This window comes from Rhineura floridana, chromosome 7, assembly GCF_030035675.1.
Source record: "Rhineura floridana isolate rRhiFlo1 chromosome 7, rRhiFlo1.hap2, whole genome shotgun sequence".
In the NCBI taxonomy this organism is placed as follows: domain Eukaryota; kingdom Metazoa; phylum Chordata; class Lepidosauria; order Squamata; family Rhineuridae; genus Rhineura; species Rhineura floridana.
Genome location: NC_084486.1, coordinates 14,941,814 through 15,077,999, shown reverse-complemented (window position 1 = coordinate 15,077,999; position 136,186 = coordinate 14,941,814). Strand labels below are relative to the sequence as shown.

Here is a 136,186-nt window from a genome sequence, read left to right as displayed (position 1 = left end):
TACTTCCATCCCAATTTAATCTTCATGGTGGGCCTCATTGGCAATTGTCCATGTTGTCTAGCAGTTATCTATGTTGGTGAAAATAGCTTCTTGCTTAGTGGAGCATAGGAACATAGGAAAGTGCCATATACCAAGTCAGACCATTAGCTGCCTACACTGACTGACAGCAGCTCTTCAGGACTTCAGACAGGATTTTCTTTTTGCCTTACCTGGTCAAGCTGGGTATTGAATTTGGGACCTTCTGCACGCAAGGAAGATGCTCTACCACCGAACTACAGCCCTTCCCAAAAATCCTTCCTGAAACCATGGTCTGTATCTGAGGCCTAAAGAAGCAAGAACAGATCTTTATTCCCACAAACAAAACTCTTTTATTCTTTTACACAAATTAAGATAACTTTTTTCAGTTTGAAAATACAGTTTAGTATGTTGCTACCAATAACAGCAAGAGAAGCAGACAAAATACATTTGAAAGTCAACTTTCTTGAATTCAGCAAACCTGAATACAACAAACCTGTCTATGCTTGTTTGATTTGTAATTAAGACTATTGGATTCTCTGACATTTCCATATTATCTATCATTTCCACGATGAGACATTATGACTAGAAATAAATTTGTTAATATCAATGACACCCATGTTTGCATTTGCGTGTAAGGCTCCTGTTCTAAATATATGAACATAGTAGTTCCAATGAAAGGTATCAAGCTTATGTTCACTAAGTCTGCAATCCTATACATATAGTTAGCAACACTGAAATCAATGGGACTTCTGAGTGGATAGATACAGAAATGTGTTGGAAAAAGATTAAACTCAAAACAACTTCATTAAAAAAGGGCTACCAACAGGGGTGTTCACTTTCACCTCTGTTATTTGCATTATCTGTAGAACCTTTGGCAGAAGCCATTCAATCTAACAGATTAATAAATGGAGTTAAAATAGGATGGGAAGAATGTAAAATAAGTCTCTATGCAGATTTTTAAACCAAATTGTGCAGTTAAGGGGCTAACACAAAAGGTAAAGAAGCTTGGATCCTTCCCATACACACACACACACACAAGTGAAAGTCACTTTAAGGGTCTGGCTGGGCAGGGGAAAGAGCAGAATGAGTCAAGATATGCATTGTCCTTGGCTCATGGGACACAGCAACAAGAGTGGTGGGTGAGTGGGGGAAGAAGTATTGGAAAATACAAACATAAGAAAGAAGAGCTTTGTTGACAGATAATTGGGGATGTAGGCTACTGGGGAGGGGGAGTAATTTTAAACTGGGTCGGGGTTCAAAAAGACTGAGAATATTGCTTTAAGTGTTTGACTAGACTAGGAGAAAACAGGTTGGGTAAAGATATGTGCTGTCACTGGCTTATGGTATACAGCAGCATGAGTGTGAGGAGAAGTATTGGCAGGTAAGAACATAAGAAAGCAGAGGTTTGCTGGATCAGATGAAAGGTCCATCATGTCCACCATTCTGTTTCCAACAGTGGTCAGTCAAATGCTTTTGGGAACCTTACATGCAGGACATGAAGGCAACAAGCCTCTCTGGTCATCTGCCCCCAGCCTGTGGCATTCAGAACTATACTGCACCTAAACTTGGTGGTCCCATTGAGCTATTCTAGCTAATACACACTGATAGACCTTTTGTAGCATTGTCTTACAGCAACAGTGGTCCTCACCACCACTACCCCATGCTTTGCAATTATTCCACCATAGCAATGTAAAAGCAGCAGCAGTAGTTGTAGCAGCAGCAGCAGAACCATCTTCTAGTGCTAGCAGTAGCAGACCAGTGAAGTTAAGGGAAGTTGTTTTGACGTTTCTACCAAAATGCCATCCATATGGCAAAAGAGATGCTATTGCTGTCTAAGAATATAAGACGTCCTGCTGGATCAAGTCAGTGGACATCTAGTCCAGCATCCTGTTCTTACAGTGGCCAACTAGATGACTATGGGAAGTCCACAAACAGGAGCTGAGTGCAAGAACACTCTCACCACTTTTGGCTCTCATTATTAATGCTATCCTTATAATTGGCTATCCTTATTAATGCTACCATTATTTTCCTTTCCTTATTAAAGATGGAAAGTTGGGATAAAAATATTTTAAATACATAAATAAATAGTTTGCCATTCTGAACTCCTTGAAGGAAAGGTGGTATGCAAATGTGACAGATAAATTAAACAATAACATGTTTATTTATCACTTCCCATGAAACAGACCCAAGTGATTTAACTATGAAAACATCAATAATAACACATATATAAATACTGTTTTTTGGTTTTTTTAAAGTTCTTCAGTTACCAACTGGTTTTGACAATAAGCTATTATACAAAGTGTATATATTTTTACATCTCTACTGTGTGTGTGTGTGTGTGTGTGTGTGTGTGTGTGTGTGTGTGTGTGTGTGTGTGTGGAATTTTTCCAACAACCCTGTGAGGTGGGGTTGGAAACCAAGGCAGCTCATAACAAGAAATAAATCCATTTAACATCCAATAACCATAAAAGAAACATAAAACAGTTACAAAACAGCTTAAAGTGGCATGATTGTGAATTTTGGGTTGGGTGACTGAAGTGCCTTATCATTTGAGGTTGCAGTCATGGGCACTCTTCCATTTTTGAAAACATTAGGACTTGCTTCTGAGTAAACATGCATAGGATTGCACTACAAATATCTTTACAGGTTGTGTAAATAATAAGCAACTTTGACATTCATGCCTCTATAAATATTTCTTCATACTATGTCTCAGTATGTATCTGATTTCACACTTGTACATTATTATTGCACTGTTTGTACATTTTAAGTGTGCCCTCCTTCCTTGGCGTGGCCATGGTCCCCCTCTGTTGTTTTCATCCTGAGGGGCAGATTAGGCTGAGAGAGTACCCAATGGTCACCTAGTAAACTTTGTAGGTGATTTCCATTTTAAAATTTAATTAAAATGATTTATATGCAGGCAAAGTTTATGAAGTAATGCAGATACACATAATACATTTAAAGCTCATGGCTTTCCCCAAAGAATCCTCTTATAGTCCCACCACCCTTAACAAACTACAGTTCCCATGATTCTGTGGTGGGATTCATGTGCTTCAAATGTATGTTGAATGTGCTTTAAATGCATGGTATGGATGTGCCCTAGATATGCTGTACATTCATTAGTGAACTGAAAATAACAATTTTAAATGATACTTTTTTAAACAGGGGATGGGCTGTAGCTCAGTGGAAGGGCATATGCTTTGCATGCAAAGGTCCAAAATCCAATCTCTGGAAAAGACTATTGCCTGGAATCCTGGAGAGCCAATGCTAGTCCATGTCATCACTACTGAGCTAGATGGTACCAAATGGCCTGTGTCAGTATAAGGTAGATTCCTTTGTTCCTAAAAGAGGAAAGAAACCCAAAGGTCAGAGTGACTCTGAAATTTATTTATGTATTTTACTTACAATATTTATATACTACTTTATTGTAAAAAACCTCAAAGTGGTTTACAGAAGGAACTAAAACAATAAAATTATTGGCAAAAACAGTTAAAAACAGGTATTAAAACATTCAAAATAATAAAACCAACAATGAGCTGAAAACAGATAAAAAGCATAATAGCTTCTATATGCGTGGGTAGGCTTGCCTAAACAAAAATGGTTTTAGCAGGTGCTGAAAAGAGTACAATGAAGGTGTCTGCCCAATGTCAGTAGGCAGGGAGTTCCAAAGTGTAGGTGCTGCCACACTAAAGGACTGATTTCTTATAAGAGCAGAACAAGAACTATGTGGCACCTGTAACATAGGAAGCACACCTTGAACTGGCCTAGTAGCAAATCAGCAACCAATGCCGATTTCAGAGCAGAGGTGTACTGTAATAGTGTCTCACTCATGTCAGCAATCGTGCTGCAGTATTCTACACTAACTGGCAGCCCCTGGGTCAGGCTGTGCTGCATGGGGATTTCTGTGACCTTGGTTTTTGGTTAGGAACTCTGACTGGTTGTGGGACAGAGAGAGAACTGTGGAAGTACATTTGTATCCTTGATTTCTAAATTCACAGAACCGGTATAGGTATCCATTCTGGTGTCCATTTTATTACTCAATATCACTGCCGTTTGTGATGCCATTTGTGGTCCCCATCATGGAAAAATGGTACTACAGGAATAAATGTTTGAACTGGAATTCTCTTCATCCTCCAAGTGACAAAAAAAATTATATTGATGCCACTGGTGCCTACCACCTTAAGTTACATTACAGCCTGTTTGTGGGTTCCAACTCACCCACTGAAAAGCAAGGGTTGGATAATCCAGCCCAAATATAAATCTGTCCATCTCTATATAAAGCCCTTAAACATTTGGTTGCTTCTGTGAATTCTTTGTCCATTCCAGACTGTCAACCCAGGATCTATTTCAGGTCTTTAGAACCTTTTGTGCAAATTTTGCTCTTCTACAGTGGTATAGAAATAACTAGAGATGAGAATATCTTAACCTGCCAACACTGATTACATAGAAAAGCTCATTGGGAAATACCCAAGAATCTTACTTTGTTTAGGCAGAGATTTCTTTTTTAATGGAGAAGAGATCCTAAGTTATTGGAAATCAAAAAGATGAACTGAAATGTAATGGGAGGTTTGTTAATTAAAGCATAGGCTTTATTGCTCAAATGAACTGAAGCCATTGATGATGCCTACCTTAATAAGGAAAAATCTTCCTGTTCCCCCTTACTTAGAGATTAATATTTTCTTTAATAATTCCCAGAGGGATTGTCTATCTAGTCTGTTGCAACAAAAACAACAAATATGGAGGGGGGAAGGGGGGAATTGTAAACAGTGACATGGACATGGACTGCCTTCAAGTCGGTTCCAACTTACAGGGACCCTATGAATAGGGTTTTCATGGTAAGCAGTATCCAGAAGGGGTTTACCTTTGCCTTCTTCTGAGGCTGAGAGGCAGTGACTGGCCCAAGGTCACCCAGTGAGCTCTGAAGACAGAAGAAAATAAAATGCAAAAAGGAGATGGTGATAATTACATTATGGTACATTATTAACATTCCCCCCTGCATTTCCTTTCCTTCTGACCTCAATATTTACAATCCCCCTCATATCTGCAACTCAGGATAATACTTGGGGCATCCCATACAGCAGATTATAGTCCATAAAAACACATGTCTAATTTCTGACAGTTTCTACAATGCTGATATTTTGGCTCCTACCTAGATGGAAAAATGCTTAGGAAACAATGCCCCTGGCGAGCATTTGTGAGTTTGTTGTTGTTATATGCCTTCAAGTCGATTACAACTTATGGCGACATTATAAATCAGCAACCTCCAATAGCATCTGTTATAAACCACCCTGTTCAGATCTTGTAAATTCAGGTGTGTGGCTCGCTTTATGGTATCAATCCATCTCTTGTTTGGTCTTCCTCTTTTTCTACTCCCTTCTGCTTTTCCCAGCATTATTGTCTTTTCTAGTGAGTCAGGTCTTCTCATGATGTCTCCAAAGTATGATAACCTCAGTTTCATCATTTTAGCTTCTAATGATAGTTCTGGTTTAATTTGTTCTAACATCCAATTATTTGTCTTTTTTGCAGTCCATGATATGCACAAAGCTCTCGTTGAACACCACATTTCGAATGAATTGATTTTTCTCTTATCCGCTTTTTTCACTGTCCAACTTTCACATCCATACATTGTTGTTGTTGTTATGTGCCTCCAAGTCGACTATGACTTATGGCGACCCTATGAATCAGTGACCTCCAAGAGCATCTGTCATGAACCACCCTGTTCAGATCTTGTAAGTTCAGGTCTGTGGCTTCCTTTATGGAATCAATCCATCTCTTGTTTGGTCTTCCTCTTTTTCTACTCCCTTCTCTATTTCCATGCATTATTTTATTTTCTAATGAATCCTGTCTTCTCATTATGTGTCCAAAGTATAACCTCAGTTTCATCATTTTAGCTTCTAGTGATAGTTCTGGTTTAATTTGTTCTAACACCCAATTATTTGTCTTTTTTGCAGTCGATGGTATCCGCAAAGCTCTTCTCCAACACCACATTTCAAATGCGTTGATTTTTCTCTTATCCCCTTTTTTCACTGTCCAACTTTCACATCCATACATAGAGATCAGAAATACCATGGTCTGAATGATCCTGACTTTAGTGTTCAGTGATACATCTTTACATTTTCTAGTTCTCTCACAGCTGCCCTCCCCAGTCCTAGCTTTCTTCTGATTTCTTGACTATTGTCTCCATTTTGGTTAATGATTGTGCCAAGATATTGATAATCCTTGACAAGTTCAATGTCCTCATTGTCAACTTTAAAGCTACATAAATCTTCTGTTGTGATGTAAATCTTCTGTAGTCCTGCTTTTGTGCTTTCCTCTTTAACTTTCATCAGCATTCATTTCAAATCATTACTGGTTTCTGCTAGTAGTATGATATCACCTGCATATCTTAAATTATTGATATTTCTCCCTCCAATTTTCACACCTCCTTCATCTTGGTCCAATTCCATTTTCCGTATGATATATTCTGCATATAGATTAAACAAATAGGGTGATGAAATACACCCCGTCTTACATCCTTACTGATGGGGAACCAGTCAGTCTCTCCATATTCTGTCCTTACAGTAGCCTCTTGTGCAGAGTATAGGTTGTGCATCAGGTCAACCAGATGCTGTGGCACCCCCATTTCTTTTAAAGCATTCCATAGTTTTTCATGATCTACACAATCAAAGGCTTTGCTGTAATCTATAAATCACAGGGTGATTTTCTTCTGAAATTCTTTGCTCCGTTCCATTATCCAATGTATGTTTGTGATACGGTCTCTGGAACCTCTTGCTTTTCTAAATCCAGCTTGGACATATGGCATCAATTTCTTCCTGTACCTCTGCATAAAATCTCTCCAATTCCTCTTCTTCTGTGTTTGCCATTGGAGCATAGACTTAGATAATGGTTATGTTAATAGATTTTCTGTTAAATCTCATTGATATCACTTGCTCAGACCTTGCATTATAGCTCCTAATTGCTTTTGCTAGATCACTTCTCACTATTGAAGCAACCTCTTTTCTTCTTAATTTTTTATTTTCTGCATAAAATATTAGTCACCTGATTGAAAAAGTCCCATTTCCGTCCATTTTATTTCACTCACACGAAGTACTGTAATGTTTATGCATTTCATTTCTTGCTTGACAATTTCTAACTTTCCCTGGTTCATGCTTCTCACATTCCATGTTCCTATTGTGTGCGTCGTACAACTCTGGGTTCTCCTTTCGCATCTGTGTGCATCAGCCTCCAGGCTTCCCGTCAGCTTTGACCCTGTTGCATCATTAGTCACAGCACTACTCATTCTTGTCTGTTGTTCTTTCCCAGTAGCTCATTGAGTGCTATCTGACCTAGGAATCTCATCTTCCAGCACTATCTCATGTTGCATTTTGGATACTCTGTTCATGGGGTTTTCATGGTAAGAGGTATTCAGAGGTGGTTTACCTTTGCCTTCCTCTGAGTTTGGATGCATCTTAGTCTGGTGTCTCAGCTTTGACCATTCCACCTTGGGTACCCCTGCTAGGAGTCTAGCCTCTTAGTTTAGACTCCTGATGGAATTGCTCTCAGCTTCTTCAACACTCTCAAACCCCCTGACCACATTAAGGTATGCATCCTAGAAGAGGTGCTAGGTTTAAGTAGGTTTATGTTTAGGTTTGAGTTTAAGGAGCTATTTGTTTACCTTACCTTGCCTGCTTGAGCTATGTGAATTCATTTATAAAGTTATTCTGTGCTCAGCAGATATTAAGTATGTTTTAAATATTCTCCACATGTTTTTGTTGTTTTGTCTCAGCCATGTGTAGGGCATCACTCTCAATCAAAAGGGAGGTGTGATGCTTGCTACTGGGTTTCATATGTAAGAAAAAGAGGTTCTGAGAGGTTTTGTTGGGGCCATACAATCTGGCCTCTTCACTCCTAAATAGATGTGGACAGGCTGCACCTGCTCAGGGGTGAAAGAAAGACACCCTGCACATCACAGAAACACTCTTCTTTATAGTTATTGTACATAAAAGCACACTGGTGGTTAGAATGCTGGTCCAGGAGTGTGGAGACATGGGTTCAAGTCTTAACTCAGCTATGGAGCTCACTGGGTGGACTTGAGCCAGTTACCATCTCTCAGGCTAACCTACTTCAGAGACTTGTTGTGAAGATAAAGAGGGGGGAAACCATGAAAACCACCCTGAGCACCTTAGAGAATGGACAGGATGTAAATGTTATACTGTCTCTCAGTTGTGGTGTCATATCACACTTGTAGCCTTCCATACATGCTACTTGGAGGGTCTAAAATGTATTCTGTGTGAAATGGTAGCAGCAAAGAGTTAAGGAAGCCTGTTTTTATGTGGCTGAGGGACCAGAGAAATCCCTGACAGGCACTATGACAGTTCAAGGATATTTCCAACCAGGCAAAAACATCTGAGGTGTGAGGCATGGCCAGTGAAGGTGTGGTTTAAGGCAAGTTCCAAGAGCCAGACAGAGAGGTTTGGAGGGCGGCATTCAGCCTCCCAGTCTGAGGCTTCCCGCCCCTGCACTAGATAAGTGTGTGTGTGTGTGTGTGTGTGTGTGTGTGTTTCATACCTGTCTCATGTGACATTTGCATCAAGCTATCACCCCCCCCCCCGATGTTTCCTGGTCAGTCACTGCTAGCATAGATCCCATCAGTGTATCTGCAACATTAGATCCCTCTCCTTTAAAGTGAATTTGTTTATACTAAATTACACTGAACTACATCTATCATGTTTGGTCCCATAATATCCCATTCACCCAGTTTAGAGAAATTCTTTTGGAGTCCTTCACAACTCATTTCCATTTTTACTCTGTGTAATTTAGTGTCATCTTGGTCACCTCCCCTAACGCTAGGTCATTCTTGAACATTTTAAAGAAGCACAGGTCCCCATATAGATTCTTGGGGGACTCCGCATCTTAAATCCACCCACCCATCCATTCATTTGTTATTAAGTCCACGGTTGGCCAATACCTTTATTAGACTGCTTTTTGATTGGTATTATAAAGGCATTATTCAGCTGTGAACTTAAGGACCAGAACAACTACTCTTGGGTGGCTTTTGTTTCTGTTTTTACACTTATTCCTAGTCTGTGGCATATATCACAGAACAGAGGGCCTACTCTATTATCTTATTAGTTTATTCCAGAGTCTTAGATGAGAGACTTGGTCCAACATTTTAGGTTAGAGGCTGTGTCTAAATAACAGCATTCAAGCACTTGCAAAGCAAATGTAAATTTGATGGTTTTGCGTGTGGGTCCAAGGTCATAAAGTTGCAGGACAGGTTCTCTTTACTGTAGATTAAGTCAACAGAATTAGGGATGCACATGTAAGAAATATTCAAAGCAGGATGTTTTTAAAAGTATATACCAGCTATTCTATAATATATTGTGTGATTTGGGGCTAGTCACTGTCTTTTAGCCTAACCTATCTTACAGGGTTGTTGTGAGTATACAGTGGGAAAGGGGAGAAGCCTCTACACTGTTACGTGTTGTGGTGTAGTGGTTTGAGTGTCAGACTAGGACCTGGGAGACCAGGGTTTGAATCCTTGTTCAGCCATGAAGCTCATTGAGTGACCTTGGGCCAGTCATTGCCTCTCAGCCTAACCTACCTCACAGGGTTATTTTAGGGATTAAATGAGAGGAGGAGAATCATGTACATCACGTTGAGCTCTTTGGAGAAATGGTGGGATAAAAAAAAATATCAACCAATAAATAATGAAGTGTATTAGCAGAGAATTAAACTAAGATGCAGCAGAGTTCCCTGAAAGGAGCAGGCTTTCACCCTGTGTTCAAATCACTAAGACTATAAACTTTGTAAAATAAGAAAAGCTACTTTATTTATAGAAATATATCATTGATAGGAAAGGCATAACTAGTTCTAACTAAGTTGGGGGTGCAATGGCCTGTCTTGGTCGCTTGCCCCATGCTTGAGGAGAGGAACAAATATCTCCTCTCCCTCAGCTGGATGGAGAAAAGGAAGGAAGGAGAGTCTGGAAGTGAGATCAGCTCCCTGACAGTATCAGTTTACAATGGAAGCAAGGCAGGCAGAGGCGCATCAGCTGGCTAGGCTGTCTATCTTTACCTATCTCACCTCAGGGATGCTAAGAGAACCAAACAGGAGTTGCTCTTGCCATGCTTCCAACATACACCACCATGAGCTCCTTTTCAATAATAAAATCCTTCTATATATTTTTGAGTTTTCCGTATAGCTAATAACTTCAATGCAAATTCATACCCTTTATTAATATGTTATTACCTAAAGAGAGAAAAAGAGTTTAGGCCTCAGTAATGGTTATAATGTACATTATAATCTGGTTGTCAAGATATTCCCTTCAAGGGCTGCATTGCCCCAAAGGCAACAGGGAATGAGATGGTATTTAAAAATAAATTCTGGGCACCTTGATGGATTTTCTGTGGATTTTGAAATGAGAGAAGTCTAGGTCAGAACTAGCACTTAAAAGCAAAGATTTGGCAGCCTCAAACCCTCCCATTATGGGGAGGGAGAAAAGAGTGCATCAAGGTCAATTTCTGTAGCTTTACTGGATGCTTGGGCAGCAGTTGCGAGAAGGGGGGGGACAACAATCCAGCAAAATCCAAGGGCTTTTAACTCCTGCCATTTTCATTAGAAAAAAACCACATGCAATTGACACTCAAAAGTGCAATAGAGTAATCCTAGGCATGCAGCTCAGAATAAAGTCCTACTTAATTCCGTGGCACTTACTCCCAGATAAATAGGATTAATATTACAGTCAGAGAAACAAAGGTCAAGTTCCAAGGATTGAAAACATTGTAAAGTGACAATACTGCAGAATGTCAGCAGTTCATCTCTGAGGTTTCTGAACTGTCTTTACCGTCTTATTCAAGGTCGCTTACTCTAGCCTCAGAGACAGGGCTCAGCTAATATAAAAAGAGAAAACTAAGGCTAGATGGCTGTAGCTGCTTTAGGAGTCTCATGATGACATTAATTGATTTTCTTTGAATGGTTAGATCTAGGCTGCTTAGAAAGCCATTAGGCACAATCTAATTACAAGCAAACTTCCTGTGAAGCAGCATTGAAAGTGGTGCAGTAATTTCAGATGGGGGCTTCAACACAGGACTAATTTCAGATAGTGAGTGAGTGAGTGAGTGAGTTTTAAGATTAAACAACCAAGAGCTAAATTCAAGATTAAAGTGTTAAAAACAAAAAGTCGCATCAAATCTCAAAATAACTACAGCAATGTTATGAGCACAGGTCAAACAGCCACACACACTTCAAACAAAAAGTATTTGAGCCTTTGTCATTTATAAACCCATTTAAGGATTTATACCACCAGCATCAACCCAAACACAAAAAGCCTCTATTTTTCTCCCATGAGTGGGAAAGCAATGATCCCTCCACCCATTGCCGCCCTGGTCTCCTTCTGGGAGGAATGGTGGGATATAAATTTAATAAATTAAAGAAATAAATGCTGCTGATACAGTCAATTTAAAAGTTCTTTTCAAAAAAGAAAAAGAAAAAACACAAAACCAAGAGACTGAACAACACTGGACTACGCTTCAGGGTTGTCATACACAACTCCCTCTCAGCCCCCCCTCCCAATATCTGTACAGCCACACTAGGCTACTTTGCAGGGCTGCTGTAACCTATCCAGCACTATATCCACCCCTCCCCACTGCTGCACTATGCATATACTAATGAGTGTGAGTGAGTGAGAGAGAGAGAGATTTAAGAACCAAGAGCTAAATTCAGGATTAAAGTGTTACAAACAGTCTCATACAATCCCAAAATAACTACAACAATGTTATGAGCACAGGTCAAACAGCCACACACACTGCAAACAAAAAGTATTTGAGCTTTTGTCATTTATAAACCCATTTAAGGATAGGGGGTGGGGGTGGGGGTGGCAGGGCAATTGAGCCAGCTGAAAGAGCAGGCTGTGGGAGACAGCGGGGGTGGGAACATACATACACATCACTGTCACTCACCTCCATTCTGCTGCTGCCTTCTCCGTCATCCTTGCCCTCTGGCTTTCTCCCTCCACCATCCATTTTTCTCTCTCTCCTGACCGTCTGGCTCTCCATTTCCTCCCTCGTGCTTCCTCACACAGATCACGAGGGAAGAGCAAGCGGAGCAGAAGGCCAGTGAGTCACATGTCTGTTGCCCACCAATCACAGGAGCAGAAGACTTCCCCTGCTTCCTCCAAGTAACTGGAAGGGGAGGGTGGAGGGGAAATGAAACGAAAGACCCCTTGGTTTCTACTGCGCCTGCGTGATGTTATCAGCCACGGTAATGCATTTTTTTTATCTATTAATTAAAAACAAACCATACTGGGTTTTTTTACTTTAAACCTACTGAAGATGAAGGTCTGTGTTTGGGGCAAGCTCAGGGATTTGGTTAGAGACACCTTACAGTCATCTCTGAGTTTTAATGAAGGACAACAGATTATGAGAACTTCTCAAGAAAAAAGTCCAAACAGCTTCTTGTTTTTCTCTCCCCCGTTTTTCACTTTAACCTGTGAATTCTCGGTGGGGGGTTGTGTATCACCAAGAAAACTTTCAGAGTTGTAGAGCAAGTGATTCTGAATCCAACAGTATAAGACTTGTTTTTGTTTTGAACTGGGACTATACAAAGCACCAGAAAGCTGAGGGGGGTATTTTAACATGGTAGAACGCAAAAAATCCCTAGTGACTATAGTATACAGCCACTCTCGTTCAGCTGAGGAGGAAAATGACACTGACAGAATGTGCTGTGAGAGGGCGACTGCGAGGAGGGGCCTCAAATGAACAGTCCCTATGCCCCGCCCCCCCGGCCTCTCAGTGGCTAAAAAAAAGCCCAGTTATGACACAAGCCGAATGAAGGCTGAGGGGGAGGGAGTGGGAACACCCGGCGAGTGTGGGAGAAGGGAAGAGCCAAGACACAGGCGTTCACAGAACACGGGGGAAAGACCAAGGCGAGGCTGTGACGCTTCGCGGGGAGGAGGGAACCCTTGTGACGCCGAAGAGAAACCATGGCAACCGGGCACGAGGGAAAATGAAATGATATGCCTAATTTGGAAGGCTTCATAATGTAAATGTAAATTGGGTACTCCCCATTCTCCCTCTTTAATCCCCCTATATCTAATATTTTTAGCCAATCTGGTCATTCTTAACTATTCCAATTTGTTTTGCCACATTTTTATGTGTCACCACCTTACTGTAATTGGCAACACATAAATGAGATGGGTAAATCTAGGGAGTACCACCATTTTTATTAGTGCAATTCTGCTAGAAAGGCAGATATTCAGTTTAGACCAGTTTTTAAGGTCTGCTACTGTTTTTTTTCCATAATGGTGTGTAGTTAAAATGGAATAATTTCTTCTGATTTTTAAAAATTTGTGCTCCCAGGTATCTGAATTTGGAAGTAACTATTGGAATTCCTAGATGTTGCGAGATATTATATTATAAATTGGGGGAGATATTAAGGCATAAAAGATCTGATTTCATGAAATTAATAGTAAGGCCTGAGACTGCTCCAAATTGTCTAACTTCTGAAACAGAAAGCTTGCCGAGTGAAGATTGTTTGGACACACACACAAAGAATAAACGAAACAAAGAAAAATATCTGTCCCTAATAGACTGCCCTTCATTATGGTTTCAAAGTATGAACAATCCATTAAAAAGGTAGCAACGTTTTCATTCAAACTTAAAATGTAATCCAAAACATGCTTTACTCTTCAGGAAAACTCACTAAGTTAGTGGGACTGACCCTATCGAGTGTATTTAGGATTTACAGCCTTTATTTGTTTGCATATTTATTTTAAATCAGGCTATGCTTTCTTTAGAGTCCAGAGTGACTATTTGTGTTTATTAAATTGTACTTCGCCTTTTCCCGATACTCTCAACAAGGCTCTATACTGAGGCTTCCGGAAACATGTTATTAACACGTTAAAAAAAATGATGTGTCCCATGGTGTCAATTACCGACTTAGCCCAACCTGTCAGAAAACGAGAGGACTACAGAACTGAAGGAGCTTTCTCAACCTTCTAATGCAAGTTTATAAGCAGATAGGATAAACTGCAAGATAACTGTGAACTTATTAATTCCCCGCTGAATGCCACAACCGGCTTCTGAGCAGCGGAGCTCATTGAAAAGTCTAGATAGGACAGGGACCGTATAGCGTCACGTATAGAGCAACCTGTATTGTAACATTTAGGCTGCCACTCCCAATGAGGTCTACTTCTGAGAAGATATTTATACGATTCTGGTGTTAGCTTAAAAAACGAAAGTTTAGTTTTGTAAGGATTTCCAGAGGAAGAGGAGCCGTTTTAGTCTTCTGCGGCGCAGCCGTGTTTTGGCATCTTAGAGGCTACCAACCTCCATTGTGGCCGAAGCGTTCGTGAGCTACATTTCACCTTATTTAATAAAGTTGATCAGATGCATGAGGTGTTATTCTGAATTGCAGGCGCACTCACGCATGGCTAGGTGGGTGGGATTGTAAAAAGAGAGGTCGGAGGGAAAGGAAGACATCTGCGTGTGTATTTTTAGGAGAGAACAACTTAAAACCCAGAAGATCTATCGACATTTCAGCCCCGGGGGGCTGCAGGAAATGGCCCGCTGGGATGTCTCTGACGGCAAGCAGGAGAAACTGCGCCACAGTACACTATGTGTTACCGGTGGGGCAAGAAACAAATAAACCATGGCTAAATAAACCAGGAATATGCTCCGTAATAAAATACATAAATAATCGGGGTCCCTCCCCGAGCTGTAAAAAAACGCACAGTCAGAATCCTATCATTTTTCCTCCCGCGGGCGCCACGCCTAAGACTAGCCTTTCCCGTTCAGCCAGGGGAGGAGCGCTGCAGGGAGGGGTGAAGGTTGAAGCTCCCTGCAGCTACTCTGAGGCTAACCTCACAGGGATGTTGTGCAGGGGAATGTATGCCACCTGAAACTCCAGGGAGGAAGGGTGGGGTGTAAATGGAATAACAAACAGATAAAGTTACAGTAGATTACAATTTTAGTACATGCACTCAAGGAGCACCAACTTTTGTGTCTCAACTGGACTGAGTATCTGTAGAATCACATGGAGAGTTGACCTTTTATCCCCTCTGAGAGGTGAATACTTTATTATTTATTAATTTTATTTATTACATTTATATACCTTTATTACACTTCTATACCGCCCCATAGCCGAAGCTCTCTGGGCGGTTTACAGCAATTAAAAACAATATGCAAATTTTAAAACACACACAAACAAATTAAAAACACAATTTACAAACACAATGCCTGAGGGAAGAGGGAAGTCTTGACCTGGCGCGGAAAAGAGAGTGTTGGCGCCTGGCGCATCTCCTCGGAGACTGGAAATCGAAAGGAAGAGTGTCATCCCAGGCAAGCCACGTCGAGAACACACTTTTATTGAAACACTTGCAAATATGATAAAATGAAAGGAATAAATTAGCAAGCAGACATAGTTATGGGTGACCCAAGAAGAAGTTGGGATACTGAGCTGGACAGGGAAAGGCATCCGGAGCCTTCCTGTGCTGCCCGCTGGGATAACTTTCCCGCAGCCTTTGCAAGGGTCTTCCAGCTTGATCGCTCCCCATTACAGTCCAGGGGAGATTGCTGCTCGAGGCGAAATAGAGGCTTTCGCCTGGCGGTGAAAGTTCACTCGGCAACGGTCCGCCACAATAGGGAAGCGTGTTGCTGCTGCCGCTGGTGGTGCTGCCGGCCCAGGCGGCATCGCAAGCCCCGGTCTCGCCGACAGCCGCTTGGGGGAAAGGAAAGGGCTCCACGGCCGGAGAGTTCTGGTTCTGCCAGGCATACTGTGGCGCTCCCACGGGAAGGTCTGGCGGCTGCCATAACGCTCCCTCGCGGCCCGGATAGGAGAAATCGCTGCCTTGCGCCACCGGAGGATGCGGGCACCTTCCCGGGCAGCTCGCCTCCCCGCTTGGTGCCGCGGCAGCCCGCCTCTGAGCCGGTTTCTTCTGCAAATGGGGAGCCTTGCGCACCCTGGCTCGTCGGTTCTGGAACCAGACCTGCACAGGAGGGAGGGAGGGAGGGAGGGAGGGAGGAGAGAGCCCATCAGTCCCAAACGGCGTTCCCTGTCTAGGCACAACCAGCGCGCCCGGGGGAGCACCCTCGGTGAGCCTGGCTTCGGCTGGGTGGAAGGTCTATGCATTTGCATAGAGGGAGTTCTAGTATTATGAGAGAGGGAGGGGAGAGTGTTCTTGCACTCGGGTCCTGCTTGCGGGCTTCCCCCAGGCACCTGGTTGGCCACTGTGAGAACAGGATGCTGGACTAGATGGGCCACTGGCCTGATCCAGCAGGCTCTTCTTATGTTCTTATGTTCTTATGCATGGCGAGAAGGTAAAGCCCGCCATAGCTGCTGCTGGCCTGCAAGGATCTGCGCCTATGGACTCCGGCCTCGTTGTGCTTGGCCCTCTTTGGGGAAACCCGAAAGCCCTTCTCACGATCCGACGAGTTTTCGGCGCGCCCTGCTCACTCGCGCCTCACCTCTCCGCAGGGCTCAGCGCTACCGGCAGAGGGAAGTCTCCCACCCGCCCCTTGCCAAACCATACAAAAGCACCTTCTCCTCGTGCCTTTGCCTCGACGGTGCCCCCCCCAGGGAAAGCGAGGAGGCAGGCGGAGGAGCAGTGGCTTGGGAGGACTAGTCCCGATCTACTCGAGGGTTACACTGCGCCTCTGGAAAAGCAGTGGAGGGGATCCCCAGCCCTCTTCTTACGTGCACTTGAGATTCGGCGACTCCAGCCGTCGCTGCCAGGTCCACCCGCGTCTCGTAGCCGGCGTAGCGGTCCTTTTCGAAGGCATCGATCAGAAGCTCGAGCTGCTCCTTTGTATAAACGGTCCTTTGCCTCCTCCGGCCTCCTCCTGCTTTGGGGCGGCTTCCTTTGGGGAGATACAAAACGGCAGAACTGTATGAAGCCCCCTCAACCAATTCTCGTGGGACTTGCTCTCCAAAAGGCAGACACAGGATTTCGTCTCCTATCCTTCCTGGGAGGAAATCCCTTGGAATGGGGCATGCTCTGGAATTAAGCTGCACAAAATCGACAGAACGAACCGCCCGATCCTCTTTGGAAGTAAAGTGCTTTTAACTTTAGCAAGCGGCTCTAGTGGCAGTTCTTACAGCCGCCTGGAGACCCCCCCCATGCAGGATGGTAATGCCGATTTGAGAGGGGAGATGAGATCCACGCAATTTGTAGCCCTTAAAGTAAATCCTCGTCTTCGCCAAACAAAGCGCCTCCAACGTTTAAATTAAAACAAATTAAAACGTTTTATTTCTACCATCCTTTTTCTCACCCAGGAAATATGTCAAACGGGAGAGATTTAAACGCATGTTTGGTTCTTCCCCGAGTGGCACAGATGGATCTTTAAATGCCTTCAGGGTGCCTGGATCCTGCCCCATAAACTGGAATAACCCTTGCTACCCAACCTCATATATAAATCACTTGGCCAAGTTTTTCTTTTTAAAAAGGCACTCAACTAATTTTTTTTTAAGTCCTCGATTCTTACCCTGGTTGCTTCTGTTCATCTTGCAAAAGCGCTCTCTCCTCACGGGTCTGGGTTTCCGGAGGGGGTGAGCGGTTTATTTTAATTCCTGGCACCCGGGATCTCCTTTTTATAGCCCCACCTGGCCTGTCTATTGGCCAGATTCCCTCCTCCCATTTTTCATCCTCCTCCAATAGGAAAGTGCGTTGCAGGGAGAAGCGAGTCTCCCTCCTTCTTCTTTCTACTGACCATTTCCTTGTGCTCCACCAACCCAGTGGCCCAAGCCCAGCCCTTCCTTGCCACCACCCAAACTGACTTCGGTAGTCCCAGGTATGTCGTGGCTCTTGGGACTGGAGAGGACCAAAAATGACCTTTGGAAGATGTTATACGATTTGACTGGACACAAAGGGTTAAGAGCAGGCACTGATGCTCTTCTGAACGTCCCACCAGGAGATGATGGGCAATGGGCAGAATGGCTTCATCGCTGTATACCTGAAATGGTGTGGCATTTGTTAGTTGCAACAATGTCCTTCTTTGTATTTTTTAAATTGTTATATGTATTTTGGTCTTTCAGTAATCACAATAAACTACATAAGTGCCTTCTTAGCTTTCCAAAAAAACTGAAAGCAAGTTATTGAGAGAAATGCCATTGTTCTCCGCCTATGAGTGTGTGATCTCTGGTAGCAGGATGGGCCTTCAGACAAAGAAAGATTTAGTCCCTGTTTTATTCAAAGACCCAGTGCTGTCTTCCTGCAGTTGTCCTGGTCATATTGTTTCTGCTGAGAGTATGAAGGATGAAACAATGGTCTTTGGAAGATGTCAGGCAATTTGCTTTAATCCCTGCGTATGTGAAATGGTGTGGATTTTGTTACTTGCAACAAAGTTCTGCTAATGTTTTTTTTAATGATTATTTTACTGTTTCACCAATTACAATAAGTACATTAATTACTTCCTAGCTTCCTAGTAAAATTGAAAACAAACTATTTAGAGACATAATAATATAAAATACACAACATTATTTTCAAATGACCAGTGTTTGATCTTTGGTGGCTTGAGTACAGACAGACAAAGAATTAGTCCAGAAGAATTAAGATATAATTTCATACTTAAGATTATCCCAGATGTGTGAGGATGTGATGTGTGTTGTCCCAAAGCATATTTGGTAGGACAGACCCAGTTACATATTTTTCTACATATTTCGGCTAGTGTAGCTGTGTGTTGATGCTCTTGATTGTTCCTAGTGCCTGGAGGAAGTTCTCGATTTGGCTGGATCTAGGGCCATATTGTATAGGACACCCTCTCAGATACATGAGTGTATGATTTGTGGTGGCCCTTTGCAGTGGGCCCCAATTACTTTTTTACCTTTATATTTGAACATTGTTAGTGTTCATAGGAACACTTGATGGTACCCTGTGCCTGGAGGAAGCTCTGGGTCAAAGCCCCATGCCATCTCATAGAGAACACTCTCCTGCATCCACGGGTACAGGCTTTGTGGTGGCCCAGAGCAAATTTTGGACATCCATACTAAAATATGCAATGAAACAATGCCATTAAAACACAGTAATTGAAACAGGATCTCCCAATCCCATAATTATTGCTCCTCTACCAGGGCCGGATTATCAGGCTTAGTAGGCTGAAGACTAGGGGCCCGGACCTCTTGGGGGCCCATGTTGCGGGACAACAGCTTCTGAACTGCCCACCATCCCCCCGCTTCACTTTCCTTTTCTCCGCTGTTTTTTGCGGTTTGCCATCAATCAAGATGGTGGCCGAGGTTTCCCTAAGGGGCTGAAGCCTCTGCCGCCATCTTGGTTGATGGCAAACCTGCACGCTCATATTGCCTAAGAGGAGAAGGGCCCCCCAAACACCAATCAGCCTAGGGGCCCTCCTCAGCTTAATCCGACCCTGTCCTCTACTACTCCAGACTTTTTAAAAATAGATTTAAAACTGGGCCATTGGGACTATCCCCTTAAGCTAGCAGGAGAATGCAAAGCTATTATGGAGTCAAATTGCCCTAGTTTGAGGGTGTCTAAAGGGCAGGGCAGGGATATAGCCTTTTCTTTTATCTTCCCACAAATAGGCTCAATGGCTGATAACTTTAATTGTAGGAGGGTTTGCTGATTTGTAACATTATTGGACTTGCACATTATTGGAACAGAGAAATATATAAAACGAAGCCAAATGAAATAGAAACGGTTGAGATGGTCTCTGCGCAGAAATACTACATTCTGAAACAATATTTAAAAAGAAACATGCAGAAAGATGGGTGTAAGAAAATCACCTTTAGTTTCCTCCTCCTCTCTTCAGCATAAACCTATGCTGGTGTCTGAAAATTAAAAATTTGGAATCAAATATCTTTTGATTTGGTCGGTACCTGCACCATAATCTCAACAAACTTTCCTGTCTACTTTGTCAAAAAGCAATGCTTACCACCTAATTTGGGCCTCTCTATATGCAATAGTGTAGTTGCAAATTCAGAAGTACAGAGCCCCTTCATGATACTCATAGCCACCACCACCCCTTTTTTGCTGCTGGGTTGAGAATGAGATCCTTGTTACCACCTTCTCCCACAACAATAGATGTCCCTAGGAGCCATTAAGCATGAAAAGGAGCAGTGTTAGCTATTGAAAAGAGTCTTCTGAGTGGCTGACTTATCTCCTTTCACTCTGAAAGGACAAGGAGCATGTTAGTGGCTAGCACACTCCTCTTTCATACTGGTTGGCTTGTAGGATGCTGGAGGCAAAGGGACCCTGCTCCTCAAAAAGTAAGGGGTCTAAGAACTGCCTTCCCTGGGACCCTGGACAACTATACCCCTGCCTGTATGTCTAATATATCTGGTGATAAGCCATTACACTGGTGATAAGCCATTACACTACTTTATTCAATATCTTGGCTTCTCTCAAATATTGGCATCACTTAGCCAACAATGCACATAACGCATTTTGAAATGAACTTCACTCCTGACATTTCATTATATTTCTATCCCAATGTAATAATCAGGGGGGGCTAATTGACAATTGTCTATATATTGTGCAACCTATGTTTGTACTTACCTGCATGCGCAACCTATGATTGTACTTACCTGCAAGTCTCTGAGCAAACATACCTCTGAGAGAAATGGAAATGGACTGCCTTCAAGTCGATCCCAACTTACGGCAACCCTATGAATAGGGTTTTCATGGTAAGCAGTATTCAGAGGGGGTTGACCATTGCCTCTCTCTGAGGCTGAGAGCCAGTGACTGGCCCAAGGTCACCCAGTGTTGATTGTAAAAAATCTCTCTGAGGTTTACAAAAGACAACATTACTGATAAAACAGTTAAAACAAGTAATTAAACCATTTAGAAAACAAAACAGCAACAAACTAAAGATATTTAAACACTTCAACATCTGGCTATCTGGATAGGCTTACCTGTACACAGCCTCTTGCGATTCAGATGTTACAGAAAAATAGAGCTGGGTATCAGTGTACTGCTGACACTTTGTCGCAAATCTCCTGATGACCGCTCATAAGGGCTTCATTAGATGTTAAACAGCATTGGGGAGAACATGGTACCCTGTGGCGCCCCACAGCGCAAATGACCCCAGAGATAGGATTGGAACCACTGTAAAACAGTGCCTCTAATACCCATCTCAACAAGTTGGCTCAAAAGGATACCATGGTCAATGGTATCAAAACCCACTGAGAGATCAAGTAAGAATAACAGGGTCGCACTCCCCCTGTCCTTTTCCTTTTTTTTTTTAAATAATTTTTATTCAAATTTTTCAAAAGACAAACAAAACAAAGTCAAAAAACATAACAGTACAACAAAAAAACAACAAAAAATAAAAATAAAATAGTTGACTTCCGATTTGTCGCAGATCAGCTATGAGTATATAATATACATCAAACCTGTCCCTTAATATATACATACAGGATCACTTTTCTCCATAGGCTATCTTACTTAATCGTCAAATCCCAATATCATCATTTTATTTTGATCTTTCAACAAAAAGTCTAAGAGAGGCTTCCATTCCTTAAGAAATGTGTCTGTCGATTTTTCTCTAAGTAGACATGTCAATTTATCCATCTCTACTAAGTCCATTAATTTCAATAGCCATTCTTCCATTGTTGGTGTTGATTCCATTTTCCACTCAGCTATGCAGAGGAGGGGGACTCAGATTTCTCTGTGGTGATGGGGAAGAAGTTTTAAAGGCCATGCCATTTCCCCATTCCAGGTTGCCCACTCAGGGCCTGTATTGGCCCTGCAGCACAGGTTTTTATTTTATTTTTTACTAGAACTGCAAGATCCAGCAACCTGGAGCCAAGTACAAAAGCTGTACACTTGGAAGTAAAGAATTCTGAGCCCAAGAATTTGTTTCAACTATCAGAACTGATTGGAGTTCAGTTTTTCCACATAGCAATCCACTTCTGATTATGCCACTTTCTCCACTTCATCATTATAATTCAGAGAGAGAAATCATTTTGTTGCTACTGTTTGGAAGGCAGAAATCCATCTTGATCTACTGCAAATCATCCAGAGTTCTCCCAGTAAAAAGCAGCTGGGGAAGGCAATGAAGATTGGAGGGGGGAACAAGGGGGAAAGGGTTAAAAAGTCCTCTCCAAGCAGTTTCCAGCCTCCCCCCACTTCACCACGTGGTTGCATTTGCAAGGGACATCTAATCACAGATCTCCAGACACCTGGGCTGACTGGAATGTCAGGGGTCTAGCAAGGGGATAAGCCTTTGTTCACTAGGGAAGAGGAATCAAACTGCTGAGTCAGGAGCAACGAAAGGGAAAGCCCTCAGGGGAGGATCAACGAACACCTTTTTTTCCTTCTAAGTGACAGCCTCTGGCCCAAGCCACAGTTTAGCACTGTGTGCAAAAACAGGTAAATACCAAGGCAAAAACTCAGTCTCCAGATTACTGCCCTTCCCTCTCCACTTGCCAGCCCAGGAGAAGGACTTTGCTAGCATTTTAGTTTCACTTTCCAAGAATTCTGGCTTGTTCTTTCTTGGTGTGAAATACACTCTGAACACTGTGCAAGGACACCCATGGGTTATAAAACTGGTGTAACTAGCAAGAGTTTGTTTTACACCGCAGTATCTAGTTCTTACATAACCCTAATCCAGGATCCTGAGAAAGTGAAACTAAATTACAACAAAGTCCTCTTGGCTCTGTGGGAGCCGGGAGGCACAAACCTGAGGCTTTGCTCAGGGTCATTTCCTCTGGTGCACGTAGCACTAAAGCAGAGGTGTCCAACAGTTTTTTCATACTTGCCCAAACTGTGGCAAATGCAGAGCTTGGAAGATTACTTTTAAAAAGTAATAAATTGCAGTTACATGGCCCAAAAAAGTAGTAATTACCATTACAATTACAATTGCTCTGAAAGTAACTGATAACTTTTACTCAGGAGTAATCACTACAATGACATTTTAGCAGAGCTTGGAAAAGTTACTTTTCCAAGCTCTGCATTTTAGTTACTTTTTTTAAAAAAATTGCCTACAAGGTGCTGGCCTTGGCTGCTGCACATCTAAGTAGCTTCAAACAACATTAAAAATAAGAACACACACACAGAGGGTAGTAGAATAAAAAAAATTATCTGTAAGATTAACAGAATGGCATAACAGAATCTCACATCCCCCCACCCCCAGCAATGATGATACCCCAACACACATATAATTCACTTGAAATCAAATTTTACACTTGAAATGCTGCTTTTACAATGCATTTCTGTTATGTCTCAAAAGAAGAGGATGCTCAGAGAGCACGTCAGACAAGGAATGTCTTTTTACAGATTTCGTTGCCACCAGGACTGAACAGGCGTTCCACTGCGGCACTTGAAGGCATGCCTGTGTTGTGCTGCAAAAAACAACGCAGCACCCCTCTCAACTAAAACACATTTTGATCAATATGGCAATCCCCTATCATCAAAGATAAATGCAAACTTTAGTACTTTACTAATTGCCTTTGTAATTTTTTTTTTGTCATCCGTATAATTTAGAGGTAACTTAATCCTGTACATACTTACCAGGAAGTAAGTCCCACTGAACTCATTGGGTAGACATGTATGCACAATTGAACTGTCAGAAGCAGAACTTAAGAGACATAACGTAGGTAAATAGAAAATTCACATATCAAAAGTAATCTACCAGCATAAATGTTATCCCTTCTCCTGCTATTAAAAATGTGGTCTTGCCCAGCATATAGTGAAACTATGGGATTTACCACCACAAGAAGCAGTGATGGGCACCAAGTTGGATGGCTTTAAAAGAGGATTAGACAAATTCATGGAGAATAAAACTATCAGCGGCACCTAGCAATGATGGCTGTGTTCCACTTCCAGTGTCAGAGACAGTCTGCTTCTGAATATCAGTTGCTGGAAATACAAGTGAGGAGAGTGCTGCCCGTGAGCTCAGGTCCTGCTTATGGGCTTCCTTTTAGGGCATCTGATTGGCCACTGTGAGAATAGGATGCTAGGCTAGATGGGCCACTGGTTGGATCCAGCAGGCTCTTCTTATGTTCTTGTATGTATTGCAACAAACATCAAAAGTTACTTGTGGGGCCTTACAGATCAGGGATAGCCAACGTGGTGCCCTCCAGATATTGTAGGACTACAATTTCCATCATCCCTGATAACTGGTTATGTTGTCACGATGCTGAAGTTGGTTCCTAGTTCCCACTTGCTTATTAGCTTGAAAGTTCAAAACACTAAAAAACAAGAAAAGTTTACAGCCACAGCAACTCCATAGGAAAGTTAACATGTCTCTGAACTCTAAAATATATGTTGGGGTACCCCATATCATATATCACTGTGATCTGGGGACTCTCCCTGTCAAGGATAACAACAAATTTATTCAATCAAAATTATCAGGCTTCTGAAATGCTCATAAAGGCATAATGATGTCATAAAATCATAAAAAATAAGTAACTGAGGGTGCCCACCCCTAAATCTGCTCTGGGCCGGGACAAATCATACACCCCAGGAAAGGGGAGGGTGGCCTCTATGAGATGCCAATGCTTCTCACCTGGCTCAGAGTTCCTCTTGGATTCATGGCATGTATAAGGGCATCTATGCACAACCAGAAGGGACAAAAAGCAAAGCAAAGAATAAATATACGGGGGTGTTTACCACAACATTTTTTCTGGGCCAAGACAAATCAGACACCCCACTGGGTGGGAACCCTCTCCTGCATGCATGGATGTATGACTTGCAGTGCCCAAAGCATGGTTTGGGCTGGGAACCCACAGTTCCTTATATATGTTCTACATTGCTTGTTGTGCATCGATGGTCATATCTGTTTCATGTGTCCACAAGAAAATCCATTCCAGGCAGGATGCAATGGCATCTCGTTGAGGACACTTTCCCCTTTGCTCATGTGAATGATGTTTCATGGCCTATAGCAGATTTTGGAGTGGTCACCCCAAATTATATATTTTTCTCTGCTTACTCTTTATTATTTTAGTTCTGCACAGATGACCTGATGAGTGTCCTGTGCCCAGCAGAAACTATAGGCCAGGTGGGAAGTACTGGCATCTTGTAGAGGCCACTCTCCCCCTTCCTGGGATGTATGGTTTGTCCTGGCAGCAGGGGTGTAGTTGTCCAGGGGCTCAGGAAGTCCTAGACCCCTTACGTTTTTGGGAGCAGTGTCCCTATGTCTCCAACATCATATGAGCTGATCGGCATGAAAGGGGAGTGTGTTAGCCACTGAGAAGAGTCTTCTATTATGCTTCCTTGTCCTTTCCTGCTGATTGGAGCCAATCAGAGTGAAAGGAGGTGAGTCACCCACTGAGAAGACTCTTTTCAGTAGCTAATACTCTCCCCTTTCATACTGATCATCTCCTAGGGACATCAGTTGTTGTGGAAGAAGGCATTAACAAGGACCTCATTCTCAACCCAGGAGGAAAATAAGGGAGGAGGGGGGTCTGGCTGTGGCTGAGACTATCACGAAGGGACTCTGCACTTCTGAATTTGCCACTACACTACTGCCTGGCACAGTGCAGATTTTGGGGTGGGCACCCCCAGTTTTTTTCCTTTTCTGCATATTTTTGTCACTTGAGTTTGTGCATAGATGCCCTTATTCTTGCCCTGCACCCAGCAAAAGCTCTGGGCCAGGTGGGACACACTGGCATCTCGTAGAGGACACCCTCCCCTTCCCTGGAGTGTATGACTTGTCCTGGCTCATAACAGATTTTGGGGTGGGCACACCCAGTTACTTATCTTTTATGAATTTATGACATCATTATGCCTTTATGAGCATTTCAGAAGCCTGATAATTTTGATTGAATAGATTTGTTGTTATTCTTGGCGGGAAGAGTCCCCAGATCACAGCAATATATGATACGGGATACCCCAACATATATTTTGGGGTTCAGAGACATGTTAACTTTGGCTTGGAGTTATTGTAGCTGTGAACTTGTCTTTTTTTAGTGCTTTGAACTATCATGCAAATAAGGAAGTGGGAACTAGGAACCAACTTCAGCGTCCTTATGTTATCTGAGACTGATGGGAGTTGTAGTCCAACAGCATCTGGAGGGCACTATGTTGAAGACCCAATTAGATTAACACAACTCCCTTCCCACCTACCCATCTGTTTCAAACACATCCAGAAAAGTATGTCTCTTCAATTCTATGTCTGACAGTGCGTTCCTTTCAGAGGTAAAAATGAATCTGCAATCCTATTTACTTATCCATTTAACTCAGTAAGGCTTAATCTGGAGTAGACATATATAGGACTGGACTCCACCAGAATACATTTCAGCATTTCAGGGGCTAAGCTTTATTAATGTTGTACCGACTACAACTACCAACTGCCGCTTATGTACATATATTGTCTCAGCCTAAGCTACCTCACAGGGTTGTTGCAAAGATAAACAGGGGGAGGGAATGGCAATGGTCATGGCATTCACAAATCAAAATAAATCTGGGGAGGGGGGCACACACAAGTAATAAGATGTCTGACAGATAGAATGCTAACAGGTGAAGCTTTCCCTATAATCGTATTTTCATACGAAAAAGGCTTGCTCCATTTCATTTCTACCTGCCCCACAGCTGTCCATAAGAGCCTGATCTCCTGCAATGTCACCCCTAAACCATGCAAAGAACTCAATAAAAAAAACCCAACCACAGAATTTGGGCAATTTTTTTTTTTTAAAAAGAACATCTGTAACTATGAGATATGACATCCTCAGGCAAAGAGAAGTTATGAGACAGTAGACATAAAACCCCACGCACAAAGCCTTGACAAAGAGCGACAAAAATACTTTGAGCATGAGCATTTTCACATTTTAAATTTTTACTCATCATTGTTTTTGCTTATTTATTGCCTTGGGCCCGTCCCTAACTCTCAGCCTAACCTGCCTCGCAGGGCTGTTGTGAAGATACAGAAGGCAGAATTAAAATGGGAAAGAAGGAAACTAAGGCTACAATGCAATACATGTCTACTCAGAAGTAAGCGTTATTGAGTTCAATGGGACTTACTCCCAGGTAAGTGTGTACACAATGCACACTTGCCTGGGAGTAAATCCCATTAAACCCAATGGGACTTACTTCTAAGTAGACAAGTACTGGATTGCAGGTCAGTCCTTGTATCACATGCATCAAATTTTACTTCCATTAACCAGATTGATGCATCTTTGCACTATAAAGGGTCATATTTTTTCTCCCTCCCCCCCTGCAAATGGGAATAAGCTCCATTAAACATAAAGAGACTTACTTCTGAGTAGACTTGTATATATTGTACTGTAAGTCAGCTATACAATCGTTTCTAACAAGTGCCTGGACAAGTGCCTGTTTGAAACTCTTTGCATTTGCCGTGGGGAGGAGGATTTGCACAAATGAGCTTCCAGGGAATATCTTCCTCACAAGAAGGGAAGGGCAGGAAAGAAAACTGGAAGCAGCAGCTCTTTAGGACCCTGGCTGCTTACTGCGGCAACTTCTGCCTGCCCCTCGCTCACCCTGAAGCCCTGGATCTTGGCTCCCATGTCTCTCCCCACTGGTAAGAGAGGAGAGGTGGGGAGGGAGGCAGAAGCCGCCTCAAGCTTTGCGGGGGGGGGGGCACATCATCATCGTTGTCTGTCACCTCCTCAGCCAGTTCTTCATGTCCATTTTTCTGCTGCTTCCTTGACCTCCAGCTCTTTTCTCCCTCCACTCCTGTCCATTTTTAAACAATTGTTCTCTCCCACCCCCATCTTGCTCTCCACCTCCTCCCTCGCTGCCTCCTAAGCACTCACAGAGCACAAGGGAAGAACTACGCTGCACAGAAGCCCAATTTGAAGCACATGATTTTTATCCACAAATCAGAGGAGTAGAAGACTTCCCCTCCCTCCCCCCCCCCAAATAACACCCAAAAGTAACTCTGGAAACGTTACAGTTAAAGCTCAAAAGTAATGAAGTTACTACTCATTCTATTACCAGCAAAATGTAGAGAAGTTACCACTTGTTACTCAAAAAAGTAATAAATTACAAGTAACGCGTTATTTGTAACTAGTTATTTCCAAGCTCTGGTCATTATTTTAGACTTCTTGACGTTCAGCTGTAGTCTTGCTTTTGTGCTTTCCTCTTTAACTTTCATCAGCATTTCTTTCACATCATTACTGGTTTCTGCTAGTAGTGTGGTAGCGTCTGCACATCTTAAATTATTGATATTTTTCCCTCCAATTTTCACATCTCCTTCATCTTGGTCTAATCCCACTTTCCGTATGATATGTTCTGTGTATAGATTAAACAAATAAGGTGATAAAATACACCCGTCTCACACCCTTTCCTACTGGGAACCAGTCAGTCTCTCCATATTCTGTCCTTACAGTAGCTTCTTGTCCAGAGTATAGGTTGTGCATCAGGACAATCAGATGCTGTGCACCCCCATTTCTTTTAAAGCATTCCATAGTTTTTCATGATCTACACAATGAAAGGCTTTGCTGTAATCTATAAAGCACAGGGTGATTTTCTTCTGAAATTCCTTGCTCTGTTTCATTATCCAATGTATGTCTGCGATATGATCTCTGGTACCTCTTCCCTTTCTGAATCCAGCTTGGATGTCTGGCATTTCTCGCTCCATATATGGTAAGAGCCTTTGTTGTAGAATCTTGAGCATTACTTTACTTGCATGGGATATTAAGGCAATAGTTTGATAATTACTGCATTCTCTGGGATCTCCTTTCTTTGGAATTGGGATGTATACTGAACGCTTCCAGTATGTGGGCCATGTTGACGTGTGTGCGTTGTTGCGTGAAACAGCATACATTACGTTGGAGTTAAGTTGAGCAAGAAACTTCTTCAGAGCAATAGAGCATGTTAAGAGTCTTTATTAAGACATTATGGCCAGAGGCTTAAGAGTAAATACATGTAGAGTTTCTTCAGTCACCCCCCCCTCTGGGGGTAAACACAGAAGAGAACCTCTCAGTTCAGAGGCAATACACAGAAGACACAACTTACAGACTCTGTGAGAACTTTCCCAATTGCTATCTCACATTACCATGACAACCGCTGGCCTTGAATGTCTGCTCACTCTCAGGCCAAGAGATAACAGTTACTTCTCCAAACTTGCAGGCTTTATGGAAAACAACTAGAGACAGTAATGCCCATGGGTCACAGCCCAACAGGCCATTGTTTAGTTTTCCATATTTCTTGACAAATTTTTGTCAAAATTTGGACAGATTCAGTCTCAGTAGCTTGTAGCAACTCTGTTGGTATGCCATCTGTTCCTGGTGATTTGTTTCTTCCCAGTATTTTAAGACCAGCTTTCACCTCACATTCTAAAATTTGTGGTTCTTCATCATAAAGTTCCTCCGTGAATGAATCTGTCATCCTGGCATCTCTTTTATAGAGTTCTTCAGTGTATTGCTTCCATCTTCCTTTTATTTCATCTGGGTCATTCAGTGTGTTCCCCTGTTGCTTATTCAACATCCCTACCTGTGGTTTAAATTTCCCTTTAATTTCTCTAATCTTTTGGAATAGGGCTTTTGTTCTACCCTTTTTGTTATCCTATTTCTCTACAATAACTATTGTAATAGTTCTCTTTGTCACTAGTCGCTGTACTGTTGCATTTAGCATTCTAACCGTGTTTCTATCCCCATTTGCTTTTGCTTTCCTTCTCTCTTTAAGCATCTTTAAGAGTTTCATCAGTCATCCATTGTGGTCTTTCTCTCTTTTTAAAAAGAGGTATTGTCTTTTTGCATTCTTCCCTGAGAATGTCTCCGGCTTCATTCCATAATTCTTCTGGTTCTCTGTCACCTAAGTTTAAAGCCTCAAATCTGTTCCTTATTTGATCTTTATATTCTTCTGGGATGTTATTTAAATTGTATTTTGGCATCATGATTGCTTTGTTGTTCTTCTTTAGCTTTACTCTGATTTTTGATATGACCAGTTCATGTTCTGTACCGCAGTCTGCTCCTGGTCTTGTTTTTCCAGAAAGTATGGAACTTCTCCATCTTCTGCTACCAATTATATAATCAATTTGATTTCTATATTGACCATTTGGTGATGTCCACATGTACAGTCATCTTTTCGGTTGCTCAAAAAATGTGTTTGCAAGAAACAAATTATTGGCTTCACAGAAGTCAATACATCTTTCTCCTGCTTCATTTCTATCTCCTAAGCCCCATTTCCCCACAATTCCTAATTCTTCTCTGTTCCCTACTTTTGCATTCCTGTCCCCCATGATTATCAGAACATCTTGTTTTGGTGTGTGATCAATTTCTTCCTTTACCTCTGCATAAAAACTCTCCAGTTCATCTTCTCCTGCATTTGCTGTTGGAGCATAGACTTGGATGATGGTTATGTTAATAGGTTTCCCATTAAATCTCATTGATATAACTTGCTCAGACCTTGCGTTATAGCTCTTAATTGTTTTTTGCTACATCACTTCTCACTATTAAAGCAACCCCATTTCTTCTTATTTTCTCATTTCCTGCATAAAATTTGTAGTTGCCTGATTGAAAATGTCCCATTCCTGCCCATTTTAATTCACTCACGCCAAGTATTGTAATGTTGATACGTTCCATTTCTTGCTTGACTATTTCTAACTTTCCCTGGTTCATGCTTCTCACATTCCATGTTCCTATTGTGTGCGTCATACAACTCCGGACTCTCCTTTCGCATCTGTGCGCATCAGCCTCTGGGCTTCCTTTGAGCTTTGACCCAGCTGCGTCATTAGTCATCTTGCTACTTGTACTTGTCCTTTGTTCTTCCCCAGTAGCTCATTGAGTGTCTTCTGACCTGGGGGTCTCATCTTCCACCACTATCTCATGTTGCATTTTGGATACTCTGTTCATAGGGTTTTCGTGGTAAGAGGTATTCAGAGGTGGTTTACCCTTGCCTTCCTCTGAGTTTGGATGCATCTTAGTCTGGTGTCTCAGCTTTGACCATTCCACCATGGGTGCCCCTGCTAGAAGTCTAGCCTCTTGGTCTAGACTCCTGATGGAATTGCTCTCAGCTTCTTCAACACTCTGAAACCCCCTCATCACGTTAAGGTGTGCATCCTAGAGGGGGATCTGAGATTAATCTATATCAATATTGCCATATTGCAAGATAGGGTGAGTCTGTGAGACTGTAAGAGTAGTAGCAGGCAACCTCAACGAGACCTTAGAGAAGTGATAGACTGGCATAAGTCTTGCCTGGACTCCTTTTCTTCCCGCAACCTTGAATTCCGTTGCCCACTGAGGTTTTTACAGTTACTTACAGGCACTCTCAGATGCTTTTACCAGTTAAGGTCTCATTATTCAGTGTTAGAGTGTTCCTGAGTATGCATTCTTCCTTAAGAATATAAGGGTGCAATTCAAACTTCCAGTAAGGAGCAGCGGAACTGAATGGAGTGGCAAAGTCACCACTCCATTCAAAGTCATGCAACTTGTGCCACCCAGGGTGGAGGAAGGGAGCTGTAATTGTGCAAATATTTGTCCTGTCCACTCCATGCTGGGGCAGCAGAGGGGCCCAAATTGGGCCCATGCAACAGATATCCTTCGCTGTCTAGCTCCACCACCTACCTGCTCCTTCAGGGGCTTACACGGCCCATCACTGAAAGGGACACTGCTGTCGGTAGCTTCTAGATGCCTGCACTTTCAGGTGGCACAGCAGGGCCCTTTGTGCTCGGCAGAGGGACACCTCCACCACATCCAAACCAGCTCCAGCATGGCAGATGGGGGGGGGGATTGGTTTGCCTCTTCCTTCCTTTCTAGATCACACTAAGCTCCACGCAGTCTAGTGTTCTTTGCAAAAATTCCAGCAGCTAGCAAGCACTAAGTGGTTCATAAGAAACAGGTCAATGGTTCACCACTAGTCCATGATCTATCTTATGTGCAAAACTGCCTTAAAGAAGGTTGGAGTTGAAAGGACAATTTATTGTGGGTTGATTTTAAAAAAGACGTTAGACACCTTTCTGTGTAGGAAGTGGGCATATACGAAGGGGAAGGAGTCGGAATGAAAGATAGAAGGTAGGAGTGGAGCTTCTACTCTCAGAAGGAATCCAGACTGCTTGTCTCCTGTCCTAGTGCAGCGGCATGGCTGGCGGGTTGCAGCCAGTGGCTCATGAAGGTACTTGTGTTTTTTTCTTTTTTAAAGAAGAGCCTTACTATTTCCCAATATCCTTTTTTGTCTTGGTATCTAATCAGTCATGGCAAGCTAAGAAGTTGCCACATGTAATTATAATCTTTTTGGCACTGGGAGAGGGGGAATGAATGCTGAGGGCAGATGAGCAGCAGTTGGGGGGAAAGAAAGAAGAAAGTGTGTATGTACATGTGTGTGTGTGTGTGTGTGTGTGTGCGATCTGCTTGAGTCTCTATGAGCTTATAGTATTGTGGAAGGAGTTCTTTAGCATTTGAGTGAGGAGGATGCGCACCATGAGACACACATACCTGACTAATTCCTCCCCTGCCTCTTCTCTTCAGCATAGAGAGCTTGCCCCTCAGCTAGACCTGGACTGCTGAAATTCATCCCTAAGATCCAGTTGATGCTGAGGCAGAATGATGAGTTCTCTGAATCTACAGCAATTGTTTAAGCAGAGAATAATGTCTGAATGTTCTACTCATAATAAAATCTAGATGGTTTTCCCCAGCTTAGAATGACAAAATAGTAGAGTGGAAAGGGACCTCTAAGGCCATCGAGTCCAACCCCCTGCTCAGTACAGGAATCCAACTTAAAGCATACCTGACAGGTGGCTGTCCAGCTACTTCTTGAAAGCCTTCATTATTGGAGATCGCACCACCAGCTTCGTGAAATGTTGCACAATGAGTTTGCATGGTGTGAGCCATATTTTAAGGAGTTCAGATAAGAAGCAGCTTAGACACAACACTTTAAAGATTTACCTTGGAAGTTCAGTTTTTACAATTCTGAATTCACTTTTGTTCACCCATAACATACTTTCTTTTGCTGGCTTGAAAATGGAAAATGAACTGCCTTCAAATTGATCCCGACTTATGGCGACCCTACGAATAGGGTTTTCATGGTAAGCGGTATTCAGAGGGGTTTTTCCATTGCCTCCCTCTGAGGCTGAGAGGCAGTGACTGGCCCAAGGTCACCCAGTGAGCTTCATGGCTATGTGGGGATTCGAACCCTGGTCTCCCAGGTCGTAGTTCAACACTCTAACCACTACACCACACTGGCCCTTTTGCTGGCTTAGATTCTATTAAACCTCAAGGAAATAAGCAGCTATCTGACTTCTGTAAACTGGTCATGGTATCCTATTATTTTGCCTCTATTATATCCTTAATAGAAATAATTAACACCAATATAAAAATAAGATATCAAAACAACTGGAAGTCGTAAAGAGCTGATGTAAGGTAGGGTAGACCTCACCTTTGCCTCTCTCGGTGTTGGTGGACTACAGCTCCCATCACCTCTGAACATGGGCCATGCTGGCTGGGGTGGATGGGAATTGTAGTCACACGGCATCAGGAAGCCACAGTTAAATCACTCTGTTCCAAAATAATATCAGATATTCTAAGGGAATTGCTGGTCTGTGGTTTATACGGTAAAAACGTGCCATTTAAGGCTCTGTAAGGTTCAACATGGTCTTCTAAGATAAGTGTTAGGCTTAGTATTAGCTTGCCCTCAAAATGTAATCAAACCTGGTAAAACATTGTGGCTGCAGGAGCAAGTCTATGCTAGAATGGAGTTGGCATAAGGCATCTTTGCTGCCACCCTTGATTTTAGGGTCAAAGTTAAACCTTAGATACAGAGTTGGAGTCAGCATCTTCCTCCAGATTAGAAGCCCAAAAAACTGACTTTTGTTGCTAGAGGTTTGGAAAGATAGGAGGGGAATGGTTTTACGGACTGACCAGCTGTGTTGAGCACAGAAGACCAAATAGTAATCTAGAATCCTCATACCTCAGAAGGAAGTTTGCTGTGCACTGCAGTCAAACTATTCATTGCAGAGAGTAAGAGAAATGGAACAGGAATATTTTATTGAACTGACTTGTGACGGTGAAGGAGAAGAAAAACATTCAAGTTATTCAATGCTCTTAACATGAAGGGCTATGGAGTTTGATAGCATGAGACTTCTGAACTTCCTTATCAAGTGTGTGTTGATCCAAGAAAGGCACCACTGTCTCTACCTACTTTGTGTGTCTCAGAATGAGTCTAATATAAGCCCTCTTTAGGCGTTAACAAGGTTCCGAGTGTATAGGGTGCTGCCTCTGTACTCTTGACTCTGTAGCCCTGAGCAGCAAGATCAGAAGAGGACTTGGGAGTTTTCAAGGGGATCTCCAGGTTTAGGTGCAGTATAGCTCTGAATGCCACATGCTGGGGGCAGATGGTCAGGGGAGGGGTCTGTTGCCTTCATGTCCTGCTTGTAAGCTTCCCAGAAGCATTTGACTGACTGCTGTTGGAAACAGAGTGGTGGACATGGTGGACCTTTGATTTGATCTAACAAGGTTCTTATTTCTTATGTTTGTATCTGCCACGGCTTCTCTCCCCCCCACTCACTCCCCACTCTTCTTGCTGTATCCCAAGATGAGCCAAGGACAGCACATATCTACATCTGCTCTTTCCCCTTTCTATCCAGACCCTTTTTACCAGGGTGTGAGGAGGAGGTCCTAGACTCTTTCCCTTTTGGGATGGTCCTCTTAACTGCTCTTTCCAAATGCTACAGGGGGCCATAATTTGGTTAAAAGGGAGGCAGGTGGATTTCTTTAAGTGCTCCCATCTCTTCTCTGATAGTTCAAACACTGCACAGAGTTGCATGATAAAACCTGCTGTTGATGGGAGGATCTATGGATGGGCACACTAGGTGACAACTGACTAGCAATGGAAAATAAAAAGAACCAAAAAAGAAATTTTAAAAGCTTCCTAAAACTTAACCTAGAGAAACAGAACGATGCCAGATGAAAGTACTGCAGGGTAAGGTGACTCCCTAGTACAAATCCAATGTGGATCAGTGTTCTTGGTCAGAGGAAATTCAACACATCCCGTTTTGACTGGCAAGTAGTTTGAGGAGGAAGGCTTCACCTGCCAGAGGATTCCTGGGACTTCTGAGATCTCCCTGTCTTCCCTGCAGTCTTCCTTATCATTTGCCTCGGTGTCTCTTCTGAATGTTTCGCAAATGCCTGTAAATTTCAGTTCGAAAACAGCTATTCCTTTGCATCATAGAAGATGGTAACAGGGTGATCTAAAGACCTCTGTTTGCAGTGTAATCACACTGATGAAGCAATACTCAGAGTTTAAACATTAACTGGTCTGGGTGACAGCAAAAGATGCCTTAAGCAGCATTTAGTAGAAAAACGGGATACAAATTTAACAAATAATTAGTAAGATCCATTAAGCAGCACTTTTACAAGATGCAATCCTAAAATTGCCTAATAATGTTTCCTTGTAGCTTGCTTTTCTGCTTTTATTCTGGTTTTAATTGGTTATTGTTGTTTAGACATGTAAACTGCTTTGTGAGGTTCGCATGAAAAGCAGTATATAAACAAATAAAATAGGGATTTTTATAGAATAAGAGATTATATGCTCCGATTTCTGTATGAGCCGTCATAATTGCACCAGTCAAATACTCCAGAGGGAAAAATAATTCTATGTATTACAGTTTTCAACAAAGTTGACTTCAAAGGTTTCTTGACAACTGTGCAGATTGAAAAGCCTTCCTGGGGGTGGGAGATGGGGAGGGAAACGTAGGAACAACACAGGAACTCAGGATGTTGCCTTATACCAAGTCAGACCATCAGTCCACCTAACTCAGTATTGACTCTCCAGAGTTGCAGGGAGGAGCCTTTTCCAGCCCTCCCTGGAAATGTCAGGGGTTGAACCTGGGACCTTTTGGGTGCAAAGCACAAACTCTACCAGAAGGACTCTATCTTTCCCCACACACCTCTCTAGGGATGAGAATGGGGTTGAGTGGGGGAAAGCAGAAGACAGGAATCAGTATCCAGGGGCAGAGACTGTGAGATGTGAGTGAAAGGAGAGATCATGGGCAGAACATTGTCTGATGTGTGTTTGATAGATTCACTGGGGGGGAGGAGGAGGGAAATGGTGACTGGACTGTCCATCCCCTCCTCTCCCAACAGATCATAGACAATCCTACCATTCTGTTCCCTTCTTCTATTCCCTCCTCTTCCTCCACGCCTACCCCCCATGGTTTCCTTCTGCAACAAGAGAGCATGTCAACCACCCCCACCCCCAAATCCATCTCCAAAAGCCTGTCTGGTGCCTCTTTTGTTTTTTTGTTTGAGCATTAACTAACATGACCTAAGATAAGGATTGCCCCTCCCGCTCCCCATGGCTAACCAAACTATCTTCCCCCAATGATTTTGACTAAACCCTTTTTTTTAAAAAAAGGAAAAAGTGTTTGAAGGTGATGAATAACAAATAAGTACTGGCTAGAAGTGCCTTTTATCAGCAGCACCTGGTAAGAGAACTAGGACCATTCCTGGACTGGAGAGCTTCACCCCAGTAGTTTGTGCACTGGTGATTGCAAGACTGGATTGCTGCAATGCACGCTGTGTGGGGCTCCCCGCAGGGCATTTGTTAAAGGAATTGTAATTGGGTGTCCATTTTTTCATTCAAATGGCTTGCACGTGGAAGCCTCTGTACCATGTAGAAATGCAGATATTTGGATTGGAGTGATGGCGGTTAAACTAAACAAAAAATAAAAAATGAAGTGAAAACAACCTTGCAAATGCATTTACACAAGTGGCTAGTCTAGCAAAATTATTGTTAGCCTGCCCACCACCAGTAAAAGAAAAAAAGAAGAAGGTGCGGAGAACTAGACATCACAGTATACAGGGAGAGTGACTTTGTTAAGAGGTTTTTTAATGACTGGTTATTTAGGATAACCCTAAGAATGATTGTGTAATGTGCCCCAATGTTCTATTGTTTCTGTTCAATTTCACAAAATTGTATACCTCCAGTCAATGATTCAATGGCTTCCAAACTGAATTTGGAATTCAATGATTACATTTTATGTGTCCATTTGTGTCCATCGGGTATCTAAAAACTAGGGCTGGGTGTCCATTAGGACACACAATTATTACTTTAAAAATGCCTCGATTCATGGCAGATGTTCTAGAGCTCTGATCCGCAATATCATTGAACGACTGGGATAGAGTTCATGTTATTGTATCCCAAGGGTGGGGAGATAACATACTATAAGTACATAATTTGTGTCTCAGGAAATTCTTCCAGTCTCTAAATCGTCACACACTAAATATCATGAAATATAAGTATCCTCCAAGAACAACAATTTAAACCAATATGTTCCTGCCAAAAGCCATGCCTCGCCTTCAACAGAAACAGAGCCTGCCTCTACGCCCTGGTTATGGCAAAATTTAGGATATTTCATTGGGGCTCCCTGTCCCATCCCCCAGCTAATATGAGGACGGTTTTGTTCATGCATAAGCTTGCACAAGAATGTATAGATATATTTATTAGGGTTTCCATATCTTCCTGGGACGCCCACCCACACAGAAGTTTCCTTTTATTAGTAACAGTGCAATCCTATATATTCTTACTTGAAAGAACATCTGGTTGAAGACTTCAGAGTGAACATGCCCATGATGAAGCTTGAAAGGTGTACTGGCAGTGGGTGACACAGTTGTCTTAATCTTCTTCTGCAAAATAACAAAGAATGGCGTGGCACATTAAGCTTCTGGCATAAGCTGTCATGGACTGGGCACATTTATTTTATCAACTGGAATGCTGTTCCTTTTGAGAAGCAAAATGTCAGCAGATGACGCTTTGGCTATCAGGGAAGTGCCACGGGGGGGGGGGCAGGGGAATTGCCGGGAAGTTCGGTTGTTGTTGACATTCTGATTGCTGAGGAGTATTGCCAAGGGGAGAGAGGAAGGAAGGAAGGGAAAAGAACTGAAGTGGGAAAGGAAGCAAGCATCAGAAATCAAAAACTTATCAAGCAAGCCTGGACACTGGGGAGTGCGCAGTGGGGTCTTCAGCATATTCACTCAAAGTTAAGTCCCGCTGGAGTTGGAGTTACAAGAAAGGGTGCGTGAGACTGCTGACTTCAGATCTGACGGTGCACGTTTCCCTGGCCTGAATAGACAAATCATCTCAAGGTGAACGTTTGTGGCTGTCTGGGGAGAGCTGGTTTGAAAGGCTGGTTTATTTCTTAGCAGGAGGAGCTGGCCTTCCTTTTATGTTTATTACGAGGGAGCCACACTATTTATTTATTCATGCTTTATAAACAAATGTATATCTCTTAATTGTAAATAAAACCTCGACGCAGTTTACAAAACATAAAACATACATTAAAATTATCAGCGTTACAATTATCAAGTTAAAAACGCGTTGTTTAAACATTCAAAAGAAAACTAAAAGTAAAACGGCATATGTTTTCTGAGGAAACGTGGCCTTTTCACACCTCGACCTGCATTTTTTCGCAGAAATCATTCCGAAGGTATCTCCTCCTCTTCCTCTCTCTCTCTCTCTCTCTCTCTCTCACGCACACACGAGACCCCCGCAGCCGCCCTGACTTTGGGGCTGAGGCTGGACAAAGACAAGGTTGCATTCCTGCGTTTGGGCGGCGGAAGGAAGACTGCGGAAGAGCCGGGGCTGTTCCTGGCGGGCTGAGAGCTTTGGTACCTGCGGGGTGTATTTGTCACCGGGGCGCCAAGGGAGAGCCGGGCTGGAGCCACTTTGTTGTTGCCGGTGCACGAAGCGCAACAAGGCCCCGCCCGAAAGGTTCATTGGCAAGACAGAGGGACTAGATCCTCCTTTGTCTGAAGGCCCATCCTGCCACCAGAGATCACACACGGAGAACAGTGGCATTTCTCCAAGCAACTTGCGTTCACTTTTATTGGAAAGTTAGGGAGTCTTTCATGGCGTTATTGGGATTAGTGAAACAGGACAAGAAATAATCATTCTTTAAAAAGACAAGGGAGGACATTGTTGCAAACGCCACACCATTTCAGGTATACAGCGATGAAGCCATTCTGCCCATTGCCCATCATCTCCTGGTGGGACGTTCAGAAGAGCATCAGTGCCTGCTCTTAACCGTTTGTGTCCAGTCAAATCGTATAACATCTTCCAAAGGTCATTTTTGGTCCTCTCCAGTCCCAAGAGCCACAACATACCTGGGACTACCAAAGTCAGTCCGGGTGGCGGCAAGGGAGGGCTGGGCTATGGTCAGTAGAAAGGAGAACGACGGAGACTCGCTTCTCCCTGCAACGCACATTCCTATTGGAGGAGGATGAAAAGTGGGAGGGGGGAGCCTGGCCAATGGACAGGCCAGGTGGGGCTACAAAAAGGAGATCCCGGGTGCCAGGAAGGGTGTTATGTCTCACAACCGCTCACTCCCCTCCGGAAACCCAGTCCAGTGAGGAGACAGCGAGGGAGCGCTTTTGCAAGATGAAGGCCAACAACCCGGGTAAGAATGGAGGACTTAAAAAAATTAGTTGCGTGCCTTTTAAAAAAGAAAAACTTGGCCAAGTGGGGTTGGGTAGGAAGGGAAGTTATTCCTGTTTATGGGGCAGGATCCAGGCACCCTGAAGGCATTTAAAGAGCCATCTGTGCCACTCAGGGCTTAAATCTCTCCCGTTCGAGTGGAGGAGTTTTTCGATCCCAGCCAAGATGCTTAGGATCCCAATGGTCAAGCAAAGTGTGCTTCGTAGTCCAATCTTGTACACGTTTACGCGGAAGCAAGAAGCATTTACTAGCGTGCACGGGATTACTGCAATCTTATACACATTTCTTGAATGCAAATTGCTATTCAAAGAAATTGAAGGTGATTTCCCTGTCAACGTGGTTCATAGAAGTTTAGAAAAAGGACAGTAGAAGAAAAGCTTCAAACGCTGGAGGGGCTTTGTTTGGAGAGCTCGGGGGCTTAGATAAAGGTTACAAATTATGTGGCTCTCATCCCAGCACCCAAATTGATCTAAAGTAAGGTTTTGCCATGCTGACATTTTTTGGAGGGTGTGTGTGTATGTGTGCGTATGTAGGTAGCTGTCATAACTGCCACAAGAACCTCTTACCAAAGTGAAAAAGCACTTGAAACCTGCGTTCCTTCCAAAGATAGGACCGGGCGGTTGGTTCCTTCCATTTCTGCAGCGTAGAATACGCCCCATTCGACGGGACTTGCTCCCCAAAAGGCAGGCAAAGGATTGCGTCTCCTACCTTTGCCTTTAAAAATGCAGTCACGAGAATTGGTTCATGGGAGCGCTTCATACAGTTTCGCCTCTTTGTATCTTCCCCAAAGGAAGCCGCCCCAAACCCGGAAGAGGTGAGAGGAGGCAAAGGACCGTTTATACAAAGGAGCAGCTCGAGCTTCTGATCGATGCCTTCGAAAAGGACCGCTACGCCGGCTACGAGACGCGGGTGGACCTGGCAACGACGGCTGGAGTCCCAGAATCGCGAGTGCACGTAAGAAGAGGGCTGGGGATCCCCTCCCCTGCTTTTCCTGAGGCGCAGAGTAACCCCCCAAGTAAATCGGGACTAGTCCTCCCAAACCACTGCTCCTCTGCCTGCCTCCTCGTCTTCTCGCTGGCGGCGCCTTGCGCAAGAGCCGGCTTCTCCTTTCCCGGCTCTCGGGGGGCACCGTGGAGGCAAAGGCACGAGGAGAAGGTGCTGTTGTATGGTTTGGCAAGGGGCGGGTGGGAGACTTCCCTCTGTCGGTAGCGCTGAGCCCTGCGGAGAGGTGAGGCGCGAGTGAGCAGGGCGCGCCGAAAACTCGTCGGATCGTGAGAAGGGCTTTCGGGTTTCCACAAAGAGGGCCAAACACAACGAGGCCGGAGTCCATAGGTGCCGATCCTTGCAGGCCAGCAGCAGCTATGGCGGGCTTTACTATCTCGCCATGCAAATGCCTAGACCTTCCACCCAGCCGAAGCTAGGCTCATGGAGGGTGCTTCCCCGGGCGCGCTAGTTGTGTCTAGACAGGGAGCGCCGTTTGGGACTGATGGGCTCTCTCCTCCCTCCCTCCCTCCCTCCTGTGCAGGTCTGGTTCCAGAACCGACGAGCCAGGCTGCCCAAGGCTCCCCATTTGCAGAAGAAACCGGCTCGGAGGCGGGCTGCCGCGGCTCCAAGCGGGGAGGCGAGCTGCCCGGGAAGGTGCCCGCATCCTCCGGTGGCGCAAGGCAGCGATTTCTCCTATCCGGGCCGCGAGGGAGCGTTATGGCAGCCGCCAGACCTTCCCGTGGGAGCGCCACAGTATGCCTGGCAGGACCAGAACTCTCCGGCCGTGGAGCCCTTTCCTTTCCCCCAAGCGGCTGTCGGCGGGACCGGGGCTTGCGATGCCGCCTGGGCCGGCAGCACCACCAGCGGCAGCAGCAACACGCTTCCCTATTGTGGCGGACCGTTGCCGAGTGAACTTTCACCGCCAGGCGAAAGCCTCTATTTCGCCTCGAGCAGCGATCTCCCCTGGACTGTAATGGGGAGCGATCAAGCTGGAAGACCCTTGCAAAGGCTGCGGGAAAGTTATCCCAGCGGGCAGCACAGGGAGGCTCCGGATGCCTTTCCCTGTCCAGCTCAGTATCCCAACTCCTTCTTGGGTTACCCATAACTATGTCTGCTTGCTAATTTATTCCTTTCATTTTATCATATTTGCATGTTTTTCAATAAAAGTGTGTTCTCGACGTGGCTTGCCTGGGATGACACTCTTCCTTTCGATTTCCAGTCTCCGAGGAGATGCGCCTGGCGCCAACACTCTCTTTTCCGTGCCAGGTCAAGACTTCCCTCTTCCCTCAGGCATTTTAAATTGTGTTTTTAAATTGTTTTTTTGTGTGTGTGTTTTAAAATTTGCATATTGTTTTTAATTGCTGTAAACCGCCCAGAGAGCTTCGGCTATGGGGCGGTATAGAAGTGTAATAAAGGTATATAAATGTAATAAATAAAATTAATAAATAATAAAGTATTCACCTCTCAGAGGGGATAAAAGGTCAACTCTCCATGTGATTCTACAGATACTCAGTCCAGTTGAGACACAAAAGTTGGTGCTCCTTGAGTGCATGTACTAAAATTGTAATCTACTGTAACTTTATCTGTTTGTTATTCCATTTACACCCCACCCTTCCTCCCTGGAGTTTCAGGTGGCATACATTCCCTGCACAACATCCCTGTGAGGTTAGCCTCAGAATAGCTGCAGGGAGCTTCAACCTTCACCCCTCCCTGCGGCGCTCCTCCCCTGGCTGAACGGGAAAGGCTAGTCTTAGGCGTGGCGCCCGCGGGAGGAGAAATGATAGGATTCTGACTGTGCGTTTTTTTACAGCTCGGGGAGGGACCCCGATTATTTATGTATTTTATTACGGAGCATATTCCTGGTTTATTTAGCCATGGTTTATTTGTTTCTTGCCCCACCGGTAACACATAGTGTACTGTGGCGCAGTTTCTCCTGCTTGCCGTCAGAGACATCCCAGCGGGCCATTTCCTGCAGCCCCCCGGGGCTGAAATGTCGATAGATCTTCTGGGTTTTAAGTTGTTCTCTCCTAAAAATACACACGCAGATGTCTTCCTTTCCCTCCGACCTCTCTTTTTACAATCCCACCCACCTAGCCATGCGTGAGTGCGCCTGCAATTCAGAATAACACCTCATGCATCTGATCAACTTTATTAAATAAGGTGAAATGTGGCTCACGAACGCTTCGGCCACAATGGAGGTTGGTAGCCTCTAAGATGCCAAAACACGGCTGCGCTGCAGAAGACTAAAACGGCTCCTCCTCCTCTGGAAATCCTTACAAAACTAAACTTTCGTTTTTTAAGCTAACACCAGAATCGTATAAATATCTTCTCAGAAGTAGACCTCATTGGGAGTGGCAGCCTAAATGTTACAATACAGGTTGCTCTATACGTGACGCTATACGGTCCCTGTCCTATCTAGACTTTTCAATGAGCTCCGCTGCTCAGAAGCCGGTTGTGGCATTAAGCGGGGAATTAATAAGTTCACAGTTATCTTGCAGTTTATCCTATCTGCTTATAAACTTGCATTAGAAGGTTGAGAAAGCTCCTTCAGCTCTGTAGTCCTCTCGTTTTCTGACAGGTTGGGCTAAGTCGGTAATTGACACCATGGGACACATAATTTTTTAAAACGTGTTAACATGTTTCCGGAAGCCTCAGTATAGAGCCTTGTTGAGAGTATCGGGAAAAGGCGAAGTACAATTTAATAAACACAAATAGTCACTCAGGACTCTAAAGAAAGCATAGCCTGATTTAAAATAAATATGCAAACAAATAAAGGCTGTAAATCCTAAATACACTCGATAGGGTCAGTCCCACTAACTTAGTGAGTTTTCCTGAAGAGTAAATCATGTTTTGGATTACATTTTAAGTTTGAATGAAAACGTTGCTACCTTTGTAATGGATTGTTCATACTTTGAAACCATAATGAAGGGCAGTCTATTAGGGACATATATTTTTCTTTGTTTCGTTTATTCTTTGTGTGTGTGTCCAAATAATCTTCAGTCAGAAACCTTTCCATTTCAAAACTATGCACTGGAAGGGGGAGATGGGTTGTGATGGGAATAAAGTATTTTTAAAACACCACAAAGTATTAGTTTGTTGAAAAAACAAATCTGCACTGTTGTTTTGTCACACCTACTTTGAAAACAGGCATTGCTGTGTAGAATATTGTTGTTGTTATATGCCTTGAAGTCAGTTGTGACTTATGGTGCCCCATGAATCAGTGACCTCCAACAGCATCTGTTGTAAACCACCCTGTTCAGATCTTGTAAGTTCAGGTCTGTGGCTTCCTTTATGGAATCAATCCATCTCTTGTTTGTGTTGATGTGTGTTTGTGTGCTTAATTTAGTTTAAAGCAGCACAACAGCAGCAGAGAGTAACAGCGGATGTTGAAATGCGAGTGTGCCAGCGTGTGCATGCGTTTACCTAAGAAAGCAAGCTTTTACCCTGCATCAGGATCACTGAGACTTGAGACTTAGTAAAATAAGAAAAGCTACTTTATTTATAGAAATACATAGTAGATAGAAAGGCAAACCTAGTTCTAACTATCTAAGTTGGAGGCGTAATGCCCAGGTGTGGGAGTTAGCCCCATGGCTAGGAGAGAGAGCAGAGACAAAAGGATGTCTCCTCTCTCCCAGACAGTCAGAGAAGAAAGGAAGAGAGAGGGCAGAAGGAGAAGGGGCAGGTAAACTTCCCTAAAAGATGTAACCGTCTAGCGACAGAAGGAAGTCAGAGCATCGCAGGTAAAGGTAAACAAGCCTATCCATCTGAAGGACCCTAGCTCTATCTCTCTTCTGGAACATAAACAAAAGAGGAGTTGCTCTTGCCCCATTTCCAACAGTTTGGTATTCCTCTTTTTCTACTCCCTTCTCTTCTTCCCAGCATTATTGTCTTTTCTAGTGAATCCTGTCTTCTCATTATGTGTCCAAAGTATGACAGCTTCAGTTCCATCATTTTAGCTTCTAGTGATAGTTCTGGTTTAATTTCTTCTAACACCCAATTATTTGTCTTTTTCATGGTCCATGGTATGTGCAAACCTCTCCTGCAACACCACATTTTTTCTCTTACCCGCTTTTTTCACTGTCTAACTTTCACATCCATACATAGAGATTGTGAATACCATGGTCTGAATGATCCTGACTTTAGTGTTCAGTGATACATCTTTGCATCTGAGGAACTTTTCTAGTTCTCTCATAGTGCCCTCCCCAGTCCCAGCCTTCTTTTGATTTCTTGATTATTGTCTCCATTTTGGTTAATGACTGTGCCGAGGTATTGATAATCCTTGATAAGTACAATGTCCTCGTTGTCAACTTTAAAGTTACATAAATCTTTTGTTGTCATTAGTTTAATCTTCTTGATGTTCAGTTGTAGTCCTGCTTTTGTGCTTTCCTCTTTCACGTTCATCAGCATTCATTTCAAATCATTACTGGTTTCTGCTAGTAGTATGGTATCGTTCGCATATCTTAAATTATTGATATTTCTCCCTCCAGTTTTCATGCTTCCTTCATCTTGGTCCAATCCGACTTTCCGTATGATATGTTCTGCATATAGATTAAACAAATAGGCGGAGCTTTGAAAAGTTACTTTTTTGAACTAAAACTCCCATCAGCCCAATCCAGTGGCCATGCTGGCTGGGGCTGATGGGAGTTGTAGTTCAAAAAAAGTAACTTTCCAAGCTCTGCAAATAGGTGATAAAATACACCCGTCTCAAACTCTTTGTGATTGGGAACCAATCGGTTTCTCCATATTCTGTCCTTACAGTAGCCTTTTGTCCAGAGTATAGGTTGTGCATCAGAACAATCAGATGCTGTGCACCCCCATTTCTTTTAAAGCATTCCATAGTTTTTCATGATCTACACAGTCAAAGGCTTTGCTGTAATCTATAAAGCACAGGGTGATTTCCTTCTGAAATTCCTTGGTCCATTCCATTATCCAACATATGTTTACGATATGATCTCTGGTGCCTCTTCCCTTTCTAAATCCAGCTTCGACATCTGGCATTTCTCGCTCCATATATGGTAAGAGCCTTTGTTGTAGTATCTTGAGCATTACTTTAATTGCATGGGATATTAAGGCAATAGTTTGATAGTTACTGCATTCCCTGGGATAACCTTTCTTTGGAATTGGGATGTATATTGAATGCTTCCAGTCTGTTGGCCATTTTTTTGTTTTCCATATTTGTTGAAATTTTTTTTTCAAACTTTGAACAGCTTGTCTCAGTAATTTGTAGCAACTCTACTGGTATGCCATCGGTTCCTGGTGATTTGTTTCTTCCAAGTATTTTAAGAGCAGCTTTCACCTCACATTTTATCATTTCTGGTTTTTTTATCATATGGTTCCTCCATGAATGAATCTGTCATCCTTGTATCTGTTTCATATGGTTCTTCAGTGTATTGCTTCCATCTTCCTTTTATTTTATCTCAGTCAGTCAGTGTGCTCTACCTTGTTTGTTGTCCTCTTCTATTTCCATACAATAAATATTGTAATAGTTCTCTTTGTCCCTATGTACTAATCGCTGTATTGTTGCATTTAGGGTTCTAACTGTGTTTCTGTCTCCTTTTGCTTTTGCTTTCCTTCTCTCTTTAACAATTTAAAGAGTTTCTTTAGTCATCCATTGAGGTCTTTCTTTTAAACTAGAGGTATTGTCTTTTTGCATTCTTCCCTGGTAATGTCTCTGACTTCAATCCATAGTTCTTCTGGTTCTCTATCAACTAAGTATAAAGCCTCAAATCTGTTCCTTATTTGATCTTTATATTCTTCTGGGATGTTATAATTGTATTTTGGCATTATGATTGCTTTGTTCTTCTTCTTTAGCTTTACTCTGATTTTCAATATGACCAGTTCATGATCTGTACTGCAGTCTGCTCCTGGTCTTGTTTTTTTCCAGAAAGTATGGAACTTCTCCATCTTCTGCTGTGAATTATATAATCAATTTGATTCCTATATTGACCATTTGGTGATGTCCACGTGTACAGTCATCTTTTTGATTGCAGGGTGGAATGCTAAACAAAAGAATTCAGATTTTATTTCTTTTCTGAACAAATTTGATTTAATCTTTTTACAGGAGACGTGGAGCTTACAAAAATTATCAGTGGACGGCTTTTCTTGTTTATGCTCACCGGCGTCCTATTCCCTACCCAATTCTAAAGGCAGACCCAAAGGAGGTCTAGCCATACTCATCTCTACCTCTGTAACAGCCCGTTCCTCAAGTTTATTTGCTTGCAAAAATATTGCCCAGGCTGTCTTATTATCTTTTAGTATAATTTCTTTTTTGTTAGTAAATGTTTACATTCCCCCCCCACTCTTCTAGGGCACAAACTGACCAGGACTGGGATGACCTTGCCAAATATTTAACATCACTTGAGGCTAAATTCCCCAGAGCGCTTTGTATTGTGATGGGTCACTTCAATGCCAGGTCTGGCCCTCACAATGATGCACTATTTGCATCAAACCTCTGGGGGGGCGAGGACATTACCCCCAACTTACCACCCTATGTCCGGTCCTCTAAGGATCTTAAGATAAATTATGGGGGTATATGTTTAAACCGTTTCCTTGCCAGCCACAACCTAACAATGCTGAATGGCCACAACCAGATAGATCCTTGTGCGGAATTCACCTACATTTCTGGTCTAGGATGTAGTGTCATCGATTATGTCTTAATTTCACATTTTTTGTTTCAAGTTCATTTCAAACTTTTCTGTTGGCTTTAGACAGGACAGCGATCACCTTCCCCTTACTTTTTCTATATATCTACCAGTAATGGGTCGATTGCTCCTTACCCACAATCCAATGGCCAATCTAAATTATTCCACTCATAAAAGGACCTTTTGGACTCCCATTGTGGCCTCAAAACTGACCTCCTTTCTCAATTCCCCCTCTGCTTTGTCCTTGCAGAAGGTGATCAGTATTGCCACCGATCCACATTTAGTGTTGATGGCGTATAACTCTTTAATTTTAAACCTCAAAGCCACTTTTACAACATCATCACCTTCTTTAAGGGCCCCTTCCTTCCCTGGTACTCCCAGATGGTTTGATAAGGATTGCCTTGGTGTCAAGAGACAGTTGAGACGGATATATCACCATTATCGACAGCTAAATCTAACTACCCTCCCCTCTGAGTATTTCACTATCAAAAAGAAATACAAGCAAATGATAGTCACCAAAAAAAGACAGGTGATGCATGAAGACTGGAAAGCTTTAATCCAAGCTTCCAGGACAAAAAATTCACAATGTTTTTGGGGGATTGTTTCTGGCTCTATGAAACCATTAAATCCGGCCCCCTGCCACATATCTCCACATCTTTGGGAAAAATATTTCTCTACTTGTAATGAGACTGTAAACGCAGGCCTTCTTGATAATCCAATAAATCTTCCCACATGGCCACCAGTAACTCAAAAAGAAATTGCCGTATTGATTGCCTGCTTGAAACTCGGCAAAGCCCCTGGTTCCGATAATATTCTTTCTGAAATGCTGAAAACCCACCAAGCTTGGTGGGCCCCTCTCCTTGCAAACTTCTTTACTTTAATCAATAACTCGGGACGTATTCCTGAGTCATGGCTTGAATCCATAGTAATCCCTATATTTAAAAAAGGGAACAATGAGGACCCTGCAAATTACCGCCCAATTAGCCTCCTTTCCATCATCGGTAAACTCTATGCTTGCTATTTAAAAGGGAAACTCTCCTCTTGGTTAGAGGAGGAAAACATTCTCGGGAGGGAGCAGGCAGCTTTCAGGAAAGGGAGGTCTGGGATTGAGCACTGTGTGATCTTAAACCACGTAGCTGAAAAATATAAGAACCGTTGGGGGAATGGCTTGTTTGTTGCCTTTGTCGACTTGAAATCGGCCTTTGACTCCATCCCCAGAGAGATACTATGGGCAAAATTTGCTAAAACCACAATTGATAAGCGACTCCTGTTTCTAATTAGCCGACTGCATCACCTCACATCCCTTCGTGTTAGGTGAAGTTGTGAAGGACACCTTACAAATCCTATTAATACATCAAAAGGAGTTAGACAGGGTTGCATTCTTGCCCTGTTATTATTCAATTTTTTTATGAATGACTTGTCTCTTTACTGTCAATCCCCGGATTTTCACCCCCCCAAACTAGCGAATCTGCACTGTCCACTGTTATTGTATGCAGATGACACTGTTCTCTTATCTGTATCTAAAGTAGGTCTCAAACGCTTAATTAGATCTTTTATGAGCTATTGTCACGAAAATAAATTGATTATAAATTTTTCTAAAACCAAGATATTAGCTTTTGCTAAACATTCTCCTACTCATGAATGGATAATCAATACCCACAAAATTGAACAGGTTTCCCATTTTAAATACCTTGGGTTATTATTTCACTCATCACTGTCTTGGACGCCCCATATTAGAGGAGACACCTCTACCGCTCGAAATTCAGCCAATGGCATCCAAAGGTTCTTCTTCACTAAAGGAGGACAATATATTCCGGCTGCCATTAAGGTTTTTAGAGCTAAAACTATTTCCCAACTTCTTTATGGGGTACCCTTATGGATTGGCGCTTTCAATTCCTCAATGGAGGCTGTTCTATCCCTATTTCTTAGACAAATTCTAGGTGTTCCTAGATGTGTTCCATCGGCGGTCCTCAGGTTAGAAACTGGTCTAGCTTCACTTAAGTCCCAAGTTTGGATGGCAGCTCTAAAATTTTGGTTTAAAATGTCATATGATTATTTGTCTGGTTATCTCCCTTTACTTTGGGAAGATCCTTTCATTTCAAAATGGGCCAAAATTTTTACAAATTATCTTGCAAGTATTGGCCTCTCAATTGAACATCTGGCATCTCAGGATCCAAAGTCAGCTAAGCTTTCAATCCTGACGCGTATCAGTGACATGGACTTTCAAAAATCCATCACCGCAGCCACTTTGACCTGTTCCCCTATTCACTTTGGTTTAAGTTTTGCGCCACTATTCAGTGCCCCCTATCTGGAATACCTCACGATCCCTAAATATCGTCTAGCCTTTATGAAGGCTAGATTCAACTGTCTAAATTCTGCCTTACTAGAAGGGAGATTCCAGCGCATTCCTTATGCAAATCGTCTATGCCCATGTGGTGTCAGTGCTATAGAAACCTTATTTCACGTCGTCTTTGAGTGTTCTTTATATGATGATATTTGTTTTAAATTTATAACTCCTATTATAAACAAATTTCCTCATAAACCGCTTGACCGCCTACTTTCTTATCTTTTGTCAGCGGCTAGCAGAGATAATACCCTGCTAGCAGCTAAATACATTTTTGCGGCCCAATTAGCTCGGAGCGTATTTACCCCCTCAGATGTTCCTGCTATTCCATGTAATTGTTTTATTGTTCCATAGTTTTTACTGTTTTTTATTATGATTGCTGTCTTTGTATATTCTGTATATTCTGTTAAAATTGTACATAGCTTTTACATCAACTTTCTGGTCTATGACTGTAACAATAACTAACTAACTAACTAGTCATCTTTTTGGTTGCTCAGAAAATGTGTTTGCAAGAAACAAATAATTGGCTTCACAGAAGTCAATAAGTCTCTCTCCTGCTTCATTTTTATCTCCTAAGCCACATTTTCCCACAATTCCTAGTTCTTTGTTCCCTACTTTTGCATTCCAGTCCCCCATCATTATCAGAACATTTCGTTCTGGTGGTGTGTGATCAATTTCTTCCTGTACTTCTGCATACAATCTCTCCAATTCCTCTTCTTCTGCATTTGCTGTTGGAGCATAGACTTGGATGATGGTTATGTTAATAGGTTTCCCGTTAAATGTCATTGATATCACTTGCTCAGACCTTGTGTTATAGCTCCTAATTGCTTTTGCTACATCACTTCTCACTATTAAAGCAACCGTTTCTTTTTAATTTCTCATTTCCTGCATAAAATATTTTGTAGTTGCCTGATTGAAAGTGTCCCATTCCCATCCATTTTAATTCACTCGAGCCAAGTATTGTAATGTTGATACGTTCCATTTCTTGCTTGACAATTTCTAACTTTCCCTGGTTCATGCTTCTCACATTCCATGTTCCTATTGTATAAGTTGTACAACTCTGGACTCTCCTTTTGCACCTGTGCACATCAGCCTCTGGGCTTCCATTCGGCCAACAGCATCATTAGTTACAGCGCTACTTGTACTTGACTGTTATTCTTCCCAAGTAGCTCATTGAGTGCCATCTGACCTGGGGGTCTCATCTTTCAGCACTATCTCGTGTTGCATTTTGGATACTCCGACCATAGGGTTTTCATGGTAAGAGGTATTCAGAGGTGGTTTACTATTGCCTTCCTCTGAGTCTGGATACATCTTCATCTGGTGTCTCAGCTTTCACTATTCTGGTTTGGGTGCCCCTGCTAGGAGACTAGCCTCTTGGTCTAGACTCCTGATGGTATTGCTCTCAGCTTCTTTGACACTCTCAATCCCGCTCACTACATTAAGATGTGCATCCTAGAGGAGGTAAATGGTCTTACAGTCCTGCAAACACATCCTCAACAAAACATGTTTTTAAAAAACATTCTAAAAAGAGTTAAAATATCCTAACAGCAGTTATAGTAAAAACCTTTCTATAAACAGTTAAAATATTCTCTCATCCAGTGATCTCTGGGTGCTGACCTCATTTGGGCCCCCCTACATGTCCAATAATCACCACATATTTGGAGATCAGCCATTAAACTGTTATGCTCAATATCTTGGTTTCTCTCAAATCCTGGCATCACTCAGCCAAACAGGTCAATGACACATTTTGGAATAAAATCACTTTTGATCATACTTCCATCCCAATTTAATCTTCATGGTGGGCCTCATTAGCAATTGTCCATGTTGTCTAGCAGTTATCTATGTTGGTGAAAATAGCTTCTTGCTTAGTGGACCACATAGGAAAGTGCCATATACCAAGTCAGACCATTAGCTCAGTACTGTTTACACTGACTGACAGCAGCTCTTCAGGATTTCAGACAGGGTTTTCTTTTTGCCTTACCTGGTGAAGCTGGGGATTGAATCTTGGACCTTCTGCACGCAAGGCAGATGCACTACCACCGAACTACAGCCCTTCTCCAAAAGCTAAACCATGATCTGTTTCTGAGGCCTAAAGAAGCAAGAACAGATCTTTATTCTCACAAACTATACCCTTTTATTCCTTTACACAAATTAAGATAACTTTTTCAGCATGAAAAGAGTATAGTTCAGCATATTGCAACCACACAGTAAGAGAGCAAGTGAAGCAGACAAAATACATTTGAAAGTCAACTTTCTTGAGTTCAGCAAACCTGAATACAACAAACCTGCCTATATTTGTTTGATTTTTAATTAAGACTATTAGATTCTCTGAAATTTGCATAGGTATTAGCTATCATTTCCACAGTGAGACACTACGAGTAGAAATAAATTTATCAATTGTCGGAATGTATGAGGTTCAACTCCAACTTGTGGGCTGAGGCTGCATGGGGTTAAAAAGGGTAGCAAGAGAGGAGACCTCTTGGTTGCTAGGCTATACCTATCCCTTTGATCTCCTGCTGTCTCTCCCTTCCTGCTTGACTGATATGCAAAGGATGTTGATCCAGTTCCTTCCCTCCTTCCCAGTCTTCTTCTTCCCTCAAGAGGGGAGCAGACATCTTTCCTTTGTCTCTCCCTCTCCTCCAGCATGAGGGCAAGCACTGGGCGCAGCGCTTGCTGCTCCAACTTAGCTAGTTAGCTAGATATAGGACTCTTTCCTGTCAAGCATGTACTTCCAGAATAAAGTAGTTGTTTCTTATTTTAAAGCTTAAAGTCTCTGTCTGACTAATTTGCAGGGAAGGTAGAATCTTTGCAAAGATTCAAACACACACACACAAGCTCGCTCAATACTCTCCGTTCCGCAACGCAACTCTACAGGGTCCTACAGGACATTGTTCCCAGTGTCCTATATCAATGACACCCATGTTTGCATGTTTAGGATTAGGGTACAAGGCTCCTGTTTAAAATATATGCACATAGTAGCTCCAATGAAAGCTATCAAGCTTATGTTCACTAAGGCTGCAATCCTATATATAATTACCTAGCAACATTGAAATCAATAGGACTACTGAGTGGATAGATATAGAAATGTGTTGAAAATATATCAAACTCATACAGCTTTGGTAAAACAGGGCTACCAACAGGGGTGTTCACTTTCACCTCTGTTATTTGCATTATCTGTAGAACCTTTGGCAGAAGCCATTCAATCTAACAGATTAATAAATGGAGTTAAAATAGGATGGGAAGAATGTAAAATAAGTCTCTATGCAGATGATTTTTACCAAATTGTGCTCCCCATGTAGTATGCACTGTCCTTGGCTCATGGGACACAGCAACAAGAGTGGTGGATGAGTGGGGGAAGAAATATTAGAAGACACAAACGTAAGAAAAAAGAGTCTTGCTGACAGATAACTGGGGATGCAGGCTACTGCTAGGGAGGGGAGGGGGAGTAATTTTAAACTGGGTTGGGGTTCAAAAAGACTGAGAATATTGCCTTAAGTGTCTGACTGGACTAGGGAAAAAGCAGGTTAGGTAAGGATATGTGCTGTCACTGGCTTATGGTACACAGCAGGATTAGTGCGAGGAGAAGTATTGGCAGGTAAGAACATAAGAAAGCAGAGGTTTGCTGGATCAGAAGAAAGGTCCATCATTCTGTTTCCAACAGCTGTCAGAGAAATGCTTCTGGGAAGCTTACATGAGGACATGAAGGCAACAGATCCTCCTGGTCAGCACCATCTTGTAGTGTTAGTAGTAGCAGACCAGCGAAGTTCAGGGGAAATGATTTTGCCATCTCTACCAAAATGCCATCCATATGAAAAAAGAGATACTATTGCTGTCTACTAAGTTTATAAGAAGAATCCTGCTGGATCAGGTCAGTGACCCATCTAGTGCAGTATCCTGTTCATATAGTGGCCAACTACAGTAGATGCCTATGGGAAGTCCACACCAGGACCTGAGTGCAAGGACACTCTCACCACTTTCGGCTATCATTATTCATGCTATCCTTACAACTGGCTATCCTTATTTTTTTCTTTTCCTTATTAAAGATAGAAAGATGGGATAAAATATTTTAAATACACAAATAAATAGTTTGCCATTCTGAACTCCTTGGAGGAAAGGTGGTATGCAAATGTGAGAGATAAATTAAACAATAACATGTATGTTTGTTCGTTTATCGCTTCCCATGAAACAGACTCAAGTGATTTAACAATGAAAACATCAACAATAACACACATATAAATACAATTTCTAGGCCAATAATGTAAAAAACTTGGATAAAAATATTTTGTTTAATTTGAGGGACATTTCTGAAAATGACCTCTCTTCATTGTTTTGGGCAAGTAATTTGTCTATACTTCAGCTTCATACCCTCCAAAGTTGCCAGTTAAAAGCTGGAAAACTGGTTTCCTATTTAATAAGGCAATAGTTACTGTAACAAGAGCCAATGGAGTGTAAATGTATGCATTATGTAAACACACAAACACAGAGATACATTTACGTTTATGGGGCCTGGAGACTTGCATGCCCCGTTAACACAGCCTGGGAACTTTTAACTTTTACTCACCTAGCCATGAGCTCAAGACATGGCTATAGCCTTATCTTGCCATGAACTGAAGAGATGGCCTTGGACAAGCTCTGTCTCTCAGCCCGAGCCCCTTGGAAGGTATACAAGTTAATGATTAAGTTGGGCTGGGTTGTGTCCATAACTAACAGAAATAGATAATTATTTATCTATTCAAGAATTCCTCAACTTAAAATTGAGATAACAGAATTTATTTGTATAGCAGCCATGTTCCTCGCATAATAAACCATAATTTATCTGATGTCAAACACTGCCATTGTGTGTGTGTTTTAACAAGCAGAAGAATGACTCCTGGAATCTAAGCACTAACACTGTCCAAAACAAGAGTTCTGAAGCATGTGGACTATCCCCACTCATTGACATAGATAGCTTGGAAACATTTCGCTGGGGGGGGGCAACAGCACATGTCAAACCCTTTTTATTTCACCTTATTCTTTTAAAATGAGGAAAGCAAGGCCAGGGAGGACAACATACCATTGGCTCTTGAGAGAACCATCAACAGCCTAAGAGTACCGCTGGGACAGCCCATCCCTCACCTTCCCTGGAGCTACTTAAGAACTGCCAGGCCTGTAGCATGGCATCTCCCCCCCTAATTTTTTTCTGCTCCCATCCTACATTTTTCACAAATAATTAAATTTATTACACATGTTTTCTGCACCCCTACTCCCCCCCCCCAATGTTTAGGCCTCAGACCTGTGCCACCTGAGAAAAGGCAGAAGCAAGGGCGCCCAGGCCAGGAGGTTGTGTCTTCACGTTCCTCCGAAACTGCCAAAAGATGGTCCATGCTTCTTGTCCTCATTTTACAGTACTTAGGAAGGCACAATGAGTCAGAAGTCAGGGTGTGTGGGGTGGGAAATGTAGTCCAGAATACTCCAGGGCCTTGCCACCCCTTCGACTCCAAATGAACCAAAGTGGGGGTTAGTCAGAGCACTTGTAACAACCTTTATGGGGGAGGGGTACCTGGCATGCAAGACCTTGCTGTTTCTGCTCACTTTCTCATTGGCTTTTGATATTATCAGCCATGGTATCCTCCTGGACCATCTATGGCAGATGGGTATGGGGGGGGGACGGGACGCTTTTCTGTTCTTATCTCCAGGGACAGTTCCAGAAGATAGAATTGGCTTAGTGTTTCTCAGCTCCCTGGCTCTTATTTATTTATTTATTTAAAATATTTCTATCCCGCCCTTCTACCCTGTAATAGGGCACTCAAGGTGGTATACAATAAAAATGAACACATGCATAATAAAATAAAGATCACAAAAACATTCACATAAATTAAAATACAATTAAAATACAATTACAATACATGAAATACATAGCTCTTGAGCTATAGGCTGCAGCAGGGCACTATATTGTCTCCAATGCTATTTAAAATTTATATGAAGCCATTGGGACGTGAGATTTATTTGAAAAGCAATTCGTTAATAAAATAATACTAAATAACAATAAAATAGTAGTATATAGTCAATATCCAGTCTTGACATCTTTTTGTCTGGCCTACTTTCATCCACTGTGATCTAGAGCTGATTATCTGTAACTCAATATCTACCATTTATATAAGTAAATATTTATTCTTATAATGCACATTTGATTACCTCTACAAGAGAAATTGTTTCAGAGATGCTTCTTTTAAAAAAAGAGTAAGCTGCACTTACTGGAATGAATAAAATCTCTTCTGGAAAAAAAATCCTCTCCCAGTTCTCCTCAGAGAGCTCCTACAACTTCCCTATAGAGATAACCCATTTTCCTACAGGGATCATATAGAAGCACACACAGTTATTTTGATAGCCAAATTTTGATTGTGGCCATAGTTGTGTTGCTATTGATGAATAAACACTCCAAAAACACAGGTTTCCACACTATGTATTTATTTATGTTTGCGTCTTAACCACTGTTCTTATCAAACCAAACCTAGTGCAAAGTTACAGGACGTAAAAGTATGGTTAATTTGAGTCATGAATTGTTGCTGTACACTCATGAGGGATTGCCAGGTTTCCGGATGAGGTGGTTTTAATTCTGAATGCCACCTTCTCTCCCCCATTTGTAAACCTTCCATTCCTGCAGACAGCTGGAACAGATGACATTCAATTTTTTTTAAAAAAACAGACAAGTTCAGTTTTCTTAAGCCATCAAAAGGGTAGTGATCATCTCCTGCCATTTAGCCCTGCTTCATATTCCTTCTTTCATTGAGGCTCCATTTAAAGATGCACAGACTATTTTGTAGAGGTGCTCACATGGTGGCACTCCAATCCTAGAGGTTTTACTTGACCCCCTTCTCTCCCCCTATCTCAGGCAAGTCAAGGCATATTTTTCAGAAGGCTTTCACACCTGGCCAAAAACTATTTAGTTGCACATTTTCTTTAGGCTTAGATGGTTTGTTGTGCCTGTTTCATTCTTATAATTAGCTTTATTGTTTTCCTTATTTCTCCTACACTGGACTACACTCAGATTTCACATATATAGCAAAGGAGTAATGCCCAGCTTGTTCACACAGCAGTGCAAGCGGAGACAGACACACTTCTGCATATACTCTATACACCAGGGGGTGCCATATTCAAAAGGGTTGGAAGGCAAAATCCTGATGGAGCCGATGGCAAGGCTACATCTGTAATTCCTCCTCAAAAGTGACAATTCCACATCTACTGAAAACCATTCACTATGCCTCAATTAGACATTAGAATGGAAACAACCGAAAGTTTTAAGGCTGCTTTGACAAGCATGAAACATTCACCCTCTCCCGAGAGGTCTGTCAAGAAATGGGGATATTTTGCCTAGTCCAGGAGATGCCCTGAGGTATGACCGTGTTCATTGCTCAGTTTCTACAATAGCCGACTTTCATCAAGTCACATTAGGCCAAACCACATGAGCTTATATTCAGAAAGCAAACGTCTGCATGTTTTCCCCTCTGTCATTAACACTATGAAGGAGGCTGGGGTGGGTGGGTTCAGCACTAGGGTTGCCAGGTTCATGGCCTGAGACTAATCCTGTACCTTTAGGAGAAGAGGAAGTCAGCCAAGTGCAGGTGTTCTTGCAACCCTGTAATGGGAAAAACCACAAGGTGGAATCCTCCCTGCCCTCTGCACAACTTTTAAAGATACAGAAGACCTCTTCGTTGCCAGGCCTGGTCTCCTGCACCTGGCTGACTTTCTCTTCTCCTAAAGATACAGAATCAGTCTCAAGCCATGAACCTGGCAACCCTATTCAGCACCCTTCTCATACAAAGTCAAGTAGTGAACAATTAATATGCATGCATTGTTGTAGAATTTTCTCCTTAATCAAGTCCTTGTCCAGGAAACCACATTGAGGCAGGTTGAAGCTTACAGCTGTTTATTATACAGGCGGGCCCCGCTTATATGGCAGGTTCCGTTCCAGACTGCCGCCGTAAAGCGGAAATTGCCTTAAAGCAGAACTCATTGAGAATAATGGGTGCATTGAGCGAAAATGACGCAAAAATGCTACAAAAGCTCAATACTGGCTTTAAAGTGGGGAATTGAAAGCTGCCGCATTAGCAGAATGCTGGAAAACGAAGCGCCGGTAAGCAGGGCCCTACTGTACTTACAATTGTAAGGAGTCCCTGCTAGCATGTGCTATGACGGAAGACTGCCTTCTTCCCTAAATTGAGGGCCTTTTATAGGTTTTTACAGTGTACAGTCATGTGTCCCAAGGGAAGGGGCTTTACCTGTTTCCCGTGTCCACCTGGTTCTGTGATTCACCAGGTAATTATCCATTACAGGGAAGTAAGAAAGCACATACTCATCTTTTGTCTGCCCTGTCCTTTTGCAACACCCGTCCCCTTCCATCTTATCTACATACCACTAACAATGACCCTCAGAGGTGGAATTTTCCGCTTCAGTATGTTCAGGAAATATATGAATTGCACAACGGAAACTGTTTTACATCACCTGCGAGGGCAGGGGAGAACTGAGAGTTCCCCTGTAATTTAAATTAATTACAGTATGCCTAAAACGTGCCAAGCACTGAATAACGTTGTTAGAAATAAATCTAGATGCCTCAAGCAGGCAAGAGAAGGTAAATAGAGAGCGCTTCAAACTCATAAAATAACAACCAGGCGGTAGTATTTCACAAGAGCGTTTTGCATCGAGGGGACCCTTAAAAGACAACCATTTTAGATTTTGCCTTAAGAAATAATCGTAGGCACCGGCAATAGCTCCAGTTCAGCTGGGCAATAAGTTCTATTGCAGCATGCTTCTGAAAACCAGTTGCCGGAAGCCTCAGGAGGGGAGAGTGTTCTTGCACTCGGGTTCCTGCTTGCGGGCTTCCCCCAGGCACCTGGCTGGCCACTGTGAGAACAGGATGCTGGACTAGATGGGCCACTGGCCTGATCCAGCAGGCTCTTCTTATGTTCTTATCTATCTTCGCACTTCGTTTCGGTTTCTCTAAGCACAGCCTGCCCTTTTGCCCGCCTTCACTGCCCCTTAAACAGGGTCCTGGGCCCGTAGCTCCTCGGTAGGAAGCGCTCCGCCCACCGCCACTTCTAGTCTAGTTTCCCCCTGCTTTTCAGAGGGAGGCAGCCGCTGGCTCGACGCAACCCCACCAGGCACTTCCCTCTATGGGTGCAAGCCGGCTCTCCGCCGTTATTGCAGTCCTTTCTTCCAGGCCTCTCTAGATAAATGTACGATACAGGAACTCGGCGCTTTTAACTGCTTTCCTGCCAGATCAACGGCGAGGGCAGGGGAGGACAGAGCCAGGCGCCCTCGCCACCCCTTTCGGTTTCACAAAAGCAAGCGCGGGAGAAGGGGAGGGTCAAGCGCTAGGAGTCAAGCGCTCACGGGAGCGAGGAAGCGTTAAGAAAAGGCATAGAGATGCACAGAAAGCAGGTTGTTGTGAGGCTAAAATGGAGAGGGAGAGAACCACATACACCACCCTGAGCTCCTTGGAGAAAAGGTGGGATAGAAAGGAAATAAACAAACAGGCATCGTGCGCATGTGAATACGTATGAGGGCCCTGGGGTATACATGCTTGAGAAGTACAATGGTGGATTCGTGTGTTTGGGGCTGCACCACAGGCAGGAGTTCAGCAGGTGTCTCCCCACTCTTCTATCGCTATTCCGGGACAAGCTGAATTTCTCCCTACTGACTTGCTGCTGTTAATCCCGCCTTCCTTACCTGTTTGACGAAAGAATGGTGCTGCCCACTCGTTGTGATGCAAACGGTGTCTGGAGATACGGTGCTGTTGCCACGCCCCGGAGGCGGGCGCTCAGAGTCGGCTGCGGGTGCCGGTCTTTAAAGGAAGAGGCCTCTGCGAAAAGTCGCCGAGATGAGGAGAGCAGCGGTGTCGGTGGAGAACTTGTCCGAGAACCCCAGCACCTATTTCCGGCGTACCAAAACGTTGTTTATGGTGGTGATCACGGGCGGCCTGAGCTACTATACGGTGAGCAGTGCTCTCTTGAGGCGAAAGGGCAAACCGTTGGAGGAGGACTTTGCCCTTCTCGTCCGATGGGCAGCCATTTATCAGGGTCAGGCCTGATAAAGTAGGGGCCTGTGTCTGGTAAACTGTTCTCCCTCTTTTACCCGGGGTGGAATCCATCTTTAGTGAGTTTAAAAGTGGTGGGGTTAAGCCCTCCAAATTTAAGTGTTTTTAATCCCATGTATTTCACTGGGAGAGAATTGCACAGCAATGGTATGAATGTCTCTTCAGAAGTAAGACTCACTGAGTTCAGTTGGGATTATTCCCAAGTAATTTGGAATAGGATTGCAGCCTAAGGCACGCGTTTAAAGCTTCTACTGAAATTAATTTGTTGTTAAGTGCTTTCAAGTTAAATATGGCAAACCTATGAATCAGTGACCTCCAGTAGCATCTGTTATAAACTACCCTGTTCAGCCTTGTAAATTCAGATCTGTGGCTTCCTTTATGGAATCAGTCCATCTCTTGTTTGGTCTTCCTCTTTTTCTACTCCTGTTTTTCCAGCATTATTGCCGGGATGGTGTAAAAGCCGGAACGGGCCTTTATAAAAGAAATTGATGCCAAAAACACTGGGATGCGTTAGAGACACTTGAGAACAACATTTAGGAACAAAAACCATTCCGATAGGATTTTTATTAACCCTTTGCAGGAGCGTAGATTCAGATTGGACATTAGAAGGAACTTCTTGACAGTAAGGGCAGTTCGGCAATGGAACCGACTGCCTAGGGAGGTGGTGGGATCCCCTTCACTGGATGTCTTCAAGCAGAGGCTGGACAGCTATCTGCGGGAGATGCTCTAGCTGTGGATTTCCTGTTGTGAGCAGGGGGTTGGACTCAATGGCCTACAAGGCCCCTTCCAACTCTATGATTGTATGATTCTATGATTTAACAACCAAAATGCACTCTGGAACAGAATGAAACAGCCCGGAACGGCGACTTCCCAGTGAGCCAGGCCTCTGAAATTCACAGTCCCACACAACTACATGGGATGCATGCAATAAGACACAAAACGTCCATGAAACCCACGTTCCGATACCCGTTCCAGGCTATAATACGTTTCTATGTAAAACATCCCGGAACGGCGACTTTCCAATCAGCCAGACCCACCAAATTCACCAGTCCCACATGACTACATGGGATGCATGCAATAAGACACAAAACGTCCACGAAAACCACGTTCCGATACCTGTTCCGGGCTATAATACGCTTTTACGTAAAACAGCCCAGAACGGCAACTTCCCAATCAGCCAGCCCTACCAAAATTCACCAACCATACATGTTGCTGCCTCTCCTTTTGTTGAGAAATGGGAGATAACACAGGATGACCCAGGAACCTCTGGGGTGATCAGCAATACCCTTTCTTGCTGTTTGTAGGTCCACTAAGCAGCACTATTGGTGCTGCTACCAGGTTGTGAATGGCTGGTGAATTTGGGAGACAGAGAAAGAGAGATTGGAGGGGCAAGTCGGCTGGCAGAAGGAGGAGAGAAAGTTTGCTTTCTGTGAAATAGATGTGCTATCACAGGAAAAAAACTGGGTTCAAAGAAGTGCTCTTGTGTGCTTGGGCTCAGACTCCACCTCTGTCTTGTATTCAAGTTCTGGGCCAAACCTCATCAGTTTGCTTTCTGTGAAATGAGTTTCTGACACAACTACTTTCAAAATCAAGGATATTAAAGTCTGGAACCTGTGGGAGGGAATCCCACTCATTGGGCAGAGCACACGAGGTGGAGGCAGAAGAACTTTCCAGTCAAAAGGCTCTCAGGCAAGAAGGCTGGAGAACAGGACCTTGGACAGCCACTGCCAGTCTGAGGGCCAAACTAGATGAGATACCAATCATACAATAAACAATTGCACGATGAGGTTTGCAACACTAAATTGAAGGTGCAGGGCAGCTGATCCCTAGTGGGGTCCTGACATGGGGGCTTTAGTCCCTGCACCTGCTGTTTACATTGGGGAATAATAATAATAATAATAATAATAATAATAATAATACCACCTCCTTTGCCAAAAATGCCACACCACTGTACCAGTGTATATTAACAAAATCACAAAACAAAGCAATCATATGTCAGGGTTATTAGCTATATTCTTTGGAAAAATATGAATCCAGTAAAAAATAAACACACATAGCAAGAACTAAATGTATACAAATATGTGTAAATATATATATATATTCTAAAACAACATTAGGATATAAATGTAACATAGTATAAATAGCAGCAACTGAACCAATATTTTTGTAAACATTTTGCAAAATAAATAGAACACAAGTTTACTCTTTTGTGCAGGTAGGCGTGCAAGATCATTTCAAGTACAGAACAGTATTTATCAACACTGAAAATAATCATATAACATTAGACAAGAGCATGTTATAGAGGAAAACATTTTTGCCTGTGGTATGGGTTCTTCATTTGTCACAACACTCTGATTTATTTGTTTCTTTGTTCTCTGCTGCTGTCTCTGAGTTGCTCTTGGTTGTGGAAGTAATGCATTCTTGCTGAGCAGTTCCGTAGCAATCCACTGCCGTACAGGGACCATGTCTACTGGGAAGGGGATTGGAGAGCCACTGCACAGCACATGTGCAAACAGACATACAAACACCCCACAGTTGGAAGAGTCCATTTGAACTGGTATGTCAAGAGGTGCATGAATGATCCACTCTGACCAATTCATTGCTGAAGCTGACTGCATCTCTATAAATGTTTGCAGCATGTTGGTGTACTTGGTGGAGATGCCATGTTTGGAATCAAGATACGGAATAATTTTCCACTTGAAGAACACAATCATTAGTACCCAATGAGAACTGTGTACATTGGTGGGGATGAGCCAGATGTCCTTCATCACAGCATCCAAGTTTGTGCCAAAGTTATGAACACTTGCTGTGTATCCCTGTAATTCCATGGACCGCATAATAAATGGGCTGAAGACACACACATCAACATCTGTACTTGTCACAGTCTCTAGATTTGTTCTAGTAATTAGGGATCCCTCAATTACAGTGTCAACTAGCCAGTTTTGATTCAGAAGAGACTTCATGTCATCTGCATTGATGTAGACCCTTTGTATGGTTGAATTTCTCATGCGTGGATAGCATGTTATAGATTCCCATGGAACATGTTCTTTTTTCCCCATCAGCTTTCCTTGAGTAGGTTTTTGAGGGGTACTTGAAAAATAGGGGGCTTCCTGCTCAAGATCAAAGGCAAAGGATGATAATTGCCTTTCCTTGCTAGCAGCTTGATTTTCATTTTTCTCATTTCTCTGTTGGGAGGTATCAGTTGTAGTATAACTGTGCATCAGAAGGGAATCTGATGCAGCCAATATGGTTAACTCATCTTTTTGTCTAGGTTTCTTTCTTCCAGATTTTCCTTTTCGTCCACTCATCCTCAATTTCTTCAGAGAATACATCACCTTTGTCAGATGAAGACTTTTTCCTACAGACATCTGTGCTGCCATAATATGGTAGCATGTCCTGGAACTGTTGCAAGAACATGTTTCTTTTGGAAATAATTTCACCACATATTCCTTCTCACGTAATCCTCTGATAAGGAAAGAGCCAGACTGTGCTTGTAAGAATATGTGGTTTTGCTTTACAATTAAATCTGCTAGACCTTCCATAGTCTTTGATTTACGGTCTTTTCTTTGAAGTTCAGGCACATGGTCTATGTCCATCTTTCCCTGCTTTATGAAATGCACAATGTCATCAACAGGAACACAGTCTACTGGAAACTGTTTAGTATCAGGATTTAATTTTCTGATATGATGTTCTGCTAAGAGGTGGCAATTTCCAATTCCTCACAATCCTCTCAAAATTTCTTTTAGGTAATATGTCTGAAGGAAATAAAAAACCAAAACCATTTCATCCATGTTCAGTTCCTTCTCATTGCATAGCCTCTTGAACATGGCATTCATGCTTTCAGATACATTTGTGGCAATGCCACTGGTTCCCTTATAAATCCCTCTTTTTTCCAAGAGCCATCTTCCACAGTTTGTCATAACAACTTTTCTCAGCTTCTGATCAAAATAGTTGAGGAAGCCTGCACTCCACTTTACTTTCAATTTGTGCAGCAATTTCAGAAACTCCTCTTCACTCTCACTATCCAGAAGCTGAAGAATATTGTTGGTGTAAACATTCCGATCACCTTTCCCTCCTTCATGTGCAGAGACCCAGAATTCTACATCTTTTATAATATGGTTCCAGCAAAGGACATGTGCACAGACTGGAATAGCTTTCTCAATAGCATGCGCAATGGCTGCTTCTCTGTCTGTGACTATCCCAGTGGAATCATTGTTGATCTTGGGCACACGTTTTCCTATAAATAAAAAAACCCGCTCATGCACATTTGTTGTGCGCTTATCTTTTTTTTATCATTAATTTTTATTCAAATTTTCAAAGACAAAAAACAAAACAAAAAAATAAAGAATAAAATAAAATGTTGACTTCCGATTTGTCGCAGATCAGTTATAGGTCTACAATATATAACAATCCTGTCTCTTAAATTATATTATAAAATCACTTTCCTCCAGTAGTTATCTTAATTAATCATCAAATCTCATAAACATTACTTTATTCTTTCCACAAAAAGTCAAAGAGAGGTTTCAATTCCTTGAGAGATATATCTTTCAATTTTTCTCCAAATAAACATGTCGATTAATCCATCTCGTTCAAATCTATTAGGTCCAATAATTTCAATAGCCATTCTTCCATTATCAATGTTAATTCCATCTTCCATCTTCAATAATCCTGTTTCCAGTAATTTCAGTAGCCATTCTTCCATTATCAGTATCCCATAATAATCTTGTTGTCATAGCCATAGTCCAAATAAACATATCGATTAATCCATCTCATCAAATCTGTTAGGTCCAATAATTTCAATAGCCATTCTTCCATTATCAATATTAATTCCATCTTCCATCTTCAATAGTCCTGTTCAGTCTAGTAATTTCAGTATCTATTCTTCCATTATCAGTATCCCATAATAATCTTGCTGTCATAGCCATAGTCATATAATAAGAGTCTGATGGGAATTTCCTTTATCACAAATATTTCCTTGCCATCAATTCTGAATATGTTGCTGAAATATTGTTGTAAAGTCATATCTCTGTTCTTCTTTTTTACAAAATGCACTGGCTCATCTCTTGAGAATTTTTCCATTGTCACATATCTGTAGTTAATTCCATAGATTTTTTTCTATGTCAAGCTCCATCACATCATTCCAGTCCAGAAAATTATCCAAGACCTTGATAACTTTATCTCTGTCAGGCCCAGGATGAGACTCAGGAACCAGACCAGGGGTTGTAAGTAATTCAGTTTTTATTAGAGTAATGTCCAAACAAAGACTGCGTCTTCTCATGAAGCAGTACAGAAATACAGGTCCTGCGGCATTGAGAGCAAGGGGCTGCTTTCCCGCCGGTTCTTTAAGAAGGGGCCAAACGGGCGCACAACCTTTCGCTCCTCCTTAACTGCCCCTCAGGCACTACCCGCCTTTCCCCCCTTTTCTCTTGTCTTTTCAAATGTCTTCGTGTGCGCGGTGAAGGGGGAAGCATCGGCCCCTCCTCTTCTGAAGGTTCCGATTCCAGTATGGGGGATGGGGGGGGCTGATGGTAAACTGATTCGCGGCTTTTCTGCCTTGGGCAGCCCTCCCTCTTCCCCCTCCTGTTCTGAGCTTCGGAGCAGGGGAGGCGTGGGAATGTCCAGGGAAGATTCTGAAACTCCAAAGCTCTCAGGCTCTCCGTTGCTAGGCAACTCTATCTCTGGCATTTCCTCTGCTTCGTCTTCGCTCCACTCGGGCGAAGTTGCTCCCCCTCCTCCCTGCCATCCGTCTGAATCCTCTTCTTCCAACCCCTCGGGACCCCAACTCTGCCTCTCGACAATCTCTAATATCTTCATTAATTTCTTCAGAGACAACGTTGAATTCCAAACAATAAACTTTGTTTCTAATATCCATAAACTCCAAATCTTTTTCCAATTCCACATTTATTCCAATCTCCAGGGCTTGTATCTTCCCTTTAATTTTTCTTTTCTCATCTCTAATCTCATCAATCTCCTCTCTCACAAGATCCCCTATTTCTTTAAGCTCCTGCGTCATTTTGCCAAATTCAATTTTCATCTCCTGTCTACCCTGTCTCAGGGTTTGTTTTGTTATCTCAATCTCATCCATTATTTTCTGAAACATAATTTCTTCCATGGTCTCAGCCACTTTCCTGATTGCCATTCTTAAAACCACGAAAACAAAAATTATTTCAGCCACAATTGGGTTAATATTCCAGGCTTGATGACATCACAGTGTAGACAGTACAGCCTGCCTTATCTCTTATATGTTCAGGAATACAAAACAAATTTAGTTCCCAGCTTCAAAACAGTTAGTGGCGTCATGAACAAGTAGATTCGTCAAAATGAAATAGACCAAAAAGAAAATAATCCCGGACATATAATACTCCAAAGTTCATAAATCAAATTTATTTATTTTTTTTCCTCCTCGAAATAGAAATCTCTCTTCCGTTTGTATCTTTAGAATGCACTTCCAGGCCATCTTATTCATGGATCAGTATTGATCAGTGTTGTGCGCTTATCATGGATCAGTATGGCCAAAGGGATTGCTGGGTTCTCCTCAAAGAAAGCACACTGGAAAATTAAAGGTGACACATAGAAGTCTCCAAGCTGAAAGGTTGTGTCATAAGACAAAAGTGTGCTTGGCTTCAGCATTATCACCTCTTCAAATATGCTCATAATTTCTGGAAGTGCCAAAATTACAGACACTTCAGGGACAAGAGTAAATTAACTGAAATTATATTTGGCTATATACCATTGAAAACAATTAGAGCGCATAGCACAAATCTTTGCTTGTGTTTATGCAAGTGAAAGTGGTTGCTGTGAAAGCTAGTGGCCCAGAGCATTGACTCATACAGTTATGCATGACTGGGCATTCGATTGACTTGGCTGGTTCAGATGTTGTTCTGGGTTCTGTTCAGAAAAATGTATTATTACATGGAACGTGGCTTATGTGGAAGTTTTGTGACTTTTTGCATGTTGGACTGGTGAATTTGGTAGGTCTGGCTGATTGAGAGTCGCCGTTCTGCGCTGTTTTACATAAAAGCGTATTATAGCCCGGAACAGATATCAGAACGTGGTTTTCATGGACGTTTTGTGTCTTATTGCATGAATCCCATGTAATCGTGTGGGACTGGTGAATTTGGTGGGTCTGGCTGATTGGGAAGTTGCCGTTCCGCTGTTTTACGTAAAAGTGTATTATAGCCCGGAACTGGTATTGGAACGTGGTTTTCGTGGACGTTTTGTGTCTTATTGCATGCATCCCATGTAGTCATGTTGGACTGGTGAATTTCAGAGGCCTGACTGATTGGGAAGTTGCCATTCCGGGCTGTTTCATTCCGTTCCGGAGGGCATTTGGTTGTAAATGGGTTAATAAAAATCCTATCGGAATGGTTTTTCTTCCTAAATGTTGTTCTCAAGTGTCTCTTAACACATCCCAGTGTTTTTGGCATCAATTTCTTTTATAAAGGGCCCATTCCGGCCTGTTCCGTTCCGGCTTTTACACCGTCCCATTTGTTGCGTGTGTGCGTGTATAGATCATACACGGATGGAATCCAAGAGCCGTTTAGAACAGGAATAATATAGGCCAGGCAAGTTTCTTGTAAGAGTCTTTACTAGGCAAAGACATTAGACACAGTTCTCTCTTCACAGACATTTCCCCCACACTCTGAGACACAGCAAGATGTCTCTTATCTACTTCCCAGCCAGCTTCTGACCTTGGCAAACCTGGCGCTCTGTTCTTCCAACTTAACCCTTCTGCTTCAGGTTTCACTCTCTCTGCTAAAAACCCTGTCTGTGAGTCTCACAGCATGCTTCACTGACCAACAGCCCCCACCTGAGACTCGCAGATTACAAACCTTCATTATTCATTATTACATTTCTACAACATTAACTTTTTCATTACAATACATTTCAGTACATGGTTTGTGTTCTTACAGTTTCTATTTACATTTTCAGTTCAGTTCTTGTACCTTTATTTCTTTATTTACACAGATTTCACAGATTCATTTATTTCACTCACATTAAGCATCTGTACAAGAGATTGATACTTATCTTCACTGAGTGGCTTTGTCAGTATGTCTGCCAACATATGCTTTGTGTCACAGTATTGTAGCCTAATGACTCCCTGTTGTATACAATTGCGAATGTGGAAATATCGCACACTGATATGTTTTGTTCTTTTTGTGTTAGCTTCTGATGTTGCCAATGCGATGCAAGTCTGATTGTCCTCAAATACTGTTATGGGATACTTCGTATTCACATGCACTTCTTGAGCAAGTTGCGTAAACCATTAGATTTCATTACAAGCTGCAGACAGACCCACATATTCAGCCTCAGCACTGGATGTGGCTACAATATTCTGCTTTCTGCTGCACCAATCCAGTACTGAGCCATGCAATCTAAGTATAATGCCTGTTGTGGATTTTCGACTGGCTATGTCTCCAGCATGATCTGCATCTACATAACAGTCTATGTCTCCGTGTTTCTGTGCTGACAGTATTAATCCCTTTGTTCTCGTGCCTTTCAGGTATCTTAGCACTCTTTTGACCCCAAGCCAATCATGTTCTGATGGTTTTTCGACTTTTCTACATAAAATGCCTACTGCATTGCAAATATCTGGTCTAGATACCTTTACAAGGAATTGCAGTTTCCCTATAACATGTCTGTAAAAGTCTGGCTTTTCATATGCTTTGTTGCATTCTTCTTGCTGGAATGAAACTGTCATTGGTGTACTCACAGGGTTGCATTCACTCATGCCACAAGTCTCTAGCAGACTATCTATCTTCCCTGTCTGCAATAGGGCAAAACCACCATCTGTAGTGCGTCTTATTTCTGTTCCTAAATATTGTGCAACCGGCCCTAGGCGCTTTGTGTCCACTTGCTGTTGTAAGCTATCAAAGAACCGACTTTCTTCAGCTTCTCCCGGGCAAAAGAACAGAATATCATCAACATAAACAGCACAATACGTTTTCTTGCCATTCATGCTTTTTACATACACACATGTATCAGCAACACATCTGGAAAAACCCATATCTTTTAACACTTCATCCAACCGTGTGTTCCAGCACCTTGCACTTTGACGCAAGCCATATAACGATTTATGTAATTTACATACTAAGCCTGGTGTTTCGGTGAACCCTGCTGGCTGTTCCATGTAAATGTCTTCTGTTAACACTCCAGGAAGAAAGGCAGTGCTAATATCATAGTGGAACACTTGCATTTGATTTATGGCAGCAATCTTTAGTAACAGCCTGATTGATTCGAATTTTACTACAGGCGCAAACACATTATCATAGTCAGTGCCATAAATCTGCGTGTAGCCCTTCGCTACTAAGCGGGCTCTATATCTTGTGACTATACCTGCACTATTCCTTTTTCTTTTAAATATCCATCTACATCCCACAGCCTTTTTCCCTTCTGGCAATGTACATAGTGACCATGTTTGGTTTTTCTTTATGGCATTTAGTTCTTCTTGCATTGCAGCCCTCCACTTTTCTTGCTCAGCACGAGGTAATTGAGCAATATCAGCCAAATTAGAGGGATCTTCTGATGTATTGATTGAGGCTGAAATGACCTCCTGGGATGGCTGTTCTATAACACATTTCTTCACAGCAGTGTGGTTAATATCATGTACCTGTTTTCTGAATGCACCATTTTTAACATAATTTGATTCATGAATCTTACACTCAACCATGAACAGTTTGTTCTGTAATTTCCCTTGCATGCATATTTCACCATCTTTTCTCACAAAACATCTATCCCCTTCAAACGTAACTTTACAACCTATTTGAGCCAATTTTCTTACTGATAGAATGTTATATTTTAAACCAGAAACCAGTAATACATCTGTCAATATTCCCAAATTACCCATCTTCAGCGTGCCTGTTGCAATCGCGTCCTGAGTCGATCCGTCAGCCAGATAAAGCTTCTCCTGCGTCGGCTTTGAAGTGTAAAATAAACTAGAGTCTGTGATTAGGCAATTAGACGCTCCACTGTCGAGAAGCCACTTAGAGTTAATGAGTTTATTGTCCTCCTTAGAAACAAAGTTCACGCTTGTTCTCTGACTTTCAAAGCCCCTGTTATTCCTCTTCTTTAAACAATGTCTCTGTATATGTCCACGTGACCCACAAAAATAACATATTTTAGTCTCTTGCCTGCTTCTTTGAGATTGTTGTTGCTCAGCCACAGTCACAGTCTCTTTTATCTCTGTTTTCTTATTTTCTTGTCTTCTATTCCACTCTTGTTGAAGTTTCTGTTCCACAAAGTCCAAATTCAGATGTCCGTCAGGTAAAATTTCCAGACTCGAGACCAGGACATCCCATTTTTGATTAAATGAAGATAACAGGCTATAAACCATCTGAATGTCACTATAATGCACTCCTCTTTCTTGCAGCTCAGCATTTAATCTCCGAAATTCAGCCAGATGCTCTGTCATAGTCACTTCATCTGTAAAACGCATCTGATAAAGTTTCCGTGCTAAACACAGCCTGCTCCCCGCAGTTTGCTGTACATGAGCGGCTTTTAACTTCTTCCACATCTGATTAGCTGTCGGCTCATTACTCACCAGCAACAGTTGAGAATCAGATAGCCCCAGAGTAATAAAAGCCTTCGCTTTCTCATTTTTCTTCAACCACGCTGCTGAAGGAGCTGCCGGAGGGGGGTTTTCTACGACATCATTCAACTCTTCTTTAACCAGAACTGCTCTCATTCTCCATTTCCAGCTGGAGTAGTTTACAGCACTTAGTCTCTCCATCGGCATCCCGGATAACAGATTTACAGCCATGTTGCCCACTCTTACTTGCCTCTTTCTCGCACTTTGTTTCTCTCCGCACCAGCGCCACGTCAACAGCTCTCGAACCCGCTACCATGTATGATAAGCTGGGCCCATAACCCCTGTTGCGTGTGTGCGTGTATAGATCATACACGGATGGAATCCAAGAGCCGTTTAGAACAGGAATAATATAGGCCAGGCAAGTTTCTTGTAAGAGTCTTTACTAGGCAAAGACATTAGACACAGTTCTCTCTTCACAGACATTTCCCCCACACTCTGAGACACAGCAAGATGTCTCTTATCTACTTCCCAGCCAGCTTCTGACCTTGGCAAACCTGGCGCTCTGTTCTTCCAACTTAACCCTTCTGCTTCAGGTTTCACTCTCTCTGCTAAAAACCCTGTCTGTGAGTCTCACAGCATGCTTCACTGACCAACACCATTATGGGTCTTTTCTAGTGAATCATGTCTTCTCATTATGTGTCCAAAGTATGATAACCTCACTTTTATCATTTTAGCTCCTAGTGATAGTTCTGGTTTAATTTGTTCTAACACCCAATTATTTGTCTTTTTCGCAGCTCATGGTATACGCAAAGCTCTCCTCTAACACCACATTTCAAATGAGTTGATTTTACTTTTATCTGCTTTTTTCACAGTCCAACTTTCACATCCATACATAGAGATCGGGAATACCATGGCCTGAATGATCCTGACTTTAGTGTTCGGTGATACATCTTTGCATTTGAAGACTTTTTCTAGTTCTCTCACAGCTGCCCTCCCCAGTCCTAGCCTTCTTCTGATTTCTTGACTATTGTTTCCATTTTGGTTAATGACTGTGCCGAGATATTGATATTCCTTGACAAGTTCAATGTCCACGTCAACTTTAAAGTTACATAAATCTTCTGTTGTCATTACTTTAGTCTTCTTGATGTTCAGCTACTGTAGTCCTGCTTTTGTGTTTTCCTCTTTAATCAGCATTCATTTCAAATCGTCTGCATATCTTAAATTATTGATATTTCTCACATCTCCTTCATCTTGGTCCAATCCTGCTTCTCGTATATGTTCTGCGTATAGATTAAACCAATAGAGTGATGAAATACACCCCTGTCTCACACCCTTTCTGAATGGGAATGAATTGGTTTCTCCATATTCTGTCCTTACAGTAGCCTCTTGTCCAGGGTATAGGTTACAAATCAGGACAATCAGATGCTGTGCCACCCCCATTTCTTTTAATGCATTCCATAGTTTTTCATGATCTACACAGTCAAAGGCATTGCTGTAATCTATAAAGCACAGGGTGATTTCCTTCTGAAATCCTTGGTCTGTTCCATTATCCAATGTATGGTTGCAGTATGATCTCTGGTACTTTTGAGTGAATGTAAAAAAGAATTGTGTTTGTGTTCTAAATCTTTCTGTTCTCCTCCAGTCTTGTTTTAAAGCAATTAGGCAGGGCTTACTTGGGTATTAAAGTTTTTTATTATGTAGGAAACTAATACTGATTTTTAAAAAATTAATACTGATTTTTGCAATGACCAACTGGTTTAACAATAAACTATTATATGGGCTGTGTGTATTTATACATCTGCTCTGTGTGTGTGTGTGTGTGTGTGTGTGTGTGTGTGTGTGTGTGTGTGTGTGTGTGTGTGTGTGTGTGTGTGTGTGTGTGTGTGTGTGGAGTCTTTCCAACAACCCTGTGATTTGGCTGGTGATTGGAAACCAAGGCAACTCACAATGAAATAAATCCCTTTAAAATCCAATAACCATAAAGCAAGAATAAACAGTTGGAAAACAGCCTAAAAAGGCATGATTCTGAATTTTGGGTTGGGTGAATGAAGTTTATTTATTATTTGATTTATATCCTGCCCTTCCAGTAGGAGGCCAGGATGGCAAACAAAAGTACTAAAAGCACTTTAAAACATCATAAAAAACAGACTTTAAAATCGATTAAAACATATTTGAAAACATTTTTAAAAAGCTAAAAACATTTTTTTAAAAAAAGACAAGGCTTAAAAACATATTAAAAAGCAATTCCAACACAGACTTAGACTGGGATAAGGTCTCAACTTAAAAGGCTTGTTGAGGCTGTAGTTCTCTGCACAATTCCCAGTTTGAGTAAGCCCCATTTAATACATTGGGACTTGCTTCTGAGTAAACCAACATTGGATTGCACTATAAATATCTTTACAGATTGTGTAATTAATAAACATATTTGATTGTCATGTTTATATAAATATTTCTTCATACTTCTTCATACCCAATTTCTTCATACCCAATGAGTATTTGATTTCACACTATGGTTGTAGATGATTTTTTCTCTACATTTTAAGTGTGCCCTTCTTCCTTGGGGTAGTCATGGTACTCTGTTGTTTTCATCCTGAGGGGAAGATAGGTTGAGAGATGGTGAGTAGCACATGGTCACCCACTACAGTTTATAGCTCATTTCCATTTTGAAAAATTAATTAAAATGATTTTCATGCAGGCAAAGTTGATTAAGTAGATCAACACATTTAAAGCACATCCAACTCACATTTAAAGTGCATGACTAAAGAATCCTGGGAAGTGTAGTTTCCCCCTCACAGTTATAGTTCTCACCACCCTTAACAAATGAAAATTCCCATGATTCTGTGGTGGGATTCATGAGCTTCAAATGTGTGTTGAATGTGCTATAAATAAATGGTGTGGATCTGCCCTAGGTATGATGTGCATTCAAGAGTGAATTGCAAAGAATTTTTTTAAAAAGATACTTTTTTAAACCGGGGGAGGGTTGTAGCTCATCGGTAGGGCATATGCTTTGCATACAAGGTCCAAAATTCAATTCCTGGAAAAGACTATTGCCTAGAATCCTGGAGAGCCAATGCTAGTCCATGTCATGAGTACTGAGTTAGATGGTACGAAATGGCCTGAGTCAGTATAAGGCAGATTCCTTGGTTCCTAAAAGTGGGAAGAGACTCAAGGGCCACAGTGACTCCAACATTTATTGATGTATTTTTATTTACAACATTTATATACCGCTTTATTGTAAAAAAAATCTGAAAGCGGTTTACAGAAAGAATTAAAACAATAAAATTATTGGCAAAAGCATTAAGGACAGATATTTTTAAAAGTTCAAAATAATAAAACCAACAATGAGTTAAAAACAGATTTAAAAACACAATAGCTTCTACATGCCTCGAGAGGCTTGCCTCAAGAAAACTGATTTTAGCAGGTGCTGAAAAGAGGCGTCTGCCTAATGTCAATAGGCAAGGCGTTCCAAAGCATAGGTGCTGCCACTTTACAGGACTGATTTCTTACAAGGGCAGAACAAGTACTATGTGGCACCCATAAGATGGAAAGCACAGCTTGAACTTGGCCTGGTAGCAAATCAGCAACCAATGCCGATTTCAGAGCAGAGGTGTAATGTGCTGATAGGATCTCACTCATGTCAGCAATCATACTGTAGCATTCTGCATTAACTGCAGTCCCCAGGTCAGGTTGTGCTTCATGGGGATTTCTGTGACCTTGGCTGTCTGGCTGCTAGGATTTTTTTAGTTTGGGTTTTTGGTTATGAATCCTGACTGGTTGTGGGATGCTGAGTTTTCTGCCTTACTCATAGGAATCTTGTTGTGGTTGGTATAGTATTGCATTTAGGAAAGAGTTACTGCCTTTTGTGTTGTTGTTTTTTCTATTTACATTTCACTTATCTTTAACCTCACTCCGTTACAGCCATAGAAGCAACAGCAGTGGTTCCATGTGCTCAGGACAACCCCCTTAAAGCCACTGGTGATGCACCTTGTTGGTTGCATGACAGTTTGCCCAATAGTGATAAAAGAGAATTCACATATTTGGAAGTGTGGCTACAACTGTTGTTCCCAAGCTGCTGCCTATGAAAGTAGACCAAACGATGTGTGTTTTCTCTCTGTCCATTATTGCTCACTGGAATGGGGTTGGCTGTCAAAGTGAGTTTATAGCAGCCCACAGGGTAGACAGAAAGGGTAGAGAATCTTCTTACTCTTACATGTCTTCTTTCTATTCTTTGGGCTGATTGCAGGTGTTGCCACCACTCACCATATGCTCAGAGGCACATGTTACCAAATTCTTCCAAGCTACAAAGGAAGTGGATTGGACTGTGAAAGACCAACCCCAATTGTGTTTGCATTTTGACCAATTTGTAGGGCAGTCCAATATCTCAGAGAGGAGTTCAGGTCTCCTGCTCCCCTGGTGCATTCACTATAGCTGCCCAATTTCCCTGCTTTTTAAAGTTTGATAGAAATAGCTGTGAGCTATAGGTACATTCTTAAACCGCAAGGTTTTTTGCCTATTAGTGAATATAAATCTATGGTGCAATCACATTTGGAATATTGTGTATTGTTCTGGATGCTGAACTTCCAAAAGGATATTGTAGATCTCCCTAAAATGATAAAAGGGTTGGAGCAACACCCCTATGATGAAAGGCTGCCTTTGGGTGGGGGGTTTTAGTTTAGAAAAAAGACAAGTAACAGGGATATGACTGAGGTGTAATGCATGGTGAGGAGACAGTGGATAAGGAGAAGCTTACTCCTCTCTCATAATACTAGAATTTGGGTTCATCCAATAAAGCTGAATGTTGGAAGATCCAGGTGTGACGCCCTTCCCTGGCTCTCCCTGTCAGGTTCCTACCTGCTCGTGGTTACTGCCTGTCTCTAGGCACCACCAGGGACTCCACCAGTCCGGACTGTCCTTTTTTATGGTTTCTCTCCCCGCTCTAGCACAGATCTCAACAGATCCCCCTGCTAGGCAGCACCACCAGTCACGTCCTATAACCAGTAGTCCTAGAGACTCGGCCTGAGTCTCCCTCAATTAGGTTACCTCTGTGACTGCGTGCTTAAGCTGTCCCAATCCCTTTGATTTACTCAGACTGCTTGTGGTGTTATTCTTCCCTTCACCGCTGCCACCATTTGTTATCCTTCAGCCTTGGTATTTACCTTACCCTCCCTTCTGGTCTGTGAAACCCCAGCCAAGGATCAGGCCTTTGGTAAACCAAAAGTATTTATTGAATAACAAAGTTAACAAGATTTCTTTAAAAGGCACTTAAGCATATGGTTACATCTATTCCTGAGGTACTGGTCTTAGTATTAATCCGAACTCCACCCTCTCCTCACATCCACCAACTCTCCACACAATCTCCTCTCAAACCCACCAAAACAACCCTCTCAAGTCCACCAACGTCCACCCAGATTTACCTGTCATTCTTCCTTTTATACTGTCAGACATTTTAAACATTCAGCCAATCATCCAGCATTCTACTGCCCATTCACTCCCCCTTCCTCTTTCATTCTACTTACCATGTATCTCCTATACAAACAGCACTTACCCTATTTACACTAATACAGGAACATCACACCAGGACAGACAGAAGTACGTATTTCTTCACATACTAGATATTTAAATAATGGAATTTGTCCCCACTAGACGTAGTGACGGCCATCAACTTGGATAGTTTTAAAAGAGGATAGACAAATTCATGGAGGACGCTATTAATGGCTACTAGCCACAATGACTATGTTCTGCTTCCACTGTTGCAGTTGTATGCCTCTGAACACTAGTTGCTGGAAATCACAAGGGAGAGTTCTGTTGCACTCACATCCTGCTTCTGGGCTTCCCACTGACACCAGGTTGGCCACTGTGAGAACAGAGTGCTAGAGTAGATAGACCCATGGACTGATCCAGCAGGACTCTTCTTATGATCTTATGCTCCTTGATTATGCCCAGAGACCCCGTGAAATTACCCCTTAGTAAAATACCTCTGAAGGACATCATACAAACACCTCATATTCACACCAGTGCTCTCGTCGTCATTTTGGAATGTCATTCCAATGACAAAATCTCATGCATCTTGTAGTTTATACTAACTTCTGTTTCATTTCTTTGGGGAGATAGGTGGAATTTAACATATATGGTGTTCTCTTTCAATTGGTCTTAAAGGGTTTTCCATGCTGTAGATGGACTGCTCACATTATTCATTGCATGGATGTTTTCAAAAGCGGTTTGTACAATATCCATACTAAGTGGCACATTTTCTCAGATAGTCACATCTGATTGATTAATACTAGTACCACCCTACTACTTACAATCTCTACTGTTGCTTTAGAGGCTTTACATTTTATAGGTCCATTGGTGTCGTGCTGGTGTAACAAATGTGGGATATTCTTTGCTCAGCTTGGCAGACAATATCTAACATCACTGGCATCTGGGTTGATTGCTTTGATCTGCAGGGCTGTTTCCACTCTTCTTTATTGTTTCACTGAGATTATTTTCTGTGCATAGTCAACCCAAAGTTTTGAAGAGGATTTTTCCATGTGTGAATGCCATTGCACAAAGCCCTCGTTTATCTTTGCTGAATCAAATGCACTGTGATCATGTCAGTCTTGTATAGAATTGGCTACAAAACTATCTTGTAGCAGTTGCCATCTATTGGTTCTGGGTCTCATATTGCTATTATATTTGATCGAGTTTGCCTTTATGGGTGACCGTAATAAAAACATTCTGCACCATGATGCCCTGTTACCTATCAGCATTTGTACAGTGAATCTACAGTTGTGTGCTGGCTGCAGTGTTCATCCGATCTAGGTAGCTGGCCCACCCTGATGCTGTCTAGAATCCACTCATGGGCACTACGGTTTTCTATGAGACTTTCTGTTGTACACCTGGATTCAGTACCAAATCAGCCTTGTTTGCCTGATGGATGACCTTGTTAAGACACGTGTCTATTGGGAACCTGAGTGTGTGAATCCACCACTCATGTATCCCATTAAACACACCTCTTTGAGAGGAGAGGGATAAAACAAGTGCTTTGCCTTGCAATTGGCCTAAATAGCATGTGTATAACCCAAAACAATGCAAGTCCAAACCAGACTAAAGCAAAGCTGTCTTTTATTGACAGAAAAGAGAAGAATAGCATTACAATAGCATTACAAAATTACTGGGTGCATGGCAGCATTAATCATTAATATCTTAACCCATTCATAATTTTAAACTAAGGAAATAAAAGATCCCTGTTGCTATAAGGAATGACAGGTAGCAGAGATTACCTATCCTAGGGCCATTTCCTTTTACAAACCAAGGTGAAAAGGAGGGGTCTGGGTATGAGGTGATCTCATGTTGTGTGTGTATTTCTTGCTGACACTCAGAAAAACTATTTCTGCTTTCTAATGCTGTCTTTGAACAATGGGATTGTTCTGCTGGGCATGAGGGAAATCTGCCAAAAATAACATTTTGGAGATAATGTTTAATTCAGGGTCTTCACATTCCTCCGAAACTGCCAAAAGATGGTCCATGCTTCTTGTCCTCATTTTACAGTACTTAGGAAGGCACAATGAGTCAGAAGTCAGGGTGTGTGGGGTGGGAAATGTAGTCCAGAATACTCCAGGGCCTTGCCACCCCTTCGACTCCAAATGAACCAAAGTGGGGGTTAGTCAGAGCACTTGTAACAACCTTTATGGGGGAGGGGTACCTGGCATGCAAGACCTTGCTGTTTCTGCTCACTTTCTCATTGGCTTTTGATATTATCAGCCATGGTATCCTCCTGGACCATCTATGGCAGATGGGTATGGGGGGGGGACGGGACGCTTTTCTGTTCTTATCTCCAGGGACAGTTCCAGAAGATAGAATTGGCTTAGTGTTTCTCAGCTCCCTGGCTCTTATTTATTTATTTATTTAAAATATTTCTATCCCGCCCTTCTACCCTGTAATAGGGCACTCAAGGTGGTATACAATAAAAATGAACACATGCATAATAAAATAAAGATCACAAAAACATTCACATAAATTAAAATACAATTAAAATACAATTACAATACATGAAATACATAGCTCTTGAGCTATAGGCTGCAGCAGGGCACTATATTGTCTCCAATGCTATTTAAAATTTATATGAAGCCATTGGGACGTGAGATTTATTTGAAAAGCAATTCGTTAATAAAATAATACTAAATAACAATAAAATAGTAGTATATAGTCAATATCCAGTCTTGACATCTTTTTGTCTGGCCTACTTTCATCCACTGTGATCTAGAGCTGATTATCTGTAACTCAATATCTACCATTTATATAAGTAAATATTTATTCTTATAATGCACATTTGATTACCTCTACAAGAGAAATTGTTTCAGAGATGCTTCTTTTAAAAAAAGAGTAAGCTGCACTTACTGGAATGAATAAAATCTCTTCTGGAAAAAAAATCCTCTCCCAGTTCTCCTCAGAGAGCTCCTACAACTTCCCTATAGAGATAACCCATTTTCCTACAGGGATCATACAGAAGCACACACAGTTATTTTGATAGCCAAATTTTGATTGTGGCCATAGTTGTGTTGCTATTGATGAATAAACACTCCAAAAACACAGGTTTCCACACTATGTATTATTTATGTTTGCGTCTTAACCACTGTTCTTATCAATCCAAACCTAGTGCAAAGTTACAGGACGTAAAAGTATGGTTAATTTGAGTCATGAATTGTTGCTGTACACTCATGAGGGATTGCCAGGTTTCCGGATGAGGTGGTTTTAATTCTGAACGCCACCTTGTGATGTTCCTGCTTATAGTGTAAATATGGTAAGTGCTGTTTATATAGAAGACATATGGTAAGTGGAGTGAAAGAGGAGGGGGGAGTACATGAGCAGTAGAATGCTGGATGATTGGCTGAGCGTTTGAATGGCTGGGAGTGTAAATGGAAGAATGACAGTTGAATCTGGGTAGATGTTGGGAGTGTGTAGAAAGAGGTATTTGAGGGTGGAGATCAGGAGTGTGGAGAAAGAGGGAGTTGGAGTTCTGATTAATAATAAGTCAAGTACAAAACAGGAATAGATGAAACCATACACTTGTGAAACATTCTAAAACTAATCTTGTTATTTCTGATATTTAATAAATACTTATTTGGTTTACCAAAGGCCTGATCCTTGGCTGGGGGATATACATACCAGAAGGGAGGGCAAGGTAATTACCAAGGCTGAACAGAAACAGTATCTAATGGTGGCAGTGGTGAAGGGAGGAATAATAACAATTCAAGTATCCAGAGCAACCCAGAGTTGTATGCGTTATCTATAAAGATACAAGGGGGTTGGGAACAGCATAAGCACACAGTCACAAAAGTAACCAGCTAGAGAGAGACTCAGGCAAAGTCTCTGGGAGTATTGGTTATAGAACGTGACTGGTGGTGCTGCCTAGCAGGGGGATCTAGTGAGATCTGTGCTAGAGCGGAGTGAGAAACTATATAAAGGACGGTCCGGACTGGTGGTATCCCTGGTGGTGCCTAGTGAAAGGCAGTAGCCACAAGCAGGTGGGAACCTGACAGGGAGAACCAGGGAAGGACGTCACACACCTTCTGTCCCCCACTTGTAAACCTTCCATTCCTGCAGACAGCTGGAACAGATGACATTCAATATTTTAAAAAAACAGACAAGTTCAGTTTTCTTAAGCCATCAAAAGGGTAGTGATCATCTCCTGCCATTTAGCCCTGCTTCATATTCCTTCTTTCATTGAGGCTCCATTTAAAGATGCACAGACTATTTTGTAGAGGTGCTCACTTTGTGGCACTCCAATCCTAGAAATTTTTACTTGACCCCCTTCTCTCCCCCTAACACAGGCAGGTCAAGCTATATTTTTCAGAAGGCTTTCACACCTGGCCAAAATCTATTTAGTTGCACATTTTCTTTAGGCTTAGATGGTTTGTTGTGCCTGTTTCATTCTTATAATTAGCTTTATTGTTTTCCTTATTTCTCCTACATTGGACTACACTCAGATTTCACATATATAGCAAAGGAGTAATGCCCAGCTTGTTCACACAGCAGTGCAAGCGGAGACAGACACACTTCTGTATATACTCTATACACCAGGGGGTGCCATATTCAAAAGGGTTGGAAGGCAAAATCCTGATGGAGCCGATGGCAAGGCTACATCTGTAATTCCTCCTCAAAAGTGACAATTCCACATCTACTGAAAACCATTCACTATGCCTCAATTAGACATTAGAATGGAAACAACCGAAAGTTTTAAGGCTGCTTTGACAAGCATGAAACATTCACCCTCTCCCGAGAGGTCTGTCAAGAAATGGGGATATTTTGCCTAGTCCAGGAGATGCCCTGAGGTATGACCGTGTTCATTGCTCAGTTTCTACAATAGCCGACTTTCATCAAGTCACATTAGGCCAAACCACATGAGCTTATACAGGCATACCCCGCTTAAAGTAGCCTCGCTATAAAGTACATGCTCCATACTCCACCATACCCCGCTTAAAGTACATGCGCTTTGCAATAACGGACACTTTATTGGTATGACGCCGCTGCCATCTAGTGGTGATTGTGTGTAGTACAAGTGAAGATAATTGCTAAACTTTAAGTACATTTTCACTTAAAGTAGACTCTCCGGTCCCATTGCGTACGTTAAAGCGGGGTATGCCTGTATTCAGAAAGCAAACGTCTGTATGTTTTCCCCTCTGTCATTAACAGTATGAAGGAGGCTGGGGGGGTTCAGCACTAGGGTTGCCAGGTTCATGGCCTGAGACTGATCCTGTACCTTTAGGAGAAGAGAAAGTCACCCAAGTGCAGGTGTTCTTGCAACCCTGTAATGGGAAAAACCACTAGGTGGAATCCTCCCTTCCCTCTCCACAACTTTTAAAGATACAGAAGACCTCTTCATTGCCAGGCCAGGTCTCCTGCACTTGGCTGACTTTCTCTTCTCCTAAAGATACAGAATCAGTCTCAGGCCATGAACCTGGCAACCCTATTCAGCACCCTTCTCATACAAAGTCAAGTAGTGAACAATTAAGGCCGACCACCTGCTTACTTGACCCTTGCCCTTCGTGGCTCATTATGAGCTGCAAAGATAGACTGGGAGAGAGGATCAAGCTGATGGTAAATGCATCGCTTGACGAGGGAATAATGCCATCAGTGCTCAAGGAGGCGATAATAAAACCAATCTTAAAAAAGCCCTCCTTGAACCCTCAAGATCTGAACAACTTTCGCCCAGTCTCAAATGTGCCATTCTTAGGCAAGGGAGACAAGGGAAGGCTGGGAGACATAGACCTGGTGCTTAACGGGGTACGATTGCCCTTGAAAGACCAGGTCCGTAGCCTGGGGGTCATTCTTGACTCCCAGCTGTCTATGGAGGCTCAAGTTTCAGCTGTGAGCCAGGCAGCTCTGTATCAACTCCGCCTGACACGGAGGCTACGCCCCTACCTTCCCAATCATCTGCTCCCACCGGTGGTACATGCCCTGATCACCACTCGCCTAGACTACTGTAATGCGCTCTACGTGGGGTTACCCTTGAAAACGGTTCGGAAGTTACAGCTGGTACAGAATGCAGCGGCGCGTCTGATTGCAGGCAGCCGCCGTAGAGATCACATCACTCCTGTGTTGAAGGAGTTGCATTGGTTACCGGTTGTGTACCGAACCCAATTCAAGGTGTTGGTTTTAACCTTTAAAACCCTATACGGTTGTGGCCCAGCCTATCTGAAGGAGTGTCTCCAGCATCGACAGGGATGCCGCTCAACAAGATCAACCTCAGAAGGCCTTCTCTGGATCCCACCAGTCAAAATAGCTAGGCTGGTGAGGACTCGAGAGAGGGCCTTCTCAATAGTGGCCCCCACCCTTTGGAACTCTCTCCTGAGTGATTTACGCCATGCCCCGTCTATAATGAGCTTCCGCAGGACCCTGAAGACTTGGCTTTTTAGGCGGGTATTTGAGATGGGCTAGTTTTCTGCTGTTTTTAAATTTTAATTGTTTTATATACCGTTTTATCTTGTACGTCGCCCAGAGTGGCTGGACAACCAGCCAGATGGGCGACTAACAAATTTAATAATAAATAAATAATAATAAAATTAATATGCATGTATTGTTGTGGAATTTTCTCCTTAATCAAGTCCTTGTCCAGGAAACCACACTGAGGCAGGTTAAAGCTTACAGCTGTTTATTATACTTACAATTGTAAGGAGTCCCTGCTAGCATGTGCTATGACGGAAGACTGCCTTCTTCCCTAAATTGAGCGCCTTTTATAGGTTTTTACAGTGTACAGTCATGTGTCCCAAGGGAAGGGGCTTTACCTGTTTCCCGTGTCCACCTGGTTCTGTGATTCACCAGGTAATTATCCATTACAGGGAAGTAAGAAAGCACATACTCATCTTTTGTCTGCCCTGTCCTTTTGCAACACCCGTCCCCTTCCATCTTATCTACATACCACTAACAATGACCCTCAGAGGTGGAATTTTCCGCTTCAGTACGTTCAGGAAATATATGAATTGCACAACGGAAACTGTTTTACATCACCTGCGAGGGCAGGGGAGAACTGAGAGTTCCCCTGTAATTTAAATTAATTACAGTATGCCTAAAACGTGCCAAGCACTGAATAACGTTGTTAGAAATAAATCTAGATGCCTCAAGCAGGCAAGAGAAGGTAAATAGAGAGCGCTTCAAACTCATAAAATAACAACCAGGCGGTAGTATTTCACAAGAGCGTTTTGCATCGAGGGGACCCTTAAAAGACAACCATTTTAGATTTTGCCTTAAGAAATAATCGTAGGCACCGGCAATAGCTCCAGTTCAGCTGGGCAATAAGTTCTATTGCAGTATGTTTCTGAAAACCAGTTGCCGGAAGCCTCAGGAGAGGAGAGTGTTCTTGCACTCGGGTCCTGCTTGCGGGCTTCCCCCAGGCACCTGGCTGGCCACTGTGAGAACAGGATGCTGGACTAGATGGGCCACTGGCCTGATCCAGCAGGCTCTTCTTATGTTCTTATCTATCTTCGCACTTCGTTTCGGTTTCTCTAAGCACAGCCTGCCCTTTTGCCCGCCTTCACTGCCCCTTAAACAGGGTCCTGGGCCCGTAGCTCCTCGGTAGGAAGCGCTCCGCCCACCGCCACTTCTAGTCTAGTTTCCCCCTGCTTTTCAGAGGGAGGCAGCCGCTGGCTCGACGCAACCCCACCAGGCACTTCCCTCTATGGGTGCAAGCCGGCTCTCCGCCGTTATTGCAGTCCTTTCTTCCAGGCCTCTCTAGATAAATGTACGATACAGGAACTCGGCGCTTTTAACTGCTTTCCTGCCAGATCAACGGCGAGGGCAGGGGAGGACAGAGCCAGGCGCCCTCGCCACCCCTTTCGGTTTCACAAAAGCAAGCGCGGGAGAAGGGGAGGGTCAAGCGCTAGGAGTCAAGCGCTCACGGGAGCGAGGAAGCGTTAAGAAAAGGCATAGAGATGCACAGAAAGCAGGTTGTTGTGAGGCTAAAATGGAGAGGGAGAGAACCACATACACCACCCTGAGCTCCTTGGAGAAAAGGTGGGATAGAAAGGAAATAAACAAACAGGCATCGTGCGCATGTGAATACGTATGAGGGCCCTGGGGTATACATGCTTGAGAAGTACAATGGTGGATTCGTGTGTTTGGGGCTGCACCACAGGCAGGAGTTCAGCAGGTGTCTCCCCACTCTTCTATCGCTATTCCGGGACAAGCTGAATTTCTCCCTACTGACTTGCTGCTGTTAATTTACACACCCTTTGCCAGGAGGGAAACGCAACAACCGGCACAACAAGATTCTCCACTGATAGATCAAGCAGACTTGAAACAAGGGTAAGCGAAAAAGGAGCGGCTTTGAGTGTTCAGCTGGTTCTTCCTCCTACGGCCCCCAGTGATTTCTCCTACAGTCATCCCGCCTTCCTTACCTGTTTGACGAAAGAATTGTGCTGCCCACTCGTTGTGATGCAAATGGTGTCTGGAGATGCGGTGCTGTTACCACGCCCCGGAGGTGGGCGCTCAGAGTCGGCTGCGGGTACCGGTGTTTAAAGAAAGAGGCGGAGGAGGCCTCTGCGAAAAGTCGCCGAGATGAGGAGAGCAGCGGTGTCGGTGGAGAACTTGTCCGAGAACCCCAGCACCTATTTCCGGCGTACCAAAACGTTGTTTATGGTGGTGATCGCGGGCTTCCTGAGCTACTATGCGGTGAGCAGTGCTCTCTTGAGGCGAAAGGGCAAGCGGTTGGAGGAGCACGCTGCCCTTCTCGTCCGATGGGCAGCCGTTTATCAGGGTCAAGCATGATAAAGTAGGGGTCTCTCTGGTAAACTGTCCTCCCTCTTATACTCCGGGGTGAAATCCATCTTTAGTGAGTTTAAAAGCGATGGGGTTAAGCTCGCCAAATTTAAGCGTTTTTAATCCCGTGTATTTCACTGGGAGAGAATTGCAGAGCAATGGTATGAATGTCTCTTCAGAAGTAAAACTCACTGAGTTATTATTCCCAAGTAATTTGGAATAGGATTGCAGCCTAAGGCACGCATTTAATACTTCCACTGAAATTAATTTGTTGTTAAATGCTTTCAAGTAAAATATGGCAACTCTAAATCAGTGATCTCCAAGAGCGTCTGTTATAAACTACCCTGTTCAGCCTTGTAAGTTCAGGTCTGTGGCTTCCTTTATGGAATCAGACCATCTCTTGTTTGGTCTTCCTCTTTTTCTACTCCTGTTTTTCCCAACATTATTGTCTTTTCTAGTGAATCATGTCTTCTCATTATGTGTCCAAAGTATGACAACCTCACTTTTATCATTTTGGCTCCTAGTGATAGTTCTAGTTTAATTTGTTCTAACACCCAATTATTTGTCTTTTTCGCAACTCATGGTATACACAAAGCTCTCCTCTAACACCACATTTCAAATGAGTTGATTTTACTTTTATCTGCTTTTTTCACTGTCCAACTTTCACATCCATACATAGAGATCGGGAATACCATGGTCTGAATGATCCTGACTTCAGTGTTCAGTGATACATCTTTGCATTTGAGGACCTGTTCTAGTTCTCTCACAGCTGCCCTCCCCAGTCCTAGCCTTCTTCTGATTTCTTGACTATTGTTTCCATTTTGGTTAATGAGTGTGCCGAGGTATTGATATTCCTTGACAAGTTCAATGTCCACGTCAACTTTAAAGTTACATAAATCTTCTGTTGTCATTACTTTAGTCTTCTTGATGTTCAGCTACTGTAGTCCTGCTTTTGTGTTTTCCTCTTTAATCAGCATTCATTTCAAATCGTCTGCATATCTTAAATTATTGATATTTCTCACATCTCCTTCATCTTGGTCCAATCCTGCTTCTCGTATATGTTCTGCGTATAGCTTAAACCAATAGAGTGATGAAATACACCCCTGTCTCACACCCTTTCTGAATGGGAATGAATTGGTTTCTCCATATTCTGTCCTTACAGTAGCATCTTGTCCAGAGTATATATAGGTCGCGCTTCAGGACAATCAGATGCTGTGGCACCCCCATTTCTTTTAAAGCATTCCATAGTTTTTCATGATCTACACAGTCAAAGGCTTTGCTGTAATGTATAAAGCACAGGGTGATTTCCTTCTGAATTCCTTGGTCTGTTCCATTATCCAACGTATGTTTGCAGTATGATCTCTGGTACCTCTTCCTTTTCTAAATCCAGCGTGGACATCTGGCACTTCTCGATTCATATATGGTAAGAGCCTTTGTTGTAGAATCTTGAGCATTACTTTACTTGCATGGGATATTAAGGCAATAGTTTGCTAGTTACTGCATTCCTTGGGATAACCTTTCTTTGGAATTGGGATGTATATTGAACTCTTCCAGTCTGTGCGCCATTGTTTTCTTTTCCATATTTCTTGACAAATTTTTGTCAAAATTTGGACAGTTTCAATCTCTATAACTTGCAGCAACTCTATTGGTATGCCATCTGTTCCTGGTTATTTGTTCTTCCCAGTATTTTAAGAGCAGCTTTCACCTCACATTCTAACATTTCTGGTTCTTCATCATATGGTTCCTCCGTGAATGAATCTGTCATCCTGGCATCTCTTTTATAGTTTTTCAGTGTATTGCTTCCATCTTCCTTTTATTTTATCTTGGTCAGTCGGTGTGTTCCCCTGTTGATTGTTCAACATCCCTACTCTTGGTTTAAATTTCCCTTTAATTTCTCTACTCTTGGAATAGAGCTTTTGTTCTATCCTTTTTGTGATCCTCTTCTATTTCTATACAATATTGTATTAGTTTTCTTTGTCCCTATATACTAGTCGCTGTCTGTATAGTTGCATTTAGGGTTTTAACCATGTTTCCATCTCCTTTCGCTTTTGCTTTTCTTCTGTCTGTTTAAGAGTTTTGTCAGTCATTGACGTGTTTCTCTCTTTTTAACTAGAGGTATTGTCTTTTTGCATTCTTCCCTGATAATGTCTCTTTTCTTCACTCCATAGTTCTTCTGGTTCTCTGTCTAAAGCCTCAGATCTGTTCCTTAAATGTAAATGTACTGCCTTTAAGTCAATTCCGACTTATGGCAACCCTATGAATAGGGTTCTCAGGAGGCTGAGAGGCAGTGACTTTTGATCTTTATATTCTTCTGGGAAGTTATTTATATTGTATTTTGGCATTATGGTTGCTTTGTTTAGCTTTACTCTGATTTTCAATATTTCCAGTTGATGATCTGTACAACAGTCTGCTCCTGGTCTTGTTTTCCAGTGCAGATAAAAATCAGTCTTGCTTATCTATAATTGATTGAGCTGGTTCAGCTGTAGTGGCAAGCCATGGTTTTAACTGGGGTTATAATCCTAGTTTGTCGGAAATATTGGAAATTTGGGGTGGTTAGTCCTACTCAGATAAGACCATTAAAATTAATAACTTAGGTTTATTAATATCAGTGGGTCTACTCTGAGTAGGACTTGGTTGAATACAAACCTTGGTTTGTGCCTCTAAATTAAATGTGAGGAATGGAATCTGAATCCTTCAAGGAAGGAGGCAGCATCAGATACAGGGTTTGTTCATGTAGCTACAAACCACAGTTGTCATATAAACTAGCCTTCCCTAACTTGATGTTTCCAGAAGTTTTGGGCTACGGTCCCCGTCATCCCCAACCACTGGCCATGCTGGCTAGGGGTGATGGAAATCCAAAACATGATATAAAACAAACATTTTAATTCCTACATTTATAACCTCAAACTGATGTTTGAATCAAAGGGATCCATTTGGCTTTTGAGGTCATATGTTACATATAATACACAGTAGGTCAACCATTCTGTTTATTATTATGAAGCTCCTACTTAATTCAAGGACTAGATGTCATCAACAGACTTTAATACTGTATTTTTATATTGTTGCAACTCGTCCTGGGATCTTATGTTGAAGTGTGGGGGTAAGAAATCAAATTAAAAAGTAGGATTCAGGAGACACAATCTGGTATTATTATTATTTATCCCCTTCCTCCCAGTAGGAGCCCAGGGCGGCAAACAAAAACACTAAAAACACTCTAAGACATCTTAAAACAGACTTTAAAATATCTTAAAACAAAATATCTTTAAAGACATTTTATGTATTAACATAAATCGCATCTAACCCTTCTTTCCTGGAATATTGCGGGATGGCTAAGCAAAACTGCAGATCCCCTCTTTTTATTTTATTAATAACTATATCTTATTACAAGAGACATGGGCCAGTAAGGAATTTATAAATGATTTTGTTTCATACTCGCTGGCTTCATCTCCCAGTACCAGGGGAAGTTGCTCTAGAGGAGGTCTGAGCATTTTAGTATCCACCAAAATCTGGGTTTCCTTTTTTAAACCAGAGCCCCTGATTCACCTGGCTACCTCCGTAGTTATTAAATTTAGAGTGTGTTATTTACTGATAATTAATGTCTATCTGCCTCCATTGAGGCAAAAATGCCTGGTTAAAGATAACTGGTTGAAGTTGGAAGAGTATATTAACAAACTGACAGTTTGTACCCAGAAGCTTCAGTGATTGTGGCAGGTGATCTTAATGCTCAAATTGGTCAGGGTGATGAACCCTTATATACCCATTTCCATGAGCACCCACCTGAAATAGAAGAAGCTCATTTACTACCTAATAGACAATCTAAGGATGATGCAATTATGCTGGCCTAAGCCTTATGAAAATGGTAAATAGACTCGATTTAGTAATTTTGAATCGGGGAGTAGAGGGAGATAAGAATGGAGAATTCACATTCCTGTCTGGTATGGCTGCATCAACAATTGATTACTTTATGGTTTCTTATAACCTGCTGAATACTGTGAATAGTTGCAAAATGGGTGACCGCACCAAGAGTGACCATATTCCCCTGATTTTATCTTTAAATCTTAGAAACCAGATTATGTATGCTGACTATAAACCTCTGCTAAACTCAGAAGTTGAAGTGAGAGCCCCATGTATCAGGTGGTCTATTTAAATGCCTTAGCCAAGATGTTGCACTCAGAAAGAAGCTTCTGTCTCCGCTATGCTATGTTAGCTGCAGATTCCCCTGAAATAGTTGTAGCTTTGTTCCAAGAGCTGATTCTCTCTTTCCAAAATTGTCTGAAGTGTAAACAGACAGTAAGACAATGCCCCTCTCTAAATAAACCTAAAATCTAAGACCAAGAACGCATTATATTGAAAAATTCCCTAGCTGGAAAATATAGGCTTTATAGGAAAATGAATCTGACAGCTCCCTCATGGAGTGGTTTGTGCAAAAAGCCCTGATTAAGGGAAAAAAGAAACAAGCCCAAAGGGAATCATGGCTATGCCTAACAGAGGCGTCAAGGACAAATGATTCAGCAACATTTTGGAGAGTGATTTTGAGGGGCTGGCAAAACACAACAGTTGGCTTGGAGTACCATATCCCTGTTAACGTTTGGGAGTTGCACTTGTTAGTCCCTGTTAATGCAAAGGGACAGGCCTCCCAACAAACATCGCTGACTACTTTTAACAGCTTGCCTGAATGGCTCCCTGTTTCTGTACCTGAAATTGCCAACCTTATCTCTAGCCTTAAACCTGGCAAAGCTGCTGGAGGGAATAATAGCCCACCCGAGCTGCTTAAAGCCAATACAGACTGATGGGCTCCAGTTCTAGCCGCCCTGTTCACTTGCACTGATAGCTCAGCATGCATCCCCAAGGAGTGGGGGCTTGCTATTATCATCCCAATATACAAAAAAGGGAGAAGATCAGACCCTGCAAACTACAGACCCATCAGCCTGTTAAGTATTATCAGTAAACTAAATGCTAGCCATTTACATGAGAAGTTGTTAAATTGGCTGGAACGGGAAAATATACTAGAAGACAGGCTGGTTTCAGGCCAGGACGATCTACTATATATCAGTGCCTTGTCCTCCAACATCTTGTTGGAAAATATGCCTTAGAGAGGGAGCTCTCTATGCAGCTTTCATCGATTTCAGATCAGCTTTCGATTTAATTCAGAGGGATTAGACTATGGGAAAAGTTTGAGCATACCAACATTGATAGATGTTTGTTAACACTTATTTGCAAATTATATGAAAATACTTGTCTGTGGGTTAGTTGCAACCGTGCTGGCCAGTTCCCTGGTTCTATTCCAACTTCTAATGGAGTTAAACGAGGTTGTATGCTTGCCCTACTTTATTTAATTTTTACATCAACTCCTTAGTTAAAAGCCTTAGGGGAAGTTAACACCCATCCACCAAGTTTGGCAAATAGATCCCTGTCAGTTCTCCTGTATGCTGATGACGTGGTGCATCTTTCCCTGACAAGTATAGGTCTAAGACGCCTTCTAAAAGCTTTGGTTTCTTATTGCAATAAGGAATGTCTGGTGATTAATTGTCCAAGGAATTAGTCTTCATCAGGAGGAGGGCAAAGAATAAATGGCAGATTAACAACCATCTTGTTGAACAGGTTACATCCTACGCTTATCTGGGTGTAAACTTCCATGCATCAGGCTCCTGGAGAGCACAATTAAAATTTTATTTATTTATTTATTTTATTTTGTATCCCGCCCTTCCTCCCAGCAGGAGCCCAGAGTGGCAAACAAAGCACTAAAACACTTTAAAACATCATAAAAACAGATCTTAAAATAAAATGCTTAAAATGCTACTGGGAATGCTCAGAGGAATGTAAAGGCTCTGTTTTGTTTTTTTCTACACGAAGGGAGGCAATATGCGCCTTCAGTCTTTCAGGTATTCATAGTGAAGGCTATATCAAAGAAGTTATATGGTGCCCAGTTATGTGCATGTGATAATTTTGCCCCTTTTGAAGTCACACAGGCTAAGTTTCTGAGAGCTGTGCTTGGATTTCTGAGCTGTGTGCCCAATGCGTTGCTTCATTTAGAAGCGGAGCTAATGTCTATAGAAGCCCACGCATGGATTCTCAGGCTTCTCTACTGGTTGAAGCTGATTTTTTTCTCCTGTGAGCTTGACCCCACTGACATTAATTGATGCACACCAGTCAAGATGGAAAAGCTCGCTGTTTGAGAAACTGCAAAATCTGGGATTTACTCCCAGTGCTCTTTTTGCTCTTGGATATGTAAAAGCAAAAACTACTATCCAACAGTGAATCTATGTTATAGAATTACAAAATCATTTGAGTCTTGCTGTCAGGCACCCTGAGTTCAGGGACAATGGGAAAGCATTGGTGCCCATGCATTACTTGAAAAATCTGAATATCCCTAAATACTGAAGAGCTTTCACAGCAGCCGGGTTCAGTGTTCTGCCATCTGCCCTCCTGGATGGAAGGTATAGAAGGGTACCCCACCATGAACAGGTCTGCCTATGTGGAATGGGAGAAGTGGAACCTGTGGGTCATGTTTTATTGTATTGTACTTTTCATAGGGATCTTTGTTACTCTTTTATCACTCCAATTTTACAATGCATTCTAGATAAATCCGATGAGCTTTACCTAACACATTTATTGGCAGACATGAATCCACAGGTTACAGCAAGAGTGGCTAGCTTCTGTGCTGCTGCCATTATATGCCAGAAATCAATGATAAATGATTTTATATAGGAAGCCTGTACTGACTGTAATCTTTTATTCAACCCTGATTTTATGTATTTTAGATTTATTTATGATGTCTATGCACTGGTCTGTGACCGAAATAAAATTGCTTTAAAAACATCTTAAATAGCAATTCCAATATACATGAAGACTGGGATAAGGTTTCAACTTAAAAGGCTTGTTGAAAGAGGAAGGTCTTCAGTAGGTGCCAAGAAGATAACAGAGATGGTACCTGTCTAATATATAAGGGGAGGGAATTCCAAAGAGTAGGTGCCGCTACACTAAAGGTCCTTTTCCTACATTGTGTGGAACAGACCTCCTGATAAGATGGTATCTGCAGGAGGCCCTCACCTGCAGAGCGCAGTGATTGACTGGGTATATAAGGAGCAAGATAATCTTTCAGATATCCTGGTCCCAAGCTATATAGGGCTTTGTACACCAAAGCCAGAACCTTGAACTTGGCCCAGTAGCTAATGGGCAGCCAGTGCAATACTTTCAGCAGTAGGCTGACGTGTAGGTGATATCCTGCCCCAATGAGCAGTCGCACTACCGCATTTTGCACCAGCTGCAGCTTCTGGACCAACCTCAAGGACAGCCCCACATAGAGCGCATGACAGTAATCTAGCTTGGAGGTTACCAGTGCATGGACAACAGTGGTCAGGCTATCCCAGTCCAGAGATAGCCATAGCTGTACTTGCAATTGCTGCGCCACAACCCTCTTGATCACTTTCCCTGAAAAGGGGGTATTTGTGACTGGGCGGTAGCTGTCGGAAACAATGGATCCAGGGTGGGCTTTTTTTGGAGCGGTTGGATTATCACCTCTTTCAGATCAGCTGGGACCACTCCCTCCTGCAATGATGTGTTGAGCACACCCTGGATCCACTTGGCCATACCCCCTGTGCAAGCTTTAATAAATCAAGAAGGGCAAGGGTCGAGAGGACACGTTGCTGGCCACATTGTCACAAGCACCTTGTCCATATCATAAGGCACATCAACTGAAGCCAATCCCAAGAAGTTGCAGCAGATGTTGCACTGGAGACCTCACTGGAGACTACAATAGATGTGGATGGGGCATCAAGATTACTACGAAGGCGAGCAACTTTACCCTCAAAGTGCCTTGCAAACAATTCACAGTAGGCATCTGAAGGGTCTAAAACTGCATTTCCTGGAGTTGATGTCAACAGACCCATGACAATATGGAAAAGCTCCACTGGGCGGCTACTTGAGGATGAGATAAAGGCAGAGAAGTGGGCCTTCGTCACCGTCCTCACTGCCACAGAGTAAGCATGGTTATGTTTTACTCGTGCCCGATCAGCCCCATAGCACGTCTTTCACCACTTCCACTCTAGTCGTTGTCCAGCCTGTTTCCTTGTCCTTAGTTCACTGGTGTACCTGGAAAACCTCCCTATGAGACTTTGTAATCCTGTTTTATGTCCTTTAATGTACCTGAGTTCTGCAATATGTTCAGGTCTCAAATTCTGGATATGTAACGCTCTTCTAAGCTCCGGTAAAAGGGGTCGACGTCCACTCAGCCTTCCATCCATCCGTGGTCAGTAAAATGAGTACCCGGCATATGCTGGGGGATAAAGAAAGGCCGGGGAAGGAACTGGCAATTCCACCCCATATGAATGGTCTGCCTATTAAACGTCACAAGATGTCACCCTAAGAATCGGAAACGACTCGCACTATAAGTGCGGGGACACTTTTTTTTTTTACTAAGCAATTAAAGCATTTACTTTGGACATTATGGAAAAACACTAATCTGCCCAGTAACTATCAGTTCTTTCTGAAAAGTTGTGGACTCTTAGTCTTCAAATAAATTTACTTAGAATCCACATATGTATGCAGAGAAAGTAAAATTAATTCCTCAATCCCCCCTCCTTTCACTCTCTACTGTAGTGCCAAAGGCATGTGCCTGTATGATCAAATATTTAGGATCGCACTCCTAGGAAGTATGAAAAGCCTTGTTTGTTGCAAACCAACATGTTTTCATTATTATAACAATTTGTTGTCATGCATGTTTGTTCAGGAAATGGCCGTGTTACAAAATGGGAAATTGGATTTAAATCAGTGGTTTTCAGTTGGTCTTTTTAGATTGATTTAAATTAGCAGCAGTTCACCCATAAGAATTCTGTGATTTCACGTATCAAGACTACAGAATTCAAACTTCTCCTGCTCCATTCAGTCTCCCTGTTAGATCTGAATTGAGAGGCTATGGCTGAATATAGAGCCATGCTTCGTATGGAGAAGGGTCAAAGTTCAATACCTGACATCTCTGGGTGTTTCTTTGTTTTTACTGACCTACAGAATTTCAACTTTTTAAGGAACCTGTTGGTAGCTCTACAACTTCTTGCTTTTCCCCTCCTGAAATTACTCCTTTTTGCTTACTCTTGCCAGGTCTTCTTGGCTTGAATATTACTTTTTCATAGGCTTACTAATAGCAGCTGCTTCCTCAGTAGATGAGACCATGAAATGATCGTTGACTGCTCCCTTTTTCTGAGATTAAAGGTGGATCTTGAGCTGTATGTGGCTGCACGGGAGCATGTGGGGTCTCGTGGGCCAGGTATTGGATGGGGAGATCTAGACTGAAATCTCAGTAAGCCTGGACTCTCTGACCTTAGTTCAGTGTTTCAGGGGCCCCACTCCCACCTGCAGTGGCAGAGAATTTTTGAGTTGTTCCACATTCTGGAGTCCAGCTAAAAATGATGGTGTTCTCTAGAATGGTAGCATACTAGTCAGACCATATCCTTCCTTTCTTGGTTTTCTTAGAATCTGTGCAAAAGAAACGCATCAAAAGCTTCCTTTTTATTGATATCCCCTAAACTCGTTTGTTACAGATGGGAACTGGTGCTAAAAACAAAAGCTGTAAAACTGATTATGAAAGATGAAGGGTTGTGTTGACATGTATGTTTATGTGCACTGCTTAAAATGTTTGAATATTAAGTGGTATATACATCTGAAATACAACAAACAAATGTCTAATACTGCTTAACAAAGTGTATATCCTCTTTTCTCTCTCCCTCTCCTAGTGGGCACTCTTTTTTCCTTCAACGATACCATACAACCTTCTGGGACCATTAGGCACCCTCACTAAATATTTGGTGGAGAATCATAAAACGACCTTACAGATAGGGTAAGCTGAATTCAGAAACCGGTGGGGTTTTACTTGTGCAAGCTGTTTGTGTTCACCCAACAATTGGGATTGGGGGGAGGGAAAATATAAGAGCCCTGAGACTTGCGTGTGAAAATTCCAAATGTGTCAAAACCACTGGTTATTATAGTAAGGCCCCTAGCTAACAATAAATGCCCTAGGCCAGGCCAGGAGTTGTACATTGGGAGCAGCAAGAGCGAGGCCATTATGGAAAGAACAATGCTGAGAAGCTTCTTATGTTGCGATTTCTCCTTCCTCTATAAGGTTGGATGGGGTGCTGACCGCACCACTTCCTTGTGAATCATAAAAACTGGAATATGTTTACCACACTAGCCTGGTGAGTCAGGAACCAGCTCAAGATCAGGTGGGATTATGGTTGGTGGTAGGGATTATAACGGTCTAATGGCCACTCCCTTATATAAATTAGATATCGGAATATTCACTTCCCTAAGTAGAACTTCATGTGGCTCCTCTCCCTTGTGATCTGCTCTGAACTGCCTGTGCAATACCCACTGAGACTGTAACAAAGTCCCGTCTCTACTTCTAGTCCATCCTTCTAAGATTATCAAATTTCTCTAGTCCTCCATCATGTATAAGTGGAGAGGGCCGTGTTTCCCCTCCAGTACTGAACAATGTCATCTGTCAGTGGCATTGAGCAATTTAAGCAATAGTTCACACTTCTGACAGCCCCCATGTCCTCACCATTGCCACCTTGCTTGGCGCCTCCTCTACCCAGAAAGATGTTATGGTCACTTTCTGTGCCATATGTAGCTCCAAGTGACGGACTGATCAGAGCCCACCTGAGTCAAGAGCCCTTAAAAGATGGACTGTTATCAGTACTGCTACATTACGTGTGAGGAGATGAGAAGTCTGTTTATACGTAGCTGCAATGGGAGAGATAGACCTGAACCATTTCCTTATTTTCTTCGATGTACCTTTCCTGCTTTGTGTCTCTTTAAACCTTTTAATAAAACGTCTTAAAATGGACTCTTGGGGTTCTTGTTGGCTTTGTGCCAGGCATAAAGGGATATTTCCCCCCTCACATGCTTAGACCATTTGGCTACATGCACGTGACAGTGGGATTTGATGGAGAAAAGCAAGCTCCCTTGGGGTCTGGTGAGAGACAGGTGAAAGCTGGCTGCTCTCTCTTTTCCTTCCATCATAAGCATTTGGCTTGCACCCTCTGCCCAGGTTTCACTTCTGCTCAGAGTTAAGGGGAACATAAGGCAAGTGTGGCGGCAGTCTACCCGAGAACCCCTTGCATAGCTGGCCTACTAGACTGGCAGTTGTGGCAGGGGAGTGGGAAGTAAAGCTCCTCCATTGCAGAGATCACCACATGAGCTGATTGTTTCTCCCTCTCCCTGGATAACACATCACTCAGCAGCCATATTGTGATTGCAATCAACGTGCATTAAATTAATTGCACACGGATGAACAGAACTGGATTTAACCACGGGGCAGAAGAGTGAGGTGGCTGCCTTAGGCAGCTGACTTGGGATATTATGAAAGGGCAGCAAATTATTTTAAGTTATTGTTGTATTTTCACTGCCAGGGCACAAGGTGCTTGTAGAATTTTCTTCCTCATGTGCCAGAATAACTTGCCTGGCCTATTAAGAATCTTTCTGTGCCAGCAGGTTGCCATTTGCGGTCCTGTGTGGGGCAGCAAAATGTCATAGAATCGCTCTGCCACTGAAGTGCCTCATATTGCGATTTTCCAGGCTGCATGTATGCCAGGATTCTGTGGGAGTGCAAAAAAGGCATGTAATGCAGTACTAGGAGAAACTAGAGGGAATGTTGAATAAGATTTTCAGTGGTTGGAGCAGCCTTTCCCAACCAGTGTGCCTCCAGATGTTGTTGGACCATAACTCCCATCTTCCTGACCATTGGCAGTGCTGGCTGAGGCTGATGGGAGTTGTGGTCCAACAACACCTGGAGGCACACTGGTTGGGAAAGGCTAAGTTGGAGGGTTTCAGTACTCTGGAGACCTCCTTGTCCTCTCCTCAAGACTACTAAAAGCATCATTATTCAAAATGCTAAAACATTACCAATCAAATTATAAAAAAAATTTAGACAACCAAGCATGTACAGGTACATAATTTATAATACTTTGCTGAATGTAGTTTTTCTTTGGTTTGCCTGAGTGCAGGATAGTTTGGGGGGGGGTTGCAGGGGGGGGAGGGAGTGGTAGCTTGGTCTATAGACCTGGCTCTTTCTTTACACCTGTAGACAGAACTGTCAATAGATGGCCAAACTGAATGTTACACCAAGTGTTTTGGTATTTATTTATTTCTTATAAAAACCAGCCCCTTATTCATCCTACCGGAGCAAGGGTGGGCTGGGACAGGCTTCCTCCCTGCACATGTTTGTCAGCCAGGTTAAGCAGCAGCTCCCCACATGCCTTACTCTACTCAGGCAGGCAGTATTTTTCAATTAATTATTAATTTTATATCTAGCCCGTCCTCCCAAAGGAGCCAGGGCAGCAAATGTCAATAATAGAATACAGTTAAACTGTCTAAAAACAATTTAAATATAACCTTCTAAAATATTTAACAACTTCTTTAAAAAAACCAGTTGCCTACTCTCACAGCTAATATTTTCAGGTTAGCCAGGAAGAGATCTTTCAGCTACCAGATGCCTGGGTAAAAAGGGATGCTTTTAGATTCTTCCTAAATGAGGGAGACAGATGTACCTCACCATTCCACAAATGGGGAGCCACCTCTGAGAAGGCCCTGACTTGGGTCACTGTTAACTGCACAACCGTCAGTGGTGGCACCACCATCAGGGCTTTTGAAACATTTCAAAAAACAATGTTTTTTCAATCGTTCCTAGTGTTTCTAACACAAGAATACTGTGCAATGTCAACTTGGATCGTTATTTTACTGTAAAGCTTTGGTTAAAGGAATGGCAACCCTGGTGAGTGCCTATATAGAGAGCCAGGAAGGTGGGTGGAGTTGAAGTACATCTGTGCAGTTTTTCTGGTCCTGCTCAAGATATGCATAACTTCTACTAGCATAAATATTAAGCTAAAAGGCAGGACATAATGCAAATTAATATAAAGGACAGAATGGCTGCCTACTTTTGATGAAAACCCCATTCCTTAGTCTGAAATGTGCTCAGTATGCAAATAACATAGAGGTGGCCATACAATGAGGCAAGCTGACATGGCTGATTTTGGTACCATTCTAAGGCAGTGGAGTGGAAGACAGATAGATCCTAGGGCAGTCTTTCCAAACCTTTGGGTCCCCAGATGTTGCTGGACTACAACTCTTATCGGCCCCAGCCAGCATGACCAATGGACAGGAATTATGGGAACTTTAGTCTAGCAACATCTGGGATCCCAAAGGCTGGGAAAGGCTGGCCTAGTGCACAACCTACTGTGACTTCCTTGTGCACAACCCACACTCACTGAAATGAACAGGTGGTCTACAAGAGCATATTGGGGTCATTTCAGTGAACATATCCTGTCAATCTCACAAGGGCTTGTGCAAGAAAAACTGCCTAATGGATTGTGCCCCATGTTAACGGGCTAGCAGTTGGAGACATGTTCGGATTTTTTCCCCCCGGCACCAAAATGTTGTAGGCTAAGCAGCCAGATTGATTTAGTTCAATCAAACATGATGTTTTTTCCCCTTGTTTGCAGGTATGTGGTTACTTGGCTAATCCATTTAGCGGATGCATTTTACGCCCTCCGGCTATGCAAGTAAGCTATTTTTATTTCATTTTGGGTCCCTCTTCTACCTCCACATTCCTCCTTGCTCTCATAAGCAACAGATGGAGAGGCAGATCTGGGTCTGCGCTGGCATGCTCATTTTCTGTGTGTTGAAATGGGGTTGGCGTTGTGGGGAAAGCAGAAGCATTGCTATCTGAAGTAGCACAGAAGCAACAAACAGATTTAATCATCCTGTTTGTGAGAACTGGGCCTCAATTAAATTCTGACGAGGATCGACTGTGGAGCTGTCATTGCTGTTTTTTGAAAACTAGGGTATATGGTAACATAAATTATAAAACTTTGGGAAACAAATGGGTTGGTTGGGCTGGAAAGAAGCATATCACAGGCATGTATCCTCAGAAGCCCCATGATCCTTCTAGAGGTAAAAATGGAATTTCCCATTGCAATGAAAGGATATTTTGGAGGGGGTAAACAAAGCTTGGAGAATGTGCACCATGTTCCCTTGTCCTTTCGGCAGCCATGGGGCACATTCCTCTCACCACCAAAAGGATCTTTTTGGATGCATGGGGGTAATAAGCTTGCGATCTGTGGGGTTTAAAGGGATGGGGCCAATCTGCCTCAGAAACTGTGCCTCATAGGTTTCATGTCTTCCACATCCAGTAACTTTAAATAGCGTCCCCTAGTACAGGACACTCTGTAAAGTATAGAAATGACTGCTTTAAGGGTAGTACTTTCAGTGGGTTCAAATCTTCTAGTTTCTTCCAGTATGTTCCCTTTCCTAGAGTTGAACCAACTAAATGTGCTGTACACTGAAACCTAGCCGAGATTCTCACTGTTGTGGCTGGTTCTTCTGACTGGTTCCTTTTTAAAAAAATTATAGACTATAGTTGCTGCTGAAAGAATTATAGTGGCTGCAAACAGCCTGGCATCTAATTGGCAAAGTTGAAGGTGATGATCCCAGTGTACAAAGCTTTATACAGCTTAGGACCAGGATACCTAAAAGACTGTCTCACCCCTTATTGATCACCGTGTTCTGCAGAAGAAGGTCTCTTTCAGATACCATCTCATCAGGAGGTCTGTTCTGTATAACGTAGGACTATGACCTTTAATTTTATTGGCACCTATCCTTTGGAACACCCTCCTGTCATGTATCAGCACCATCTCAGTTGTCTTTTCAACACCTCTTGAAGACCTTGCTCTCCCAAGAAGCCTTTTAATTGGAGATTTTTATCCCAGTCTTTATCTGCATTAGACTAGAAATTGTATTTATATATATACTTTCATTGTTGAAGTTTTTATTGTTAATTGATTCAGGATGTGTCATGGGAAGAGATTTATAAAAGAAATAAACAAAATGAAATAACATGGTAGAAGCACAAGAAGGGACCGCTGGCTGTTTAGGTAGGCCAAAGGCCATCATCCAAGAAATTATTATATCATGGGTATGCGAGTTGTAAATCTCAACTATATATGCCCTATTTGGAACTAGGAGGTGGGGTGCCAATATATTTTCTCCATCCATTGCTGCATCACATGCCACTCTGGAAAGTCCCCTGGAGATTACCAGTACCCATGAGGGAGCAGGAGTGTAGATGCAAGCCCTATTTCAGATTCCACCTTTCCTCCCAGCAGCTCAGGGCATACGCACATCTCTTGTCTTAACCTGGATTTCATGTAATATAAGCAGGAATGTCAGGTTTATTTGTCTATCTCTTCACTGCAGGATCAAAGGCATCACAGATGGTTCAACTCAGCTTCAGTGGTTTGTTCAAACATTTTTATTTGGACTGTCATCTCTTATCTATCTGTTGGTTTATAGCCCTAAGAAGAAAAGCCAGTGAGGGAAGATTAAACCAGAAGAGAAGGTGCTAATACACTACTACGTTTGGCATAGTTTTTGACCCGAAGGTGGATATAGCCATAAACATTTTTCTGTTTTCAAAAGTATGATTACCTCTTACTTGGCAAGAGATCACTGTCTTTCAGGTGTCTCCTTTGGTTTTGCAACTATGAGTGATGTGAGGAAACTAGCGTATGAAATTATTCTTGAAGCTGTTATTGAATTACATCAAAGAAACAAATCCTGTTCTCAGCAATCAAGACCAAAATGGCACCACCCATAGATAGCTGCGTAGGAAATTAAAATGGGGCTGTTAATAGAAAGCAGCCTTTCCCAACCAGTGTGTCTCCAGATGTTGTTGGACCACAACTCCCATCAGCCTCAGCAAGCATTACCAATTGTCAGGAAAGATGGGAATTGTGGTCCAACAACATCTGGAGGCACACTGGTTGGGTAAGGCTGATAGAAAATATATTTCATTTGTAGCATTGCACGAACCATAGCTTTTACTTCTCAGGTCTGGCAAAAGCCTAGTCTAGTAATAGCCTTGTTCACAAACTGAGCTGTGTAGAATGGAAGTGTGGTGGGCATCCTGTGCTGGGACCAAACACTCTGTTTTTACCTCCACTTTCTATTTGCACCATCCACAGTGAGGGCTCAATGCCAGCTGCAAGCATGATGTTTTCTATTCACACTGAGGGGAAGTATCAATCATGCAGTTTCGTAATGACCATACCCTCTAATTTAACATTCTACTCCCTCTGCTTACCTGGCAACGGAACATGCTCAGTTTGTTCTACCGGTTTCATTTAAAAAAAGAACAACCCGGAATTGTGATTATTTGTATTTTCACTGGTACAATACACCCAAAATACAAATCTTTGTTTCAGCAGTGTTATGCTTTTGCGTGGGGGGGGAAGGGGGGGAGAAAATAAAGGCACTGTTTGCAGCAACATAAAAATACCAGTAGAACGGGAGACCAGCTTCTCAGCTCTCAGGAAACAAAATGAACGAATGGAGGAAAAGGGAGTGGGTGTGGAGAGGGGAACGATCGACACACCCGCCTAAAAGCACTGGAGCAAAGGGTCTGCAAGCCGTAGAGATACGGAGTGAAGGTGTTTTTTCCTTCCCTTTTCATATTAGCAGAGGATTGGGTTAGTATGGATTTACGAGGGGAAACTGATAGCTTCGGTGTGCCAGTAACGTTATGTGAACCATGCAAATTAAAAGGGAATGTGAGTAGTACTAAACACACACTAAACTCCCATGTAGATGAGCCCACAGGCTCTGTGTGGGAGTTCACAACTGAGCCCAAAGACTGGGCTGTGGGTCAGAGCATGGAGGCCACAGGAAATAAGATCTGTGTGCGAGTTCCAGTTTTGGGAAAATGGCGGGGTATAAATAGAGATAATAATAATGATTCCTAGTGTGTTTATTCTAGTGTGCCTTTATACATAGATCCAACTGAAGGCACAGGCCGCCAAACGCCTAGAGAAGGAGGCTGAATAGGGGGGAAATTATGTAGGTGGGAGGTCAGTTGGAGCATCTCAGTCTGAGGTGACTTTTAGCAGCTGTTTAAATCAAGTTGGGCCAGGCTGCTTTTTCCTTGCTGATGTCCTGATTTTTTTGTTTGTATTGTACCATCCATGTGCATGGCTCTTTACCAAGGAAACAGACAGACCTAACCCTTGCTGAGCTTCCAGTGTACCATTCAGTCCAGGGGGGGAGGGGAATGGTAACTAGAGAAACGTGCATCCTTCCTGGAGGGAGAATGCTGAACCACTGTCCCCCCCCCCCGTGTATCTCCTATGACGAGTGAGTAGAAGTGGCTTGTCTGTGGTGTCTCTTACCTTGGCCCCCAGACTGGAGATCTTATCTCCCAATACATCAGGGGGCAACGCAGCTGCAAACTGTTCCCATCCATTATTCTGTCACTCACCTCCCTTACCTGATGAACTGCTTTTCACATCAGCTGAGCGAGGACATGTCAGAAGAGCTTCCTCCCATACCTATACAGTAATTGCCACAAAACTTCCATGTAGACATTAATGTACATTAAGCGTAAGATTGAAGAAGTCACCTGCAGATGGAGGAAGGGGTGGTCTGGAGATGGGGGGGTCTGGAGATGGGGGTGGTCTGGAGATGGGGGGGTGGATGTCTCCCCATTGTCATGGTCAGACCACATCCCAGTGAAGTTTACACTTATGGCTCCAATCCTTCCCTGCAAGGGTGGTGGACAGATGAAGACGGTCCGTCCCCGAAGACTAATGGAAACCACTGGATTCCTGAATACCCTGGGGGAGTTCCCAGTAGATAGAGTAGGTGACCCTGTTGAAGCCCTTGTCATGCTGTGGAACAGAGAGGCCTGTCAAGCTCTTGACACTGTTGCCCCTGAGCATCCTCTCTGGCATTGTGGAGCCCGGTTTGCACCTTGGTACACCAGTGAGCTAAGGGCAATGAATCAGGCTGGACCATGGCTAGTGTGCAAGTGGTGAAAGACATGCTGTGAAGCTGATTGGGCATGAGTAAAACATAACCATGCCTACTGTGTGGCAGTGAGGGCAGCAAAGAAGGCCCACTTTTCTGCCTTCATCGCATCCTCAAGTAGCCATCCAGTGGAGCTTTCTGTATTGTCAGGGGTCTGTTGACATCAACTCCAGGAAATTGAGGCCCACTGTGAATTGTTTGCTAGGCACTTTGAGGATAAAGTTGCTCGCCTCTGTAGCAGTCTTGATCCACATTTACTGTAGTCTCCAATGAGGGATCTGCTGCAACTTCTTGGGAACTGTTTCAGTTGATGTGGCCTGATGATGTAGACAAGGTGCTTGCGATGATGTGGCCAGCAACGTGTCCTCTCAACCCTTGCACTTCTTGGCTTATTAAAGCTTGCTGAAGGGGTTTGACCAAGTGGATCCAGGGTGTGGTAAACGCATCATTGTGGGAGAGAGTGGTTCCAGCCACCCTGAAAGAGGCAGTAATCCGACCGCTCCTGACAAAGCCCACCCTGGACCCATTAGTCTGCAACAATTACCGACTGGTCGCAAATACCCCCTTAGGGAAGGTGATTGAGAGGGTTGTGGCGCAGCAATTGCAAATACTCTTGGATGAAACAGATTATCTTGACCCATTCCAGTCTGGGTTCAGGCCTGGTTATGGGACTGAATCGGCCTTGGTCGCCCTGATGGATGAACTTTATCAGGACAAGGGGAGTGCGACCATGTTACTCTTACTTGATCTCTCAGCGGCTTTTGATACCATTGACCATGGTATCCTTCTGGGCCAACTTGGTGAGATGGGTATTGGAGGCACTGTTTTACAGTGGTTCTGACCGTATCTCCAAGGTCATTTTCAGAGAATAGCATTGGATGATTGTCTTTTGGCCCCCTGGCAGTTGTGCTGTGGGGTGCTGCAGGGTACCATCTTGTCCCCCATGCTGTTTAACATCCATATGAAGCCCTTAGGAGCAGTCATCAGGAGATTTGGGGTGAGGTATAAGCAATACGCTGATGATACCCAGCTCTATTTCTCTGTAACATCTGAATCAGAAGAGGCCGTGCAAACCCTGGACCGCTGCCTGGACTCGGTGGTGGGCTGGATGAGGGCCAATAAACTGAGTCTGAATCCTAGCAAGATGGAGGCGCTGTGGGTTGGCTGTTCCCGAATTCAGATAATTGGTCAGTTGCCTGCTTTGGATGGAGTTGTACTCCTTCTGAAAGAGGCATGTCTGTAGTCTGGGGGTGCTTCTGCATCCATCTTTCTCACTAGAGGCTCAGGTGACCTCAGTGGCTAGAAGTGCCTTTTACTAGCATCAGCTGGTAAGACAGCTGCGGCCGTTTCTGGACCAGAATAGCCTGACCACTGTTGTCCATGCACTGGTAACCTCCAGGCTGGATTACAGTAATGCTCATTACGTTCGGCTGCCCTTGATGTTGGTCCAGAAGCTGCAGCTGGTGCAAAATGTGGCGGCAAGACTGCTCATTGGGGCAGGGTATCACCAACATGTCACCCTGCCACTGAAAGAATTGCACTGGCTGCCCATTTTTACCGGGCCAAATTAAAGGTTCTAGTTTTGGACAATCACTGCACTCTGCAGGTGAGGGCCTCCTCCAGACACCATCTTATCAAGAGGGCCGTTCTGTACAACATAGGAAACAGACCTTTAGTGTGGTGGTACCTACCCTGTGGAATTCCCTCCCCTTAAATATTAGACAGGCGCCATCTCTGCTATCATTTTGGCGCCTATTGAAGACCTTCCTCTTTCAACAAGCCTTTTAAGTTGAGACCTTATCCCAGTCTGCGTCTGTGTTGGAATTGCTTTTTAATATGTTTTAAACCCTTTTTAAAAAACAGTGTGTTTTTAACCTTTTTTTAAAGATGTCTTGAAAGCTTTTTAAAAAAATGTTCTTAAAGATGTTTTGTTTTAATGTATTTTAAAGTCTGTTTTTGTGATGTTTTAAAGTTTTTTTTAATGCTTTTGTTTGCCGCCCTGAGTTCCTGCTGGGGGGAACTAGATTCACAGAGCAGAAAAAACTTCCACACAAACCGCATTCCAATACCTGTTCCAGGCTATCTTTTTACAGAAAACAGCCTTAAAGAGCAACTTCCTAGGAAGCAAGACTCACCAAATTTCCCAGTCACACATGACCAGATGGAATTCATGCAATAAGGCACAAAACGGCGATCAAACCACGTTCAGATAGCCATTCCAGGCTATAAACATTTTACAGAAAACAGCCCATAACGGCAACTTCCCAGCAAACCAGGCCTATGAAATTCACCACTCACACATGACTAGATGGGATTTATGCAATAAGCCACAGAACTGCCACAGAAGCCACTTTCTGATACTAGTTTCGGCCTACAATATGTTTTTACAGAAAACAGCCCAGAACGGCAACTCCCAGCAAGAGAGACCCACCAAATTCACCTGTTGCACATAGGTAAATGGATTCATGCAGCAATCTGCAAAACTTCCACACAGACAACATTCTGGCACCTGTTGTGGGCCATAATACATTTTTACAGAACATGGCCTGAAACAGCAACTTCCCAGCGAGCTAGATCTACCAATTCACCGGAAGAACTAGATTCACAGAATGAGATCAAAGCAACAATTGGCAAAACCTCCACAGAAACCATGGCCTGGTGCTTCTTCCATGCAATAAATAGTATTTTTAGGAAGGTACCTATAATGTCCACTTGTGAGCAGGGGTGTAGTCATCTGGAGTCTCAGGAAGTCTAAGTCCACTTACTTTTTTGAGAGCAGGATCCCTGCAGAATCCCTGTGTATGAGTCAATCAGCATGAAAGGGGAATTATTAAAATCAAAATATTTCTGGCAACATAATGTACACAGCAATATTTTTATTCCTCTGGGACTATTTTAATCCTTTGCCATCAAGTACTCAAGAAAAAGGAAAAATAGCCACTATGGTTGTGAGTACCGTAGGGCCCCACTTTTCAACGGCCTGCTTTTCGGCGTTCTGCTAATACGGCAGTTTTCAATTAGAGTAAGGCCCCACTCACATGTCGCTTGTTCCACTTTTACAGCATTTTTCGGGCGTCGGGCACCAGTGGGCCTGATGGGATTCCTGCTGAAGTCTTTAAAGAAGGTGGGCCTGAACTTACACAACAACTTCATAAATCTGGATAAGGGAGGAGATCCCGGAAGACTCTAGGGATGCCATAATTATCAACCTTTTTAAGAAGTGTGATAGAACAGATTGTGGGAACTATCAAGGTATTTTTCTTCTTGCTACCGCAGGTAAAATCCTTGCAAGGATCCTCGCAAATCACCTCCTGCTGATCTCAGAGGATATCCTCCCTGAATCACAAAATGGTTTCCGTCCTTCCAGGGGGACAGTAGACATGATCTTCACTGCACGACAGCTTCAAGAAAAATGCCGGGAGCAGAATTGACCATTATATATGGTGTTTATTGATCTGACTAAGGCCTTTGATACTGTGAATCGAACCGCTCTCTGGACCATCCTTCTGAAAACTGGATGCCCTGATAAATTTGTGAATATTATGCGACTCCTTCATGACAACATGACAGTGACAATGTTGGATAACAAAGGCATTCAGAGTGATCCATTCAGAGTCGGATCAGGTGTAAAACAGGGATGTGTCATTGCTCCTACCTTATTTGCTATCTTCATTGCTATGATTCTACGCCTTACTGAGGGGAAACTTCCTACTGGTGTGGAAATCATATATCGAACAGATGGAAAGCTTTTAATCTCAGACTACTCAAACCTCACTAAAATGGTTGGGAATAATTATGCTTATCTGCAAACTGAATGTAATTAAACACAAGTGCAGTGTAGTAGATAAGGTGTTGGACTATGACCTGGGAGACCAGGGTTCGAATCCCCACACAGCCATGAAGCTCACTGGGTGACCTTGGGCCAGTCACTGCCTCTCAGCCTCAGAGGAAGGCAATGGAAAACCACCTCTGAACACCGGTTACCATGAAAACCCTATTCATAGGGTCGCCATAAGTTGGGATCTACTTGAAGGCAGTCCATTTCCATTTTCCATATAAAAATAACTGTAGACTGAATTTTGTTTAGTTTATTGCAGCATTTGTCATTTCCCCCCCCTTTTTTGGCAAGCTGAGAAGAGGGTTTAAAAACATAAATTGTTAACCAACCATAGCATAAAGGTACATAGGGCATAATGGGACCTTTGTTAAGTACAAACATTTACTCACTGACCACTAAAAAGATACCATTATATTTACTGAACGAAAATTATTATTTTTAAAAGCAGCCAACATTTTAATTCTGGATTAAAAGAACAAATATGATTCATGGACCACTGGAGTCCAAATTTGATAGCCTGACTGTAGATTCTGTGAATGGCATTCATTAAGTCCCTATCTCTCAGCCTCAGTTCTCTTTATGCAAAATAGAAATAATACTGACCTACCACTTGACACTGTGGTACAGAAATAATGTAAATAATTACAAGTGATACAGAAAGAAATCATGAACTAGATTGGTGCTCATTTTTATTGTTTTACCTTCCAGTGACATGAATCTCAAAGAATAAGGGAGGCCTCCCTCAGGTATCATGAACAATTACTCTGTGATTCAAGCTTCAATACCCAACCTCACTTTTTGTAGTTATTTTGATTGGACAGAAGACAAAGTAGCTTGCAAAGTTTATAGCTGTGGCTGTAGGATAAACGGCTATCCGTTAGCTGAGCTGATTTACAGTCTTGGGCTGCTTCCATACAGATAGTTACTAGTGCTAAGAAATCATTGCTCTTCCACCATAAGCTGCAAGCATAACTGCAATTGACTTTCCGCATCATTAGGGGTATTGCATTTTTGCTGTATGCTCCTCCTGCTATGTTCCACCCACATCAGTGGTTATGACATAGCTGCTGTGGCTGGGAAAGCTCTAATTCCCCAGAACATTAATTTGAAGAAGAAAATTCCGATTGATCCCGATTTTTTTTAAAATAAAAAGGTTTATTTAGTGCCACACACACAAGCATGATTGGTGATTATGATTAGAAAGGTTTAGGTTTTCTTATTTAAAGCAATTATCATTATATTGTGTAGCAGTTCAACACCCTTTTAAGCAGTTTTCACTAATATTTTAATATATGTGTGCATTAATTTAAAGAATAATTTTTAAAAAAAGATGTATAAAATGGTGTCCACCACAATGGTTAAAATGAATGTTGAGCTGGCATAGCTTCACTTGTCTGTTATGTTACTCTGCATGTCAAAATCACAATTCTTTAAAAAGACGGAAGAGTAGTGCTAAGGGCATCTATATATATGGTGATCATACTACTCCTTTCTAGTCCTTAAAAAAAGTTGGACTTTCTGTGGTAAGAAAAAAGACAGAAGCTTCACTGGAAAACCACAGGAGGGTTACAAATAGATGGCAACTTTGTGTGGTCCCTCCATAAAATATGAGTGAATGAGGCAAGATGATTCCACGCTAAGGCTGCAATCCAACACGTCTACTCAGAAGTAAGCTCCATTGGGTTCAGTGGAACTTACTCCCAGGTATGTATGTAATGGATTGCAGCCTTCTAAGTGCCTTCTGTGGAAGCAGCTTTGAAAGTCCTTGGACCCTCCACTTAACTGTCATGCTGCCTTGTGATGTTTTCGAGGCAGAATGTGAAACAAACTACAGGCTTAAATGTCATGGAGTCTGCTTTTTCTTTGGGACCAAACTCAGCTGGGTTGCAGCTCAAATCGAGCACAGCCAGCCAAGTCATCATCATTTCTTTGTAGTTGTCACAGCTGGGAGAGGAGAAACCCTTCAGCTACTTCCTAACTTTTAGATTTTGCAAGATTTAAGTATCAGTGATAGTGATTTCAATTTTGATTGAATGCCATTTTAGACTGGAAGTCTCTTGGAATAGTGGGGACCTGTCAAACCCAGGCTTTGTAAAGCTGTACACTGTAGGCTTTGTAAAGCTGTACACTGTAGGCTTTGTAAAGCTGTACACTGTAGGCTCTATAGAAATAAACAATAATAATATATTCAACTCTCCTTAAAACTTAAAAAAAGATGAACTTGAAGCTTTTCAATCAGCTGTGCTCATCACCACTCCATCCATGTCATCTTTGGGTAGCAGTCTATGAGGGCATTTCTTAATTGAGTAGTGTGGATTTTGTCTCTGGTCTACAATGCAGGCAACCTGGAAAATAAGAGTGACAAACTTCATTTAAACCAATAGCAATATTCCCAGGACACAAAACTTTATGCCACAATAAAATTGTTGGGGCATGACCCAGTCCACCATTGGTGAAGCATCCATAAGCAGTGATATCACCATAGGGTAGGGGTGGGAACCTTTTTCAGACAAAAGGCCACATTCCATCATGGGCAACTTTCTGGGGGCCACATGTCAGTGGTGGGCTGGGCCAGAGACAAAAGTGGGGTGAGAAATGGATGTGACCTTTACCTTTGTACAGTTGGCTACATTCCACTCACACTAAAGTCAGAGGTTTCTACCCTTCCAGTCTCCATCCAGGTAAGCCAGATGCATGATCGCAGTTCAAGGGCACATTCCATCCAGGTAAAAGTGCTCAAAAAGGGTGCAGAGCAGGGCTGGTGAGTTATGTGGTTTGAGAAAGGGAGTGTGGCCATGGTTCCCTAAAAGCACCATGAGTTAGCTATTCATCAGTGAATACCCAAGTATTCCACTGAAGCCTTGTTTTATATTCCTTCAGTTTATTTATTTTATTTATTTAATTACATTTTTAGACCGCCCTATAGCATTGAGCTCTCTTGGGATACATCAGACCCGGTATATACATGACTTGCTGTTATGAGTAAAATCACTGACAAGCAGGGCCTGGGAAGTTTTTCATAAATTTATTTGTGAACTGGGCATAGGAATCTATTCTTAAGAGCCAATTCCCATGAACAGAAATTGGGCTTTTATTTCTGTCTGTGTGCTCCTGTTGTCCATTTACTGAAGTAAATGTTGGTGTGGTTACCTGGTTCCTATTAAACAAAAATACCAGAGCAGTGACTGGTGCGATTTTTCTGCATTTTTTTAAACATGGTGTCACTGATGATCTTGGGATCATGGTAGATTGTTCTGTTCTATGTGAGTCCTGGCAAGTGCTGCATCTCTAAAATGAGTGGTATTAATAATCAAGGCTACTGGGAAGACATACTGTTTGAACTGTTCTCTGAGATGCATGAGGGTTCTGGTTCTTCATTGTACTTTGCGCTTTATATTTGACATATATTATTTCCTTGGCACAGAGGCTGGGACTCGGTCCTGGTTAGCCCCACCTCATTTAAAGGAAAACCTGACCCTCCAGATGTTGTTAACAGCTGGTATAGCACAGTGGGGAGGGGAGCCTGGCTGGGAGTCCAGAGTCTATGAGTTCAGATCCCCGCTCATGTCTCCTGGGTGTCAAGGGCCAGCTAAAGATCACCCCCACAGTGAGTGGCTCAGGGGTTACGTGCCCTGCCACCTGTGCAGCCGTGGACAAGCTGCATAGTCCCAAGGAGCCCAGTTGCCCCCCAGCTGGCAGTTGCAGACAAGGAAGGGGCTGGCTTGTGCAGCTGTGGCAAGCTGAGCAAGCCCTAGCCAGCTGGGGAGGACTAGCCTCAGAGGGAGGCATACCTCTGAATGCTGCTTACCATGAAATCCCTATTCATAGGGTAGCCATAAGTTGGGATTGACTTGAAGGTAGTCCATTTCCATATGTTGTTAACTCCCATCATTTTTGACTGACAGGATGAGGGGAGTTTGGAGCCCAACAACTTCTAGAGTCCTGCTTTGTGCCCAGATGGCAGGCTTCTTTGCGGTAGTTGCATTTGAGAACATTTTTAAATTCAAAAACCAGGCTGGCTGATTTTATCTATATATATAGTCACACACCTGAACCAAGGAATGTCAGGCTAAATAACAGGGGTGGAGATTAAGAAAGCTGCAGTACTGGCAAGCTCTACTTATAAAAACAATACACGAGGGCTGGAAAATATCTTGTGCAGAATGCTTTAGAGCTCCCCACCCAGCCATTTGGCAAGAAGCAGTCATCCATATGGAGCACATGTGTTTACTGTTGGGGGGGGGGAAGTCCCAGCCTGGCATTTGAAATATTTAAATTGAGTTTAGCATTCAAGGCAATTATACTACATATCTTCATGTACACAGCTCACAAATACAGTTCAAATCCTTCTCTGATGACAGCTCTATGTTGCAGGGCAAATGTAGGATGCTGTCCTGACTCCTCAGCCACCCACAATGCCCCACTGGCCAATTTATCCTATTTTCTCTTCTAGCAGCTACAAGGCCGGGATAAGCTTAGCTATGGTGGGGAGGAGAGACCTGAGGGGAGGGGTTTGCTGGAGGAATCAGAGGACAAGGAAGACTTAACTCTTCCACTCTTACTCACAAATGCCCCTCCCACACATAGTAAATGTATGTTTGGGAAAGGTGTTTACCAAGGCAATGTGAAATCCCACCTTTAGTTGAATAAGAAAGTAAGTGGTAAAGAATGCCTGGGCAAGGAATGGAGCCTGAAAGAATTCATTAGCCCTTTCTCCCACTCCAAATGTCTGCAATCATTGTCTAGATGTTTACGTTCTCCACCTCTTGAACTACTTCCCTAGCACAGTAGGAGCCACTGTCAGAAATGTGAGAGGGGGAGAAAAAAGGGTGGAGAATGTGACCTTTCATGCCCTTCATTCCCAGTTCCCCTTGGACAATTGTAAAGAAAAGGCTCTCTAAATGCAGAATTAAGGACCTCTGAGACACCAGCAGTCAGAAGACCAATGCTCTCTATTGGCTTTTTGCCTGTTTCCACGTTTGAACATTCTGAGTGCAAAACGGCAAGCTAGGCCTTCCAGCAGAATTCAAATACTCTCGCTGTTTTAGTGGGCACCTTGGTAGTCTAGAATAAGGACAGAACACAAGCTCCTGTGCTCAGATCTTACTACAAAATTTTGCCTTTTGAATAAATGATTCCATATGATTTCATCCTAAATTCTTCCCATCATTAGATGTAAAACAGCATCTCTATGGAGAATTATAATGTGGTAGCTGTGATGCATCCAGTTCTTTTATCAGATAAAGCATAATTTTTGTCCTTTACCTATGAAGATATGCAGCTGTAAATGAGACAGCCAAGGAAACTACATCTGGAAAAATTGATATAAATACCATTTTTAAACAACTGAATTTGCAAATCATTTTAACCTTGTACCGGCCTGTGGGCAAGCTCAGCAGCTATACCAGCAGAATAGCTGTCTGTAGGCAAGGGGGGCTTGTATTCCCCCCCAGCCTTAGTTCTCTCTAGTTTAGCATTCAGCATCTAAGCATTCAGGAAGACGGGTCAAGGGATGGTCAATGTATAGCTCAGAGCCACCTGGGGTCTAATCTGGGGTTCCTAACAGGCAAAGTTCTGATGCTCTGCCAAGAGTGCTGGGAAGGTGCCTTGTTAACCAGATAGGGTAGGCCTTGGAGCAGTTAACTCCCTGCCAGGCAATTAGGGGCGTGCAGCTTATCAGCTATTGTTATGCTGTATGATCCTGGGAAAGAGCCCCATCATTGGAGGGCTATGCTGGGAAAGTGGTGACTTAATTCTTTGTCTAATTAGTTGCTTATTACTGTGGTTGTAAACATGTATCCTATAAAAATGCTCTCTGTTACCCAGTTCGGTGTTCAGATTGTGGCAGCGGTTTGTGCAAAACCATGCAAGTTTGTTCCACTAGTATTGGGTACGCATGTATGCTGAAAGTTACTCAATAAACTCCTTTTAAGTAAATCTGCTGGGTCTAGCCTATTCATCTCCCTGGTATCTCTGGAATCTGGAAGCCCATCAGCCTTGGGGCAATACAAACCTATACCTGGTTTAAATTGAATGTATTTTGGCAATGCGACAACACACTAGTTGGCAGGTGAGACTGAATGTACAGTTTGGCTGGTTTGTAGTCCAAAACATAGGCTAAAAGCTATTGCCACCTTGTTGCCTGTGAGCCCCTGGTAAACATTGGATGTATTTTTGTGACATAACGGAATGTTTACAAATGCACATGGGGAAGTTGTCATGGAAACACTGCTAACAAGATCCAGTTTCTGAAAGTGAAGTAAGAAGTCCACTTTGCTGAGAATATCTCTTCACACAGAACCTAGAGTGGCTGTGAGCAGTTGGAGTGAAGGTAGGGTAGAGCCATGGGGATGTGGAGTCAGAAAGAGTGACGGCTGATTAGCTGAACATAAAGAGGGTCCAGAGGTAGGGTGACTTAAGAAAAGGAGACAGGTGAGGTACTAGGCTGAGAATAAAGCATCTGAGGACAGGAGAGGCAGAGGCATGGAGAAAGAGGGATGAAATTACTAATTCAGGAACTAATAATTCTCCCAGTAGATGCATGGATTGAGATAAGGCATTGTTATCAGGGCTCAGGGCTGTGTATATTCTGCAGCTCTGTAAATGCATGGATTGTGGAATTAGGTGCAGAATTCACCTTCCTGAGAATATTAAAGCTTACACAGTGTGTGGCAGTATTGGACTTGTCAGAGGCCTCCAGCTAAAGGTCCATCTAGTTATTAGCAATCACTATTGAACGTCTTCAACCTTTCTCATTGTTGCAGCAACTTGATACATTGTTGCAGCAACTTGATACTGTCCATTCCCTCCTAGCCTTCATTCCCCTTTCAGTTCCTCCTTCTGGCCTCACCTCTTCTAGGTCACACACTGCTCCTCCCTTTTCTTGGACTATTTGCTTTATCAACTTCTTGCCTGCTTTTACCTCAGCCTCTACTTGCCTAGGCCCTTCTCATACCCTGCCTTCTCTAGGCTCTGGGCAGCTCAGCCAATTGCAGACACAGCTTAGGACGAATACAGTTCAGCCAATACCAGCCAGTGATCTCTTCAACAAAAACACCTGAACCAATAGTACTCAAACTTTTCTGAGTTCCCAGCCTCTATGTGACAGGCATCCAGGCAACCAAGCCAATCACTGCCAGAGCCTTCACCACCACTACCAACATGACGAGAAAGTCTCTTAGCCCATCATAATATTGATGATTTACCATCAATTATGGCAGAAAGAAAATTCACAACTATATTATAATCTGCTCTGGATGAACTGCCCCTGAAAAATCAGGGTTGCGGTCTAGCGGTGTTCATGGATTCAGCATGCTGGATGGACATCAGTGGCTAGGACTGGGAGTGCTATCTACCAGCTTCTGCTGGTTCACCAGCTGTGACCCTATCTAGAGAAAGCAGGCTTCACTTCTGTGGCACATACTTTGGTTACATCAAGGCTGTACTGTGTTCAGTGTGGTTCTGTCTTTAAAGATGGTTTAGAAACCTCAGTTTGTACAGAATATGACACCAAGAAAATGGATAGGGGGCAAGCGCACATAACACATTGCACCAGTTTTGTACTGGTTACGCTATGTGCCTGTTCATTTCCAGGTCCTATTTAAATTGCTGGTGTTGGTTTTTAAAGCCATTGATGGTTTGAGACCAGGTCATCTCAAGGATAACCCACACTCATTCAACCTTGCCTGGGCTTTACGATCAGCCAGTGAAACTCTGGTCTCTGGTCCTTCTATAAGAGGTACTATATACTAGGAATAGGGCATAGAATTCAGCTTTCTGAGAATTGTTTCTAAACTACAAGACTATAAAAATACATTTGAAAGTATGTGGACAATGCATGGTGAACACTTAGAAGCTATAGAAGTCACTGAATGATTTCCAGTGCTGGAAGCTAAACTTCAGTGTATTGCATAATTATTTTACGTTCTCCATGAATTATGCAAAAAAGTACTAACCATCTATGGTTATGCAAAATAAGAGACATTATACAAATTTTCTCATTTTGCATAATTTTCATAAGGTACAGGATCCAGCTTTTCTTGCTGCAGAATTTTGATCACTTGGAAACAGGGCACTTCCAAATGACCTGTTTATTGAGCATTCATCCTGATTTGTTTGCAGGTGGATTAGACAACGTTGCTTATTTAATGAGCACTCATTTAGATTTATTTGTGGAGAGGTTAGATTATGTTGAGTCAAAACAAATATTATCCCACACTTTTCAGTGTATTTGTCTGTCATTTATCACAAAAAAACCCTATAATTGCACAACCTGAATTTGTCAATAAGTGATTGAATCCCACCCCAAAATAGTGAGAGTCTGGAAGTGTCCAAAATGTCAATTTTTCTAGAGAGATGTGTACAAAAACTTGTTACTGTTTATTGAAAGGATTTTTATTTCAACAGTCTGAACATATTGTGTAACATATGATTTTTTTCAATAAAATTATACATTTTAAAATGAAAGCATGTGACAGTTGGAAAGTAAAAGTCTATTTTTTCTGGAAACCAGGTATTTTTTCTGTTAAGATAATATGTTTTCTAGCAAGCCAAGTGAATTTCCAATGTATGTTTTAATGTATGCAATGTATCCCTGCAGGCTATGAAAGCTCTAAAAATCTGGAACCAATTGGGAAGTTCAGCTACAAATATTTTTGTATGGCATTTTACCAGCAAAATAAAATTGGACTATTGGAGATTATTAAAATTGTCCTGAACTAGCCAAAGTAACTTAATGCTTCTTGAATAAATGCTATGTAAAAGAAAAGAAAACCATCCAATCGGTATTTCACCAGCCACCGATGGTGAGCCAGGAAACGCACATCTCTCCATAAGTGAATATGTAATGTTCAAGCAAAAGTTGCCTTATAAATTCAGATTTACTGCACTGCCAGAGAGAAAGCAAGACTTGGAGCCAATATAAACCACCAAACAATGTTGATGCTCAATTCCCAGTCATTTAAATATACTGGAGTCAAAGTAGTTTGGCGGATGGAACCCTTCGTTCTCAAAATTTCACACTTTATGTAACTATCACATTTGTTATGGCTGTGACTATGTTCCACATAAATTGTGTGAAGTGAGATGAACAGACATACATTTCTAAACACTCAGTGATTTGCTCCAAGGAGCCCTACTGTTTCCTGACTCCTAACTGAGCAAAGCAAAGGGAACTGCCCCAGCTGGTCAAGAGGATACACAAGCAAGCCAGCTGTCAGAGGGTGAGCAAACAGGGAATGCTAACAGGAGTTTTGTGGCAGAGGTCAAGGGGGAGATTGTAATGTTCCTCCCACTGGCACCACCTGTGATACTCCCACCCGTGGCTACCAGCAGTCAGGATCGTTGTTTTTATTTTTTCTCACTCCTCTCTAGCACAGATCTCTCAAGATCTCACTGCTAGGCAGCACCACCAGTCACTCCCTGTAAACAATACTGCTAGAGACTTCGCCTCAGTCTCTCTATAGCTTGTTACTTTGTGTCTGGGTGCCCTTGCTGTCCACAACCCCCCTGTATCTTTGTCTATAAAGCATACAATCCTGGGTTGCTGTGGATACTTGATGATGTTACACTTTCTTCCTTCACCGCTGCCACCATTAGATACAGTTTCCCTTCAGCCTTGGTAATTACCCTGCCCTCCCTTCTGGTCTGTGTATTCCCAGCCAAGGATCAGGCTTTTGGTAAACCAATAAAAGTATTTATTTGATAACACTAGGAAATAACAAGATTACTTTAGGAATGTTCAACAAGCGTATGGTTTCATATAGTGTCACTCTTATGTTTCCAGTCATATATATTCTGCCTAAATACCAGCCAAATATAATCCAACCCACAACCAACTCCAATCCACACTCCACAACCAACCGCCACCAACTCCCCCACAAAACAGAACCCTGAACCAACTGTCATCCTCTCATTTGTACCTTCAGCCACTCAAACGCTCAGCCAATCATCATACAGCATTCTTTTAGCCCATGTACTCCCCCCTCTCACTCAGTCACTTACCATATATCACTTAATAAACCCACACTTACCATATTTACAGATATTAAAATACAGGGACATCAGAGATCCCTACCAAAAAAAAATTTCTTTTAGCATGCATCCTATACCAGTGGGACTCTCCTGTTACCCTTCAAGGAAGATAGGACGAAGCACAGGCCATTCCAATACAAGTAGGAAAAAAGAAACAAAAAGCAATAGAGACTATGGACGGAAAGGACACTCCAGTGGTGGTGATCTGCAAGGTATGTGCAATGTTTGTTTGTTTTGCCTGAGAACGCATGCTGGCGTACACATGCAACAAGTGCAAGCTGGTTGTACTGTTGAAGGAAAAAGTGAGAGGTCTGGCAGGTGGCCATGCTCAAGAGTATAGGAGAAGGCAAAGACTTCTTAGACAAAATGCTGGAACAACAACAAAGAAAACTACAGGGGGTTCGAGAAGAACAGCAAGTTGAAGCAGAAAAGGAGAGCGCTGAAGAGAGGAACAATGAAGTGGAGGAAGTTCTGTGGAAAAGGGTAACAATAAGGAGCAGAAGAGCTAGAAAACGCCTTTCACCAGTAGAACTATGGAATTGCTTTCAGGCATTTGAGAATGAGACTGGAGGACAGCATGCAGGGGAAGAGTTACAGGAGACCCTGTGGGACAGTGAGCAAGAGGCTGAAGCTCAGTCAAGAACAGGCAATGAAACTATACCCCACAACAAGAAGAGAGTAGTAGCAGTAGCAGCAGCAGCAGCAGGAGGAGGAGACTCTCTACTGTGTGGGATTGAAACTCAAGTATGCGGAGAAGACCCATGGTTTGGTGTCTCCCTGGAGGACAGATTAGAGATTTGACTGAAGGGTTGCCAACGCTCATAAAGCCCACTGACACATATTGTATCCCTTTCTTCTCGTTCATTTGGGAATGAATGATACTGCCAAGCAGAGCTATGAAGAAATCACATCAGACTTTGAAGAACTTTCCTCTGGGAAGGAAACTTTAGGACTTTGGGCCCCAGATTGTTTTCTCATCCATCCTTCCAGTCTTTAGATGAGGAGTAGAAAGGGAACGAAAAGTACTCCAGGTGAATGACGACCATGGGCTACACTTCCTGGAAGACAGACTGCTGGCAAGTGATGGGTAGCACGTCATAAGGACCAAGAAGAATGTGTTTGGCCACAGCATGGGGAACTTCATCAGGAGAACTGAATCCAAGATGTAAACTTGGAGGTCATGATTGACAAAGGCTTATGCACAGTAACAGGAACTGAGGGAACAACTCTAATGAGGTCCAATAATAGTCTTCATAAAAATGTAGGAAGAAAGCAAAACCATAAATAACATGGTCTTCAGTGTCTGTATACTAATGCCCAGAGTATTTATTTATTTATTACATTTATATACCACCCCATAGCCAAAGCTCTCTGGGCGGTTTACAGCAATTAAAAACATTAAAAACAAATATACAAATTTTAAAACACAAGCAACAATTTAAAAACACAATTTTAACACACAGAAGAGTATGAGAAACAAACAGGATGGACTTGAACTCAAAATACAGGAGGGTAAATACGACTTGATAGGTATAACTGAAACTTGGTGGGATGACTCCGATGACTGGAATACAGCAATTGAAGGATATAACTTGTTCAAAAAGAACGGAAGGAATAAAAAGGGAGGTGGAGTAGCACTATAGTTAAAATAAATGGAAATTCTTACCGTGAATTTCTCTTCCTAGAGGTTCCTGGAGAGCATTCAGCTTTTTCGGATGGCGTCTCCCACTGGTGAAACAGGCAGGGTCTAATCTTCAGATTACCTTACCCAGGAGGAGGAGCCATCCCATCCTCCAGACCAGCTGGAAGAGCAAAGGCCGCCCCCCGACCCCCAGAGGATAACCTCGGCATAGCCAGACTCAGAAGCCTGAGCAGTCCACTACCTTGACATCACTGAAAACTTTAACAAGTTGAACTAAATGAACTAACTGCCCTATTGAAACACTGCAGAGAACTAGGCAGAAAAAGGAACATGAGTAGAGAATGCCATGAAATCCCCAGGAAGGCCCTAACTACCTCCCCCACATGTATGGCACCCACAGAAGCCACTAGGATCCAGCACAACTAGCCATGTAGCACTGGAATAAAGAGGTGGGAGAATGCCCTCCAGGAACCTCTGGGAAGAGAAATTCATGTTAAGAATTTCCATTTATTCCCCAGTGGTTTCTGGAGGGCATTCAGCTTATCAGGATGTACCAGAGCACTATGATCTCCAGGGCATGCATGGACAACCGTCCATGGTCATGTATGGACAACCCTTTGCAACACCCTTCTCCCAAAGGCAGCATCCACCAAAACCCAGGAATCAATTTTATAGTGTTTAGAAAATGTATGCAAGGAGGCCCATGTGGCAGTCCTACATAGGAAATTCCCCTTGAAAGCAGTGGAAGTCAAAGCCCCCCTGAAAGAGTGAGCTGTAAGCTTCCCCAGTGGCAGCTTCCCCAGTGCCTCATAGGCCTTATTAATGGCCTCTTGAGCTACCTAGAAGTGGAGGAAGAGGAAACCTTTCTCCCCCTCGTTGCCCCACCAAAGGAAATGAAGAGAGCCTCGGACTTCCTGAAGCCAGATGTCTTGTCCAAATAAAAGCAGAGAGCTCTGTGCACATCCAAGGAATGCCAGGCCTGATCCCTAGAATATGTAGGATTTGAACAAAATGAGGGGAAAACCACCTCCTGCACCCTGTGAAACACGGAGTTGATCTTAGGAATAAAGGATGGATCTGGCTTCAGGACCACCTTGTCTTGATGTAAAATACACAACTGTGAATCGGACAAAAGAGCCCCCAGCTCTGACACCCTGCATGCTGATGTAATCGCCACAAGAAAAACTGCCTTAAGTGTCAAGAACTTCTTGTCACACATAGCCAATGGCTCAAAAGGATGTCCCATCAGAGTGGAAAGAGTCCAGTTCAAATTCCATGTAGGAAACCTATGAATCACTGAGGGATTCTGCTGCCCCACACCCAAGAAAACACCGACACATTGAGTGCGTGGACAAAGAAAGATCCCCCTTACAACCAAGGATACTGCCAATGGCAGCCATCTGCCACTTTATTGTATTAGTGCTGAGCCCTTTCTCCAACCCTGCCTGCAAGAAGCCCAACACATCTGCCACCTCTCTGGAAGCTGGGTCCCTCTCATTGGCCCTACACCACTCAATGAAAATGTTTCATATGGAGCCATTAGTCCTATTTGTGGAGAGGCTAGGAGAGTATCAAGAACCATCCCAGAAAACCCCAATTCTGCTAGCCAGCCCTGCTCAGCCTCCATGCTGTCAAGCAGAAGAGCTCTGGGCTTGAATGAAGAACTGGCCCGTCTCAGCAGATCTGGTCAGAAAGCAGATGCCATGGTTCCTGAGTTGACCAGTGTAGAAGCTCTGGAAACAAGGGTCTCCTCAGCCAATATGGGGCTACTAAAATAACCTTGGCCTTTAACTGCTGGATGCACCTGACCATCTGTAACAGGAGAGAAAGGGGCGGAAGGCGTAAAGTAACCCCACTGGCCAATCTGCCACCAGAGCATCCCATTCCTGTGCTCCGAGTACTGAAAACAAGTGAAGAATCTGTTGAGTTGAGAGTTCTGGTGTGTTGCAAGATCCACCTGCAAGACTTTGAAGTGCCTGATGATCTGGCATAGTATCTGGGAGTGAAGTTGCCATTCCTACTCCAATAGCGATGTCCTGCTCAGCCAGTCTGCAGTTACATTTTGTATTCCTGCCACATGTTCTCCCCTTAGTGACCCGAGATGAGACTTTGCCCGCTGAAGAAGTAGGTGGGCTTCCTTAGACAGGGCCTTTGACTTTGTTTATATATAGCTTGGTCGCCATGTTGTCAGTCCACACTAGGATGTAGGATCCTGTGACATACTGTGCAAAGTTTGGAAGTGCCAGTCTCACCACTCCGAGCTCCAGCTAATTGATGCTCTGACTCAGTTTTCTGTCTGTCCATACTCCCTGTGCTACATGGGACTCCAGATGCCCCCCCCAGCCATATAAGCTAGCATCTGTTGTGAGAACCTTCCTCGTCAGTGTCTCCAGGCTCACCCCCCTCAGCAGTCTCCCCTCAGCAGTGGCACCTTACTGTTAGTAGGTGGTTGTGCATACTCATGCCCTCTTGCAAATGCATTTGGAACAGCTTCCTCGCAAGTTGCACCTTGCTACCTGCCGTTTGCCTCACATGCACATCACTCAAAGCCTGCCATACGTCTTTCGCTAATTGCTTTTCTCTTACATATAGCAACTGTGAGTCCTGAATCCCCAAAATTACAGTGGCTTTAGCCTTTTCTTCCAGGCGTTGCCACTCCTCAGAAGGGGGGTCTGTGGGGGGCTCTTGGTTAATGACTTGCCAAAGACCTTCGCATCATAGAAGCATCTCCATCCGGACCTTCCAGCTTGTGTAATTCGACTCATGAAGGCGCTCTAGAGGCATTGCTGATGGATACGACATCGCCATCCCCGCTTCCTCTATTAGCGTGTTTCTTTAGGCTGGATCTCTAGGCTAGGTCTCTAGGCTGGGCCCATAACCCTTTGTTGGTTGTTTAGAGTGCTAGAGTTCCCAGGCGGTAGGTTTCCCATACAGAGTCCCGGTCTGGTCCAGCCCTCTTACGTCTCATTCCAGCAAGAATCCACAGATACACAGGAACAGGTATTTAGGAAGAGCTTTACTTCGTTGCATAAAGTTCTTGGTGACAAAACAGTACACACATACGCCATACACTTAATCCGATTCCTAACTCCGTCTCTCACTCCCACACATGCTGTTCCCTGTTCCCATGCTTTATTGCCCTTGGGCTGATTAGGGCTCATTATGTCCAGCTGTGTGGCTGATACAATCCTTCTCTAATCTGTTACATAGTTAACCCTTTCATTTCTTGTTTAGTTCTTTGGGAAGCAACATAGCCCAACAGGATCCACTTGGTCAAACCCCCTCCAGCAAGCTTTAATAAGCCAAGAAGGGCAAGGGTCGAGAGGACATGTTGCTGGCCGCATCATCGCAAGCACCTTGTCTACGTCATCAGGCTGCATCAACTGAAACCATTCCCAAGAAGCTGCAGAAGATGTTGCACTGGACACCTCATTGGGGACAACACTAGATGTGGATGGGGCATCAAGACTGCTACGGAGGCAATCAACTTTACCCTCAAAGTGCCTTGCAAACAATTCACAGTGGGCCTCCGAAAGATCTAAAACTCCATTTCCTGGAGTTGATGTCAACAGACCCCTGACAATAAGGCTCCACTGGATGGCTACTTGAGGATGCAATGAAGGCAGAGAAGTGGACCTTCTTTGTTGCCCTCACTGCCACACAGTAGGCATGGTTATGATGTTTTACTCATGCCCGATCAGCCTCACAGCACGTCTTTCACCACTTGTGCTCTATCTGTCATCCAGCCTGTTTCATTGCCTTCACTCACTGGTGTACCAAGATGCAGACCGGACTCCACAATGCCGGAGAGGGTGCTTGGGGAAACCGTGTTGAGCCCAATGTGCCTCGCTGTTCCACAGTGTGACAAGGGCTTCAACAGGGTCACCTGCTCTATCTACTGGGAACTCCCCCAGGGCATTCAGGAATCCAGTGGATTCCATTAGTCTCCAGGGGCAAACCATCTTCATCTGTCCACCACCCTTGCAGGGAAGGATTGGAGCCATAAGTCTAAACGTCACCAGGAAGTGGTCTGACCATGACAATGGGGTGACATCCACCTCCCTATATACCAGACCACCCCTTTCTCCATCTAGAGCAAAAACCAAGTCGAGGGTGTGCCCTGCCCTATGTGTTGGGCCAGTAACAACTTGAGACAGCCCAATGGTCGTCATGGAGGCCATGAAGTCCCAAGCCGGAACACTAGAGGCAGGCTCAGCATGGACATTGAAATCACCCTGACTATCATTCTGGGCTCCTCCAACACCACAGCCGAGACCTCCTCCGCCAGCTTAGTCAGAGAAGCTGCCGGGCAGCAGGGTGGACGGTACACCAGCACCAGCCTTAGTTTAATGTCTCCTCGGCCTGACACCAGATGCAGGCCCTCACAGCCAGCTCCCTCTACCCGTGATCACCGAAATTGGGGTGGCATCACCCATGTCCCTCCTTACTAAGACTCCTCCTAAACACCTGATTTGGACCCAACAAGAGCCCACCAACAAAACCTACCTGAACCAGGTATCCCAGTAGGCCTCTGCAAGAATTGGGAACAGTCAGACCCACTCAATATCTCTCACACAGGACCCATCTACTCTCCCCCGTCTCACACCCACAGAGGGCCAAACTTCTACCAGTTGCAAACTCTTACTGAAGGTATCTGGTGACTTTCTGCTATCATTCAGTTGACTGCACAGGCTCTCACCCTGTGCAGGAACTACACATCAGCCATATGCACTGCAAAAACCTCTGCTAGGAAGAGAGTCTCCCCATGGGGGGAGGGCGCTCCAGTTCTTCCTCAGAGAGCTCCCCCTTCTCCCTGTCTTCTGATGAAGAGAAGTGCTCTGAACCGGATAGGAGCCCCAGAGCAGCAGCGGCCTCCCTGCTTACTCTCCTTTTGACCCCTTGCCTCCCCTTCTGGATGGAGGAGGAATGGGCCCTTTTGTACCTGTGTCTGGCTCTTCCTACCAACGGGTGAGGCGGCGGCGGCAGATGAGATAGAGAGGGAGGAGAGGGAGGAAAAGGAAGGTATGTGGGAGGGGGACCTGGTCACCTCCTTATGCCCCTTCTGGGAATGATGCCTCCTCTTTGGGGAGATGGCCACCTGGGAAGGGCCAGTCCTCAGACTGAAAGCTGCCCTGACTGCGTAGACCCAGTCTTCCTGACTTCTTTTGCCACAGACGCTCTAATCCAGCTGAGGAAATTTGGATATTCTTCCTCCCCCAGAATGGGAGGAGGGGCATTGCTCTACTTACCCCTCCATCTGGGGCTCCCCCACCCTCAAGGTTCGCTCTGAGTGCTGGGAGAGAGACTATGACTGCTCCTCCTCCATCTCGCTGACTTGTGTATGTTCCCCCTCTTCTGAGACACTGCTGGCCATAGCAGGTGGAAGACGCCAGGCCCACTGAACCTAAGGTCGTGGGGAAAGGCCTGTCAGCACATCAGGGCCTAGCGCCGCTTTCCCACCTTTCCTCTGGCTCCAGACGCAGGCGGGAGCAGATCGCGCCTGTGTCTCCACCACGCAGTCATGCCTCCTTTGGCTTTAGGGGAAAGGTGCGATCCACCACAGAAGCTGTGAGGAGCTCTTTCGTGAGGAGGTGCAAGCGGCACCGCAAACCTGCTCCCTTGCTGCGGGCTCCCAGGCCCTCTAAGTCAGCCTTTCCCAACCAGTGTGCCTCCAGTTGTTGTTGGACCACAACTCCCATCAGCCTCAGCCAGCATTGTCAATGGACGGGAAAGATGGGAATTGTGGTCCAACAACATCTGGAGGCACACTGGTTGGGAAAGGCTGCTCTAAGTGCTCTCTAAAACCTGCCCTTAACTGGCAAACTCGGGAAGAAAAGGGGGAATGGAGGATAAGGCTAGAAAAAAAGGATAAGAGGATCAGGAGAAGAAAACAAAGGAAGAAGAAAAAGGATAAAAGGTGAGGACTCTAACAATAGGGGGAAAAAGGCTCTTAAGGAGGTCAGCCAGACCCTGACCATCCACCGCAAGAGGCAGGGCCAGTCTGGAGGACAGGATGGCTCCTTCCCCTGGGTGAGGTAATCTGAAGATTAGACACTGCCTGTCTCACTAGTTGGGGGCGTCATCCGAGAAACCGAATGCCCTCCAGGAATCATTGGGGAAATATATATCCCTGCACAAAAATATAGGAGGATGAGCTTGGCAGTCCCACACAGAATATCTCAATTAAAATAAATGTGCCAAGGAATAAAAGGAACATGGTAGTTGGAGTCTACTACAGTCCACCCAATCAAGGAGAAGACAAGGATGAAACCTTTGCAAAGCAAATTGCCAGTGTTTTGAGGCGGCAAGATGTAGTAGTAATGGGGGATTTCAATTACCTCGATACCTGTTGGGAGACAAATTATTCCAAACACAGCCCCCTCAAGAAATCCCTGGCATGTTGGAGATAACTTTCTCCTACAAAAACTGGAGGAAGCAACTAGTGAATCAGCTATCCTTGACTGGATTCTAACCAATAGAGATGACTTGGTGGATGAAGTGGCAGTTATGGCAACTTGGGGGGAAATGACCATGTTATATCTGAGTTCTTGATTTTAAAGGAAGCAAAAGCTGAGAGTAGCCATACATGTACCCTGGACTTTGAGAAAGTTGATTTTATTAAACTCAGGATAAGTAAGGTTCCATGGCAAGCAATCCTAATGAGAAAAGGAGTCCAAGACGGGTGGGAGTTTCTAAAGAAGGAAATTCTAAAGGCACAATTGCAAACAATTCCAACAAGGGGAAAAGGTGGAAGCCAACAGAAGCCAACGTGGGTTCACAAAAAGCTTAGGAATGACATGAAAACAAAAAAGGACACATACGGGAAGTGGAAGGAAGGCCAGGCCACAAAGGAAGAGTACACACAGGTAGCACAGAATTGCAGGGGTGGTGTCAGGAAGCCTAAAGCTGAGAATGAGCTGAGGCTAGTGAGGGATGCTAAAAGCAACAAAAAAGCTATCTTCAGGTATGTCCATAGTAAAAGACAGAGAAAAGAAATGGTGGCACAGCTACTCAGTGAGGATGGCAAAATGATAACAGATGACAAAGAAAAGGCAGAACTGCTCAACTCCTACTTTGGCTCAGTTTTCTCCCAAAAGGGGGTCTATGACCCTCCTGGCAAATGTGAAGTACGAGTTAAAGGGGCAGGATTGCAGCTTGAGATTGATAGACAAATGGTCAAGGAATATCTAATTACTTTGCATGAATTCAAATCTCCAGTGCCTTATGAATTACATCTTAGACTATTGAAAGAACTGACTGAAGAACTCTTGGAACCATTGTCTATTATCTTTGTGAAAACTTGGATGATGGGTAAAGTGCCGGATGACTAGAGGAGGGTTAATCTTGTCCCTATCTTCAAAAAAAAAAGGCAAAAGGAGGAACCTGGGAACTACAGACCAGTCAGCCTGACATCAATCCCCAGGTTATAGAGTGGTCAATCTATAAGCACCTTGGGGGGAAATGCAGTGATTACTAGAAGTCAAGATGGACTTCTGCCAGACTAATCTTATCTCATTTTTTGATTGAATACCTCTCTGGTAGATGGTGGGAATGGTGTGAACATAATATATTTTGATTTCAGCAAAGCTTTTGAGAAAGTGCCTCATGATATTCTGATCAGCAAGCTAGCTGTGCTTTTCAATGATTCCTTCTCAAACTGGAGGGATGTAATGAGTGGGGTACCACAGGGCTCAGTCCTGGGTGCAGCACTCTTCAACATTTTTATTAATGACTTGGATGAGGAGATGCAGGGAATGCTTATCAAATTTGCAGATAATACAAAATTGGGAGGGATAGCTAATATCCTGGAAGACAGAAACAAAATTCAAAGTGATCTTGATAGACTGAAGCACTGGGCTAAAACAACAGAATAAAATTTAACAGGGATAAGTGCAAAGTTCTACACCTAGAAAAAAGAAACCAAATGCACAATTACAACATGGGGGATACTTGACTCAGCAATACTACATACGAGAAGGATCTTGGGATTGTTGTTGATCACAAGCTGAATATGAGCCAACAGTGCAATATGACTGCAAAAAAGACAAATGCTATTTTAGGCTGCATTAACAGAAGTGTGGTTTCCAAATTGCGTGAAGTATTAGTTTCTCCTCTGTTCGGCACTGGTTAGGCCTCATCTTGAATACTGTGTCCAGTTCTGGACACCACACTTTAAGAAGGGTGCAGACAAACTAGAACAGGTTCAGAGGAGGGCAACATGTTATGATGTTTTAAAGTGTTTTTAGCGTTTCTGTTTGCCGTCCTGGGCTCCTGCTGGGAGGAACGGAGGGATATAAATCAAATAATAAAAATAAACAAACAAGGATGATCAGAGGACTGGAAACAAAGCCCTGTGAGGACAGTCTGAAAGAACTGAGCATGTTTAGCCTTGAGAAGAGGACTGAGGGGAGATATAATAGCAGTCTTCAAGTACTTGAAAGGTTGTCACGCACAGGAGGGCCAGGATCTCTTGTCGATCATCCCAGAGTGCAGGACATGGATTAATAGGCTCAAGTTACAGGAAGCCAGATTTCAACTGAACATCACGAAATCTTCCTGTTAGAGCAGTATGACCATGGAACCAATCACTTAGGGAGGTGGTGGGCTCTTCAACACTGGAAGCATTCAAAAGGCAGCTGGACAGCCATCTGTCGGGCATGCTTTAAGTGGGATTCCTGTTGAACCCAATGGCCTTATAGTTCCTTCCAACTCTATGATTCTATGATTCTACTTGGTCACAGCCCCCTGACACATCTATTTATAGAACTATCTCTCATGACTTTGTCAAAATCCATCTGAGCCAATGGCCATCATCTTGTGACAATGAATTCTGTAAGCTAATGATGTCCTGTGAAGAGGTACTTTCTTTTATCTGGCCTGAATCTACTGCTAACTAACTTATTTGGATCTCTGGTGCTGCAATACACTCTCCCTACACCGCTTGTAAGGGTTAGATTAGTAGCTCACTTAAAAGGATTTTGTATATCAGGGCCTAGGAAACAACTAATTTGGAGGCCCTGGAAAGCCACTACCAGTCACAATATAGAAGACTTGGCTAGACCGACTAATGGTCTGGTTGTGTATATGACAAGTGCAGGATGTGCAGTACGGCAGTAATGAAACTCAACTGTAGGTTTTTCCTTACCTCACTGGTGAACAGATCAGACGCCACATACATGTGTTCTTGTTTGATGTCCAATACTCTAGAACAAAGAGATGTGTATATGAGATCACAACAGTTCTAGTTGGAGTTGCATGCTTTCTGTTTTTGGAGAGATATTTTGGGCAGTGTCTATATAGACGTTAACATCTGCCAGTTAGAAGAAAAGAGGGTGAAAATCAGGGGAGCATTTAGGGTAGACTTGCCGTTCTGCTGGTTCCAGTGCATCTCTCCACCTCTCTTTGCTGAAAATGGGGGCATACGACACTAGACACCCCTTTTGATTGTGGGATCAGCTCAAGTGCATTTTTAAAAATTTGGTTTCAAACAGATTTCACAACTGATCGGCAGATCAATCCATTGCCCCTCCAAGTGTGGCCAATGGAAACGCTTTGCTGCATGCGACTAGTATGCTCACAGCCCTAGCCTGCACTTGCAGGTTGTTTCCTTATTCAAGGCTGTGAGCACACCAACTGCCTACAGCAAAGCATTTCCATTGGCCACACCTAGAGGGCCACAGGTTGATCTGCTGATCAGTTCAAAATCTCTTTGAAACTGAATTAAAAAAAAAAAAAACAGGAGCTGATCCCACCAGGTTTTACAGTAAAAAGGGGTGGGGTTTGACCAGTGTCATGTGCCCCCATTCCCAGAAAAGAAAAATGGAAAGACACACTAGAACCAGCAGGACAGTAAGTGTGTCTCTACCCTTAGTCTCCCATCCCTCTCAGGGATGACCAAGCTGGCTCTCTCCGCTGTTCTCCTGAAAACCTGAGCCAGTAGCACTCCTGAAATATTAAATGGAGAGATACCATAAACGTGGCTTCTCCCTCTAGGACACAGCTCTTGCTGGAATGGGCACCTGCAAAGTCCTCCAGCTTGGAGACACAGATACTCCCTAGCCAAGTGCAGGGGTGGGAGATGAAGTCATTGCTGGACGGTAAGGATATGGCCCACAGACTGAAGTTTACTACTGCTGAGCTCTCTCATTCCTCATTTGTTCTGGTACTTCTTTGCTCATTTGTATTATATACTGCAGGGGTTAGACTGGCCACCTTGGACACAACACAAGACCAGGAAACTGCCTTTTTCCTTGTACAATGGCACTAGTTCTGATCCGACATCAGTATCTTGATAAATGGACATAAGTAATGAAGTTTTGTTTTACTGGAGAGTAGACAGTTTTACTGTGCACTAAAAACCCATGTACACATTTAAACAAAGAAAAATAATGCAAACTGTTTATTCTCAAGCTGGAGAGAGAGAATGCAAACTGTCCAAAGAAGAAAGGATATTTAAGTTTAAAAACCTAAGCTTCTAAATGGCAGGAAAAAGTAACACCACCATAATTTCAGCCTATAAAAAGGGGATATTTGATGTCAGATGTAGCTTCATGAAAAAGTTGCATTAAAATAGGCCCAATTTCCTTTGATTCAAAAAGAAGTCCTCTCTGACTTTGCATGGTTTTTATGATTTGCTTTGCTACTTGAAATGGCAGGGCATTGTTCTTAGGAACAGGGAGCTTTATATTATTTTATCTTCTTGTCAATGGCTTCAGAAATTCCTTATGGGTATCCCACAATAAACACCCATCTGGAAGCACCCCTTGGTCTCTGACATGCGATCAGGAGCAGACCTCACACATTAATGCATTCATGCTCCACTTGTTGCAAGACACAAGTAACTGAGTGCACTGAGTTTATTTTCTAGTGGTATCTAAAAAAAGCAGGGAAGTACACAAGGCTTGCAAGCCTAAGGCCCACTTACCCCGGGAACCAAGTAACAACTGAAAGCATTCCAAGTCTCAAAAGTACTCATGATGCGATCAGATGTAATGCCAAATCACGGTTTGGGTTTACATGAACAAGGAATGAGGAGTTTTGGGATTATGCATTCTCACCTCCTCCACCCTTTCCCTGAATCTAAGAAATATATCTAAAAATAAAACAATAAACCCATTCTAGTATCTTTCAATGCAACTTTTTCCAAATATATGAAATACAAAATAACAGTCCAATTGGTTGCTTTCTGAGCACTGTCCTCTTCCACCTACATAAGAACATAAGAAGAGCCTGCTGGATCAGGCCAGTGGCCCATCTAGTCCAGCATCCTGTTCTCACAGTGGCCAACCAGGTGCCTGGGGGTACATGTGAGTAACATTTTAGACTACCTTGCTTCCTCACGAGCCAAGATCTCCAGTAGCTTTGAAATATCTCCTGGACAGTCAGAGGTCAGAATGGTGAATTTGCATACTCTATTATCAAGGGCAAGGGCACGATCTATGCACTGCTGCATCAGGGAAAGTTCAAGGTTACCACTGCAAACAGCAACAGCCACTCTGAAAAGAGGGAGAAATGAGTAAGATCGATAGAATGTTTTTTCTACCCAAAAGAAAACCCTTCATCATGTTTTATATTAGAATAATACCATCTATTAAAATGTACAGTATGTTATCTCCTTTTGCCATCCACTACAATTGTCTTCTGCATAAAATACAAGCCAGATGATTTTAGTTTCAATATCTATCCATCCGTCCATGTACCTTTAATCAAAGCCAGGTCTTTGAAATGAATCCTACAAATTAAGGAAGACAGTTTTACAGATGGGGCAGATTCAGTTCTAAATGCTTCCTAGCAAGTTTTGCAGGACAAAATAAAGAGGTTGCAATCTAGGGTACAGCTGAGATAGGACAAAATTTCTGGGGTACACCATCTCCCATTCTCTCCATCTCTCTTATATGTGCAAAGGATTAGGAGGTAGCTATTAATCTACGGTTTTTAGAAGGACATTCATGGACAAAATCAACTAAGGATGCTTTCACATCAGCAGTCTTCACCCCAGGAAAACTGTTTCAAATGGCAAGCTTGCATCCTCCCCAGTAATACATGTGTTAATGTTCAAAACAGACAGTGGTGCTGGCTCACAAGTAGTTTGTGTGGTGCACTTTATGGGGTAAAATTATTGCACACCTGCAATTAGCAGGATCAGATTGTCACAAAATGATGAGGGACCAGAAGAGATCGCTTGACTCTTCTTCCAGAAAGGAACTGAGTTGTGGGAACACACTCTAAAGTAAAGGATGCTAGCAAGGGACAGGGAGGTGCCAACAAGCCAAAAGCAGAGCAACTACCACTGAGGTTACTGAGGAATGTAACTCCTGGAAAAGAAAAATTAAGTATAGATGCACCCATATTACTAACACTATATTATCCTGGCTCATAAGGCATAGATGGGCTCCTGAGCGTGTACAAATGTCATTCAAAAGTATCTTGAAAAGTGGGTCTGAGATGAATCCTCATCTGGGCCTCAAACGTCCTTCCAGTTGAGTGTGGCCATTGGCTCAAGAAGAAAACAAGGCCTTATTTTTCACAGAGTGCTTGACTATATGGTAGACAATCTCCATCTGATACAAGCTGAGATGCTTTAACTGTGGCTTGGGCTTGATTTTATTGAACCTGAAGTGGATCTGGCAATATTAGTCCCTGCTTTCAGCCTGCATTGCTCCACCGAGTTTAAGAAAAGAGACAACATCGACCAGCTAGATCCAATTCTAATATCTTAGAAACAGAAGCCCCTTTGGTTCTGGATGTGTTTCACTGAGAAGTAGTGGATAATCTGGGACACTGAATGAAAGAGACTATATAACCCTCTTTGTGTCTTAAGAAACACACTTCTCTTTTTCCTTCTTTATATTTATGTACCTTTTGCCCTTTAACTCTGGCAGCTTCCCAGCAACCAGAGCTGCAAGTCCAATGGCGCCTTCTGCATCAACAGTCGCACGCTCGTACTCTAGCAACCGCAGCATGGAAATCAGAATGTCCTCTTCTCTGAACAGTGAGAGGAACAGTGTCAAAAAGAAAGCTGGTTATAAGCACATCACTTGATTCTTTGTATAGCTTTTCAAAAGTATCTCATGTTGGTCAGTGACGCAGGCTGTGAGACTCACAGACAAGGTTTTTAGCAGAGAGAGAGAAACCTGAAGCAGAAGGGTTAAGCTGTGAGAACAGAGAGCCAGACTATCAAGGTCAGTGGCTGGCTGAGAGTGTGATAAGGTGGGAAACTGGCAGGAACTCAGTGTGGGGGAAGAAATGTCAATGGAGAGAGCTGTGTCTAATGTCTTTGCCTAGTAAAGACTCTTACAAGAAACTTGCCTGGCCTGTCTTATTCCTGTTCTATACGGCGCTTGAACTCAAACCACGTTTGACCTATTCACGCAATCGCCAACAGGGGTTATGGGCCCAGCTTATCAGGCGTGGTAGCGGGTTCAAGAGCCGGTGAAGTGGCATTGTTGCAGAGAGAAACAAAGCGCAAGTGAGAGGCAAGTAAGAGTGGGCAAAATGGCTGTAAATCTGTCTTCCGGGATGCCAATGGAGAGGCTGAATGCTGTTAACTACTCCAGCTGGAAGTGGAGAATGAGAGCAGTTCTGATCAAAGAGGATTTAAATGATGTCGTTGAAAACCCCCCTCCGGCAGCTCCTTCAGCAGCGTGGCTGAAGAAAGACGAGAAAGCGAAGGCTTTTATTACTCTGGGGCTATCAGATTCACAACTGTTGCTGGTGAGTAATGAGCCGACTGCTAATCAGATGTGGGAAAAGTTAAGAGCCGCGCATGTACAGCAGACTGCGGGAAGCAGGCTGTGTTTAGCACGGAAGCTTTATCAGATGCGTTTTACAGATGATGTGACTATGGAAGAGCATTTGGCTGAATTTCGTAGATTAAATGCAGAGCTGCAAGATCGAGGCGTGCATCATAATGACTTACAGATGGTTTATCTCCTGTTATCTTCATTGGATCAAAAATGGGACGTGCAGGTCTCTAGCCTGGAAACCCAACCTGACGGGAATCTGACTTTGGACTTTGTGGAACAGAAACTTCAACAAGAGTGGAATAAGAGGCAAGAGAATAAGAAAATAGAATTAAAAGAAACTGAGACTATGTCTGTACAACACCAAAATCAAAGAAGCAAGCAAGAGACTAAAACATGTTATTTTTGTGGATCACGTGGGCATATACAGAGACATTGTTTAAAGAAGAGGAATTACAGAGACTTTGAAAGTCAGAGAGCAAGCGTGAACTTTGTTTCTAAGGAGAGCAATAAACTGATTAACTCTAAATGGCTTCTTGACAGTGGAGCGTCTAATTGCCTAATCACAGACTCTAGTTTATTTTACACTTCAAAGCCGACGCAGGAGAAGCTTTATCTGGCTGACGGATCGACTCAGGACGCGATTGCGAGAGGAACGCTGAAGATGGGTAATTTGCGAATTTTAACAGATGTATTATTGATTTCTGGTTTAAAATATAACATTCTATCCATGAGAAAATTGGCACAAATAGGTTGCAAAGTTACATTTGAAGGGGATAGATGTTTTGTGAGAAAAGATGGTGAAATATGCATGCAAGGGAAATTACAGAATAAAATGTTTATGGTTGAGTGCAAGCTTGATAAACACATGTGTGCTTGGATAGCAGTAAATAAAGAGAAACATGATAATTGTGTCCATGAATGGCACAGAAAACTGGCACACGCACATTTCCAAAAGATAATAAACATCCCAAAACATAGTCAAGATTTGAAGTTAACACACTGTGAGCATGTGGATGAGTGTGAGGTATGCTATAAAACAAAAATGACTGTGAATCCAGTAAATAAGAGCTGTGAAAGCACGACTACTGAACCCTATCAGCTTATACATGTGGATTTAGCTGGACCTTTTCAGTGCTCAAAAGGTGGAGCAAGGTTTTATTTAGTGATTGTGGATGATTTCTCCAGATTTACACATGTGTTCTTATTGAAAAAGAAAAGTGATGCAGAAGAGAAATTAAAGGCATTCATACAGAGAACAGAAACACAACATGGGGTTGTTATCAAGAATATCAGATCAGATAGAGGTGGTGAATTTACCAGTAATTCATTTCAAACATATTAGGAAAAGAAGGGGATAATTCAAAGTCTCACTGCTCCCTTCAGCCCATCCTCCAACGGAACGGCAGAGAGGAGGAACCGGTCATTGCAGGATTCATTGAGAGCAATGCTAGCAGATGCTGATATGAATAACACTTATTGGGGTGAATGTATTCTGTACACTGTTTATATTCAGAACCGCCTTATGCACAGAACAATAGGCATGTCTCCCTATGAGAAACTGACTGGAAGAAAACCCAGGGTGAAACACATAGAACGTTTTGGGGCAAAATGCTGGGTACATGTAGTAAAACAAAGAAGACATGGTAAATTAGGCTCAAGAGCGCAGGCAGGACGCATTTTGGGATTTCAGAATTCATATTATAGAGTTTGGTTGCCTGAGAAACAACAAGTAGTGTTAAGCAGAAACATAAAGGTGATAGATAAACCTTGGAGAGACAGTCAAACAGTGATCCTAGATAGTGAAAGCAAACAGGAAACTGCTGATGTTCCTTTTGGACAGCAAATTCCATTAAAAACTGCTTTAACAGATTTAATACACAGTGGCAAACGTACTGTTAAAAGACTGAGAGGTGAAGACATAACAACACATGATACAGAAATACCAAGTACTAGTGGTGCAGGTCCGAATAAAATTGAAAGTGAAGAAGAAATGGAAATAGATAATGTCAGGAAATCAGAGAGAAAAACGAAAGGTCAACCTCCTCAGAGATTTGCATTTAATGTTACACAACAGAATAATGAGACAGATGAAATTCCAGTAGAATGGAAAAAAGAGGGACCAATAGATAAAGAAACAATGGATCTAATGTGGAAGTTTTGTGTTGAGGAATGAAATATAAATGTATCATCAAATGAAAGTGAACAAACATGAATCTGTGAAACTTGTGTAAATAAAGAATAAAGAGAAACTGAACTGAAATGTAAATAGAAACTGTAAGAAAACAAACCATGTACTGATATGTATTTGTAATGAAAAGTTAATGTTGTAGAAAATGTAATAATTGTAACATGAAGTTTTGTAGTCTGTAAGTCTCAGGTGGGGGCTGTTGGTCAGTGACGCAGGCTGTGAGACTCACAGACAAGGTTTTTAGCAGAGAGAGAGAAACCTGAAGCAGAAGGGTTAAGCTGTGAGAACAGAGAGCCAGACTATCAAGGTCAGTGGCTGGCTGAGAGTGTGATAAGGTGGGAAACTGGCAGGAACTCAGTGTGGGGGAAGAAATGTCAATGGAGAGAGCTGTGTCTAATGTCTTTGCCTAGTAAAGACTCTTACAAGAAACTTGCCTGGCCTGTCTTATTCTTGTTCTATACGGCGCTTGAACTCAAACCACGTTTGACCTATTCACGCAATCGCCAACATCTCACTAGGTGTGACAGCAGGTGATATGAAAATGAGGCAACTAGTTATTTTGTGTTCTTTCAATGTCAAAAAGCACCTCCCATATTTATCAGTTTTATTTTGTACTTGTAAACAAATTCATGTTGCTGCAATGCTGCTCTACCTTACTAGTTACTGGCCCCATTTGCCATTTAATTCTATTAGCTGTGAGACTCCATGTACTTGATGATGTTACAACAGCACACATGGCATGATGAAGTCACAAATGACTGTAAACAAAATGCTATAGGTTGCCACAGCCAATCAGATTCAATGCAGTGTGGACATAGGAGGTCTGGACAGTGGGAATAAAGAAGCAGTAATAGTAGTCAGTAGCCAGCAAAACAAAAATGTGCTGAACAGCATCAGAATAACAGAAATGTTTAGCAAGGTGTGGGGTTTGTTTAGCAGCAATTTGCTGCAATAAATATTCTGCTTTCAAATATTGAAACAAGAGAACATTCAATGCAACCTTATATAAAAGTTCTATAACTGGTGTTAGATCTGCAGTGGACTACAAGCTACAACTTCAAGCTATAATCACCAAATGATTAACACGAATGTCTAAACTAGCCCAAAGTTAAAGCAAAATCTGACCATTTAAATACATGCAGTTGATAGCATGACAATCAGTATATTTTGTCCTCTAAACTTGGGATACTTTTTGTATCTGGGTTTTTACGTGTGATTTGCCACCCAGTATGCTGGTTGAAAGCCTTTTTTCAATACTGCAGACAAACAAATGGAATGGTTCAGTGCATCCTAGTCCATTCAATCCACATGAATGACTTTCTGAAATGAGCACTAGATCTTCTTCAAGGGGAATGAAGAGATCTGCCTTTTTCTGTACCCTTTACTTTCATAGAGCACTCTGGATGTGCCTTTGGGTTTTTCCTCACATATATCTTGGAAAAGACAGCTTGAATCAAGCTGATTTGTATTACAAGCTGATGTAAAGGTTCCTTAGAGAGCCTTAAAGATTTTCAGGGGTTGCTTTCACACCCTACATTCCAGACACAACTGGAAACAGTTAAAAAGATGGGGGAACAAGCTACATTACAGGTAAAGCATGAAAATCAAGCTATCACCGGAATTGCAGCCAAAATTAAAGATACAAGAACACAGAAATAGTGAGACACATTGTTTGGATGGAGCCAAGACTCTTCTGGGACACTGACTATTTTGATGCATCCAACTGTAGTCATATTAACTGGACAATGTGTGGCAATAACTGGAGTGCTATTTTTAATCAAATGGATGGTATCCCAGGCTTGAAACCTGAGGAAGCTGGAGGAACATATCAACTTCTGGTACAAGTTAAGGGAGAGTTAATTAAGCTTGATTGAAAATGCTAATTAATGAGATGGAGCACTGTAATGAGGAATAAAATATTGGGATTTTAAATTGTTGATTCACTGCAGTGAATCAGAGTTTGGAAAACCTGTGAAGTGGAATTTTCCACTTTACTGTCATGATGGGAGTGTGTACTAGCACGTAGAGATAAGAGTGGTGTGTGGGAAGAGTTATGAACTGTTTCAAATGTCCCGCCTGTATCTAACTATCTGCAGGGAATTGCTGCGCAACCTTTGCAGAGCACATCGCAGCTAAGAATTCTCCTGTTTGCTGTATGGGATCACATGTCATTAAAAGTCACTGGGGTATATAAGACTGTGCTGATGTCTGTTCTGGCAGACATGCTTGTGTGATCACTGTCTCCTTACGTAAGTAATAAAAGCTAGCTTTCTGTCTGGAAGTCTCGTGTGCACTAATTCCCTGAGCTAGAACCATCTCAACAAGTGGTATAAGAAGGAATTTCCACCACACCTGCATCAGCAAAGATTCCTGGGAAACCATTTCTCTGTGCCCTCTGAGTAGCTCCATATCTTGAAAGGCGCACTCCTTTCAAACAGTGAAATAGCCTGCATAATGTTGATGATAATCATAACCTCAAGGAGGAGACAGGATAGCAATTATCTGAAACATCAGGAATTGACAGTAGAGAGATTGCAGTCATCATCCGGGAATTTTGGACACTGGGTTAGCAAATTGATACTAAGAATTAGGATTGGCTTAAGAAGTAGAAAGTTTTCCAATTCCTAAATTACCATCCAAACCAAAGAATAGATGACAGCAAAACCAAATGAATTTGCTAGGCACTTCCAGGATAAAATCTCTTGCATCTGCCAGGACTTGGACTCCAATGTTATAGCAGTTGAATCGAATGAGTTGTCCAGAGCACGGTCTTGTCCCGATTTCCTGGATGAGTTTCAGTTGGTACAGCTTGAGGATGT

General features: G+C 42.9%; 3 protein-coding genes and 1 long non-coding RNA gene across 5 annotated transcripts; 2 read left to right on the top strand and 2 right to left on the bottom strand.

Moving 5' to 3' along the window:
* Positions 1-15,415: 15,415 nt before the first annotated feature.
* On the bottom strand, positions 15,416-38,635 carry LOC133388617 (cone-rod homeobox protein-like). Its single transcript, XM_061634576.1, has 3 exons — positions 38,341-38,635; positions 16,687-16,850; positions 15,416-15,979 (listed from the first exon to the last, which is right to left on the bottom strand). The coding sequence occupies exons 1-3, from the start codon at positions 38,633-38,635 to the stop codon at positions 15,416-15,418; spliced, it is 1,023 nt and encodes a 340-aa protein (XP_061490560.1).
* Positions 38,636-39,116: 481 nt separating this feature from the next.
* LOC133388327 (double homeobox protein 4C-like) lies at positions 39,117-41,363 on the top strand. The gene is made up of 3 exons (XM_061634307.1): positions 39,117-39,233; positions 40,062-40,225; positions 40,797-41,363. Exons 1-3 carry the CDS (start codon positions 39,215-39,217, stop codon positions 41,358-41,360), a joined length of 747 nt encoding a protein of 248 aa, XP_061490291.1. The 5' UTR covers positions 39,117-39,214; the 3' UTR covers positions 41,361-41,363.
* A 2,368-nt stretch (positions 41,364-43,731) lies between these two features.
* LOC133388726 (uncharacterized) lies at positions 43,732-59,184 on the bottom strand. Its single transcript, XR_009763892.1, has 3 exons — positions 58,946-59,184; positions 51,222-51,329; positions 43,732-46,254 (listed from the first exon to the last, which is right to left on the bottom strand). It is a non-coding gene; the product is annotated as an uncharacterized LOC133388726 (long non-coding RNA).
* TMEM254 (transmembrane protein 254) lies at positions 59,068-100,313 on the top strand. 2 transcript variants are annotated; one of them, XM_061634938.1, is made up of 5 exons: positions 59,121-59,210; positions 83,557-83,988; positions 93,804-93,907; positions 97,566-97,625; positions 99,319-100,313. In XM_061634938.1, exons 2-5 carry the CDS (start codon positions 83,875-83,877, stop codon positions 99,434-99,436), a joined length of 396 nt encoding a protein of 131 aa, XP_061490922.1. In that variant the 5' UTR covers positions 59,121-59,210; positions 83,557-83,874; the 3' UTR covers positions 99,437-100,313. The 2 variants fall into 2 exon arrangements, with proteins under 2 accessions (XP_061490923.1, XP_061490922.1); XM_061634939.1 differs by lacking the exon at positions 83,557-83,988 and having other exon boundaries at positions 59,068-59,210.
* Positions 100,314-136,186: the final 35,873 nt, after the last annotated feature.

Excerpts from the sequence above, each read along its gene's own strand:
- LOC133388617 (XM_061634576.1), bottom strand. The coding sequence starts at position 38,635 with ATGCCACTGTTCTCCGTGTGTGATCTCTGGTGGCAGGATGGGCCTTCA. Across the intron at positions 16,851-38,340 it reads TGTCCAGCCTCAGCCCCAAA|GAAGCCGCCCCAAAGCAGGA; the intron begins GTCAGGGCGGCT and ends ATCTCCCCAAAG. Across the intron at positions 15,980-16,686 it reads TCGCCGAATCTCAAGTGCAC|GTCTGGTTCCAGAACCGACG; the intron begins GTAAGAAGAGGG and ends CCTCCTGTGCAG.
- LOC133388327 (XM_061634307.1), top strand. Across the intron at positions 40,226-40,796 it reads TCCCAGAATCGCGAGTGCAC|GTCTGGTTCCAGAACCGACG; the intron begins GTAAGAAGAGGG and ends CCTCCTGTGCAG.
- TMEM254 (XM_061634939.1), top strand. The coding sequence starts at position 59,097 with ATGAGGAGAGCAGCGGTGTCGGTGGAGAACTTGTCCGAGAACCCCAGC. Across the intron at positions 59,211-93,803 it reads GCGGCCTGAGCTACTATACG|TGGGCACTCTTTTTTCCTTC; the intron begins GTGAGCAGTGCT and ends TCCCTCTCCTAG. Across the intron at positions 97,626-99,318 it reads TACGCCCTCCGGCTATGCAA|GATCAAAGGCATCACAGATG; the intron begins GTAAGCTATTTT and ends TCTTCACTGCAG.